General features: G+C 44.2%; 1 protein-coding gene across 1 annotated transcript; it reads left to right on the forward strand.

Moving 5' to 3' along the window:
• Window positions 1–13082: 13082 nt before the first annotated feature.
• On the forward strand, window positions 13083–88982 carry RDH5 (retinol dehydrogenase 5). Its single transcript, XM_082248456.1, has 5 exons — window positions 13083–13370; window positions 64127–64456; window positions 66981–67239; window positions 80646–80809; window positions 88699–88982. Exons 2-5 carry the CDS (start codon window positions 64144–64146, stop codon window positions 88920–88922), a joined length of 960 nt encoding a protein of 319 aa, XP_082104582.1. The 5' UTR covers window positions 13083–13370; window positions 64127–64143; the 3' UTR covers window positions 88923–88982.
• The last annotated feature ends 36631 nt before the right edge of the window (window positions 88983–125613 follow it).

Here is a 125613-nt window from a genome sequence, read left to right on the forward strand (position 1 = left end):
CATGTCATGTGAATGTTATGCAAACTACACAGCTGAAAACCATATTTGTGTATCCTAGCGTGAGGGAAGCAATGTTAGCTTAAAGACAGGTAAACACTGTATGCATCATTAATGGCAGTGCAAAGCTCAGCTACTTTGGACAAACATGGGAGTGAGTATTCATAGTGTGCGTAGAAACATTTGCCTTTTATTCTGACCTTACTGTTGGGGGCCACTTGGCAGAATTCAAACATGCATGCCAAACACTACTTAACTCTTTTTGTGTAATTAGCCTGAAAGGACAAGAAGGGCCAAAGTTCTTTTGGCCCTGCATCTCCTGGGGATCACTTAGTTCTTCACTCCTGTTACTCGTATTCAGCCAGACCAGGCTCTGCAGAGATCCTGCCTTAATGTCAGGACCCACCCACCTGCCTGGACTGGCAGTTGGCTCAGCCATCAGCAAGCCACTGAGAGCCTGAGCCAGCTGCTCTCACCCCCTCCACAGCCCACTGCTCCAGCGAGAGATGCAGGGGCAAAGTACAAAGTCGGTGACATACAGTCACTGTGCTCTGCTCACCTAAAAATTGAGAACTGAACAATCAGCTTTCTTTGATCGCTCAGTTCTCAGTATTTGAGGCAGCAGGAGACAGATGCAGCATTAGATCATTGCTGTGTCCACTTAGGTGAGTATACAGTATCTCACAAAAGTGAGTACACCCCCCACATTTTTGTAAATATTTGTATACCTTTTCATGTGACAACACTGTAGAAATTACACTTTGCTTCAATGTAAAGTAGTGAGTGTACAGCTTGTATAACAGTGTAAATTTGCTGTCCCCTCAAAATAACTCCACGCACAGCCATTATTGTCTAAACCACTGGCAACAAAAGTTAGTACACACCTAAGTGAAAATGTCCAAATTGGGTCTATTTAGCCATTTTTCCACCCTGGTGTCATGTGACTCATTAGCTGCTATCAAAGAAACAATTTCCCTAACACCCCAGCAGTGCCACAGGCTGATCGCCTCTATACCACTTCGAATTGATGCAGTGATTCATGCAAAAAGAGTCCAGACCAAGTATTGAGTGCATACTATACTGTACATAGACATACTTTTCAGTAAGCCAACACTTTCTGTATTAAAAATCCTTTTTTTTTGTTTTTGTTTTTATTGGTCTTATGTAATCGAATTTTCTGAGATACTGAATTTTGTGTCTTCACTAGCTGTAAGCCATATTCATCAAAATTAAAAGAAAGAAATGCTTGCAATATATCACTCTGTGTGTAATGAATCTTTATAATATATGAGTTTCACTTTTTGAATTGAATAACTTATCTAAATTAACTTTTTTTAAGTCTGGTCGGAGCCTCTACTTTAGTGATCCAGGGGCATCATCCAGGTATGGTATATACATAGTTACAATGGGCCAAGCTAGACCAATGTAGCTCATTGTAAAATATCCAAACCTGGAATTCTTCTATAATCACTTGTAATGAAAATGCCAGTTGCCTGGTTACCATGGTGACCCTCTTTCTTTATTACTTTAATTGACTGATTTAGGGCATGTATACATAAAAGGAGCCCTGACTGCTTGTTCAGGGTCAGTGAATCAAAAACTGCATAACAGCCAGACATTTTCAGAGTTTAGCAATGGAAACCCCCACACTTTCTCCTAACAGGTTTACTTTAAATCGTAAACTTTAAACAATGTTATGCAAGACGTTGCACAACATTGAAGGAATAAAATCTGTTTTCTGTAAATTCGTTAACTAGACACATCTGAAAACCAGAAAACACTAAGCAATCATTAACTGCCCATCATAGGGTTTGACTTTAGAAACTATATGTATATAAGGTATGCCAGATGTTCAGAGCTCATGTGCTGATGACATCACGTGCACTCTGAATGTCTCCTAAACAGTGCAAGTTTAAGAGATATTCACAGTACCTAGAGGTAAACTTTTATTACAGGCTTACCTGTAGGTAAGAGATGAAAAAGTGTGTTTCCTACCACTTTAAACAAAGGCAGGCAAAAAGCCATTGCAGAAACCTATGCCTAAAGCGTAAAAAAAAAGGAAAAAGCAAAAAACAAAACAAAACGTAATGTATTGCTCCTTACTATGATTTATTACCTTTATTTTCACCTAGTGATAATGGCAGTAACACACTCCCTGTCATAGGGTGACAACTCTTAGGGCTCTTTTAGACAGGCGTAAAAGCGGAGTTCTACCCTCATCACATTTTTTTTTTTTTTTTTAAACCGCTGCTTGCCTAGTGATGAAATAAGCACATTTCAGACACTTACCCACCAAGCGGATCCAGTGTTGTCCAGCTGAGATCCTCTGGCAGTCCTTGGTCCTGAACCACTATGTTTTGCTGTGACATAATGGATATCCTGACGGCTGTTCCAGCTTCAGCTGGCACTTCATCAGTTAAGACTACCCCCTCCTCCTTTCCTTAACCACTTTAAGACCGGAAGATTTTCCCCCTTAATGACCAGGCCCTATTTTGCGATTCGGCACTGCGTTACTTTAACGAACAATTGCACGGTCGTGCGATGCTGTACCTAAATAAAATTGACGTCCTTTTTTTCCCACAAATAGAGCTTTCTTTCGGTGGTATTTGATCACCTGTGCAATTTTTATTCTTTGCGCTATAAATAAAAAAAGAGCGACAATTTTGAAAAAAAAAAACAATATTTTTCACATTCTGTTATATGACATTCTCAAAAAAAAAAAAATGTGAAAATCAAAATTTTTTAACATTTTAGGCCAATTTGTTTTCTGCTACATATTTTTTGGTAAAAAATCGCAATAAGCATATTTTGATTGGTTTGCACAAAAGTTACTGCGTCTACTAACTACATGAAAGATTTATGTCATTTTTATTGTTTTTTTTTTTTTTTTTACTAGTAATGGCGGCGATCTACGGTTTTTAGCGGGACTGCGACATTGCGGCGGACAGATTGGACTCCTAACTGACATTTTTGACACTTTTGGGGGTACCAGTGACATTACTACAGTAATCAGTGCTAAAAGTATGCACTGTTACTGTAATAATGCCATTGGCAGGGAAGGGGTTAACAGTATAGGTGATCAAGTGGTTAAATGTGACCCTAGGGGAATGATTCTAACTGTATGGGAGTTGGGCTTCTGAGATGACCATAGAGACATGTGATCCTATATAGCAGGATCACATGAGCTCTGTGTTCATCCCAGGGAGAAGGAAGGTCGGCTGTGTTTACAACAGCTGACCGTCTTTCTCTCTCAGCGGGGAACGATCGAGAGTGTCAGACAGCAATCGGAGCTGCCTGACACACGCATCGGCTTCCCCGCTGACAAGCGGAGGCGGGAGCGTGCCGCCGTCGGCACCCGCTCGCCCCCTAACTCCTCCCAGGCAAATCACGCATGCATGCGTGGTTTTGCCTGGGAGAGCCACTCTGTCGCGTATATATACAGTATGCGGTCGGCAAGTGGGTAATGAAAGGCTATTCCTCCTAGGAAATGTGCATGAATATTCCAGGAGACAAAGGGAGCACAGTGTTCGTCATTAGCCTAGGTAAACGATGTGCAAGAGGGACGGAGCCAAACATCTAAAAAATGTTTTTTAAAAAAGCTTGCTTATCGTGTAGAGGACTGGAGGAGCGATGGAGAGGAGGATTAAAGATTTTGAGGCCGAAGATCCACTTTAATGCTTACCAACCTCTGAAAAGTGATCTGCTACTGTTGCTTTCTGACACCTGTTTTTTGTTTTTTACTTTTTTTTTAAATTGCCAAACAGCAATTTTACATTGTTGGACTGTGCCACAATTGCAAGCAAGCATTTGGCTCGCAGTTGCAGTACAACACCATTGATCTCAGAGGGCGAGTTTGGCAGGAGGTTCAGCCCCAGTTATAATTGCCGTGGCTGCAGCATGTGTACAGCACTATCAGGCTGTGAGGCATAGATGTCTTATGTTTATAATACAATTGTTGGAGTACAATGTTCATTTGTATTTTGTGCAACAACTACATTAGCCAAGTAGATGGCTGTGTTTACAAGTGTGAAGTCCATGGTAAACTCTACGGGGGTTGATTTACTAAAACTGGAGCGTGCAAAATCTGGTGCAGCTCTGCATAGAAACCAATCCGCTTTCAGGTTTTATTGCCAAAGGCTAACTGAACAAGCTGAAGTTAGAAGCTGATTGGCTACCATGCACAGCTGCACCGCGTGTTCCAGTTTTAGTAAATCTCCCCCTATGTCTTTTTACTATATAATAAATTAGTTGTTTCCTTCAGGGCTGGCCCAAGACATTGTGCTGCCTGGGTCCAAAAATGAAATGCTGCCCCTCCAAAAAAAAAAATCACGCCCACTAAAAGGCCCACACAAATTTATTTTATATCATGATAATTAAAACTAAAATTAAATGTATCAGGAAGTCAGATTTATGTGCAAAAGCACCTTGTCTACATGCACAATTATATGACATATCATTATGTTCAATTCCAAACTCCAGTATTTTTTTGTTTGTCTGAATGTCTGACATCATTGCGCACACCACAATCACATAAGGAACGTTCCCTGGAGGAGACCCTCCGCCTCCTCATACTCATCAGTTTGCACTACGTATGAGATGGGAAAATGTCGCCCGTGACGCACCGCAAACTGGTAACACATAAAACTGCTGGAAAAAAAAAATCTTGGGCATCAATTTGCTGCCCCTCTCAAAGTGCTGCCTGGGTCCAATGGACCTAGTTGGACCCATGGTAGGGCTGGCCCTGGTTTCCTTCCCCATCTCAACCCGTCTCTTCTTTACTCTGCTACTGATCACCTCTATGACAAAATCTCACCCCTGTCCTGCCCTAACCTAGCCACTTCTGTCTACAACGCTTCACTATCATCCTGCCTGGTCATACTGGCTCCTCTCACTACACATAGAATCAGGCCCCGACCCCTACAACCTTGGCAAAGAGATGACACCAGAAGTCTGAAAAAACATAGCCGTGCTCTTGAACGCCTGTGGCATAAGACCAAGTCTCAGAAAGATTTCAACCAATATAAATATGCCCTCCAAAATTACAACTCCTGCCTCCTCTCTGCCAAGCAGACCTACTTTATCACTCTCAATAACAACTTATCATCCCGTCCCTATCAACTCTTCTCTACCTTCAACTTTCTACTTCGTCCTTCACTGCCTCCAAACTCTAACTCACTCACTGCCCAGGAAATCGCTAATCACTTCAAACATAAGATTGATACAATTTGTGAGGAGATCCCCTCTGCAAAGATACCGTCTCTACCTAACACTCCATACCCACAGGTACAATCATTACCTTCCTCATTCAACCCCACCACTATAGGGTTGTCCTGCTAACCACCTGTCCCCTGGATCCTTTTCCCTCACAAATGCTACGGTCACCCTCTGACTCTATTCTACACTGTCTAACTAACATCTTTAATCTCTCCCTCTCTTCTGGCATCTTCCCCAACTGTCTAAAATATGCTCTAGTCACACCCATACTTAAAAAGCCCTCACTGGACTCCACAAATCCTAACAACCTACGTCCCATCTCCCTGCTCCCCTTTTGATCCAAACTCCTTGAACGTCTGGTCTACAACCGACTGAACGACCACCTCGCAGAGAATAACCTTTTGATCCCCTTCAGTCTGGTTTTTGCCCTCAACACTCCACAGAACCTGCCCTGCTAAAACTAACAAGCAATCTACTAATCGCCAAAACCAGTGGGCATTTTTCTGCACTCCTACTCCTGGACCTCTCTGCTGCCTTTGATACGGTTGACCACCCCCTCCTCAACAAACTCTTTTGTTGCCTTTGGTTTCTGTGACTGTACTCTTCACTTGTTCTCTTCCTAGTTATACAACCGCACCTTTAGCGTTACTTACAATTTTACTTGCTCCTCTTCCTTTCTCTGTTAGGGTCTGCCAAGGTTCTGTTCTTGGACCTCTCCTATTCTCAATCCACACCTCCCATGGCTTCCAATACCATCTCCACGCCAATGACACCCAAATTTATTTCTCTACCCCTCAGCTCACTACCTTAGTCTCCTCACATATCACTAATTTACTAACAGACATGTCAGTCTGGATGTCACCACATTTCCTCAAACTCAATCTATCAAAAACCAAACTCATTATATTTCGTCCCCCACGTGCCCCTTTCCCTGATATCTCTGTCAAGACCGATGGAACAACTATCAACCGGTCCCCGCATGCCAAGGTTCTAGGTGTAATCTTGGACTCTAATCTATCCTTTAGGTTCCACATCCAATCACTGTTCAAATCTTGCCGCCGCAACATCTCCAAACTACGTCCCCTTCTAGCCGATGACACCACCAAGCTTTAAGTTCACTCCCTGGTCATTTCACACCTCAACTACTGCAACTCCCTCCTTATTGGCTTACCTTTACATAGGATATCCCCCCTTCTGCTGCTGCCAGGCTCATTCACCTTATCTGCCGCTCCGTGTCTGCTACTCCTCTCTCCAATCCCTCCATTGGCTATCGCTCACCCAATGAATTAATTTAAAAATACTAACAACAACAGCTTACAAAGCCATCCACAACTCAGCCCCCAGCTACATCACAAACCTAATCTCAAAATACCAACATAATCGCTTTATTCCTTCCTCCCAGGACATCCTGCTCTCTAGCTCCCTTGTCACCACCTCCCATGCTCGCTTACAGGACTTTTCCAGAGCGCTCCTATCCTATGGAACTCCCTACCCCAGTTTGTCCGATTATCTTCTACTCTGTGCTTTTAAACAATCCCTAAAAACCATCCTCTTCAGAGAAGCCTACTATGCCCCCACATAACAAATGTACTTTGATTTTCTCCATCATCTCATCCCCTACAGTTATTACCTTTTGCATCACTTGACCCTCCCTCCTAGAAGCTCTAACAAGCAGGGCCTCCTGATTCCTCCTGTATTGAATTGTATTGTAACTGTACTGTCTGCCCTCATGTTGTAAAGCCCTGCACAAACTTTTGGAGCTATGTAAATCTTGTATAATAATAATGTGATTGAACAATGAAATGCACCAGCTGTAGAACAGGACAAGAAAAGCCTTTCCAAAGCAGGGTAACAGCAGAGCTAAGAAATCTCTGGACTCCATTTACTCAGATCTTTGGTGTCCAATAGAAAAATATACTCCTGGATAGAAGAGGTATTTTCTCACTTGTATAGATGATTTTCCCATAAGTATACTGTACTACACTTTATTTGTTACACAACAAAAGTGAAATATCAGAGAAACTTGAACAGTGTTTGGCTCAAGTAAGCAACAAATTTGGCAAAATGCCAAGTGTATTGCACACAGACAATGGAACTGCATATGCAGATGATAACACATAGGCAATTCTCAGAAAGCATGGCATAATATTTCAAACTACTGTACCATACAACCCAGAACAAAACAGGGTTGCAGAATGAAAGAACTGTAAAGGTGGAGGTGGAATAACCATGGCGTTTGAACTAATGGTGAAAGTCGAATGTTCCTTTGAGTCGCTGTATGGAGAGTCCTGCGGAGATCGGTTGTGAAAACATCCTCTTGCCAGGTGTTTAGTCACCTCTGCCTATTAGATCCATTAGGCATATGCCAATTGGGTCCACTTGCTCCGGTAAGCCTCTTCAATTCCAGTTGGTGGTGATACCCCTCACAGTGGTGACCTGTTTGTGACTTTTGGAACAATCAACCATCCTTTTTGGATCATTAACCTGGTGATTTGTCTTATCACACCATCTTGGACTTCTTCACATTTGCTTTATTGCTGATATGGGATATTTACCACTTGTGCCGAGGATATTTAATGTAATAGACATTATGATTTTATCACATTACAGTTCAAGAGTGTCAATTTGTTTATTTTTATTTCTATATGTAATTTACCTACATACATGTTATGAGTACTCATTCCAGCCATTTGTATATGAGTGTTATGAGTATTCAACATTTATATTCATTTACAAACCCGATTCCAAAAAAGTTGGGACACTGTACAAATTGTGAATAAAAACAGAATGCAATTATGTGAAAGTTTCAAATTTCAATATTTTATTCAGAATACAATATAGGTGACATATCAAATGTTTAAACTGAGAAAATGTATCATTTTAAAGCGGAGTTCCGGGCACAAAAACGATATTTTTTTTTTGTGCCCGTCCGCTAGTTCAGCCTAACCTGAAAAGGAATTGGATAGTTAGATTTTTTTTTTTTAAAAACTCACCTTGTAATTGACGATCGTAAATACTCACCTATGACAGCTTCCTCCCTCGGAGCCGCGGCTCACCCCGTCACTTCCTGTCTCGCTATGATTCCTGGGAGCTGAACGTCATAGCTCCCAGGAATCAATGCGCCGCACCGGCCCCGCTCGTCATTTCCGGGCGACGCCGCATTCCCCTGCTAAACAGCTTCTGGGCATGCCCAGAAGCTGTTTAGGAATGCGGCGCCGCACCGGAAGTGACGAGAGGGGCCGGTGCAGCGCATTCTGGGACACGAAGACGCGGAAGAAGACGGAGAAGAGGACCGCGCCGGCTTCAGCTGCCCACAACCGAGATGGAAACGCTGTGGAAGAAAACTTCTAAGTAAGTATTTCTTCTTGCAGGTAAGTGCGAACCGGGACAGATCAGAGGCTAGCCATTGTGGAATGTGCTAGCCCTGACTGTCCCGGGGGTATGTTCAAAAAAAAAACGATTCTCTGCCCGGAACTCCGCTTTAAGGGAAAAATAAGTTGATTTTCAATTTCATGGCATCAACACAGCTCAAAAAAGTTGGGACAAGGCCATGTTTAACACTTTGTGGCATCCTCTCATCTTTTTATAACAGTCTGCAAATATCTGGGGACTGAGGAGACAAGTTGCTCAAGTTTAGGAATAGGAATGTTGTCCCATTCTTGTCTAATACAGGCTTCCAGTTACTCAACTGTCTTAGGTCTTCTTTGTCGCATCTTCCTCTTTATGATGCGCCAAATGATTTCTATGGGTGAAAGATTTGGACTGCAGGCTGGCCATTTCAGTACCCGGATCCTCCTTCTACGCAGCCATGCTGTTGCAATTAATGCAGTATGTGGTCTGGCATTGTCATGTTGGAAAATGCAAGGTCTTTTCCGAAAGAGGAGATGTCTGGATGGGAGCATATGTTGTTCTAGAACTTGGATATACCTTTCAGCGTTGATGGTGCCTTTCCAGATGTGTAAGCTGTGACGGATACGGGTATCAGACCCCTGGCCTTCTCATCCACCTCGTGACCAAAGACCAAGCAATCTCACACCCTGCCGTCACTTGCGTAACAATGCCACTCTCAGCTGCACCCAGCACACAGATTGTCCAGCTTGCGGGACCACAATCTAGATGCCAGCAGACTGAGAGCGATTGTCACCGGGTTAATTAAATGATTAACCCTTTCACTGCCACCACCGCTACGTTTGAGCTTAGCGGATGCTCCTGATTTCACAAATATCAATTATGACTTTAGAATAACCGTCTGTAACACACACTGTCACCTGACACGAATGTTTCAGATAGGTTAGCCTAAACAGTACAAATATCAATTATGACTTTAAAATAACTGTCTATAACACACAATAGCGCACTTCAGGAGGCAGATTCGTTTGGGTCAAGTTGCGTTCAAGAGCTTAGAGACAAAGTTTAACACTTTTCAAAATAAGGTTTAATTATAGAAAGGTGAAAAATTGGTGCGAATAAAAATATTTACAGAAAAATGGGTTACAACGAAATGGAGACACAATATACAGCAATTTAGAAATAGGAGAATAAAAGAATGAAAATACTTGCATTAAAACAGTCCTAGTATTACCTTAAGTTTCAGAGTTGAACAGGTATGTTTGGTTCTCCTTGGGGCGGTGTTATGCCATCGATCTTAGGATGAGAACTGAGCTCTCTATCAGTTCCTGTCCTTTTCTCTGAGTTCAAAAGGGGTGGTGACGGGCAGCCCTGACCAATTATAATCAGAGTGGCAAAAAGGGCTGTCCTGTGGTTTATGACTCTTTCAAATGTACTTTGTGGACAGAGTCATACCACTCTTAATATCTCGATGTATGTAAGGGTTAGATTCTGGAACCTGATATTTTATAACTAAGCATGTCATTTGCTTTCAAACAATATCAAACATGAATATATTTTATCACAGAAGGGGTATCTTATCGATCGTTTCACTTTCCTGTACTACAGGATGACCATGTGCGGTCTCGTCACGATCAGCGTGCCATGCGGCATTCAAATATCTACTTTTTGTTAATATGTTATGTTTGGGTAAAAAGATATGATTTGAGCACAGATTGTGAGATGTAATGTAACAGTTTGGCTTTGGGAATGTACAAAGCGATTTCACTGGACATCTAATCTGACCCCCTGCTGTCCGCGGAGACACAACTCCTGCTTGGTCACTCTGCTTGTGTATAGTAAAGGTGTGAAAAATGTCAGCTTAGCAGGAACCTGGCATATAGTGACCCAGGGGGTCATTAAACTGCCAAAAGGCTGGAGAATGAGGCTGGTACGAATGACCCATTTGGTTTTAACACTGTCAACTAAGCTTGTAACACAAGATGGATGCTTGTGACAGCGTTGGAACAAAATGGCGGCCTGACAAACTAGAGTGCCAACGCAAGATATCATTACATAAGCTTCCCATACCACACGCACTCATGCAACCCCATACCATCAGAGATGCAGGCTTCTGAACTGAGCGCTGATAACAACTTGGGTTGTCCTTGTCCTCTTTAGTCCGGATGACATGGCGTCCCAGTTTTCCAAAAAGAACTTCAAATTTTGATTTGCCTGACCAAAAAACAATTTTCCACTTTGCCACAGTCCATTTTTAATGAGCCTTGGCCCAGAGAAAATGCCTGTGCTTCTGGATCATGTTTAGATATGGCTTCTTTTTTGGCCTATAGAGTTTTAGGCGCCAATGATTTCACCATGATGCTTGCAGCACAATTACTTGGCCTCCTATGCTGCTTCTCCCTTCACCACTTTAAAATCTGTTGTACAGCATACTGCGAAAAAGCTGGTACTACATAAAATTCAGGTACTAACACTGCTTGCATTAAAAAATATATATATATATTAATGTGTGTCTTTTATATTTGCCTGAGATATAATAAGGCCTCATTCACATGTGCATTTAGGGCGCGGACTACAAATTCCTGCAGGAGACTTGGCAGAGTTCATGTGAACAGATATAGGCGGGATGCCATAAAAAGCAATGCGAGGCTGACAGTGCCCACAGACATAGCATGTAATCGGACATGCAGCAATTACTTGCGGGTGGTGAGCCCCGGATGCCAACTGTTGGGGGTAAATATAGTAAGGGAAAAAAGTATTTGATCCCCTGCTGATTTTGTACATTTGCCCAAAGACAAAGAAATGATCAGTCTATAATTTTAATGGTATGTTTATTTTAACAGTGAGAGACAGAATACCAACAAAAATATCCAGAAAAACGCATTACAAAAAAGTTAGAAATTGATTTGCATTTTAATGTGGAATAAGTATTTTACCGCTTCACATAACATGACTGGCCACCAGGTTTGCACACATTTTGCACACATTTCGGGAGGAATTTTGTCCCACTCCTCTTTGCAGACCCTCTTCAAGTCATTAAGGTTTGAAGGCTGACGTTTGGTAACTGGAACTTTCAGCTCCCTCTACATATTTTGTATGGGATTAATGTCTGGAGACTGGCTAGGCCACTCCAGGACCTTAATGTGCTTCTTCTTGAGCCACTCCTTTGTTGCCTTAGCCATGTGTTTTGAGTCATTGTCATGCTGAAATACCCATCCACGACCCATTTTCAATGCTCTGGCTGAGGGAAGGAGGTTCTCACCCAAGTATTGATGGTACATGCCCCTGTCCATCATCCCTTTGATGTGGTAAAGTTGTCCTGTCACCTTAGCAGAAAAACACCCACAAAGCATAATGTTTGCATCTCCATGTTTGATGGTGGGGATGGTGTTCTTGGGGTCATAGGCAGCATTCCTCCTCCTCCAAACACGGCGAGTTGAGTTGATGCCAAAGAGCTAAATTTTGGTCTCATCTGACCACAACACTTTCATTCAGTTCTCCTCTGAATAATTCAGATGTTCATTAGCAAACTTCAGACAGGCCTGTACATGTGCTTTCTTGAGCAGGGGGACCTTGTGGGTACTGCAGGATTTCATTCCTTCACGGCGTAGTGTGTTACCAATTGTTTTCTTGGTGACTATGGTCCCAGCTGTCTTGAGATCATTGACAAGGTTCTCCCGTGTAGTTCTGGGCTAGTTCCTCCCCGATAATTGAAACTTCACGAGGTGAGATCTTGCATGGAGCCCCAGACCGAGGGAGATTGACAGTTATTTTGTGTTTCTTCCATTTGCGAATAATCGCACCAACTGTGGTCACCCTCTCTCCAAGCTGCTTGGCAATGGTCTTGTAGCCCATTCCAGCCTTGTGTAGGTCTACAATCTTGTCCCTGACATCCTTAGACAGCTTTTTGGCCATGGTGGAGAGATTGGAATCTGATTGATTGATTGCTTCTGTGCACAGGTGTCTTTTACACAGGTAACAAGCTGAGATTAGGAGAACTCCCTTTGAGAGAGTGCTCCTAATCTCAGCTCATCATCTGTATAGAAGACACCTGGGAGCCAGAAATCTTCCTGATTGATAGGGGATGAAATACTTATTTCACCCATTAAAATACAAATCAATTTATAACATTTTTGAAATGCATTCTTCTGGATATTTTCGTTGTTTTTCTGTCTCTCGCTGTTAAATAAACCTACCATTAAAATTATAGACTGATCATTTCTATGTCAGTGGTCAAATGTACAAAATCAGCATGGGATCAAATACAAATTGTACCAGTAACGTTGCCTAGAGTCTCCATCCCTACATCATTAGTAACATTGCATCTCTACCCCTATATTATTAATAGCCATTGCTTTTGCTTGTCATTCTAGCTATATTTTATATGCCTCTATATGTTACCAAAGTCAAATGAAAATATGCCTATTTTTAGTTTTTCTCCCCAGCTTATTTATCCCTTTCTTTTCTCAGCAACAGGTTTAATATCATGTCAAACCAGATGCTGCTGTTATCTGTTCTACACCATTCCCTTCTACCTTGTTGACAGCAATTGCTATGCTAAGTGTTAACAGCACAATCTCCTCCTCAACCCCCCTCTAGTAAGTCTAGGAAAATCTCTCCTTTAAAGCTGGTGGACTTTGCCTACAAGCAGCCTGTGTTTGTACCACCAGCACAGCTTTAGAAGCACAACCCGGATAAAGGGAAATAGTTTCCTGGTATTCTATCATCTGACAGCTGCTTAGACGGAACCCAAGAGCCTGCTCCACCCAAACACAGGGTATCCCAAAGGAGAATCCCAGGGGACTGCAAAGGTAAGGACTGAAATGTTGTCTATACTGTGCAGGATTCATGTGACTGGCAGGCAGTGCAGGCACAGCTGATACATACTGTTAATATTTAACTCACTTTCTCAATGTGTGCACTACACTGGAAAGAAACTGAACTGTCCCATATAATTCAGGATAACACAACAGGAAAAGCTTTAGGCTAGACTCCTTTCATTTTTGCTTGATTAGTCTTTTATTGGAATAAATAGAAACCTATCAAAATGAACCTCAATGCAAGTCCTAAAAAGCATTTATGCACGTCAAAAGGCAAACAAAAACGCATCATGATGCACGTCAGTGTGTGTTTGATGTGTATTATTACAGGCTTTGACATTGAATACAAACTGCACTGCAAGGCATGTTAAAAAAGTGCAACAGGACATGTTGCTGATGCACAATGAGATGTGATTTCATGTGCTTTCATTGATTTCAATCGTAAAGACATCACGGGAAAATGCATAACTGTGATTGTAGCCTTATAGATCCTATCAAATGTAGGCATTGTGAGTGTATCTACTGAAGTCACTTTTCTTTATTAAACCTATGGAAGGTATACTGTATAAAGCACCATATTTATTGTGATCTTGGGCTATCTCAGGGAAACAATATCATATGCCAGGAAATTTCAATTCAGCCAATTACCTATTACCCGAAAAAGAAGAAATGGTACTGTGGGAAGGTACCCATAGACTAGGGATGGATGAGCGCAACACTTCTGGTTATTGGGTGAGAATTACCTTGTATAAGTTACCTAGAGAGGGGGAATAAATAATGCTTCTGTGCAATAGAAGTATGTGTGTTATTGCACAGAGCATCAGTTGACCCATGTCCTTTACATCCATTGCAGAGAGCACCAGTTGGCTCATGTCCTTTACACCCATTGCACAGAGCACCAATTGGCTCATGTCCTTTACACTCATTACACAGAGCACCAGTTGGCTCATGTCCTTTACACCCATTGCACAGAGCACCAATTGGCTCATGTCCTTTACACTCATTAAACAGAGCACCAGTTGACACATGTCCTTTACATCCATTGCACAGAGCACCAGTTGGATCATGTCCTTTACACCCATTATACAGAGCACCAGTTGGCTCATGTCCTTTACACCCATTGCACAGAACACCATTCGGCTCATGTCCTTTACACCCATTGCACAGAACACCATTCGGCTCATGTCCTTTACACCCATTGCACAGAGCACCAGTTTGCTCAGGTCCTTTACATCCATTGCACAGAGCACTAACTGGTTCATGTCCTTCACACGCATTGCACAGAGCATCAGTTGGCTCATGTGCTTTACACCCATTGCACAGGGCACCAGTTGGCTCATGTCCTTTACACCCATTGCACAAAGGCACCATTTGGCTCATGTGCTTTACACCTATTACACAGCGCACCAGTTGGCTCATGTCCTTTACACCCATTGCACAGAGCACCGGTTGACTCATGTCTGTTACACCCATTGCACACAGCACCATTTGGCTTATGTCCTTTACACCCACTGTACAGTGCATCAGTTGACTCATGTTCTTAACACCCATTGCACAGAGCACCAGTTGACTCATGTCCTTTAAGCCCCGTACACACTGGCCGAATGTCGGAGACATTGGCTAGTTCTACAAAAAACATCCAAAATTTGGCCTGTGTGTATGTCAGTAGGTCCCACAGAAGTCGGTCGTTCGGCCAGCTTCTGTCTGACGAGAAGAATAGAGGAATGGTTGCACTTTCCAAAGGATGCAATCAGAATTTATTGATAAAGTTAAAAAAAGGCACAGGATGTAACAGGCATCATGCAGGGAACAAAAGGATGACGCCTTTCACCAGACTAAGCTTGCTTTATCAAACCATCATCGATTCTGTCGGACGAGCATGCTGAAAAAAACCAGCAGCTGACTGGAGTGTTCTTGTGGGGGGCCCTCCCCCATCAGAATACAACAACTTAGTGGGGGAGATCGCTGTACTTTCGCCGGATCATTAGTACAGTGGCCTGGACCAGAGCTGTCAGTTCTTTTTTCATTCAACCCGTTGAACGAAAAAACTATTAGTGTGTACCAGGCTTTACACTGATTGCACACAACACCAATTGGTTCATGTCCTCAACACCCAACATGCAAATATATTTTTGAGGTCCCAAGATTATTAGATGACCTACCTTCATCTGTCTAGGGAATCCTGTAATGTGGAGATACAAAGTCTGTCATTGCTGACCTTTCCTTTTGAAATTGTAAGTAGCCTAGCTGTCATGCTGATCCAATGGGTTCAATACTTTCTGAGGCACTGATCTAGAACAAGTGTGCCGATCTGTTGTTCTAGCTTCACCGATAGGGTCCTTTCTCACGGGCTTTCCGCCCGACGGACTCCATTTTGCTCAGCAGAGATCGATCCGCTGATCCCCGCTAAGCAGGTGGATTACAGAGATGGAGCTGTCAGATCCCGTTTTCATCCAATCCATTCCTCCAGATGGATGGAAAATAGGGTTTCCATCCGTCTGGATTTCACGGACCACAGCGGATCGGAGAGCAGCGCGTGTCAGCGGAGATGTCACCGCTGATATCCGCTGCCCCATAGAGGTGCATGGAGCATCCGATCAGGTCCGCCTGAAAAAACTGACAGGACGACCACCTGATTGGAAAGCCCGTGTGAAAGGGGCCATACTTTGCTTGCATGCATATTTGATAGCTCGCCATACATGGATCAAATTTTAGCCTATTCCTACTGAAGTGGCTGAAATTAATTTTGTGGGAAACACCTGGTTGCCTTCCTCGGCTGAACAGCATTCAATCAGACGCAGTCACTGTTCAGGTATTCTGCCAGTTGTCAGAATACAATAGCTGGCACTGCAGATTCATCCATCCATGCTGTTTTAGTGTGGATGGGGGGATCGATAGATTTCACTTGTTTAGTTAGCGGGGCAGCAAGAGAGAAAGTGTATGACCAGCTTAAGAGACAGACAAGCAACTCATATTTTCAGAAAGGAGTAAAAAATATGAGCCTACACAAATTTCTTCCAGTACAAAGTAACTTCAATGGTCAAGAACAGTTGCTAACTAGTAGGGTAAAGGGTGTTGCTGAGTCTGTCATAGTAGGAAATAAACTCTGGGTACTCAATCAAAAATGGTGATAAAACAATAAATGTAAAACCATACCCAGCGCCACGGATATCTAGAATGAAAGATATTATTTGGACAACAGCTGCTGCTATCTTACATTAAAAAAATACCAAAATAAAAGTTGTTGCAATCAATGAATAGTCATTAACTGTCCCAGCACTAGCAGCGCTAAAAGGTCTCTACATCCCTGGGTACTATGTTGTACTATGTACTAATGTACTATGTCGTACATTGTCCTAGCACTTAGCAGCCTTCAACTTTATACAGTTTTTCTTCAGCTTTCTGAAAAGGGATTGGGGATATAAATAGAACTGATGCTAATTACAAAACAAGTGCAAGGTGAATGTAAAAATTGAAAGTGACTTTTGTAGCGGATTCATTTTTATCCACATATTTGCTTGCAAAATCTTTTCACTATCGGTATGTAGGCAAAGAAATTACAGGAAACAGGAAATATTTCAATCTGCATTGACAAATGTTGTCGTGTACTATATATTAAGAAAAAAATAACACCGAACCTTAATAAACCCAGACCTCAGTGACAAATCCATGGTGATGAAAATAAAAAGAATATTTACTGTATTCAAAGATATGTGTATGTAAAATGCTTCTAGTATACCAGTAACCAGCACTGCAGAGGAAGGGGAAGAGGTCATAAATGAGATTTCCTGATTGGGGAGAAGCCACAAAACCACTACGTTTTCTGTTGCCTGGGAAAAGAGCATAGAGAAAGAAACAAAAAAATAGCAATTATATGTAGTAATAATAATAATGTGTAGGAATCCTGCCATAAGGTGCGGCGTTTCTAGTCTAAAATTTAGTTCTTGGAGCCAGCCGGGCCTTTGCTTGTTAGGGTAACTGGGATCATTCGATTTTTCCTAAGCCCAAGAACATAAACAAACAGGGAACCCACATGGAGATCAGAAAAAACAGAGGTGCTACTCGCCCCAATGAACACGCAAAAATAATTAACTGAATTCCCTCAGGGGCAAGAAGTAAGCCAAATACAAAAGGTGTCAAAAATGAATGCAAATTTTGTTCTTACAAAAATAAAAACCAACATATTGTTTAAAATATGAGCTCTGGCATCATCATATCCCAAATACAACAAAAGCATAAAGATTACAAAAGTGGAAGCCCAGCTTATCTGCTTCCCCCCCTCCGGTGCCACATTTGGCACCTTTCAGGGTGGAGGGGGGAACAGGTACCTGTTTTTATAGGTACCCATTCCCACTTCTGTGAGACTCCACCAAAGCAAAGTCCCTCAAAAGTTCGGCCCCCTCCTCCTTTCTCCGCCGCTTGGCTAGTTAGAAAGCGTAGAGCGCTTCGTACATGCACAGTAGGGAACTGGCTGTAAAGCCGAAAGGCTTCACTGTTAGTTTCTCTTACCATGAATGGCATCGGCAGCACCCAAGAGCCGATCCGAAAATCAGCTGGGGGTGCCTACATCACGGGATCCCTGGACAGGTAAGTGTCCTAATATTAAAGGCCAGCAGCTACAGTATTTGTAGCTGCTGACTTTTCACTTTGTGTGTGTGTGTGTGTGTGTGTGTGTGTGTGGGGGGGGGGGGGTGGGGGGAAGAACTCCGCTTTAATTATAGAGAATTTCCAAATGGTGATCCAGCCAGAAAGAACCCCAACACATTACGATTGAAAGAAGCACGATTTTCATCAGGGGGATAATGTTATCTAAATTTAAAGACATATGATATTAATCTTACAACAATTAGAAAATACCAAACCTCAATAAATGTTTTCCATTTGCCATGGGGTTCAGTTGTCTTCTAGCACAGGGAAAATAGACCTAGACCAGAGAAATTTAAAAGAGAATTCCAGGAGTTCTCCCCAGTCACTTTGACCACAAGGTCGGCAATGCGGGTCCCCTGGGGCTTGCAGGAAGCCGCATGGATATATGCCTCGAAAGAGAGGGAGAGGCACGCTCCTGCAGTAATGAACCCCAAAGGCAATAACATGAGGAGGTAGGCAAGTACGCTGAATGCTAACGTGATTCATGAAGCTATACACTGGGTGCTAGCATGCAAATTGTTCAATGGTATTACCATATTAACCATAGAAAGTTAGGCTGAATTTCCTTAAAAAGGAGCTCCAGGTTCCTTCAGAAAAAATTCAGAAAGAGCTACAAATACCGTAGATGCTGATTTTTAATATGAGGGCACTTACCTGTCCAGGGATCTCGCAATGTTGGCACCCCAAGCCAATTCTTCAATTGGCTTTGGATGCCGGCACCAGCATCTAGAGTAAGGGAAACAGAAAGTGAAGAACAATTCTCCTGCGCTCGAGTAAAATATGACGGAGGGAAAAGGGATACTTCAGACTTGAGTGGATAAAACTTGTGGTCTTGCTGCCCCCTCAGGATCAAGGGTATCCGAAACCAACTGGGAAACAACAACAAAAAGAAAAGGGGCGCACCGACCTAGTGCATTACCACTAAAAACATTTATTAAAATATTAAAAAGTATACATTATACTCACAAAGCAGGTGTGAATATACACACATTAACATGATATACATATAATCCCCAAGGTAGCCAAGGTACTGCACGATGCTGAATGGCATGCAGTGTACCGCATGAGACTGCTGTGGCTAGGCTGACGCATTTCGGGGGTGAGCCCCCTTCCTCAGAGCCAAATGTGGCAGTGGAGGGGGCAAGGGTGCAAACAAGCAGAGCTTCCCCTTCTGGGTGGAGCTCCGCTTTAAAGTGCAAATAGGGACCATCTTGCAGTGACAAAGCACCTGTAAAATATGTATTCATATACAGTATAAGAGGACTCAGGTCCAATACACAAAAGTATATTTAAACATTTGTCAGCAAGTCCAACTCCCATAGGGTGTTGATAAATATCTATGGGTAATCAAATACCTTGAAGATATAGACAGTGTAGCTATTCCAAAGAAAATCTCCAATGTCCAAAAAGCAGGGAATATTTACTGATTTATTGTTTAAGGCTCAAGATGTATTGATGACTTATATGCCCTTGAAAGGTTATATGCACACCAGCTGAAATTAAAAACATGAAGAACTATATGAGCCATCCATAGGAGATGTTTCGGACAGATCATCATAGAGTTAGACACCAAAAGTGTTAATAGGGTACGGATAGTTGATTAAACTATATAACTGATTTGTATATAACTTTTAATTAAAAAAAAAAAAAAGATGAAATAGGTATAAAAATAAAGATTTGCTTTAGTATCACTTTAAACATCGCTGTCCATTGGGCTTTCCAAAACTGAAGACCTGTCAGGAGTGGGGACAGGTAAGTATAACACTTTGTGCCGAGAGGGAAGTTAAAAGATAACTGTACTGAAGTATTATAGTACACCAATAATTTCTTCTAAGCTGTAAATAATTGTATTTGTTATTTTTATCCACTGGTACAAAAGACAGACTGCTTGCTTCCTGGGTATTAGTCTTTGGGTGCATACTGCCCTAAATATTAGTACCGCTCTGTGCACCATCCAATCACAGCAGATTTCAGCAACTGGCAGCGGGGCAGGGTACTGTACCTTTGCCTTCTGCCCACAGCAAAATACCAGGATCTCATGTAGCTGGACTAAACTCCCCGTGTGTACAAGGCCTTATAGTTAGGGTGACCACATTTTCAAACTGTCATTCAGGGATACTCCCCTAGCATGCACCAGTCTGTGATGTCACAAGGGGGCGGTGCCACCATGTGACGTCGCTGGGTGGCCGTGCTCGAGAGCAGAGCAGGCTTTATAAGCAACTTTAGTGCCTTAGATATAAACAGCATTTGTTTCATGTATGTTAGCCTAACATTGCAGCTGCAGATGGCCACTAGGATTCAAAGAGTGTAATTATTCCTTCATTATTAGGCTAACATACATGAAACAAACGCTCTTTATATCTATGGCACCAAAGTTGTATAAAAAACCCCGTACTTTACACTACAAATGACCTGAGGGATCTGGAGTAAAAACTGTACATATACTGACCCACCTGTCCACTACACTGACCACTACACTGACCTACTTGATTCCTACACTGACCTACCTGACCATTACACTAACCTACCTGATTCCTACACTGGCCACTACACTGACCTACCTGTCCACTACACTGACCTACCTGACCACAACACTGACCAACCTGATCCCTACACTGACCACTACACTGACCTACCTGACCCACTACAATGACTTACCTGACCACTTCACTAACCTACCTGATTCCAATACTGACCATTACACTGACCTACCTGATTCCTACACTTACCACTACACTGACCTACCTGTCCACTACACTGCCTACTACACTGACCTACCTGTCCACTGCACTGACCTACCTGATTCCTACACTTACCACTACACCGACCTACCTGATTCCGACACTGACCTACCTGACAACTACACTAACCTACCTGATTCCTATACTGGCCACTACACTGACCTGATTCCTACACTAACCACTACACTGACCTGATTCCTACACTGACATACCTGATTCCTACACTGTCCACTACACTGACCTACCTGCCAACTACACTGACCAACCTGTCCACTACACTGACCAACCTGATCCCTACACTGACCCTTACATTGACCTACCTGACACCTACACTGACCAACCTGTCCACTACACTGACCAACCTGATCCCTACACTGACCCTTACATTGACCTACCTGACACCTACACTGACCAACCTGTCCACTACACTGACCAACCTGATCCCTACACTAAATACTACACTAACCTACCTAATCTCTACACTGACCTACTTGATCCCACTGGGAGGAGGAGGAGGAGAAGTCAGGCAGCCATAGATCTGAGCCAGCAGCACACATAAGCACAAATGATCACACTCACAGGGACACCAGTCCCGGCTGCCGTCACTCCCAGTCCCTCTACATGTGGCTGGGCAGCAGGCCCTGGAGAAGAAGGTGGGTGGAGATGGAGACATTGTAGTCCTCCTGGAGAATATGGAAGATCACACCGATGACCAGTTCCTGCTGCATGCCGCCCGCTGGCAGCACTAGGCATGGGCCCCAGCGACCAGCCTCACGCTGATTATCTGTGACGTCACTGGTTGCTAGATGCCAGGCGGGGCAGCCCTAGCAACCAGTTCAGACAATGTAGTTAGCAGGGTGGTTGTGTCCCCTCTTTCATTTTGGGACATTGTATTGTACCGGAATGAAGGTGCCCGGGACCCAGGATAGAGATGACAATTTAGGGAGACAGTCCCAGGCAATCCGGGACACGTGGGCACCCTACTTATAGTCTGTGTAACTAGGGCTAGTGGTGGGACCTTTAAGTACATACTGTGCCAAGATGAGCCCCTCCTTTCCATCCCCAAAAGCTGAAAAGGTAAAAGTCACCCCTGTCTCCAGCATTTCTTTTACTACCTAATTACATATCCTGTGCCTTAGTATTGATATGGCTAGCTACTGTGGCTTACTGTCCCTGAACAATCCCATTAATGATCATCATATTTTTGTGTATGTCAGACAGTTACTATCGGGGTCATTTTCCTTATGTCTCTCTAGCATCTTTCCACTCAGTGGCGCTCTCTCATACATATTTGCTCTGCACTATATTTTCTACAAGTCTCTCCTCACGCTGCCAAGGGCACAGAATACCGTCAATTAGAAAACAAAAATTCCTGGCTGACATCTTTTTATAACATTTCAAGTTATCATTTCTATACATAAACAAAGCTATACAGTATGCACCATACAAGGAAAAATGTACATGTATGCAAGATACTTAGTTAAAAATGTGGAGCTTAATTTGCTTACCCTGCCATAGCTCCCAACTAACCCAGATTGGAAGGGACTGTCTATATTTTGAAAAAAAAAGTCCCTCTGTCCCTCTTTCATCCCTATGTGTCCTCTCATTTTAGTTTAATATATATACAGTTTAAGCATACTGCTAGTACAGACAAATAACTGAGGTGCCAGAAATAAAGCATCCCTCTTAGTGAAGTCCAGGGTAGCTCTGGTAAGCAAGGTAAACAGCTGTAGGGGTCCAGGGCCCGAGGACACATGGGAGCCACCCACTACAACTGGTAGCATTTGGGAAGTAGCTGGGTCTTTCGGGGAAGTAAACTGGCCTGGGTTCCCACATGCCAGTTCTGACAGTGGAGGGCCTCTCAACTGGCTGTAGATCACTTACCTCAGCACTCTATTCTCCCCTCATCCTGTGTACTTGCTCTGTGTGTTTATTTAAGAGATTAGAAGAAGTCTGATGACTCACTGCTGGGAGGGTGATCACTATGTGCTGAGCTGCAGAAATAAAAGTAAAAGAGTTGCTATGGTAAACATTGAAGATCAAAGTGACTGTGTAATTAGTTAGGGGTAGTAAAAGTAAAAGTAGGTGGTCGAGCTGAAGTTTTATCATGCACCCCAAAGCCTACCATACAGCCATAGCGGGCTGTGGCAAATTTCAGGTGGCATGTCAAGATAACAGGGGGCACCGCTTCTCAAACTTACTCATTCAAGTCATCAGGGCTGCACTGCAACCATGAGTCAAACACATACAAACAACTGTGAACTTAGCCTTAGTTTTAAATAGAATATGGATTCATAGACAAGGATAATAACATTGAATATAGGAAGTGTTCTCGAAAATAAATAAAAAGACACAATTGAGAAAAGTCAAAGTTCAGAGGTATACCACTCTTCCAAGCGAACCAAACAATAAGTGTTATTATTAAGTGGGAGCTTGTTTTATTGCTTGTTATATATAATATATTTGAATATCCTGACCAGTTCTGATATGAAAAGCAAAACATATACAGTATGGCAAAATTCTACATTAATTGTGTAGACACATATGAGCTATTCAGAGTTATGTGTGCTGTTGTCAGATCCATTTATAATTGGTTGCTATATTACAGTATTTTTGTTTTTGGTATTTTTGGTATTTGTACTGCGTTATTGAACTAGCTCATTTGTTCTTGTTTGATGTAATAGTTGTATTTAAAGCATTTAACTTCATTCTTTTTTTGTTGCTATAGCTCCTTGTCATTGCATTGTATACACAGTTGTTAATTTAATACTTTATGCATCTGCCACCTGGAGATGTCATATTGCATTTCGTAGTAAATATATTGTAAATGAGGAAAAATAGGTGCGCGAACCTAGTGGCAGGATGAAAAAAGGTGAAAGCAGCACTGTAAGGTAAATTGATTGTGAAGGGGTGGTAATATATGAAGCATAAATTACAAAAGTGCGCTAAACAACATAAAAAGAACACAAATGTTCATGTGAAATGTCTGCTTGGTCAGCAGTAAGTGCACAACCTGTGTATCCAAAAGACTATGAAAAATAAGAAAATATATATAAAGTCTTTCAGTCCAAAAAAGGTGAAGGTTAGGGAGTGATGGGAGGTGGGTGGGGCCTCATCCCAGACTGTGATCCAAAGTGAATAAAAGTAATCTCAGATGCACTGTGAACACCCAGTGATAGGAGTGGACTCTTACCACAATGTGGAGAGATGTGAGTATATACTGTATTTATCCGGAGGTCCAAACTTCTCAAATAGATGATACGATTCTCAGAAGAATAGATCAGCTAGCTGCTTCCAGATTGAGAGGATCTATAGGCTTCCAAGCAGGGGGATAGTGCCAAAAGATCGTGCCCAAAAAAGAAGAGGGGACTATAGTGCATTACCTTCAGTTTATTAGCAAAAGCAGGTGAAATGACACTTACAATTTCCAGATGAAAAAACAGCGTGTACAGGATAGTCCCGGACGTCTGCAGTACGGTCCAAGACTGGTGACAACACGGCTAGCTCCCCCCGACGCGTTTCCACTGATGAGTCGGCTTCTGGGACTGGAGCTGTAGCCGTGCTGTCTACATCTCTCGTAAATAGTTTGGCTGGTGGAGACTTCCGGTGCGGCCGCGGCGGGGACTCGGAAGTGTAATGACGTACTTCCGGTCACGGGGTCAACCAATCAGAATGGATCAACCCGAGGACCCGGAAATGTTATGACGTCCTTCCGGTGTCCTCCCTGGCCAATAGCAGCGGATGTAAACAAGACACCTTGTCAGTGACACCGGGATATGGAAAGAGCAAACTTTTACAATCTTGCGATGCTCAGAGTGTCTTTTCCAAAGCGAAGGCAAGCGATGTAGCCATATCTTACCTTCTTAATTAGGCTCTTAAAGAAATACTTTATTTTATTAAAAGGCAAAAACTGTATATATTTAGATAAAAGCACGAACTAAAAAAATTAAAAGAGTATAGTTTTTAAATTATTAAATCATCCTTGGGGAATTACCTCAAAGGAATGGTTAATGAAATGGCCACAAAGTTATATATAGGCACCATGTGAAACAATGGTTCAAATATTAAAATTTTAGAAATTAAAAAAATTTAAAAATTATAAAAAAATATATAAAAGGCCATAAAATTTGGGCAATTTGTTGGCATGGGTCGCAATGAAAATCTCCACCCTCCAACCATTGTATATATCACTAGCATTGGAATTCCAGTGATAAAAATCACAAACATAAATTTATAGACATATACAAAAACGCCACTAGTTATGGTTTAATTATCTTAAAGGAGAAAGGAACGGGGAAGGAAAGAAAGGTAACCAGAAGAAAGACAGTGGATAAGAATGTTATCATGCCCAATATGTATAAGGGGACTAGTCATTATTGATGTGGGCATTAATGTCCCATTCCGCATTCATACCCCAGGGCTGGTAACATTTTAATTCATGTATCCAAAACGTTTCACGCCTAGAGATGGTTCTCTTCATGTCACTTCCCCTCCAATGGGGGGAGTAACCCTCAATCACGACAGCTTTCAATTGTGAATAGCTTTGTTGATGGCATTTGTCGTGATGAGCTGAGAGACTATGTCCAGGGAAACCAGTTGATATGTTGGTGAGGTGCTCCCCGATTCTAATACTTGGAGTCCTGATGGTTCTCCCAACGTATTGCAAACCACATCCACATGTTAGGAGATATACAACTCCTTTGCTGTGGCAGGTGACGAAGTTTTGGATATCATATTCCTTCTTGGTTACAGTCGAGTAAAAGGTTTTCGTTCTTTGGGTTTTTAACTCTTTGCATACATGGCATTTCTTACAAGGGAAAAAACCTTTTAGATTAGAAAACATTTTAGGGATAGCAGGCTTTTCGACTGGAGTAGGGGCAATCAGGTCTTTTAGGTTCCTGGCCCTCTTGTAAATGATGGGAGGTCTTTCGGGAAGATTGGGTCCCAATATTTTGTCTCCCCTGAGAATATGCCAATACTTCCGGAAAGTACGATTAACCCATCTATATCCAGTAGAAAAGGAGGTGATAAAGGCATATTCAAATTTGGAAAAGGCCCCTTTTTGTTTGGGTTTGGGAACCACCAGTTCTCCTTGTGGTAGATCTTTAACTTGAAGGATATTTTGTTCCAAAGTTTCTTTCTTAAATCCCTTTTCCAAGAATCTATCCTTCAGTATGTTACTCTGTACCTCAAAGTCATGGGGGTCCGTGCAATTACGGCGGATCCTCCTAAACTGACTGGTGGGAACCGAGGTTAGCCAATTGGGATGATGGCAGCTATCAAGGGGGATAAACCCGTTTTTATCGGTGGGTTTAAAGAATGTCTTAGTGCCGAACTTACATCCTATCCTATAGATGATGAGATCTAGGAAGTTGATGGAAACCTCACTGAACTGGTAGGTGAGGCGAATACCCCAGTCATTACAGTTCAGTCGGTCCATAAAAAGTTTAAGGGAAGAGATGTCACCTTTCCACAGCAGTAAGACATCATCTATATATCTTCTCCAAAGGAAGATATTAGATTCTCTGTTCTCATAGATGTTGCGATCCTCCCATAGTGCCATAAATAAATTGGCTAGGCTGGGAGCAAATTTGGCTCCCATCGCCACGCCAGTCTGTTGCAGATAGAAGTTCCCACCATAGTAGAAATAGTTGTGTTCCATTCCGAATTGTAATAATTCCAGAATGAACACTTTTTGTCTGACTGGGAGATCATAGTTGTTGTCAAGGAAGGTGCTGACAGCTTCGTATCCCATCTGGTGAGGTATGATGGTGTACAGGGATGAAACGTCCGCTGTCACCATCAATATGTCACCGTCTACCTCCAAGCTGGTAAGTTCCTGGATACACTGGGATGTATTTGTGAGGAACGCTGGGGTTTGCTGCACTGAGGGTTGGAGGAAATGGTCGACGTATTTCCCTATACGTGAGGTGACTGAATCTATACCACTTATTATTGGTCGTCCAGGGGGTTTTAATAAACTTTTGTGGACCTTGGGTAAATAATAGATAAGTGGAATTCTTGGGGCTAAGGGAACTAGATGTTCTTTCTCCTTTTCATTGAGAATGCCCTCTTCATAACCTCTCAAGACTAAACGTTCAAGTTTTTTCTTGTATGAATAGGTTGGGTCGTTCGGAAGGATCCGATATGTGTCGCTATCAGACAACAAACGGTCCATCTCCTCTATGTAGTCATCTTTCTTAAGCAGCACAACCCCACCTCCCTTGTCAGCTGGGCGTATAATTAGATCTTTACGCTCACATAATGACTTGACTCCTGTCATCAGATCTTTCTGGGGGTGGTGAGAAAATTTAGCTTCATCAAGGTCTTTTAAAACCAAATCTTTGAACACCGTGATGTTGCTACTTTTCACACCTTGGGGATTAAACAGTGAGGCATTTTTTAAAGTGGTGTGAGTATATGGAGAAACTTGGTAACTGGTGTAGTTTCTTTCCTTGGCATTTGACAAAAAGTGCCTTTTTACATTTAACTTTCTAACAAATTTGTGCACATCTATAAATGTGTCAAATTTGTTAATGCCTTTCTTTGGTGCATATTTTAAGCCTTTATCCAGGGTGCGTTGTTCTGAGTCTGTTAGTGTGACTCCACTCAGGTTAAAGATGCCCTGCCCTTTCATCTTTTCCTTTTTCCTGGAGTCACCTCCCCTGCACCCCCTTGTTTTTTTCTTTTGCCTTTGTTGTGGCCCTTCCCTAAAAAACCCCTCGGTTTTTGGCTGATGGGGGTATTGTTATGATGATTATATTGGTGTTCATATTCATCATCTTCACTCTCATCTGTGTCCTCTTGTAAAGATTCATATCTATTATTGGACACTAAATGTCTTGGATCTTGATAAGAAGGTCCAAGATAGTTACCTTCATAATCTAGAGAAAGTTTTCTAGATTTAGGGGAGGGTGAAGTCCGTTGTCTAGAAGCAGATCTAGAACCTTCCTCCTCCCATCTTAGATTTTTGGTCTGAGGACGGGTGTTCCCTTTACCACTTTTCCCTTTCGCTTTGGTAGATTGGGAAAGGGGTTTCTCCTTTAAAGGTTTAAATTTGGAATGTTGAACTCCAGACGTAGAAGGTACCGGATCTCCCGCAGGGGGGACTTTCCGGCTGATGGAATGTAAATTTTCCTGTGTTTCTCCAGATTTTGGAGTATCACCTTCAACATTAGATAAAGCACTAGTGGCTAAACTAGGTGTCTCCCCAGTGTTCAATTGCCACTTAAACACCTGGGTAGACTTATAGTCATCCACATCTCGAAAGTACTTTTTTCTTTTCTTTCTTTTCTGTTCCTCCTCCTCCATGGCGAGGATCTCTTTTAATTCTTGTGTATACATCTTATAAGCCTCTTCTTCTTTGAATGGTGTCAGTTTCTCCTTGATTTCTAAAATCTCCTTATTGAGTCTAAGAGTTTTCCTTCTCTTTCTATCAACAAGGAAACTTAGCAGGCTAATGCCTGCACCATTGAAGAACTGACTCCACTCTACAAGTTCCATATCCCCCTGGTCGGGGTTAATGTTCCACCTGAGGCTCCGGGGAACCATTTTTTCTTCTATATATCTCTCAAGGAAGATTATATCCCATGCGGCATGTAACTCTGCCACCATTACAAGAGATGGTTCTCTTCATGTCACTTCCCCTCCAATGGGGGGAGTAACCCTCAATCACGACAGCTTTCAATTGTGAATAGCTTTGTTGATGGCATTTGTCGTGATGAGCTGAGAGACTATGTCCAGGGAAACCAGTTGATATGTTGGTGAGGTGCTCCCCGATTCTAATACTTGGAGTCCTGATGGTTCTCCCAACGTATTGCAAACCACATCCACATGTTAGGAGATATACAACTCCTTTGCTGTGGCAGGTGACGAAGTTTTTGATATCATATTCCTTCTTGGTTACAGTCCAGTAAAAGGTTTTCGTTCTTTGGGTTTTTAACTCTTTGCATACACGGCATTTCTTACAAGGGAAAAAACCTTTTAGATTAGAAAACATTTTAGGGATAGCAGGCTTTTCGACTGGAGTAGGGGCAATCAGGTCTTTTAGGTTCCTGGCCCTCTTGTAAATGATGGGAGGTCTTTCGGGAAGATTGGGTCCCAATATTTTGTCTCCCCTGAGAATATGCCAATACTTACGGAAAGTACGATTAACCCATCTATATCCAGTAGAAAAGGAGGTGATAAAGGCATATTCAAATTTGGAAAAGGCCCCTTTTTGTTTGGGTTTGGGAACCACCAGTTCTCCTTGTGGTAGATCTTTAACTTGAAGGATATTTTGTTCCAAAGTTTCTTTCTTAAATCCCTTTTCCAAGAATCTATCCTTCAGTATGTTACTCTGTACCTCAAAGTCATGGGGGTCCGTGCAATTACGGCGGATCCTCCTAAACTGACTGGTGGGAACCGAGGTTAGCCAATTGGGATGATGGCAGCTATCAAGGGGGATAAACCCGTTTTTATCGGTGGGTTTAAAGAATGTCTTAGTGCCGAACTTACATCCTATCCTATAGATGATGAGATCTAGGAAGTTGATGGAAACCTCACTGAACTGGTAGGTGAGGCGAATTTACAACATTTACATTTACAACAACCCTACACGCTCACAGGTAGCTGCGTTCCTTTCCGGGAATGGATGTTTTTGAATACCACAGTTCCCGCAAACTAGCAGTGGACAATGTGTTCATTAGGACCAAACCAGAATCCACTGATCTCAGGGGAATATTCATGCGACTTAAAAATGTAATGGTGGCAGAGTTACATGCCACATGGGATATAATCTTCCTTGAGAGATATATAGAAGAAAAAATGGTTCCCCGGAGCCTCAGGTGGAACATTAAGCCCGACCAGGGGGATATGGAACTTCTAGAGTGGAGTCAGTTCTTCAATGGTGCAGGCATTAGCCTGCTAAGTTTCCTTGTTGATAGAAAGAGAAGGAAAACTCTTAGACTCAATAAGGAGATTTTAGAAATCAAGGAGAAACTGACACCATTCAAAGAAGAAGAGGCTTATAAGATGTATACACAAGAATTAAAAGAGATCCTCGCCATGGAGGAGGAGGAACAGAAAAGAAAGAAAAGAAAAAAGTACTTTCGAGATGTGGATGACTATAAGTCTACCCAGGTGTTTAAGTGGCAATTGAACACTGGGGAGACACCTAGTTTAGCCACTAGTGCTTTATCTAATGTTGAAGGTGATACTCCAAAATCTGGAGAAACACAGGAAAATTTACATTCCATCAGCCGGAAACTCCCCCCTGCGGGAGATCCGGTACCTTCTACGTCTGGAGTTCAACATTCCAAATTTAAACCTTTAAAGGAGAAACCCCTTTCCCAATCTACTAAAGCGAAAGGGAAAAGTGGTAAAGGGAACACCCGTCCTCAGACCAAAAATCTAAGATGGGAGGAGGAAGGTTCTAGATCTGCTTCTAGACAACGGACTTCACCCTCCCCTAAATCTAGAAAACTTTCTCTAGATTATGAAGGTAACTATCTTGGACCTTCTTATCAAGATCCAAGACATTTAGTGTCCAATAATAGATATGAATCTTTACAAGAGGACACAGATGAGAGTGAAGATGATGAATATGAACACCAATATAATCATCATAACAATACCCCCATCAGCCAAAAACCGAGGGGTTTTTTAGGGAAGGGCCACAACAAAGGCAAAAGAAAAAAACAAGGGGGTGCAGGGGAGGTGACTCCAGGAAAAAGGAAAAGATGAAAGGGCAGGGCATCTTTAACCTGAGTGGAGTCACACTAACAGACTCAGAACAACGCACCCTGGATAAAGGCTTAAAATATGCACCAAAGAAAGGCATTAACAAATTTGACACATTTATAGATGTGCACAAATTTGTTAGAAAGTTAAATGTAAAAAGGCACTTTTTGTCAAATGCCAAGGAAAGAAACTACACCAGTTACCAAGTTTCTCCATATACTCACACCACTTTAAAAAATGCCTCACTGTTTAATCCCCAAGGTGTGAAAAGTAGCAACATCACGGTGTTCAAAGATTTGGTTTTAAAAGACCTTGATGAAGCTAAATTTTCTCACCACCCCCAGAAAGATCTGATGACAGGAGTCAAGTCATTATGTGAGCGTAAAGATCTAATTATACGCCCAGCTGACAAGGGAGGTGGGGTTGTGCTGCTTAAGAAAGATGACTACATAGAGGAGATGGACCGTTTGTTGTCTGATAGCGACACATATCGGATCCTTCCGAACGACCCAACCTATTCATACAAGAAAAAACTTGAACGTTTAGTCTTGAGAGGTTATGAAGAGGGCATTCTCAATGAAAAGGAGAAAGAACATCTAGTTCCCTTAGCCCCAAGAATTCCACTTATCTATTATTTACCCAAGGTCCACAAAAGTTTATTAAAACCCCCTGGACGACCAATAATAAGTGGTATAGATTCAGTCACCTCACGTATAGGGAAATACGTCGACCATTTCCTCCAACCCTTAGTGCAGCAAACCCCAGCGTTCCTCAAAGATACATCCCAGTGTATCCAGGAACTTACCAGCTTGGAGGTAGACGGTGACATATTGATGGTGACAGCGGACGTTTCATCCCTGTACACCATCATACCTCACCAGATGGGATACGAAGCTGTCAGCACCTTCCTTGACAACAACTATGATCTCCCAGTCAGACAAAAAGTGTTCATTCTGGAATTATTACAATTCGGAATGGAACACAACTATTTCTACTATGGTGGGAACTTCTATCTGCAACAGACTGGCGTGGCGATGGGAGCCAAATTTGCTCCCAGCCTAGCCAATTTATTTATGGCACTATGGGAGGATCGCAACATCTATGAGAACAGAGAATCTAATATCTTCCTTTGGAGAAGATATATAGATGATGTCTTACTGCTGTGGAAAGGTGACATCTCTTCCCTTAAACTTTTTATGGACCGACTGAACTGTAATGACTGGGGTATTCGCCTCACCTACCAGTTCAGTGAGGTTTCCATCAACTTCCTAGATCTCATCATCTATAGGATAGGATGTAAGTTCGGCACTAAGACATTCTTTAAACCCACCGATAAAAACGGGTTTATCCCCCTTGATAGCTGCCATCATCCCAATTGGCTAACCTCGGTTCCCACCAGTCAGTTTAGGAGGATCCGCCGTAATTGCACGGACCCCCATGACTTTGAGGTACAGAGTAACATACTGAAGGATAGATTCTTGGAAAAGGGATTTAAGAAAGAAACTTTGGAACAAAATATCCTTCAAGTTAAAGATCTACCACAAGGAGAACTGGTGGTTCCCAAACCCAAACAAAAAGGGGCCTTTTCCAAATTTGAATATGCCTTTATCACCTCCTTTTCTACTGGATATAGATGGGTTAATCGTACTTTCCGTAAGTATTGGCATATTCTCAGGGGAGACAAAATATTGGGACCCAATCTTCCCGAAAGACCTCCCATCATTTACAAGAGGGCCAGGAACCTAAAAGACCTGATTGCCCCTACTCCAGTCGAAAAGCCTGCTATCCCTAAAATGTTTTCTAATCTAAAAGGTTTTTTCCCTTGTAAGAAATGCCGTGTATGCAAAGAGTTAAAAACCCAAAGAACGAAAACCTTTTACTCGACTGTAACCAAGAAGGAATATGATATCCAAAACTTCGTCACCTGCCACAGCAAAGGAGTTGTATATCTCCTAACATGTGGATGTGGTTTGCAATACGTTGGGAGAACCATCAGGACTCCAAGTATTAGAATCGGGGAGCACCTCACCAACATATCAACTGGTTTCCCTGGACATAGTCTCTCAGCTCATCACGACAAATGCCATCAACAAAGCTATTCACAATTGAAAGCTGTCGTGATTGAGGGTTACTCCCCCCATTGGAGGGGAAGTGACATGAAGAGAACCATCTCTAGGCGTGAAACGTTTTGGATACATGAATTAAAATGTTACCAGCCCTGGGGTATGAATGTGGAATGGGACATTAATGCCCACATCAATAATGACTAGTCCCCTTATACATATTGGGCATGATAACATTCTTATCCACTGTCTTTCTTCTGGTTACCTTTCTTTCCTTCCCCGTTCCTTTCTCCTTTAAGATAATTAAACCATAACTAGTGGCGTTTTTGTATATGTCTATAAATTGATGTTTGTGATTTTTATCACTGGAATTCCAATGCTAGTGATATATACAATGGTTGGAGGGTGGAGATTTTCATTGCGACCCATGCCAACAAATTGCCCAAATTTTATGGCCTTTTATATATTTTTTTATAATTTTTAAATTTTTTTAATTTCAAAAATTTTAATATTTGAACCATTGTTTCACATGGTGCCTATATATAACTTTGTGGCCATGTCATTAACCATTCCTTTGAGGTAATTCCCCAAGGATGATTTAATAATTTTAAAACTATACTCTTTTAATTTTTTTAGTTCGTGCTTTTATCTAAATATATACAGTTTTTGCCTTTTAATAAAATAAAGTATTTCTTTAAGAGCCTAATTAAGAAGGTAAGATATGGCTACATCGCTTGCCTTCGCTTTGGAAAAGACACTCTGAGCATCGCAAGATTGTAAAAGTTTGCTCTTTCCATATCCCGGTGTCACTGACAAGGTGTCTTGTTTACATCCGCTGCTATTGGCCAGGGAGGACACCGGAAGGACGTCATAACATTTCCGGGTCCTCGGGTTGATCCATTCTGATTGGTTGACCCCGTGACTGGAAGTACGTCATTACACTTCCGAGTCCCCGCCGCGGCCGCACCGGAAGTCTCCACCAGCCAAACTATTTACGAGAGATGTAGACAGCACGGCTACAGCTCCAGTCCCAGAAGCCGACTCATCAGTGGAAACGCGTCGGGGGGAACTAGCCGTGTTGTCACCAGTCTCGGACCGTACTGCAGACGTCCGGGACTATCCTGTACACGCTGTTTTTTCATCTGGAAATTGTAAGTGTCATTTCACCTGCTTTTGCTAATAAACTGAAGGTAATGCACTATAGTCCCCTCTTCTTTTTTGGGCACGATCTTTTGGCACTATCCCCCTGCTTGGAAGCCTATAGATCCTCTCAATCTGGAAGCAGCTAGCTGATCTATTCTCCTGAGAATCGTATCATCTATTTGAGAAGTTTGGACCTCCGGATAAATACAGTATATACTCACATCTCTCCACATTGTGGTAAGAGTCCACTCCTATCACTGGGTGTTCACAGTGCATCTGAGATTACTTTTATTCACTTTGGATCACAGTCTGGGATGAGGCCCCACCCACCTCCCATCACTCCCTAACCTTCACCTTTTTTGGACTGAAAGACTTTATATATATTTTCTTATTTTTCATAGTCTTTTGGATACACAGGTTGTGCACTTACTGCTGACCAAGCAGACATTTCACATGAACATTTGTGTTCTTTTTATGTTGTTTAGCGCACTTTTGTAATTTATGCTTCATATATTACCACCCCTTCACGTAGTAAATATATTGGTTTTATGAGCTTTATTTGTAGAGTTGTGTTCCCTGCTGGTCTGTCTTCTATTATTTTTATTCATGGCACTAGCTCTTCTTTAATATTCCACATCTCATTTTTGGCTTATTGATGCTTTGATGCTTGTTAGCTGTATATTCTGCAGTGGTCATTGCTGTCTCTATTTTGTACATGACTTGAATTTATATCTCTAATTTTGTGCTGCGGGAGAATGAAGGTTTTCAAACAACGGTTACATTTGGGCGTGGAGAGGAAGATATGGTAAAAATGCTCAAAGTTAGACCATGTATGAGCTGATCTTGATTTTCGGGTCTCACATTTTTTTAGTATTTGTGACAGACTCAACCAGTACAGGGGCTTTTGGAAGGGACTGCAGGGTAGCCTCTTGCCTACTGACTCTAGCCACTTAAGCCCCGGAGGATTTGGCTGCTAAACGACCAGGGGGTATTTTGCGATTCGGCACTGTGTGACTTTAACGGACAATTGCGCGGTCGTGCGACGCTGTACCTAAACGAATTTGGCGTCCTTTTTTTCCCACAAACAGAGCTTTCTTTTGGTGGTATTTGATCACCTGTGCGATTTTTTGATCATGCGCTATAAACAAAAAAAGAGCGTAAATTTTGCAAAAATAGCAATATTTTTCACATTTTTTTATATGAAATTCCCCCCAAAAAAAATGTAAAAATCAAAATTTTTTAACATTTTCGGCCAATTTGTTTTATGCTACCTATGTTTGGTAAAAAAAATCACAAAAAGCGGATTTTGATTGGTTTGCGCAAAAGTTATCGCGTTTACTAACAAAGGGAAAGATTTTTGTCATTTTTGTTGTTTTTTTTTTTAACGCGTAATGGCGGCAATCTGCGATTTTTTTTGCGGTACTGCGACATTGCGGCGGACAGATCGGACCCTTGACTGACATTTTTGACACTTTTGGGGTTACCAGTGACATTTCTACAGTAATCAGTGCTATACATATGCACTGTTACTGTAAAAATACACTGGCAGTGAAGGGGTTAACTTTTTTTTGAAAGGGAGGGGCTATGTGTGTCCCTAGGGGCGTGCTTTCTACTGTGATTGGCTGTGGCTTCAGCTGTATGAACGGTGATCAACGGTTCTACATAGTAGAACCGTATGATCATCAATCATACACAGGGGAGAATGACAGGCAGCTTGTTTACACAAGCCGCCTGACTTTCTCCCTCTCCCCCGCCGATCGCAGAGTGACCGGCGGACATCGGGTCCGCCGGTCAAACGCGCGGAGGGGTCCATGACCACGCGGGAGCGGGAGCGCCCCTCCGGGGGAGCGCGCTCGCTCCCTAGACCCTCACAAGCAAGCGACGTAGACCTACATCAGTTTGCCTGTGAGGGGCTGACCGCCGACATAGATAGTCGTGCGGCGATCGGCAAGTGGCTAGGCCCTGGCATTTGAGGGAGCTACAAGCATTTAAGAAGATGTTCTGTTATATAATGCAAGAGGACATTATTACATTTAACAGTCAAGGAAGCCATGGTGGTCTCTGCCGACTTGAAACTCAGTAAGCAGATGTATGTGAAAATAAAGCTGGTTAATGAGATTTGGACAGCCCTGGGTCTTCTTAAATACTGTTGCCGGACAGTCTGGGATTCCTGATTAAGCAAAGCAATGTCTAGCTGTAAATTCACATTCAACTATTGTTTCTATCTGTTGGCTAATCTGACTAACTGTTGGAGGTATCTATGATGGGATTAGCCTTGTTTCAGCTCTACCTCATTATCTAAACCATTGTGTGATGTTTTGGATAAATATCCAGTTTTATTGTTCATGTGGTGTCTGACCTACTTTTTAGGTGTATAAAGAGCCTGTATTTCTGTTCAATAAAAAAGTCATTCCTTTGGTTCTATCCCAACATCTTGTCTGTGTTTGGGTAAAAGGCTGGTATTAGCTCTCGGTCTGCTGTGATTGTTTGGAGGCCAGGAGGTACTGTTTGGCAGAAGGAAGCACCTAATCGGGGTTCTGTCACAGTATTTATTAGAAGTATTTATATAGCAATGACAATTATGCAGCATACTGTACATACACATAGGTCCCTGCCCTCAAAGGGGCTTACAATCTAAGGCCCCTTACTCACATACGCATACATCCCACATAGACAGGAGCCAAGTAACCTACCAGCATGTCTTTGTAGTGTGGGGGGAACCAGGGGTCTTAGAGGAAATCCATGCAAGCACCGCTAGAGCATACAAACTCTAAGCAGACAGTATCCTATCATATATGAATGTATAGAAGGAATGAGAACTTTATCAGAGTGAGTATGTGATTCTCTTGAATTGCCCCAGAATGAGATTGATAAGTAATAAATATACATATTTGTCTGATTTAAAAATGCTAAAGCTTTTGCAGATCTGGCTGGCTACTAGCAGTTAAGAATAGGGTCCAATCCGATTATGAAGTAATTAATGCCTACCCATTAGGTATCTTCTGGTTTTCTGTGAGGATGGCTTCTAAGGTTTCATCTAAGTTTGTAATTATTAAAAATAGTCCTATTTAACATTATTTAAATTTACATATTTTAATTGAACAAAATATTTAAACCAATCAAGGCCAGAAAAGTATGTAAACTTTTTGGATAATGACATCTTGAAATGAGGGTGAAAAATGTTTTTTTCTTTGGTAGCGTAGAGAAAGGCTAGAAACCATGTCAGCTTGTTATTTCTACATCACTGCTTCTCTTTTTAAAAAAAAGTTGCCATGTGAGCAAGCAATGCACTCGGACACAGCTGCATCCATTCCTTCTGACCATCATAATCTGCCAGAATGGACATACACAGTGCACTCTGAATGGAATATATACGACTGACTTGCCGCACGACTGGGAAATTCATAAAGTGTCAACGGCACTCTTTAGAATTCTGTCGTGCGTCCTCATGACAAATGTCGGTGCTTGCCCCAATTCATGTACTTCATGGAAACAATGTTTCCAAGGCTTCTTTGAGAAAAATATATTTTTTGGTTTGCAGAAATTACTGTGACCTGTAGATGGCAATGTACCTCTGTTTAATATTGTAATTGTCTATTACATCAAGTATTAAAAAAAAAAGATCAATTTAAAAAAGCTTAAAAAATTACAAATAATAATAATGTATTGCATGTAAACATGATTTAGGATGAATTATAGAGCTATAGTCTCGTCAACTGACACATACTAACACTGCTAAAGGTTTTTACTAATCTCTGGAAAAGGGTTAACAACTAGTGAATTCCAAGCTACTTTCAGAAGATTTACCAGTAGAATGTCAGGGCAATTTTCTGCGATTTAATATTCAAAAGAGATTAGGTTAAGTCATGTGACAGGGATCTAACACACAAGAGTAACTCATTAACAAACCAACTCAAATAGAACAAACTGTGATATTTTAGAGTGGCTGAGTCAGAGCCTTGTCAGAGTCCTGACCTTAGTCCCATTTAAATGATGTGGCTTCTACTGAACGGGCCATTCAACTAAGACATCCCAAAAATAAACATGAGCAGAAACCTTTTTTTTAATATAGGACAGGATTAAAAATACCTCCTTACTGCTGCACAGGTCTGAGAGCAGAGTCAAGGAATATTTAGGTCAGCTTAAAGCAGTTCAACTATGGAAGTTTACAAACTTTTTCCATTGACTACTTCATTGATAGTTTAAGCCGTTTGCTTAAGTAATGACAATGCTGTTATTAAAATGATTGTAGCTATTATCTCAGCTTATATGAATATCAGTTAAAGTGTTACTAAACCCACAACAGTAAAATTAGTCTACAAAGACAAGGAAAACTCACTGCTCCAGGTGAATCAAGAAGCCTGATGATGTACAGGTGCACGCCTCGGCTCGCCTCCGCAGACAATCAATATAGAAGAAATGGCGGCACTCCAGGTATCATCAAAATTCTGGTTTATTAACCGAACATCCCAATGTGGCAAATAACAGGTGACGCGATTCACACACTAGCAAGTGTGCTTAATCATTAAAAATTAAAATTAGTCTGTATATGCAGTAAAGCATGCTTGTTATACTCATTGTGGAACCTAAGAGGTTATTCCTCCACATTGTGCTAAAAGCCGTTTGATCCTGTCTTCTCTGATCACCCCCTTCTTCCACTGTCCCCAATCCATCTCCTGATAATACAGAGTATTTGGAGTCACTCTGCACATGCTCAGTTTGGTGTGTATTGCTAGAGATTTTTTTTCTTGGCAGGGTGCATGTGATCGGCACAGGACCAATCACCAGACAGAGGGTCAGGGGTCCTGCAGCCTCACAGGACAGTCAGAGTAGAATGGAAACTTCTCCTACAAGCTTTAACCACTTGCCGCCAAATCACATACCTGGTACGTCATTTGACTTCAAGTGGTTGTAGATGCAGGCATCACCCCGGTACATTTCTTAGAGCGGACGGCTAACTAGCCGCTCAGTTGTTATTACAAGGAGCTGGAGGGGACGCCCCCACCTTTCCTGCCACCTTCTGCGGCTCGCTCGGGCTCTACTGCCCCACCAGAAGACCCAAGGTACTAGCCAGGACATGTCCACCGGCTAGTCGGAGACCCACAGAAAGCCAAGATCGGCTTTGATCGGGTCATTGCTGTAGAGACCTGGAAGCGATAACAGAACTTGCCATGACCGGCATCATAACAGCGCCATTTTTTGAAAATCAAAAGTATTTAAAAACGATGAAATTGGCATTTTGAATGCTTTCAAATGCAAAGGAGGGGTTGACACCAGATCCCTCCAGAGTATGTGTCAGATGTCTATTGCTGTCACAAGGATGTTTATTTTTTATTTTTTATCCCTTTTTTGCTGTCACAAGGAATGTAAAAAAATAAATCATTAAAAAAAAAAGCGTAAAAAGTGTCCCGCCCCCCACGCTAGTGCGCCAGTCCCGCACACACACATTACGCAATTGTCCCATGTGAGGTAACTTCAGATCATGGGCAGTAATTCTAGCACTAGAACTCCTCTGTACTTCTAAAGTGGTAACCCGTAAAGGCTTTTAAAGCGGCACCTACCAATAGTAAAATTGACATAATTTTTCAACGTTGTGCGGGTACACGCAATTTTAAATCATGACATGTTTTGTATCTGTTTTCTTGGGGTGACATTATCTTTTATATTTTGCCAAAAAATTGGGTTATGTATTGTGTTTTTGTGCATTAAAATTTTAAAAAGTGTATTTATTTTCCCAAAAATGGCATTTAGGAAACCGCTGCGCACATACCGTGTGAAATAAAAAAATTGCAAAACCCACCAATTTATTCTCTAGGGCCACTGCTTTAAAAAAATATATATATCATGTTTTTTCAGATTTTCTAGAAGAAAAAAAAGATTTTCACATGTAACAAAAATTCAAGAAAATGCCTTCAAGTGGTTAACCAGATACTGATAGAAGTCACAAGACTTGCATTTCCATGTTCTGTGTACTGTGGGAGAGACCGGGTATAGTGAATGCAGGCTCCTGAGTTTAGTAACACTTTAACATCTTAAGAGATATTTTATATACATAAATACAATAAAAAATCTTTAGAGTTCACACATTTATCACAGCTATTTTGTCAATTAAACAGTTTGGAAAGGAGATAACTTCCTGTTTGCCTATTCACATATCATTGCGCTAATGTGCAAAAAGGCTCTGTTGCTATTTATTTTAAAAAGGTACCCCACAGCACTTCCACAACTTACCTGCATTGAAGAGCACTGCAAGGCAAGGTAATGCACTACAGTATATTATGGTCTGCCGTGTCAGTATAAAGGTACAGGTACTACCTCTCATTAAAAAAAAGCCAAATAACTGCCAAAACTTTTTTTGTTGGTTTTGGTAAAAAGTGAAAACTTCTGAATTTTTTTAAGTGCTGTTAGTGACTCTGTTGGGAGATTTCACATCACTTATCACATTTGGAAAAGAAAAAAGGGAAGCGGTTGTTACTGAAAAAGCAGGAAATAGATAGGCTCAAACTTCCACATTTCACTGATAAAAATGTTTTGTTGCAATATGTGACCTCAATGGAGGGATCTTTCATCACTTCCTACTACAACAGGAAATAAGGGAAAATGTCTTGATTGGGGTCACAGACTTCATTAAAAGCTTGACACAGGATTTCTCTCTTCCCATAAAACCAAAAATAAAAAAAATAAATGACTTGAGTTTCATATTTGAACACTTCTTGCAATGAAGTGTGACCCTTGGAAAACAAATGATGTCTATATGACTAGAATCTTAGAGGGTTGGGAATTATAGGTGGGACATTTTTTTGGGGCCAGTTCACACTGGTCCAACATACGCACTGACTTCGAGAGCACAAGTTGCATGATATGTCAAAATGAATGGTTCCCTATGAAAGCCATCCTAACTGGTCCTACTTGTGTCGGTCCGACTTTATAAAAGGTTCCTTCACTACTTTGGTCAAACTTGGGCACAAATTCAGCCCACTGATTTCAATTGAAGTCACATCCAAGTCGGATCATCATCTTAACTAAATGAGAAAAAATAATATTGCTGCGCCAAGTGAAAAAATCAATCAATATAAATATAAAATTAGTGACAAAATCTTATCAAAATCAATACAAAAACTGTGATATCAAGTGATAATATCAATACATAAACCGTGATAATAATAATAATAGTCCCAATTCACAGTGAAAAAAGTGACATGGTAATAAATGAAACAATCTTCATCCGTGAACGTGATCAGAGGTGCTGCATGCTTCACTCCAAGTGCTCCTAGTGACTGGTGTAAGATTAGCAGCTCACCTTGAAATCAGACTCCTGAGAGTCACAGCCGCCTGATGCGCCTTCCTATCACCGCCTTTAGATACTCTCTCCAAGTATATAAGCAATCCGGTGTGGAAAGAAAAAGAGATCTAGTGCTCTCTGTTTTATCAAGGCTATTTATTCTCCCATAACAGATGAAAAGACACTTACATTCTCAAGCACTTCAAGTAGTGCGGACTTTCAGAGCATCAAAACACTGCCTGTAGCCTCCGGGAATCAACGTGATAACGAGCAGGCTCCTCCCCCGTTTTAACTAATCCGACTTGTGGCATGTGACCTGTGCTCTGAGGATCTCGAAGGGGAATCCCATGCCAAATAAAAAAAAAAAAAAAGAGTGCCCCCCCCTCCAAGAACATACCAGACCCTTCAGTCTGGTATGAATTTTAAGGGGAAACCGTACACCAAAAAAAAAAAACCCACACCCCCCCTCCTGGACCACACCAGGTCACATGCCCTCAACATGGGGGGTGGATGCTTTAGGGCACGGGGGTCTCTGTGCCCCCCCCCACCCCAAAGCACCTTGTCCCCGGGTTGATGGGGACAAGGGCATCTTCCAAACAACCCTGGATGGTGGTTGTCGGGGTCTGCGGGCAGGGGGCTTTTCAGAATCTGGAAGCTGCCTTTATTAGGGGGCTCCCAGATCTTGCCCCCCCATGTGACTGAGTATGGGGTATATTGTACCACCATCTATTTACCAAAAAAACTGTGTAAATTTACATATAAAAATAATATTTTAATATTGTTTAAAAATAATAATTTGCCAATGTTATAAACATAACATACCACAAATATTTTTACGTGAATTGTCACACACTTGTTAAAGTTACAATAAATAGGACATAAATTCATTCATTGATTCATATGATAATGTGCAATAAAGCTAGCTATATAAGCAAAATATATTTATATATGTGTCGTCCATATCTAGTAGTGACATGTCTATTTTTTATTTTCGAGTAGCCATCCACCATCTGCTTACTCATGCTCCCCAATAGGTGTACTCTCACCTTAATGCATGTGACCTCACATTTAGGTTCAATCAGAGTGCGCTTTCTAGTCCCTCCAGGACTAAGGGGTGAGTTAGCTTTATCTCCTCGTTTCTCCTCCATATTGCTGCTGCCTCATACAGTATCATGAAAGTCTCATCAAGGAGCATGCACAAAAGAAAGTTCGCCAATACTACTTATACCATAAAATTAAGTTATATTTATTAAAATCCAGAAAAAATCTACTCACATTTTCCAGGTGCATTAAATGAACCACTTATACCACCTAAAACTCTTATTTGATATATCCGTGACATGGCACAAGCCCCATATGCAGGTATTTCCACACAGGGTACAGGTGCCATGCCGTCCTATTGCCCCTCCCCTACGCGTTACACCACAGGGACACGTGGCTTCCTTAGGGGGATCTAGAGCTGGCTGGATGTGTTTGTAAGCAAACACATGTAATTACCATGACTAGCTGTCATGGTGATTGCACTATATTAGTGAAGACCAGTGGCATACTACTAGTTTTAAATGGAACATAGATTAACTTTGTCTCTGCACAATATTCTCTGCCCAAGAACAATAAATACATTTGGACAAAACATTTTAAATAAAATCAGCACAAGGGACATTACTTACACTCAATGCAAAATGTCCCTTGTGCTGCTGGCTGCAGATGTAGTTGAAATCTTCAGTCTTCTGATCCCCCCTACCCCCTCAGCAGTAATCTTCTGGTGCAATGAGGGTTATTGGAGCCAAGGGACCTGTCATAGGCACTCATGAAGAATGCTGACTATGCCCACTCTTTCTGCCCCTCCCCTCTTCATAGAAGCTGTAATATAGCTTATGTGAATTTAAAAAAATATATGAATGGAGGAGACGAAACCTATATTTATCTGCTTATCCTCCATTCATAGAGCGATTTTCAGTCATGGAAGCTATAGTACAGTTTATATGAATGAAGGAGCAGGATAGAAAGGGCCAGCATAGTCAGTACTCTTGTTGAGTGAATATGACAGGCCTCTCAGCTTGTATCGTAACCCCTCAATGCACTGGAAGATTACCAGCTGCAGGGATGAAGGGATCAGAGAACTGATCATTTCAACTAAATCCACAGCCAGCTGCACAAGGGACTTGCTTGTAAGTGCAGACCCTTGTTCTGATTTTTTTCTTTTAAATGTTTTGACTATTTTAGGTTTTAAGTCCCATGGGACAGTGAAGATAGAAGCCTTGCTATAGAAATGGAAAATATAGGCATGACGGTTTAACTGTATAGTTTAACACCACAAAAAAGAAGTTTAACAAGCTGCAAAAGCACAATGACAGTTATAACACCAGTGTTGGAAGGCAACATGTTCTATCTTGTTCTAATATCAGATGTATGGATGTTTGAAACCTGATTACACCTGGCCTGGAATGCCAGCAGAGCAAGTTCAACCAGCAAGATGTTCGTGACAAGGAGTCATAAATGGGAATTCATATCCTCAGAGGATGTTCTCGCATAGGCCTCCTGCTACGAGGTATGGGGGTAGAGGAGCCTCAGCTAACACCTCCTGAGATTCTTGGACTGATGGCGCCCACAGTGGGGACTGCAACATGCTTCCTGGAAAGATGAGATACTTTCTGTTGATTAGGAAGGATGGCCTCTTATGGATTGTCATTTGACAAGCAGACAGTGGGTGTTTATGTGAGTTTTGTCTGAGTGGACTTTAAAAGCAGTCGCCAGCTAGAATTATTTCTCTCTGCTATTCTTTCCCATTGAGCCCAACTGAAAGATATCGAATACCAAGGACGACCATATGTAAAGTATTATATGTGCTTGTTTTTTTTTACATGCTCTGTAGTATTCTTTTAGTGTTTTATGTTAAAATCTCTATTTTGTTTATAATAAATTAGATCCTTGCTTATTTAAGCAGTGTGTTTATTTAGTATTATATCCTCACCATTAAACTTATCAGAGCTTTGATAGACTAGTCCAGTGATGGTGAACCTTGGCACCCCAGATGTTTTGGAACTACATTTCCCATGATGGTCACGTACACTGAAGTGTAGTTGAGCATTATGGGAAATGTAGTTCCAAAACATCTGGGGTGCCAAGGTTCGCCATCACTGGACTAGACAATCATAGGAATAGACAAGATAATATGTATTTATAATAAATATTTATTTCAACCAGCATCCATCAACTTAAAGAAAGGGGAGAGGGTGGACATATATATATTTCTCACAGTTATTATTTGAAAGCGCCATTTACAGTTATTTGTTTTTACTGGAGGCATTCAAGCTATGCTATCTAAACACATCATGCAAACCTGCACCTGTATCAAAGGTCGAGGTCCCTGTCTACGAACTCTCACTAGACTCAATGTGCTCCACGAGTGTCTTTAACTGAGGCATCCTCTAATAGAGACGAGAGAATAATAAACATTTTTCTCTGTCCGATAATTTGCAGCTTTCGCACCAAAAACTCATTCTGTCAGTAAATCTCAGCTCAGGGACCACCTAATTTGCCAGGGAAGTCTTTTTGTAAACATCTGCCAGCCAGTTACCGGTCACAAAATGTTTGTTGTTGGTTTGCTAAAAAAAAGTGGCAATTTACAAAGTGAATTTTAAAGTAATTAGCCTTAAGAGTGCCCCCCCCCCCCTTCTAATACCTATGCTGAATAGCCTCTGTAAGAAAGATGTATATACTTACTTAATTCAGCATGTTCTGGTCCGTTAATGTGATCCAGCTCCCCTGTGTCAGCAAGCTGCAGAGGAGAGGAGGGAGCGCCAACAAGAAATGGGCCATAAGAGCCTATAGCTGATGCCACTGCTTCAGGCTTTACGAGTGTCTCCTCTCCCCTGCAGCTGTCACTGGATGCCACAGGGGATCATGTGACCGAACACAATTGGACTAGAAATAGGTATGTATATACAAGAGTTGGACAAAATTTTGGAAATGATGGTAAAAGAACATAATCGATACCTAAGATGGTGTTGGACCACCTTTGGCATCCAAGAAGGCCTAAATTCTCCTGGGAATTGACAAATATAAATCTTGGATGGTGACGTGTTTCCCCAAAATGGCGTCTTATGGGATTGGAGGATGACTTTTTTGGGGAAACGTGTCGGGTGGAGACTGCATGTGACGCCATCGCGGCTAGCTGGATGGGTGACACCGCGGCTAGTTTGTTTGTTCATGCTCACTTTTCTTTGCCTCAGTGTAAGTGTAAAGTTATATTTTTTAATAAATCCATTTGGCTGATTCACACTATGAGACTTCTCCCTGCTTTGCACATGTAACTTGGATGTATGAATGATATCTGACTCACGGTATGGAGACATGCTTTCTGAGGGATCTACATCTTGGATATTGAGTACAGGCTCTTTGTGATCTCTGTAAATGAGATCTTGTTTGGGTAAGAGGCAATCTGTTTTCACTTAGGAGCAGCTTTTGGAGTGTTTATTCATTGTGGAGCACCTGGTATGTTACTTTATTGTCACTTGTTTATGGACTAATTTTATGGACTTTACATTTATTGTAACATTGCGCTTTTGCACAGTAACTCAATGTTTGCACTTCGTTAAGTTTTTTTCACATTCAACAAATTTTGTCATAATTCAATTAAGGTTGCATTAATAGAAGTTCAATTTAAAAGTACAGTGCTCTCTGTCACTTTATGGCTTCGGCTGTTGAAATCAGCAACTTTTCTTTTGATATATCAACTCACAGTTGATTTTCATTATAAAAAACTTACCTTAGAACGAATGTGGTGGGTAGGAAAGTGCGCTGATTCAATATAGGGTGTGCTGCTACCTTAGAGTATATGTTGTAGAATAGGTAAAGAAATCAGGTGCGCTGCCCTAGTGCATATGTGCAACATACAAAATGATGTAAACAAATAAACCAAAAATGCAATAATAATGCAAAAAAATGAAAACGTATGCAAATCGTGTAAAACAAAAAATGTCCAGAAGGTGACTAGTGATACACCAATGTGCAATAAACGTCCATATTATAAGTCCATAAATAAAGTGCAAAAAATGGTGACAAAAACTTCCAGCTTGGGGAAAGGTGAACTGTGATTGGAAGGTGCAAAGTCCCACCACCAGCTTGGCCTCTTACCAGAAGTTAAACGTTAAGGGCATATATGAATATGACCGCTCCAAAGGTCATGCAGCCAGGTAGAAAAGTTCCCAGAAATACAGAAGGCACTCTGACACACTCGTGCTCCCTAGACTCTTACCGGACAAAAGCCAAACAAGAAGCCTGGTTCTATGGTGATGAGTGGTCCTGCCGGGGGTTACTGGACTCTAGGATGGCTGATGTAGTTGCTTGTGTCCAAGAGGAACAGACCCAGTCAGAAAGCCTGACGAAAGAAGATCCTGCCAAAGGTGGCTAGACTCTGATTGGCTGCTGTAACTCCTTAGTCTGGTCGATCTCAATAATAGGGGACACAACAGAGGGGACCGCAGTGGTGCATTACCAACAGTAGATTTTTATTAAAACAAATGGTTGCACTTACAGTTGTGAAGACAATAATAGCGAGTTCCCTCACGGAGGAGCTGTATGGCGGGGTCCGTGAGGGAACTACCTCCTATCTAAGTGGATGCCCTATCGGGAGAAACGCGTCAGAGAGGAGGCGCCGCGTCATCACATCTAGACCAGGCAGCGGTCCGCACTGCAGGCGGACCCCGCCATACAGCTCCTCCGTGAGGGAACTCGCTATTATTGTCTTCACAACTGTAAGTGCAACCATTTGTTTTAATAAAAATCTACTGTTGGTAATGCACCATTGCGGTCCCCTCTGTTGTGTCCCCTATTATTGAGGTCGACCAGACTAAGGAGTTACAGCAGCCAATCAGAGTCTAGCCACCTTTGGCAGGATCTTCTTTCGTCAGGCTTTCTGACTGGGTCTGTTCCTCTTGGACACAAGCAACTACATCAGCCATCCTAGAGTCCAGTAACCCCCGGCAGGACCACTCATCACCATAGAACCAGGCTTCTTGTTTGGCTTTTGTCCGGTAAGAGTCTAGGGAGCACGAGTGTGTCAGAGTGCCTTCTGTATTTCTGGGAACTTTTCTACCTGGCTGCATGACCTTTGGAGCGGTCATATTCATATATGCCCTTAACGTTTAACTTCTGGTAAGAGGCCAAGCTGGTGGTGGGACTTTGCACCTTCCAATCACAGTTCACCTTTCCCCAAGCTGGAAGTTTTTGTCACCATTTTTTGCACTTTATTTATGGACTTATAATATGGACGTTTATTGCACATTGGTGTATCACTAATCACCTTCTGGACATTTTTTGTTTTACACGATTTGCATACGTTTTCATTTTTTTGCATTATTATTGCATTTTTGGTTTATTTGTTTACATCATTTTGTATGTTGCACATATGCACTAGGGCAGCGCACCTGATTTCTTTACCTATTCTACCTTAGAACGAAGCCCTCCAGCGGCACAGTGTCACCTCTGACAGGGATTTCATCTTCACCCAGGCTTCCTTCCAGGTTCGCCTGCTTGGGCCATCTGATTTCTCGAGCCCTGAGGATGTCACTCCCACGCATGGGCGCAGGAATCACAGACCGTGGCAAGGTGTTCTGAAGGGATGGCATGGGTCCCTTCAGAGCGCATGCACCAGTGACATCACTAGATGCATGCAGTGTGAATATCTCCTAAACGGTGCAAGTTTAGGAGATATGCACTGTACCTATAGGTAAGCCTTAATATAGGCTTACCTGTAGGTACAAGTCAAAAAGAAGAGTTTTCTACCACTTTAACCACTTTACCGCTGCTCACTAGAGCTCTACTGCGGCAAAGTGGCTCTTGTAGGTCTGACGACGTAGACCTACATTGCCAGACACTCCCCCTTCTCCGCGGCGCGCGCGCGCCGCCGGAGGCTTGCTCCCGCTGTATTCAGTCACAGCGGGAGTCGGGCCAGGGGAGGAGCGGCGGTGATCAACGCCACTCTTCCCCGATCGTCGGGGAATCGAGTGAGGAGATCCGCCCGCTTGTGTAAACAAAGCGGGCGGATCTCCTAAGTGACAGGCAGGGTCAGAGTGCAGGGTTCAGCATAGCTGTGTGTCACCTCCCCCCACACACGTCAGTAAGCACCAGGCATACATTAACCCCTCCCTCTCCAATAAAATTATCCCCTTCCCTGCCAGTGTCATTTTTACAGTAACAGTGCATATTTATAGCACTGATTACTGTAGTAATGTCACTGGTAACCCCAAAAGTGTCAAAAATGTCAGTCAAGGGTCCGATCTGTCCGCCGCAATGTCGCAGTCCTGCAAAAAAAATCGCAGATCGCCGCTATTACTCGTTAAAAAAAAAACACCAAAAAACGACAGAAATCTTTCCCTTAGTTAGTAAACGCAACAACTTTTGCGCAAACCAATCAAAATACGCTTATTGCGATTTTTTTTACCAAAAATATGTAGCAGAAAACAAATTGGCCTAAAATGATAAAAAAATTTGATTTTTACATATTTTTTGAGGGAATTTCATATAAAAAAAATGGGAAAAATATTGTTATTTTTTCAAAATTGTCGCTATTTTTTTGTTTATAGCGCAAAAAGTAGTAAAAATCGCACAGGTGATCAAATACCACCAAAAGAAAGCTCTGTTTGTGGGAAAAAAAGGACATAAATTTAGTTTGGGTACGGCGTTGCATGACCGCCCAATTATCAGTTAAAGTCGCACAGTGCCGAATCACAAAAAGTGGCCCAGACGTAAGACAGCAAAATCCTCCGATGGTAAAGTGGTAAATACTGAATCATATGCACAGAAAATAAAAAAAAATCTGGATTTTTACCTGCACATAAATGGACAAATTAAATCAACACAGCTTTATCTCATTCACTGACCTAAATATAATTCATTTTAAAAATGAATTATAAAATAGGCAAATCTCTTCATTTCCTGGTACCCCGACATCTATGAGACTGAGATGGGCCCCACAGACCTCTGTGAGGCTCTACTGTTCACTTGCGGCTAGTATGGGAGGAATTGTGGCATTGGATGTCAACAAACATAAGAGTCTGTGGGCGTCAGATCTATACATCTGTTGAGGGGGAGGTTGGGATCTGTTGGGTCAGAGGAGGGGGTCTTTGTCTGAAAGTGCACTTATTCTTTAAAGGTCTTGAATGAGGATGGAAAAGCTTTTTGCTTACATAATTGCTTTTACCACAGCTGTAAATTTCTTACAATGATTTATGTTTCACTTGCCTGACACTAAAATAGCAAAGTAACTGGTGGAGCAAAATTGATATAATATCACATGATATTCCTCACTGGAAGCATCATTTTATGTTTTGAAACATAGGCTATAAATGTACCTGGACATTGTAATGGCCAATAAAAAGTCTAAACTATGTAATTAGGCATTGCCTGTAAAGACTGGTCTAGGCTGCATATCTATGCAGGGCCATTGTTCTTTAGGAAAAAGGTTTGTAGTCAGGCTTGTATGAGTGCCTTGTAGTCCATGCAAATCCTGCAGGGACCAGCAGCTCAGGGTACTTAGTGCAACTTGTTTGCATTAAAATTTATCATGCAGCAATACCAGCTGGAAAACAGTTCATGATAAACTGAATGTACACCAAGTTCACTTGACCAAGTTCACCAGATTGTTTTGAAAATATGTTACATTCTTGTAGCACCCTTCTAGCGTAGGATGCTAAGAAAATGTAGTTTTTGGCTTTATCTGTATTCAAGTGAGCAGTGATTGTTCTGGTCTGTTCAGGGTTTCAGAGGCTGGGAGCTTGATTGCTTCTCCCTGCCCCTGGAAGAATCTTCCAGAGCATTGTAAAGGTAGATTCAAATGACCCACCTGAATATGTATCATGCCCTAGCCAATCTCTGGAGAGGAGTGTACAGAATGTGTCTGGGGAGGTGAAAAATAGTATAAAGCTCTGAAAACATGGTTCCAGGGCAGGATCAATACTGCAATAATTATTTTGTATAAGTATACCAGCCTGTATTACTGTTGTCATGGCTGATGGGCCAAATGGAAGTGTTCATAACCAGAGCTCTTATTTTAAAACCTTTGTTTGATTTTTACATTGATATTTTCTTGATATACGTACATTTCTGTGCTGCTAAAAAAAACCATGGGGATTTTTCAGTTTTTCTTAGAGAGATGGATCTTTCCTCAGCGGGTAGGCTACCAAAGCCCCATGGGGCAGCCTGTGGACTGTATAGCTTTTCTCTGAGGTCTCAGCTGTGGCAGAGCTGAGGACCTGAAGAGATCTTACCGAGGAGCTAGCTGTGGGACCTCACCTCAAGGAATCTGGTCTGAAGAAGGATTTGTCTTCCTCACTGGACTGTGTCCAGAGGAAGCTAGAGGGTGTTGAGCTGTCCTGGGGACTTGTGATTTCTGACCTTGAATTGTGATCTCTGATGACTGTGTGCTTTTGGGATGTAAGTGCCAGGGGTAGCTATGGACTTAGACAGCTCTCAAGCTCTCATAGGCTCTCGGAAAACTGTCCGTTCCCCTGTCCTCAGCAGAAATTTGGATTGGGAGCCCAGTGAAGAGTGTCCTCTTGTTACTGTGCAAGGTTTTGGAGTATCCAATGCCCTAATCTATCTCCTGTTTAAAGTTCTTCCAGCAATGCTTTTCAAAAAGACTTTCCCTAGACTGAGTTATTGGATCTGGAGTGTATGGAATAGTGCCTGTGGGAACGTGTAGCCTCTCTACCACTGGGGAACAATGAGCTATTATAACTGGCCCCTGCCAGGGTAGCGCTGCATTCTAAAGTGTTATTGTTTCAAAATGGCAGAAGTACCCCTTTTTTTGCATTTAGGACAGTCAAGAGAAGTCTGTTTTTAGTACCTGTACTTACTGCTAGTATATAAAAATGATGAATTCATATGTTTGCCTTTGCTTTATTTCATAGTAGAGACACAAAAATTTGAACCAATGACATCCATATGAACATACAGTATAGAGGACCCTTTGCTGGTCATACACATGCAATTTTTCAGGTGATTTCACACAATTTTAGTTCATTCCTCTGTCACTGTCACTTTCCTTTCATCATGCTTCTTGTCAGCGCATTAACTGATTGACTCCTTGTACTGCTTCTTCCTCTCACACTCAAGCCTGGCTGTACAGGGACTGCAAGAGGTTTATACCAGTTCAAATTCAAGTACTTACCCTGCTTGCATCTAAATAAATCTCATAGTGTATTACTAAGTAAAGAGCTGTGATAATTTTTGTCTTTTCTGTCAGCTTTAGGGAATGCCATATGTTTCATTTTAAATATTTTCTTAATGTTTAGTCTAAAATATTTAAGTTTAATATTTTGTTTATTTTTATCAGGTAAATATAACATATTTAATATTTTCATTTTATATTTACCACCTTTAAAGGCATCAAAAACTGTTGGGCTACTGGGTGGAACCCTATGAAAGTAATGGTAGCACTACACCACTGATTTCAGAGTCTGAAAATACAATTTTAATTCATAGGGAGGATAATACAAAATAAAACTAAAACGTTATGGGGTATTACTGACCTCCTTTCGTCAGGACTACAATGAAACACGTAAAATTAAATAGAGAATAGGAAATACAAAATAAGCATAGAAATGCAACCTCTCTATAGCAGGGTTCTCCAAACTTTCTGAACAAAGTCCTTCAAACCTTAGGTGGGCCGGACTGTGGCCAGTGTGAGAAGAAAATGTCCTGGCATCAGTGGGAGTAAACAATGCCTCATCATTGGTATCAGTGGGAGGAATAGTGCCCCATCATTGGTATCAGCGGTCGGAATAGTGCCCCATCATTGGTACCAGTGGAATAGTGCCCCATTATTGGTATCAGTGCAAGGAATAGTGCCCCATCATTGGTGTTAATGGGAGGAATAGTGCCCCATCATTGGTGTCAGTGGGAGGAATAGTGCCCCATCATTGATGTCAGCAGGAGAAATAGTGCCCCATTATTGCTATTAGTGGGAGGAATAGTGCCCCATCTTTGGTTTCATTGGCATAATTAGTGCCCCATCAATGGTTTCATTGGGAGGAACAGTACCCTATTATTGGTATTAGCGGAAGGAATAGTGCCCATCATTGGTTTCATTGGAAGGAATAGTGCCCCATCATTGGTTTCATTGGGAGGAATAGTGCCCCACCATTGGTATTGGTGGGAGGAATAGTGCCCATCATTACTATCAGTGTGGGGGGGGGGGAATAGTGCCCCATCATTGGTTTCATTAGGAGGAATAGTGTCCCATCATTGGTGTCATTGGAAATAATAGTGCCCAATCATTGGTATCAGTGGGAGGAATAGTACCCCATCGTTGGCGTCAGTGAGAGGACTAGTATCATATTGTCAGTGGCAAGAACTAATCCTTCACTGTTGCTGTCAGTGGGGGAAATACTGCCCCAAGGGCCAGATAAAAGCAGGCAAAGGTCTGCATCCAGCCCAAGGGTCGCAGTCTGGAGACCACTGCTCTATAGGCTCTTGATTAAAGATCAAAAAAGTATTTTGATTTTAAAAAATGAACCCATGATTCTAGTGGGATGGAGGGATAAAGATATTGGTCCCATGTTTTGAAAACAGATCACTATAAACTCATAAAACATTTTTTTTTAAATAAGCTACTATATACCGATAGATGGCTATAAATCTAGACAGATACATAATAAATGGTAAAATAGTACCTAATAACACAATTTTGAAGGCCCGCATTCCGTACAGGTTTCACTACTTTCAAAACGCACTGGGTGTGCGATCTGCTGCAGGTGCCAATATGTTTTTAACCACACCCCAAACACATATTGCAAATGCAGTGCGTTTACCTACACCAGATCACATAGTACCGTAGTACCATGCAATTTGGTGCTGTGTGTTTTCGAAAAGCAGTGCTTTCACTACTTTTCGTGCAATCCAGTGCGACTTCAGCCCATTCAAATGAGTTGCACAGGAACGGGGACCGCGTTCCTGTGTGATTCAGGTATAAACCAGCCCTAAATCAAATGAAGATAATATAATATTATCATATCTTCTTTTACGTAATATTAAATATCATTTTATTTTAATAGAAACTAGAAAGATCTGTGCTTAGGATAGAAAATACAGAACTAGGGAGATGTATATATATATGGAGAGGTTGGCTGCAGCCCACTTCAATATATAGCCCTGGAAGGGGTTATATTGTAGATATTGAAAGGAAAAAGGAAGTGATCGGCGCTGCCAGTATGTAGAAGAAATATTAAGTGTGTATGTATTTATAGAGAAAGTATTTGTTGATAAAATGCTATAAAAATACCCTCTAAAATGTACATAGAAAGTAAAAAATCAGCACATCTGTAATAAATATCCCCTAAATTAATATCGGCAATAAATAAGTATAATCTACAATATCTTATACAGTGGCACTACTGTGGATAAAAAATTATAAATAGAGCAATAATCAAATGCAGTAAACATATAACATGGTGCAATATATGCAGTGAATTCCACTAAAGAAAGTGTGTGATTTGTGCCAATCCAGAGTCCCTATAAATAAATATTAAAGCAATATAAAGTGCAATAGACCGTATATTGTAATATAGTGCAATAGGTGCCGTAAAGTGCAAGGTGAATAAATAACGGATAAAGAATTGACTCTAAAAATTAATCGCATAAGGTGAATAAAAGTGCTGGGTGCTGATAGTTTGGTAGCTCACTCTAATCAGATCAAATTAAACCCAATAAAGTGCAAGGGTAGAGCCCTCATAAATATTGATGAAAATACCCAATGGGAAATGGTTGAATTGATTATGATAAAAATTGACTAAAAAATCAATAATAAATATCTTAAACCCAGGTTGTATATCATATGAAAAAAGATTCCATTAAACAGGTGAAAAAAATCAATGAATATATAGTTCATAAAAATTGTACAAAAAATGTATATAAATAAATGTGCAAAAAATGTGCAAAAAGAGTCCCCAGAAAGGTTGTAATTAGGAAAGTCCACAAATAGTTTATGGTGTTATTATCCGAGGTGACGTGGGGTGGTTGTGTAAAAAGTGAGGAATCGGGTGCTCCCCTTTCCAGTAGATCCCACGCTTACCAGAGGCAGGTACCCCTACAGGGGTGAAGCGCAGCTCGATACTAGGGATCGCTCCCGCGTAGCAGGGGTCCGGTCCCTGATCCTCTTTAAACAGCTCCAACTATCCAGGTCACACTCCGTATAAGCAATAGTAAGCTTACATCAGCGTCATAATTTCTCAGGAACCATCCCAGGACATGTATGGAAAGAATGCCGCTTATAGTGAAGTATTGCTTTCAAAGCCTTTATTTAGTAACATAAAAACAGGTACTCACATGGAAAAAACAGTCCAAAAGCATCCGTCTGGCTTAGGAGCCACAAGTCCCTCTCTAGCGGTGTATTTCCTGAACGCCGTGTGTTCCACTGACCAGATATGCGTCTCAAGCTGACGGACCAAGGAAAGCGGAAGTGATGTGGTACGCACTCGACGCGTTTCATCACACTGACATCATCGGGAGTAGCGACGCATATCCGGTCGATGGAACGCACAGCTGTTTAAAGAGGATCAGGGACCGGACCCCTGCTACACAGGAGCGATCCCTAGTATTGAGCTGCGCTTCACCCCTGTAGGGGTACCTGCCTCTGGTAAGCGTGGGATCTACTGGAGAGGGGAGCACCCGATTCCTCACTTTTTACACAACCACCCCACGTCACCTCGGATAATAACACCATAAACTATTTGTGGACTTTCCTAATTACAACCTTTCTGGGGACTCTTTTTGCACATTTTTTGCACATTTATTTATATACATATTTTGTACAATTTTTATGAAATATATATTCATTGATTTTTTTCACCTGTTTAATGGAATCTTTTTTCATATGATATACCACCTGGGTTTAAGATATTTATTATTGATTTTTTAGTCAATTTTTATCATAATCAATTCAACCATTTCCCATTGGGTATTTTCATCAATATTTATGAGGGCTCTACCCTTGCACTTTATTGGGTTTAATTTGATCTGATTAGAGTGAGCTACCAAACTATCAGCACCCAGCACTTTTATTCACCTTATGCGATTAATTTTTAGAGTCAATTCTTTATCCGTTATTTATTCACCTTGCACTTTACGGCACCTATTGCACTATATTACAATATACGGTCTATTGCACTTTATATTGCTTTAATATTTATTTATAGGGACTCTGGATTGGCACAAATCACACACTTTCTTTAGTGGAATTCACTGCATATATTGCACCATGTTATATGTTTACTGCATTTGATTATTGCTCTATTTATAATTTTTTATCCACAGTAGTGCCACTGTATAAGATATTGTAGATTATACTTATTTATTGCCGATATTAATTTAGGGGATATTTATTACAGATGTGCTGATTTTTTACTTTCTTTGTACATTTTAGAGGGTATTTTTATAGAATTTTATCAACAAATACTTTCTCTATAAATACATACACACTTAATATTTCTTCTACATACTGGCAGCGCCGACCACTTCCTTTTTCCTTTCAATATTATTTTATTTTAGACTCTAATAGTACAGTGTTATTCAAAATGTCTTATTTTAAGAAAGTTTGTTCAATGTTCTGATGGTTAGCGGGGTCAAATCAATGTTTGATTCCTACCACAGTGACAAGAAAATTTGAAGGATCAGGATGGAAACATTTTTCAAATGAACACATTGCTAACAGTGAATTTGGTTTTGTTAAGGAAGTTAAATGTATTCCAAAATCAAATGATAAAAGCAAATAAAAATTTTGCAGTACTATCCAACGACATTTGTCCAGCCATTAATTGTAGTATGAATCTTCATTGTACAACGTTTGTTCGAAAATCTACTTGTGTATGGCCAGCTTAAGAATGGTTTAGTGCTATGATTACTTTCTTCGCCAATGGATATCTTTCTATTAGTCATCCACTAGACCTTAGTATACATAAGCTGCAAGGAAAGGTGTAGGTAGACTTTTTTTCCAGAAAGCTCAGAATTCTTAGTATCATGGACTGACCCTGTATTTAATGTTTATTCGTAAAATGCATTTTCTTTTTTGCAAGAAATTTATATAAAACATCAGTTTATGTATTTATTTATTAATTATTAATAATTCTTAATGACAAATATTTTCCTCTTATCTTTTCCCTAATACATACAGTATCTATTTTCTATACATACAGTATGTATCTATTTTCTGTACATATGTAATGAATCAACTGGCACCCTGACTCCGTTGACGGGTGCTCCTAGTGCTTCCTGAGGGCTCCAAGCACTCCACCAGACACCATAACCACCTCAGACCCCACGAACCGCTGCAGCTTGGTTGGGTCTCGCTGTCTCCTACCCACCCTGGACCTACGACAAGGCTCCAGGTTCCAGTGGGTGAACCTCTCTTTTCCCAGAGAGTGCAGGAGGAACAAGGACAAGCTCTTGCAAGAGCTTAGTGATTATCCAAGAGAGTATGAAGAGCATAGCAATCCCTTGTAGCAAATTCCCCCAATAAGAGATATGACTCTCGATTGAGGATGAAATAGAACTCAAAGATTAATGGTACAGCTGCTCTTTTATACAGTTTTCCCCCACAAGGTTACCACCCAGGTGGACCTTGTGGGGAACAGGCCCTGAAATTCACAATCCAATGAAAACCGAGTTTTACACTCAGTCACTCCCATACAGTGTACACAATCCCTCCCCTCTGCCTGATTACAGTATCATATGCAGATGAAAGTGTATACAGGAACAGAATTAACCTAAACTTATTATCTAGCCATCTGGACAGAACAATGTGCGGTCATTAACATTTAACAATGGGACAGGCACAATCCACATTCCAGCTCAATAGATAGACAATAGGAAGAGACCTCTGTATCAGTCTGTGCATCTCCTACACTCTAGTACATGGAATACACATTATCTCAATACACAAACAATAGGGAAAGCCCGTCTGACATTGAGGGACATGGAATAACACATTATTTAGGAGTCACAGACTTCATGGCAATGGTCTACAACAGTCCAAGTCTCCCAGTGTAAAGTGGGATTAAATCTTCATATTTCTATATGAAAATATTGCTGACAAATATTACTCCCACTTGAAGCAATCCAAACCATTAAACATCTGTTTTTCACTTCCAGGGATAGTGAGTACCATCACATATCTTCCCCCCAAAGGTAGACTAACCAGGTACCAGACCTCCAACTGAGTTAGTCGGGTAACAAGTCCCAAAGAGTCAATCCATCATGGCAGCTTCCTTGACAAAGTTCCACATAGTTTGTAAGTTTGTCATAGCAGATCAGTCCATGGGCGTCCGCAGAACTTTTTTTTTGGGGGGGGGGGGCATAATTTTAAGGTCACCCATGCTCTGCCCCTTTTCAACAATGTCATGAAGGGGAGGGGCTTAGTCATTATACTTATTTTGAGAATATTCCCTTAAAGCATGTTATACAGCACAGTGCTTTGCTGTGTAATTTGGTCCCTTCTATCACCTAAAATACCTGGCTGATCCTGCCTGGCTATGTCCTCCTCTCTGTAAACTGACCACGGTATACCATGGCTGCTGAGCCCTGACACCGTGGTCAGTTTACTTGCCTCTGTCATCCGCAGCTCCTCTCTCCCCCCTCCCTCCCTGCCTGTCTGCTCCTGTGTCAGTGCCCACCCCCCTCTGCTCCTGCTGCTGTAGTTTCATTTAAAGTTTCATGTTCTGTCTACAGTCTGTTTAATAATCCTGTGTGCCCCTGTATCTGTTTTTTATAAAAAATAAGCCATTCTTTACAAGTATAGAGTGCCACTCGCCGATCACGTGACCCGCCACCTCTCTCCTCCTCTCCTCCTCTCCTCTTCCCCTCCTCCCCTGCTCCTCCCCTCCCCTCCCAACTGACATCAGTGAGGAATCCTTGGCCCCACCCGCTGCAGGCAGCTGTCAGCCGGAGAGAGGAGAGAGCCGACAGGTCACGTAAGCGGGGCTCGGCCCTCTGAAAACTGGTAAAGAACAGCTTATTTTTTAAAACACAGACACGCAGGCACACATGATTATTAAACAGAACAGACAGGATGGTATAAAGTGGCTTAACAACCACTTAAATGGGAAGTTGAGATTCCAAGAGGGGGCATTTGCCCCCCCTTGCCCCTACCTGCGGATGCCCATGGATCAGTCTGGGGAAGTCTGGTTTGGGCAGAGGAACCTAGGGGGCTGAGAGAGGAACTTTACAACCTCTCTAAGGTAGGTTGTGCTCCACGGGCCCTCCCAATGTCTGCACCCACCCAGTACCCCAAACAAATTGTCCAGAAAACAGCGTTACTCCAGCCAACCTCTGCCTCTCTTGTAGGACATACCTGCCGATGGGCATAACTGTGGACTGGCCTTTCTCCTTGGAGTCCTTTCAGCTTCTGGAGAGAAGACAGGGTGGTGGGGCTCACTTCATCAGGCTGTTGGGGATCTGGGCCGACTGTCCAGCATCCCTGGGGTATACAAGTAAAGACTGCAGTCCCATCCACTACCACAGGAACTCCATCTTTTGTATTTTGAGGGCTGAGGCCAACCGCACTCTGCTCTGTTGTCAGCTCTTCTGCTGGGTTGGTGTCATCATTTTGCTGCACCAACTACTTCTGGGAAGGGGAGTCAGCGGCTCCATCTTCCTTACCCCCATCTGGCGGTTGGGACAACCTTTCTCCAGTACTGTCTCCCAGATGCACAGGTCCTGGCTGGGGAGGGAAGACAGTTTCCTCCGCTCTGACTGACTGTTGGGGAGGGAGGACAGCAACCTGCTCTCCCTTCTCCGCCTAGGCCTCTGAAACTGCCACAGGTGTGGGGCAGAGGTGGTTGACTCTCTGTCCGGCTGCTAGTGCTTCAGCTGGATGTAGAAGCTTCACTTCATCAGCTTGTTGCTGGGGCAAGGGGCCAATTTCCCCAGCTTTCTTGAACTCTGTAGCTTTTGCGGGTGCTGGGCAGAGAGGTTGGTAGTACTCTGCCCTGTTGCCAGCTCTTCTGTTGGGTTGGGGTTGGCAAATACTGCATCCAAAGTTATTGCTCTCCTCAAAGGCCCCCCACAGTAAGCCCGGGCCATTATAGTCCACACCTTCCGGCATATTGTCGTCAGCCATCTAGTGGTTGCTACCAAAATGTGATGCGCCAGAAATATAATAAAAAAGTGATGACTTTAAATACAATAAATCATATCCAGTTCATAAGGCACATAGCAATGTGTGTGCTTCCAATAAAGTGATATGAAGGGGAACTACCGAGGAAGTCAAAGGAGCATTACGCTCGACGTAACGCGTATAGGGGGACGGATCGTGCGTGGCCCACGCAGAGTCTCTCTCTGGTAACAGATCGCTGACATCGCTTATACAGCAGGCACGGCTGAGTGCCCAACAAATGTGAGTTGATCTGCCTTTCTCTAATAAAGCACACCCTTATTAGTAAGCAGAGAGCACTAGATTTCTTCATCTGTTTTTTATATGTCCCAGGATCCCTCGAGGTGCAATACAGTGTGGCTCTTTCCTGGAAGTCTGATCCATGACACATGTGATTGCTGGCCCGTTTGGGTCCTTTAGGAAGGTGAGAGGCTAATTCACCTGGTGGAGGGATTAATTGGTGTTTACAACTTGTTTTCATCACTGGATTTTCTTCAATTGGATACGGGGACACTCTTCATATCACTTTATTGGAAGCACACACATTGCTATGTGCCTTATGAACTGGATATGATTTATTGTATTTAAAGTCATCACTTTTTTATTATATTTCTGGCGCATCACATTTTGGTAGGATTTATAGTTTATTGTGATTTGTGAAACACGATTGGTGTATGCTGCCGGATACCACTTATATACTTTCACACACCTGATTTATGCACAGTGAATTGAGGTTGAGTTATTTTATCACATATATTGGGTTTGCGCTGATAGTTTTTTTGTATTTCATCTAGTGGTTGCGCCGGGTGGCGTACCACTTTAGTGCTCGGTAAGCTTCATCCAGCCACAACTCCTTCCAAATTAGGTCCCACAGCTCCGTCACCCACTCATCCAGGGGTTGCTCTCCTAGGAAAGGTAGCCGCAAGGCAACGTATACCTGGAAAAGCTGTTCTTCATTGAGAAGGCTCTATCTCAGCCTCCACTGCACATCCTCTAAGGCCTCATACCACAGTTCCTTTTAAGTGGCATCTCTTCCAGTCCAGTATGCCTTCCTCTGATACAGGCCCATCCTGTTGGACCAAGTGTTGCTGCAACCTCCAGAGAAACTCCTCCTCAAATGGGGATGCTGCACGGGTGTTAGCTCGCTCCATAATGTTACCGGTGTCTCCAAGAGCTGCTTCTCCTCGCACTAGGACGCCATCCCAATGCTTGCCACCAATGTAACGGATCAACCGGCACCCCGACTGGGTACCTCTGTTGATGTATGCTCCTAGTGCTTCCCGAGGGCTCCAAGCACTCCACCAGACACCATAACCACCTCAGACCGCATGAACCGCCGCAGCTTTGTTTGGGGTCTCGCCATCTCCTTCCCACCCTGGACCTATGACAAGGCTCCAGGTTCCAGTGGGTGAACCTCTCTTTCCCCAGAGAGTGCAGCAGGAGCAGGAACAGGAACAAGCTCTTACTAGAGCTTAGTGATTATTCAAGGGAGTATGAAGAGCATAGCAATCATTTGTAGCAGATTCCCCCAACAAGAGACAGGACTCTCGATTGAGGGTGAAATAGAACTCAAAGTTTAATGGTACAGCTGCTCTTTTATACAGTTTTCCCCCAAAAGGTTACTGCCCAGGTGGACCTTGTGGGGAACAGGCCCTGAAATTCACAATCCAATGAAAACCGAGTTTTACACTCAGTCACTCCCATACAGTGTACACCATCTCTCCCCTGTGCCTGATTACAGTATCATATGCAGATGAAAGTGTATACAGGAACAGAACTAACCTAAATTAATTATCTAGCCATCTGGACAGAACAATGTGAGGTCATTAACATTTAACAATGGGACAGGTCCAAACAACATTCCAGCTCAATAGATAGACTATAGGAAGAGACCCCAGTATCAGTCTGTCCATCTCCTACACTCCAGTACATGAAATACACATTATCTCAATACACAAACAATAGGGAAAGCCTGTCTGACATTGAGAGACATGGAATACACACATTATTTAGGAGTCACAGACTTCATGGCAATGGTCTACAACAGTCTAAGTCTCTAAGTGTAAAGTGGGATTAAATCTTCATATTTCTATGTGAAGATATTGCTGACAAATATTACTGTCCCACTTGAAGCAATCCAAACCATTAAGCATCTGTTTTTCACTTCCAGTGACGGTGAGTACTGTCACAACATATAAATATACTCACGCAGACACAACTCACAAGGAGAATTGAACACACAGGGTATATCCTTAAATGGATTCATTTTCCTAAACCGTGCTTTTTTTCTCAGAGAATAGGTGCAGGAACTCCCCCTTCTAAGTCACTTCCTGTCTCCGCCCCCTACCCACCACCAAGCACTGACCTTTGGTTCCACCCCTACCAACCTCTGAGCACTGACCCTTGGTTCTGCCCTCTACCCACCTCTGAGCACCAACCCTTGGTTCCGCCCTCTACCCATCTATGAGCACCGACCCTTGGTTCCGCCCTCTACCCACCTCTGAGCACCAACCCTTGGTTCTGCCATCTACCCACCTATGAGTACCGACCCTTGCTTTCACCCCCTACCCTGCTCCCGGCACGGCCCCTTTTAAAGAAATATAGAGCCAAGTATCATTTTGTACTGCTATGAAAATTGTATGGAATTCGGTAATGATAACAAGAGAAGCAAGAAAATAGATTCCACGCAGCCAGCAGCAATAGACCCCCCCCCCCACCCAGCAACAATAGCCCCCCAGCAGCAACAACAGGTCTCCCAACAGCCAACTTTAATAGACTCTCCAGCAGCCAGCAACAGTAGACCCCTCCCTAAACAGTAGATCCCTTCCAGTAACCCCCAGTAACAAAAGATCCTCCACCAGCAACAATAGATTGCCACACAAAAATAGATCCACTCTAGCAACAATGGGTACCCCAGGAGCCAGCATCAGTAGACCCTACATCACACCCCAGCACCCCTTGCTATTGCATACAAACAGTGCTGGAGGTGCCGGAACTGCGTTCCCCCGCATTCCCGCTGAAAAAAAGCCCTGATCCTAAATAATCAGTTTATATCTTTTATCCTTTTTTTCCCCAAAACATCAGTTTATAAACCAAAAAAATGAAAATCAATGAATCAATAAATAAGTAAATACATAAAATTTAAATTACATTACATTGAAAATGAGGGAGTATCAATAGAAACAGGAAGTACTATAACTATAATAACTATATACAGTAGTTTTCTTTTTTTTTTTGAGAATGTTGCATAATTATTTACACTTTGTGGTGTGCCTGTTTTTCTTTCACTTTTTTGCTCCTGCGTTATCTATATTTGTTCAGGTTCCAGGAAGGTTATTGCTAAAGATAACAACATGTGACTTTTAAACTGTCTTTACAGACTAGACACATATTGTATGACATAACAAGCAGCAAATGCCATTCATTTTTATAGTTATTTCATTTCATGGTAATCATGTGCTTATTTTTTTTAAACGATCCGTACATGTCGAATGTACTGTCCACAAAGAACCATTGTATTTAGCTTATATGACAGCTTTTAAGCTGAAAATTGCATTTGGTTTATTCCGATGAGATTTCATAGATGACATTTGAATTGTTATGTATGTAGTGCAATAACACATAGCAACCAATTAGATCTCACTTCTTTGATACCACATTAGTAAAAGATGAATTCTGATTTGTTGATATGAGTTACTGAGATATTCATAATACTCTTGGCCCTATTGAAACAAACTCTTTGATAAAAATCAAGTCTGTAGCCGATGAAGCTTTTCTTTCACTCATGTACCCTTCTTCCCGAAATTGTAGTCTATAAAGCTGAAGTCCAATTAGATATAAAAGATACACATGAAAGCAGCTCTGCATTTCTTAATACATTATTAACCAGTTTACGACCGCCCGCCGCAGATGTACTGCGGCAGGCAGCCTCTCCCAGGCAAATCGATGTACATGTACGTCGCTCGCTCTCGGAAGGCTAGGGGGCGAGCATGCGTTACCGGCAGCGCGCTTCCGTCCCCGCTTGTCAGCTGGGAAGCCGATGCAGCGGGCAGGAGGCTCTGATTGCCGCTTGACACCCGCGATCGCTCCCCGCTGAGAGAGAAGGACGGGCAGCTGTTGTAAACACAGCTGACCGTGCTTCTCCCTGATATCATCATAGAGCCCATGTGATCCTTCTATATAGGATCCCATGTCTCTATGGTCATTTCACAAGCCACACCCCCCCCACACTTAGAATCACTCCCCTAGGCTCACATTTAACCCCTTGATCACCCATAATGTTAACCCCTTCCCTGCCAATGGCATTATTACAGTAACAGTGCATATTTTTAGCACTGATTACTGTAATAATGTCACTGGTCCCCCCAAAAGTGTCAAAAATGTCAGTCAGGGGTCTGATCTGTCCGCCGCAATGTCGCAGTCCCACAAAAAATCGCAGATTGCCGCAATTACTAGTAAAAAAACAAACGAACAATAAAAATTACATAAATCGTTCCCGTAGTTAGTAGACGCAAAACTTTTGGCGCAAACCAATCAAAATACTCTTATTGCGATTTTTTAACAGAAATATGTAGCAGAAAACAAATCGGTCTAAAATGTTAAAAAATTTTGATTTTTACACTTTTTTTTTTTGAGAATGTCATATAGCAGAATGTGAAAAATATTGTTTTTTTTTTTTTTTTTTTCAAAATTGCCGCTCTTTTTTTGTTTATAGCGCAAAAAATAAAAATCGCACAGGTGATCAAATACCACCAAAAGAAACCTCTATTTGTGGGAAAAAAAGGACGTCAATTTTGTTTGGGTACAGCGTTGCACAACCGCGCAATTGTCCGTTAAAATCACGCAGTGCGAATCGCAAAATAGGGCCTGGTCTTTGAACAGCCAAATCTTCCGGGGCTTAAGGGGTTATTGAAAATAATAGAAATTCTTCTTTACAAAAGAAATATACTTTTTGTTTATGATGTTAAAGATCTCTCTACTATTTTATTTTTTTTTACATGCAGGCGTTTATAAGGGTTCCATGTGGTTCTTCGTGCTTCTTATCGCCATCGCATGGGTGGTCGGATGGTTCCTGCGAGATCGACAGACCATTTCAAGACTGTCTGACAAACATGTCTTTATCACCGGTTGTGACACAGGCTTCGGAAATATGCTGGCCAAGCGACTGAACAGAAACGGTTTCCATGTCCTTGCAGGATGCCTGACGCAGTCAGGAGCAGATGACCTGCAAAAAGCTTGTCCTATGGGACTGAAAACCACTTTGCTGGATGTCACCAACTGTGAAAGCATCAAAAAGGCTGTGCAGTGGGTGAAATCAGAAGTGGGAAGTAAAGGTAAAAAAAAAATCAGACGTCAGGGGGCGGTGTAATAATTAATGTGCCCTGAAAATTATTCTTCACATATGGAAACAGAAGGAAATACATTTGATATGGTATTTCTGAAAGCAAATTACTGTATATACATTTATATGGGAATTATGTTGTAAAATGTATATAATGAAAGTTTATTAACTAATGTTTTATATTATTTTTATTGTTCTTTTAACTTTTTTTTAGAAATGCTCATTTAAAAAATAACATATTGACTTAATATATGTTTTTGTTAAATATGTTAAAATGATCCTGTCAGGGTGACTTATAAAAGGAAGTCAGTCCTGTAATAAAAGTCCTTGTATACTTATTTTTCAGGCAGCCCTTTTCTTGAAACCCTGACTTTTTACTGCTCCTCGGGTGCTACCAGTCCACCAATTCCACCAATCCAGGTTGTGTTCCCCCTGCCACTCATAGTGGTTCCTTCTGCCAGCTCATACATCACTGCCAGATGTACAAGCTAGTTGGAGGAACCACTGCGTGCAGCAGGGAAGAAGAATCTCGATGCACCTGGAAGAGTTGAATACCTACAGTGGCTTTGAAACAGTGAGTTAAGAGGTGGATTTTAAGATAAGGGCCTTCAGAATGGTTAGTATACAGTGGCGTACCAACAAGGGTGCGGGGGGGGGGGGGGGCGGCCCGCCCCGGGTGCCACGCACTGTGGGGGTGTAAGGCCAGCCCGCGTCTCAGTGTGAAGGCAGCTGTAGTGGCAGCTCCTTCAGTCCGCGCTGCAGGCGGGGGCGGCGGACGGTGGGAAGAAGGTGAGCAGCCTTGTGTGTGTGACTGGGTAGGAGATGGGATGGGACAGCTGCATATAGAGGAATTCATCTTTCCGTATTCCTCCTGCAGCCGCTGAATGGCTAATTCTCTTCTCCGTCCTGAAGGCATTCAGCGGCAGCAGGAGGAATAGGGAAAGATCAATTCATCTATATGCAGCTGTCCCATCCCCTCTCCTATACAACTTATTTTGCTGGCCCCCTAGTGCTCTCCAACCCGGCCCTCCCCCAAGTGCTCTTAACACCCCCCCGCCCCCAGTGCTCTTAACACCATCCCCGGCTCTTAACACAATGCTGAGCTGTGTGTGCACAAAGCAACCAGCCGGCGCGAGGATGAAAGGACTGTAGTTCCGTAGCGGTGACATCAGCCGGACAAAACATGTAGTCATGGCAACCATATAGCTTGTGTCCCACGCTGGTTCCTGGTATTTCCCCGCAAGTGGCGCCTGTCCGGCTGATGTCACCGCTACGGAACTACAGCAGAGTCCTTTCATCATCGCGCCGGCTGGTTTCCGGCTTTGTGCACACACTGCTCAGCAGTCCTGGGAGACTGACCTCCTCCCACTCGTGTTGCTTGCTGCCAGGTGCCCTCGTCCACTCCAGCCCAGGGGGATGAAAGCATTTTATGTACTTTGTTTTTCGGTTATCAATACCAATAAACTGTTAACCCTTTCTATACTGGATGTTCACCTGACTTCCTTATCCATTGCATCCCGGTGTGGTTCATGCGCTGCCTTCCTCATGTACTTAAGTTTGAGCGGAGACTGTGAGCCAGGCCTTCTTGTCATACATCAGTGCCTGACCTCACCAATGCACGTCTGGAAGAATGGTCAAACATTCCCATAGACACACTGCTAAGCCTTGTGGGCAGCCTTCCCAGAAGAGTTGAAGCTGTTATAGCTGCAAAGGGTGGGCCAACTCAATATTGAACCCCACGGACTAAGACTGGGATGCCATTAAAGTTCATCTACGTGTAAAGGCAGGTGTCCCATTACTTTTAACAATATAGTGTATGTCAAGGGTGTTTCTAAGTACAAACATTTGAGTTACTCAACATTTTTATACAGTAGGCAATTCCAAATTTGGGGGCCTACAAAACCAAAGCATTTTGGACAGAGTAAGGGAGGGTTATAACCCTTGTCAGTGTTTTTTTTATTTTGCCATTTGTGTCCCATAGGGGAGATTTTCATTAACTTCCTGTCCCATAACCAAAACAGAAAATGAGAGGAAATACCTCCCTCAAAAGTTAAGGAATCCCGGGGTGTTACCATGGTCCCCAGAACTAGTGTCCCCTTTGGAAGGTTTCTCCTCTGTTACTGTTCTGGTGTCAACCCAAAATTTAGTATTTTCTTTTACTTTCGATGATAATGGTAAATAGGACAAATTGAAAGGGTGAATCTCCCTAAGGGGCGCACAGAGAGTAATAAAAACTGACAGGTGTTCCAATCCCTTTCCACTGTATCCAAAACTAAAAAAACAATGTGCCTTTAATTATAAATAAAATATTACCTGAAGCTACCACAGGGAAGCTGAGTGGAAGACCTGTATTGCAGCACTTTATCATCTGTCCATGTTGGGGTGAACTTAGTGTTGAATGTCTGAGGTGGAAGCAGCTTTTATTTATACATGAGAGCCAGCATTGGAAAGTGGATGCTGCAGAACCAAATTCACTTCTATATTTCAAAAAGCTAACAACATTTTTTTTTCTATAGGTCTGTATGGGCTTGTCAACAATGCTGGCATTGCAAACCCAATAGGCCCTACGGAATGGATGACAGTAGAGGATTATCGAAGGGTTATGGAGGTGAACGCGTTTGGCACCATTGGAGTGACATTAGGTTTCCTACCCCTGGTAAAACAGGCACAGGGCAGAATTGTTAACATGGCCAGCGTACTTGGGAGGATATCGGCCAATGGAGGAGGTTACTGCGTCTCTAAATATGCTGTAGAGGCTTTTTCAGATAGCCTTAGGTAAGCATACAATAAGTTTCCTAATACACTTTAACATAAGACCCCTAATTAAATGCTCAGTTCCCTCAAAATGAAGATATAGGTGGAGCCTAGTGGGTTGATCCTAAATACTCCAGCAGCCACACCTGCCTGACTCAGTTCCTGACTGTAATCCTGTTCTTTGGGTAGCTCTAGGTTTTCTTGCCTATCTGTTGCATTCTCCGTTATTAAAATTTCTCTCAGGGAGATGTGGACTATTTATAATGGTCAGAGAAGGTGTACAGGCCCAAGAACTGAAACACAGATATCTTACCAGCAGATTAAGAAAAGACGAGGGATATAAAACTATGAGGTGGTTCAATTGTTTTACTTTTTTTTTAATTGCTTAAATGATTCCACCATCTTCTAAATAAAACAGAACACCCCCCCCCCCCTTATGTTATGGAAATGAGGAGAGTGGGAGACTATGCAATTTTATTGCTTCAACTACAGTCAAAGGAAAGAAAATCATTAGATTCCCCTATCAACACAGCTGGTGTTGATGGGGGTTTCCCTCCTGCTGTGCTATTGTATTGCCAGAGGTTTTTTACAATACAGTGATCACTGCTGCCTGCTATAGCCAGCTGCAGTGATTATACAGAAAAAAAACTGATAGGCTGGTTGTCCTATCAACTGTCTTCAGTATAACCAGCCTGCCTATAGATGGATCGAAAATCAGCTGATTTCTGCAAAACTGGCCAAATTTTGATCTGTCTGTGGCCGGCCTTAGGAGCACACTAGAGTTCTACCAAGATCAACAGATATTTTCAGTACTTTCACTGTTTTTAAAGGTAAAATTATATAAATTATAAATTATATATTATAGGAGGAGAACAGCTTGAGGTGTCAATGGTGGAGAAGGATCTGGGTGTTCTGGTAGATCAAAAGCTTAAAGCGGAGTTCCACCCTGAAAAACATTTTTTAGCTAAAAATACCCCCGGGACAGTCAGGGCTAGTGCATTTCAGCAACGATAGCCTCTGAACTGTCCCCTGTTTCACTTACCTTTTAGAAGAAATACTTACCTTGAAAATGTCTTGTCCACCGTCCTCTTCGGTGACGTCGGAGTCCCAGAAGGCCCTGCACCGGCCCTGCTCGTCACTTCCGGTGCAGGCGCATCATCCCTGCACAGCTTCTGGGCATGCCCAGAAGTTGTTTAGCAGGGAATGACACACCTGCACCGGAAGTGACGAGCAGGGCTGGTGCAGGCGCATTGACTCCTGGGAGCGATGACGCTCATCTCCAAGGGGGCAATGCAAGCAGGAAGAGACAGCGAGGGCTGCGGCCACAGAGGGAGGAAGAGGAAGGAAGGAAGGTAAGTATATTTTCTTTAAAACAAAAGGTAAGTAAATAAAAAAAAAAAATTTAAACTATCCAATTCTTTTTCAGGTAAAAAAAAGCAATCGGATGGTGCAAAGTTGTTTTCGAGGCCGGAACTCCGCTTTAATAATGACATGCATAGCCAAGCTGCGGTTTCCAACGCGAGCAAAAGATATTGTTTTGCCCCTGTACAAATCATTAGTAGGGCCTCATCTGGAATATGCAGTTCAGTTTTGGGTACCAGTTCACAAAAAGGATATAAAAGAACTGGAGAAAGTGCAGAGAATGGCAACCAAACTGATAAGAGGCATGGAGGAGCTCAGCTATGAGGAAAGATTATCTGAACTGAATTTCTGCTCTCTTGAGAAGAGGAGATTAAGGGGGGATATGATCAACATGTATAAATACATAAGTGGTCCATATAGTGAACTTAGTGTTGAGTTATTCACTTTAAGGTCATCACAGAGGACAAGGGGGCACTTTATACGTCTGGAGGAAAACAGATTTAATCTCCAATTACAGAAAGGCTTCTTCACAATAAGAGCCATGAAAACATGGAATAGACTCCAAGAGGTGGTTCTGTCCAGTTCAGTAGATTGCTTTAAAAAAAAGTCTGGATTATTTTCTAAATGTACATAATACAACTGGATACTAACATTTATAGGTAAAGTTGATCCAGGGAATATTAGATTGCCTCTTGGGGATCAGGAAGAAATTTTCTTCCCCTTCTGGAGCAAATTAAATCATGCTTTGCTGGGGTTTTTTGCCTTCCTCTGGATCAACTGTGGGTATAGGATTGTGTATATGGGAGTGTATGATATTGTTTTCCCCTTTTATTGGTTAAACTAGATGGACTTTTAGAACAGGATTGCATTGATCAGGGAAGATCTCAAAGGCATCGCATCCCAAATCAATAGAACACAGGACAATGGGAACTGCTCTCATATGAGAGCCAGGATTTTATAGGTGCCAGTAACTCCAGTCAAAACATGTTAATATTCAAAAATTGTAATTATATTGTTCATTTAAAAGACAAATAAAGACCACATATTAAAAACATATTCAAATTCATGTTCAATATCTATCGAGTGAGTTCATCAGAATACATTGTTGTAATGTAGCAATCCCGACATGTTTTACCATTTATTTGGTTTCCTTAGGGGATAAATTTTACTACACCTAGACGGATAAGTCAAAAAAGGAGAACATAAGAAAAAAAAAAAAAAAAATATATATATATATATATATATATATATATATATATATATACACACTCACACAAGATATATTCAATTGAGTATGTAGACAAAAATCTGTTGATACAATAGCATAAGTAATTCTCCAACGTATAAGGTATGAGAAAATATATTAATTCAAAAACAATCACATAATACAATTAACAATTCTAAATAAGAGTGAATACATAGAGATTGTGCAGGGGCATCTTACCAGAATTCACAGGAATTAATTAAAGAGGTTGAAAACTCAGTTCAATTTTTTTTTTTTTTACAAGCTGAAAGAGAAACACATAATGAGCTAGTATGCATCGCATACTAGCTCATTATGAAATACTTACCTTAGAACGAGCCCCCGCCGTGCCGTCCATTCACCTCTATGACGGGCGACATGTCCAGTCGCCCGTCTTCCAGGATCGCGGCATCCGGCCATCTGATTGGCCGGAGCCGTCACTCCTTCGCACGCGCGCCGGAGCCGACAGTCACGGCACTGGTCTCTGAAGAAACGGCACCAGCGGCCGTTCCTTCAGAGCGCATGCGCCAGTGACGTCACTGGCTGCATGTAAGGTAAATATCTCCTAAACGGTACATGTTTAGGAGATATTTACAGTACCTATAGGTAAGCCTTATCATAGGCTTACCTATAGGTAAAAGTGTCAGAGGAGGGTTTACTTCCTCTTTAAGCACAAATATGTGTCCAGCTTGTATATTAAGAAGCAGGGAGGGAAATGGAAGTGTCCCAACCTGAAGGCCAAGGGTGATAAAGCAGGTAACCGCAGGAGGGGCAATCAAATAGACAGAAAAAAACTGAAAAATTAAGCTAAAGCCTAAACTTAAATGTAGTCTTGCGCTGCAACTACTATATGCCCTCATTGCATTTGAATAAACAATTCAAAACAAAAGTGGGACAATTGTAAACATCTGCACCTGATCAAATAGTTTAAATATACTGCAGCGTGAGAGATCCTGGCTGGGTAGATATCCATTAATCAGGGGGGTCCACTCCCAAAGGTAACTCCAGTAGTGGTTATACCGGGGCACACAACAACAATGTGCTAGAACAAAGAGTAAGAGAGATATGAGAGAATATGTCTTGATTGATCCAAGAGTCCCATGATAGTGTATGTCTTACCCTTTCCACTCTAGCTTTTCACTGGCTTAAGATCAGCATCACGCGGCTCCCTGCCGATACTGATCCCTGCTAGAGCCCGCCCCTTTTTTTACCTCTCCTGTCGCGCCAAATGTAATGACGTTGCAGCGTGGCGCGGACGCCAGGAGGACCCCACTCCCACACATCAGATAATCAGCTCGGAGAGTGGACGCAAGTGCAATCCATCTTTGAGCCTAGCATCATCCATACGCTGTTCCAGATATCAAGAGGAACATCACAGCCAAGCGTCCAAAGGACAGAGCCATCCAGTGGGCAAACACCAAACAGTTAATTTTACCATTATATACAGTGTCACAATGTGGCGAGTACCACCATTTATTGCATAATAGCATTATAAGGATTAAATTATCTCAGTTTTGTGACCCCATATAATGTCTAAAATATGTCATTACCTGAGAGTAAAAAAAGAAAAAGAAAAAAAAAGTGTGTGTGTGTGGGGGGGGGGGGGGGATAATTAGTAATCAAAGATAGAATATACAAATGGCAGCGATGGACAAGGGAAAGAGGGTGTGTAGGGGACGGATCCTAAAGTTGCGCCCAAGGTCGAGATTCACACAGGTCAATCAGACCTGAGTAATACCCACCTAGGCCCAAAAAGAAAGCCTAATAAAGAAAACTGTAGGCCGAAGACACTTAAAATTCCTCAAAGGGAAAGAGAAAAGAGAAAAACAAAAAAAAGTAAATATAATAGCATTCGAAATATTGAGTGACTACAGGTGCCCTTCAACAAACCCTATTAACATATAATACAATATCTAAGAGTATTTTTATTTAAAAATTTCTATGTAGTGCTGAAACAGTGGAGCTAGAAGGGGGAATGTATTACTAAATATAAAGCCCAGATAAGGTTTGAAACTTATGGATTTGTTTAATCCTGGAGGTTTAGTTACTTCTAAAAAAAAAAAAGTCTTTGTAGTTTCCGTTGAAGTAGGAGGCGGTCAACTTCCACTCCCCTTTTGTGAATAGGTGCATGTTCCAAAGTGAAAAAATGGATGTAGGATAGATCAAAATTGTGATATAATCCCACTTGACCGACTGATTGGTGTTTCAAGTCGTTTTTTGGAAATAAGTCACACATGGTCTCGAATACGTTGAAAAAAAGCCGTTTGGTCTTTCCAACATAGAAGGCACCACAATCGCATTGTGTGAGCTATACAACGCCTACAGTCTGGCTATTTGTGAAAAAGTGAGGAGTATATACACATCCATTGGGCAACGCGATGGTGGTAGAGTTTGAAAGCAAAGAGCAATAGCTATACCTACCACAGGGTGCAGTTTACTCTTTTAGGGCAAGTGTGCTTCCTTCTTGTAGATATAGTGAGTTTACACCAATTAGTCCTTTAGAGATTTTGATTTCTTAAAGGTAAGTTCAGGACATTGACCAAAGTACTTTGATAGTGTTATCAGCCTGCAGTAAATACCAATATTTGGTAATGAGTCTCTGTTGGAGACGATTCTGCAAAACCTTTTCCTCTCTTTCAAAATCCAAAGAATTAGTACAGTTTTGTTTTATCCTAAGATATTGACTGTAGGAGATATTGGAAATTATTGACTGGGGATGCAAACTATTCACATGGAGAATTGTATTGTCCACTAAAGGCTTGCGAAACAGAGATGATCCAATGCTACCATCACTATTGATGAAGATCAAAACATCCAAAAAAGAGATTGACCTTTGATCATAATTCATAGTGAATTTAAGATTATAATCATTTATGATAATCTTTGATAAGAAAAGTTGTAAGTCCCTCCCCAAATAAATAAAATATCAATAAACCGATGCCAAGTAATTATTTTGCCAAGGTCTTGCTGTAGATCGTCCCTAGAAAAAAGGTTACGCCCCCCCCCCCCCCAGGTAGAAGTTGGCATAAAAGGGGGAAAACGGAGTCCCCATTGCCACTTCCTGAACCTGAAGGTAGCGGGAGCCGCGAAACATGAAGATATTTCATGTTAGGATGAAGCCCAAGATCTCCAGAACAAATAGATTATATTTGTGGGAGGATCGTCCCCGTTCTGCTAGAAATAGTTCAGTTACCTGAATTCCTTGATTGTGTGGAATTTAATTGTACCGGGCCTCAACATCAACCGCAACTAGGCATGCTCCTTCAGGTACATGCATGCCCTCTAAGCTGTAAAGTAAATCAATAGTATCTCGAACATATGACGTGAGGGAGATCACATCAACTAGTTGACTCGCCTTCTCAGTGAGGCAGCCCCTCCCTGATACTATGGGTCAACCTGGATCAGTTTTATGATTTTTATGAATCTTAGGTAAAGCATATATGATTGGAGTTTTAGGATGTTTGACATTCAAAAAAGACCAGGTATTTTTAGCAATGATACTCAAATGATATGCACGATTAATTATGGCTTTAAACTCTATATGGGTGGAATTGACCCGACTTGCTGGTATAAGTTTGTACCACGTGCGATTATTGAGACTATCCATTACCATTGATTCATATTGCATCAGATCCATAACCACAATACTGCCTTCTTTGTCAGAGGGTTTGATGATAATTTGTTTGTTACATTCAAGGGACATGACAGCATTGCATTGGAAATAGTTTAAATTGTGTCAACATACATTTCCAATCTGTATTGGTAATTTCATTGCAGACCTGATTTTGGGATTCTCCTGTAGAATAGGAAAAGATCGAGATGTAGGTTTGTAGTTGGAGGGTGGAGGGAAGGCAGCAGAAGATTTCTGCTATGTCCCCTCCATACCACCCAAATTGCTTTCTTCCCACAATTCCATGAGGTCATTAACAGATCTCATGTCTTGAATAGTTACATTTTTCCATTCTGGAATTGTTAGGGAATTTATTTGAGGAATAGATTTGTTTTTTATTATACATCACTTTGTATATTAAACATCGAGCGAATAAGTGAACATCCTTGATGAGGTCAAATTGATCCACACCTTGGTTTGGACAAAAGGTCAGGCCCAAGCTGAGGACATAGATCTTATCAGGTGACAATTCAAATGAGGATAAATTGATTACTTCAAATTGATTTGAGTTGTGGGGGATTTTGGGATTTGAAAGTCTGGGTTGGAACTCTTTTTCCCTTCTAGAGAAGGATTAGCTAAACAAATTGGTGCAGGACGTGGTTCACCTGATGCAATAGGTAAATCAGTGGTTGAATTGAATAAAACATTGCTTACCTTAGTGGTAGTGTTCTGAGTATTGGAAATCACAGATGTTAAAATTTAACCAAAACCACCAGTGAGATTAGAAGTGGAAGTGGAGAAAGGTGACACATTGGTAGGTGATTGTGAAGGGTTACCCCTAGTATTACGTCTATTTTGAGAGTGCCGTGACTGTTTAAATGATTGATTAGGTACAGATGTAGGAAGGTGCACTTTATCCTCATCACCTTTGCATTTTTTTAAGGCATTAATGATTGAGGAATCTCGTGGGGAGCCTGCTTGAGTGGAAGAAATAGAAGAATAGTTAGAAGAATTATCAGAATCATTATATTAAACATTATAATTAGAAACTGTGTTATTTTTCTTAGTTCCTTGTTTATTAAAGGGTTTGGAATTTATTTTATAGGCAGGGTTTCCACCTCATCCCTTTAAACCAGGACACATATTAATTACACAGGTTCTGTGGCTGATTAGGGTGGTAATTAAACTCACATAGTGCCTTATGTGCATTATATTAGCCTCAGAACCTGTGTAATTAATATGTGTCCTGTTGAGTAGGAGGAAGAGGGGAATGAGAGAGTTCCACAAAACATTGTTTTGTGGGACTCTCTCATTCCCCTCTTCCTCCTACTCAATTGTATTTACAGGGATGTGGCAATAGTAGGATATAGAGTATCTCGCATTCTCTTTTATATTTAATATGTGTCCTGGTTTAAAGGGATGAGGTGGCAACCCTATTTATAGGCGTTATCTGAATCGTATGCAGCTCTATCCCTTGTAAATTTATTTTCTTTAGTTTTTAGAATCTCATTGACATATGTCTCTAATTGAGATTTCAACGCTGCTTCTTTTTGAGAAAAATTTGGATTTGAAGTTAGCCCCTTATTGTCCGAATACCATTTCTGTATTTCAATATCCATTGAACTTATTTCTTGTGTGTATTGTTCACAGATGAGATCCATCATCTTAAATGAACAGAATTGCAAGTTCAACTCCCATTTTGATTTCAGATCTGCCGCAATCTTATTTAGATTTGGAAAGATCTGAATACATAGGCCCCAGGAAACAGTTTTATCTTTAATTTATTTTTCAAAATATCTTTTATGCCAAAAGATACGTGATTTTTTTTCTCTAGTAATCTTTTAAGATGAGTAAAGAATCTGTCAATATCTACTTCACCTGGGGTTGCACTATTTTGGGTTTGTAGAATCAGCTCTATATATCCATCCTACGATGCTCCACAGTATTCAGCCATGTGTACAAAGAAATGCAATAATATTTCCCTCTCAAAAGGAGAGAAAGGGAAAAGAAAAAAAATTGAGAAGAAAAAAAAAAAAAAAAAAAAATATATATATATATATATATATATATATATATATATATATTTATATATATATATACAGTATATATGTACCGGTATACAATATTTCACAAATGTTTTGAGATTTTCTCTGATCGAGGTGCAGTTTTTTGAAAGTAGAAGAACAGGAATGGATTGATCAGGGAAGATCTCAATTGAATTTTAACATGTTTTGACTGGAGTTACTCGCACCTAAAAAACCCGGCTCTCATATGAGAGTGGTTTCCATTATCCTGTGTTCTTAGATGGACTTGTGTTTTTTCAACTTGACTAACTATGTAAAATAATAGGTATATGTTCAGGTAGGTTTCCCTGTAGGTACGGGTAGGTATCCCGTTCAGAACACAATAGCACAGTAGGAACGGGTAGGTATCCCTGTAGGTACGGGTAGGTATCCTGTTCAGAACTAAATAGCACAGTAGGAACAGGTAGGTATCCCGTTCAGAACACAATAGCACAGCAGGGGAGACATTGCTGTCTGTCAGTTTTTCATCATTCAGCCCGCTGAATTGAACAAAAAAAAACTGTGCAAACACATACGCATCTTTGAAAGTTTGCAAGCTTAAAGTTTGTATGTAGGGGACTGAATCAACAATATAATATAATAATAATATAATACTAAGGCCAAAGCCCCTTTAAGTGTGACCAATACTATACATATGTGCAAAATAATAAAGATAGGCGCTGACCATTTAAATATATTAAATCCCCAAAAAACATGTGTGAATAAACATCATGATTATGTACACATGTTAAGTTCAATGTATGGTTTTGGTTTAGGGAGGACAATATTTTATTTATTTGTTTGAGGTTTTGTCCTAATTCATGCATATTTTTTGAGCATTTATATATTTAAAGGATCAGTGCCTATCTTTAACCACTTCTGGACTGGAAGGATTTACCCCCTTAATGACCAGGCCATTGTTTGCGATTCGGCACTGCGTTACTGTCGCACGACGCTGTACCTAAATAAAATTGATATTCTTTTTTCCCCACAAATTAATTTAATTTATTTATTTATTGCGCAATAAACAAAAAATTTTTTTAAATAAAATGTTTTCATCCTTTTAGGCCAATTTGTATTCTGCTACATATTTTTGGTAAAAATAAAATCCCAGTAAGCGTATTTTGATTGGTTTGCGCAAAAGTTATTGCGTCTACAAACTAGGGGAAAGATGTGATCAAAAGGTTAAGTGTAAGCCTAGGGGAGTGTTTTCTAACTGTATGGGGGAGGGACTTATGAAATGAATACAGAGACCTATGATCCTACAGTGCCTTGCGAAAGTATTCGGCCCCCTTGAACTTTGCGACCTTTTGCCACATTTCAGGCTTCAAACATAAAGATATAAAACTGTATTTTTTTGTGAAGAATCAACAACAAGTGGGACACAATCATGAAGTGGAACGAAATTTATTGGATATTTCAAACTTTTTTAACAAATAAAAAACTGAAAAATTGGGCGTGCAAAATTATTCAGCCCCTTTAATTTCAGTGCAGCAAACTCTCTCCAGAAGTTCAGTGAGGATCTCTGAATGATCCAATTTTGATCCTAAATGACTAATGATGATAAATAGAAATCCACCTGTGTGTAATCAAGACTCCGTATAAATGCACCTGCACTGTGATAGTCTCAGAGGTCCGTTAAAGCGCAGAGAGCATCATGAAGAACAAGGAACACACCAGGCAGGTCAGAGATACTGTTGTGGAGAAGTTCAAAGCCGGATTGGGATACAAAAAGATTTCCCAAGCTTTAAACATCCCAAGGAGCACTGTGCAAGCGATAATATTGAAATGGAAGGAGTATCAGACCACTGCAAATCTACGAAGACCTGGCCGTCCCTCTAAACTTTCAGCTCATACAAGGAGAAGACTGATCAGAGATGCAGCCAAGAGGCCCATGATCACTCTGGATGAACTGCAGAGATCTACAGCTGAGGTGGGAGACTCTGTCCATAGGACAACAATCAGTCGTATACTGCACAAATCTGTCCTTTATGGAAGAGTGGCAAGAAGAAAGCCATTTCTTAAAGATATCCATAAAAAGTGTTGTTTAAAGTTTGCCGCAAGCCACCTGGGAGACACACCAAACATGTGGAAGAAGGTGCTCTGGTCAGATGAAACCAAAATTGAAATTTTGGCAACAATGCAAAACGTTATGTTTTGCGTAAAAGCAACACAGCTCATCACCCTGAACACACTATCCCCACTGTCAAACATGGTGGTGGCAGCATCATGGTTTGGGCCTGCTTTTCTTCAGCAGGGACAGGGAAGATGTTTAAAATTGATGGGAAGCTGGATGGAGCCAAATACAGGACCTTTCTGGAAGAAAACCTGATGGAGTCTGCAAAAGACCTGAGACTGGGATGGAGATTTGTCTTCCAACAAGACAATGATCCAAAACATAAAGCAAAATCTACAATGGAATGGTTCACAAATAAACATATCCAGGTGTTAGAATGGCCAAGTCAAAGTCCAGACCTGAATCCAATCGAGAATCTGTGGAAAGAACTGAAAACTGCTGTTCACAAACACTCTCCATCCAACCTCACTGAGCTCAAGCTATTTTGCAAGGAGGAATGGGCAAAAATTTCAGTCTCTCGATGTGCAAAACTGATAGAGACATACCCCAAGAGACTTACAGCTATAATCGCAGCAAAAGGTGGTGCTACAAAGTATTAACTTAAGGGGGCTGAATAATTTTGCACGCCCAATTTTTCAGTTTTTTATTTGTTAAAAAAGTTTGAAATATCCAATAAATTTCGTTCCACTTCATGATTGTGTCCCACTTGTTGTTGATTCTTCACAAAAAATTACAGTTTTATATCTTTATGTTTGAAGCCTGAAATGTGTCAAAAGGTCGAAAAGTTCAAGGGGGCCGAATACTTTCGCAAGGCACTGTATATAGGCGCTCTGTGTTCATTTCAGAGAGAACAACCCCGCTGCTTAGTGGCCCCCCAGGAGCTTTCACGCGAACTGACGTACCTATACGTCGGTTCTCGCAGCCGAGCCAGCCTGCCGCAGTATATCTACGGTAGGCGGTCGGCAAGTGGTTAATATTTTGCACAATTAGTAGAAATTGTTATCCATAAAGATAAGCTAACATATCAACATAGGAGATGTCCACAAAAATTGTATTAGGAGGCCTGATCCAGCATTTTCACATTTGATTCTACTAAGTTACTATAACAATGTTGGTTTTTCAGCTGCTTGTGAAGTGTGTTAACAGGAGATCACACAAAGGTATACAACTGTTTAAGCCTACATTAATGTATTGATCAATAATGCTGCATCTGTACATGTCACATTGCATGTGTTATACATGTTCCCTTACATGGACGAATAACCATGGATAGGCACAGATAGCAGCAAGATTCTTGTGGCCGGACTGACAGGTGGTTGCAAATAGCTGCGGCCGCTCTGCCTGTACCAAGCAATGACAAGCTGCCAGTCTGCCAGTCTGCCAGTCTTCATATACGTCAGCACTTTAAGCAGTTACCTGCAGTTAGGGACACATATCTATCCATGGACACATCTGTGTGCACCTAGGGTTAGATATCTGTCTCTAACTGAAGATAACCGCTCAATGCGTGCAGGGCCGATCCTGGGCTGGTGCACGGGGTGCACCGCACCCAGGCGCCGCGAGCTGAGGCGGGGGAGAGGCGCCGAAGCTCCAGTGACAGAGTCCTCCCCTCCTCCAGTGGCAGTGGTGGGCGGGCGGTGTGTACGGCCGGTGTGAAGGAGAAGGCAGCTCCTTCAGTCCACGCTGCTCGCGGGGCAGGGGCGGAGCCGCAGCGGGAAGAAGGTGAGTGCCAACTCGAGTGTGTGTGCTGTAGGATAACACAGCACACACTGTACACAGCACACACTGTAACCCCCCCTCAGTGCCCTTACCCCCCCCCCTTTCAGTGCTCCTACCCCCCATTGCTCTTAACCCCCCCTCAATGCTCTTAACCCCCCCTCAGTGCTCTTAACCCCCCCCCCATGTGGGGGCGCCAGAAAAATTCCTGCACCCAGGCGCCTGTGACCCTAGGATCGGCCCTGAATGCGTGGATATATGCGGACATTGCTTTGTACAGGTTGAGCAGATGCACCTGTCAACCCAGCCCCCAAAATCTACTGTCTGCACCTGTCCGTAAATGCTGTATCACTTAGAAAATTACTGTTATCATATACCAACATTGCATGCTCTGTAAAAAGGGAAAGGCATATGTCACTGATCAGTGTTGCCAATAGTCAGTATTTTTACTGCCAGACAATAAAAAAAACAGGCACTTTTCTCCTGCCATTAATTGCCAGTGACAGGACCAGGTTGGCAGTAAAAAATATGACCATGACGCCAAGACCATCCGAGTGCCTGTTACAGTGTGTTTAAGCGGCACCAGCAGGGAGCAGGTCTGGTGCTTGAGTGTGCGGGTCTGTGGGACAGGAGCAAGGCAAGCCAGAGCGGTACTGCCAGTGACGTTTGGACTGGCGTGGACTGAAGGGACAACCTGGCATGGAGAGACACTGTCACTGTGACTCAGGAGGGGATGTGTCATGTCGGTGAGGTGTCATCATCATCTGTTCTGCTGTACACTGCTCTCAGTGTCACTGTGAGAGTCAATTTCATGTGTATGTGCCTGACCATTCCAGTTTCTTGTCCTCCAGTGTCCTGTCCCTGAGCTACTTACTTACTATAATTGAAAATAAAATAAGATATATGTTTTTCTGCCTTAATATCCACCCTAAATCATATTGTATCTGATTGTATATTTTACTTGTTTGTAGCCTAAATGCTGAAATTTGCACTTAAACCTATAATTTTGTAACTTTTGGAAATGCCAGTAAAAACTTGGCTGTGCCAGTAAATTTATGGCATTGCGTCAGTAAATTTTAATCTGGTAGGTTGGCAACACTGTCACTGATATGTTAATTTCAGCCATGTAGAACTGTTAGAGGGGAAGGAGTTAGGTTGGGGGAGGATTTTTTGTTCCAAATCCACTTTTGTTTTACAAGCAAAAAAATAATTATTTTATTAAAAAATACATTGAGGCACAAATGTAAAAGAAAATAACAGCTGTCTTTGATATATTCTATGTAAGTATTCCCTTTTACTTTAATGTTTGCCTGGTTAGATTCAAGATTATCATATTTTTGTTTTTTAATTCTACAGAAGGGACGTGCAACACTTCGGTGTTAAAGTCTGCATCATAGAGCCTGGCTTCTTTAAAACAGCAGTTACCAACTTGGATTCCATTGAAAAGTCTCTGCAGCATCTTTGGGACCAAATGGCCCCTGAGACAAGGAAGAGCTACGGGGATGCCTATTACAGAAAGTGTATGTTTCTGACCTTGCAGAGTCTTATTTCCTAAAAATACATAGTATGCTGAAGTCATATATGATGAGGGACCAAAAAGCCAACTTTGCTTATTAAAAGTGTGCCCTGATGCCCAAGTGTAGTATTGATTATGTTATCTAGCTTTTTTTTTCAATAAACAAACAGTGCAGAGCTTACATTAACAAACAGTCAATTAGTGAGCAATTAATCCACATTGATAAATGAAAAAAATAAATAAATTTGTGTCCCCAACTAAGGAGAAGAAAACAACTATAAAGTCCAAAGCAAAAAGCATTTAAAACTGTTAATCAAGATGATAGTCCCATATGCCATGTTGAGAAATGGAAATTACAGGATAGCCAGAGTATCACCAACCAAGCTCATGCTGTGCTTATCTGAACATATGTAACCCCCCCTTATAAGAGTGGCCCACATGCAATTTGTTTACAACATCAAAGCCAGCCTCCCAGATCATGGAACAGTCTTGCTACAGCTTCAGGTAACAAACACCATGGGATATGATTGCCAACTGCCTCTATGTCTCGTTATGACTCAGACTCTAAATACGATTGCATTCCGTTATGGATAGCATAAAATGAAAGAATACTCCATATAGTGCATTACCGTTAATAAAATAAATTGAATGCAAAAGGGTTATACTCAAATGGGTAGATTACAACCAAGAATGGAAATGTCAGATGCAATACTCAGGGCCGATCCTGGGCGGGTGCGTGGGGTGCACCGCACCCAGACGCTTTAAACTGTTAAAAGGGGGGGGGCGCCGGCCGATGCTGCCAGTGACTCTCCACTCCACTGTCTCTGGATACTGCAGAGCCAGGCTACTAGTAAATCCTTCCCAATCCCAACACAGCGCTTAATGACCAGCCCAGCAGTGGTGCAGCCTCTGCTTTCTTCCTCCTGCTGTATTGTATCACTGGTTGCTAGAACCGCTTAGTGTCTAGCAACCAGTGAGGTCATATGCCCCGGGGCCGGCCAGCCGCCCCAGCATTCACAGCGGAGGAGGAACCTATCGTCCGCGTCCGCCGCCGCGAGTAAACAGTGTTGGGGCTGGCCTGGCGCTCCACCCCCACCCCCTCCAGCTGCGCGCTGTGCGTTAGAGCCTGCCCTGCCCAGCCCAGTGCCCCAAGAGGAAGAAAGAACAAAGAAGAAGTGCCCTGGCTGAAGAGGAACAGTATATTGGGTAAGGCTCTCCCTCATTCACCCAGGATCTGGTCACCAGTTCCTCCTCTCCATCACTGGGGGCAGTAGTATGTACTTGTGCTCATGAAACAAAATCAGCCAATACAAGATATGAGTATGATAGTGTAGTGTTTAATTTAAAAAAAAAAAAAACTTCTTCACAAGCACAAACCACCAGAATGTTCCTTCACTCAGATAAAAACAAGTATTGCTAGACACATACAAATAAAAGTATAGATATGTAAAGTTAGCGCTCGGCGCAGGACAGTAGCAGCTAGCACCAGCGGTCAATAAGCCAAATACCCCTCAATGAATAATAAAATATAAAGTGCAGTGCTAAAAAAATACCTAAAATGCATGCAATAAAAAAAATAATAATAATAATTTATTAGTAAATCAATAATCATACGGGAAAACCAACTCATACACAAATTAAACCAACAGTCTGTCTAAAAAAGTAATAGTGAATCCACCAGTTCATAAAAGTAAAATGCAGTGCTTCTTCTTAAATTCCATCTGGGTCTATAAAGTGAGCGAGCATGTATTCATCTATATGCAGCTGCCCCATCCCCCTCCAATACAACTTCTTTTGCTGGCCCCCAAGTGCTCTCCAGCCCCCCCCCCGTGCCCTTAACCCCCCCTTCAGTGCTCCTACCCCCCTCAGTACTCTTAACCCCACCCTCAGTGATCTTAACCCCCCTCAGTGCCCTTAACCCCCCTTCAGTGCTCCTACCCCCCTCAGGGCTCTTAACCCCCCCAGTGCTCTTAACCCCCCCTCAGTGCTCTTAACTCCCCCTCAGTGCTCTTAGCCCCCCCTCGGTGCTCTTAGCCCCCCCAGTGCTCTTAACCCCCCTCAGTGCTCTTAGTCCCCCCCCTCAGTGCTCTTAACCCCCCGTCAGTGCTTTTAGCCCCCCCAGTGCTCTTTAGCCCCCCGATGCTCTTCAGCTCCCCACAGTGCTTTTCATCTCCCCCTATGCTCTCTGGCTCCCCCAGTGCTCTCCACCCCCCTGTGCTTCATTGATCCCCCTCAGTGATTTCCAGTTCCCCCCAGTTTTCTCCAGTCCCCCCCTCCCCCTGTGCTCTCCATCCCCCTGGTTTTCCCTGCCCCCCCAGTGCTCCCTGCCCTTCAGCTCCTCCAGTGCTCTCTGCTTCCCCTGTGTTCTCCGGCCCCCCCTAGTGCTCTTCTATCTTCTATCAAGTCCGCAGTCTCTGACCTTCTCTTGTATCATGTCCTCAGCCTCTAACCATCTCTTGTATCATATCCTCAGTCTCTAACTATCTCTTGTATCATGTCCTCAGTCTTTGACCATCTCCTGTATCATGTCCTCAATCTTTAACCATCTCCTGTATCAGGTCCTTAGTCTCTGACTATCTCTTGTATCATGTCTGCAGTCTCTGACCATCCCTGTACCATGTCCTCAGTCTCTGACCATCTCTTGCATCATGTCTGCAGTCTCTGACTATCTCCTGTACCATGTCCGCAGTCTCTGACCATCTCCTGTATCATGTCCTCAGTCTCTGACCATCTCCTGTATCAGGTCCTCAGTCTCTGACCATCTCCTGTATCAGGTCTGTAGTCTCTGACCATCTCTTGTATCATGTCTGCAGTCTCTGACTATCTCCTGTACCATGTCCTCAGTCTCTGACCATCTCTTGTATCATGTCCTCAGTGACCATCTCCTGTATCATGTCCTCAGTCTCTGACCATCTCCTGTATCAGGTCCGTAGTCTCTGACCATCTCTTGCATCATGTCTGCAGTCTCTGACTATCTCCTGTACCATGTCCGCAGTCTCTGACCATCTCCTTTAGCAAGTCTCCAATCTCTTACTCAAACTTAAACACATTTCTAATAACATTAGCTATCTGTTTATGCCAAAGGTAGGACTGTGCAGGGGAGGCAGAGAGTGCAAAAGGGGGAACTGTGATTAGAGAGACGGAGGGCAGACTGCAAGGGGCACTGTGATGGGGGTTGTGAAATGTGTGCCATAAATATTCTTGAAAACATTACAAATTTTTGTGGGTGTTTTTACATTTTAAAGTTGGGGGGGGCGGGGGGGTGCCAGATATAGGATCCGCCCTGGGTGCCAAATGCTCTAGGTACGCCACTGCATAGTGGGCCTCTCCTGCTGTGACACGGAGCTTGAGTGTAAAAAAGCCGGGCGGCCACTGTAACAAAGTCCCGCCCCCTTGACCGGCTCCTGTGATAGGCGGCACACTGATCCAATGCCGGGAAATTAAATCAGTATGACGTGTATTATAGGAGCCGGTCTAGGAGGCGGGACTTTGTTATAGTGGCTGCCCGGGAAAGTCAAAAGCTCTGTGGCACAGAGGGAGAACACAGCTCTGTAATCTAGGCACCGGTAAGCTACATTTGGTGGGCACTGGTAAATTGCATTTAGAGGGCACTGGTAGGCTGCATTTGGTGGGCACTGGTAAGCTGCATTTGGTGGGCACTGTTAAGGCTTCATTTGGTGGGCACTCATAAGCTGCATTTGGTGGGCTCTGGTAAGCTGAATTTGGTAGGCACTGGTAATCTGCAGTTGGTGGGCTCTGGCAGGCTGCATTTGGTGGGGACTGGTAAGATGCATTTGGTGGGCACTGGTAGGCTGCATTTGGTGGGCACTGGTAAGCTGCATTTGGTGGGCATTGGTAAGCTGCATTTGGTGGGCACTGGTAGGTTGCATTTGGTGGGCACTGGTAGGCTGCATTTGGTGGGCACTGGTAAGCTGCATTTGGTGGGCACTGGCCTTTGGTGGGCACTGGTAGGTTTGCACTTGGTGGGCACTGGTAGGCTGCACTTGGTGGGCACTGATAGGCTGCATTTGGTGGGCACTGGTAGGCTGCATTTGGTGGGCACTGGTAGGCTGCACTTGGTGGGCACTGGTAGGCTGCATTTGGTGGGCACTGGTAGGCTGCATTTGGTGGGCTCTGGTATGCTGCATTTGGTGGGCACTGGTAAGCTGCATTGGTGGGCTCTGCTAAGCTGCATTTGGTGGGCACTACTAGGATGCATTTGGTGGGCACTGGTAGGCTGCATTTGGTGGGCACTAGTAATCTGCATTTGGTGGGCACTGGTAGGCTGCATTTGGTGGTCACTGGTAGGCTGCATTTGGTGGGCACTGGTAGGCTGCATTTGGTGGGCACTGGTAACCTGCATTTGGTGGGCACTGGTAAGCTACATTTAGTGGGCTCTGGTAAGCTGCATTTGGTGGGCACTGGTGGGCTGCATTTGGTTGGCACTGGTAAGCTGCATTTGGTGGGTTCTGGTAGGCTGCATTTGGTGGGCTCTGGTAGGCTGCATTTGGTGGGCACTGATAAGGCTGCTTTTGGTGGGCACTGGTAGGCTGCATTTGGTGGGCACTGGTAATCTGCATTTGGTGGGCACTGTTAAGCTGCATTTGGTGGGCACTGGTAGGCTGCATTTGGTGGGCACTTGTAGGCTGCATTTGGTGGGCTCTGGTAGACTGCATTTGATGGGCACTGATGAGGCTGCATTTGGTGGGCACTGATGAGGCTGCATCAATGCATTGATATCTTGTATCATATCCGCAGTCTCTGACCATCTCTTGTATCAAGTCTGCAGTCTCTTACCATCTCCTGTCTGGGGGCTCTGTCTAACAGACTCTCTAACAGATGCCCTCTCTGTGTCCATTAGAGAGACCCCCCTCCAGTTCCTATTAAAGTACTCTGCTTCTCTTACTGTAATTTGTTTTTTGTTAAGAGATCGTGGGAGGGTCCCGGGGTAAGGAAGACTTCTTAGGGGAGCATCTCTGTGTTTGAGCCATTGCCATAGAAACATTTGTAAAGGGGAGGAGTTAGTAAGATGACCACGCCTATGTGGGGGCGCCAGAAAAATGTCTGCACCCAGGTGCCTGTGACCCTAGGATCAGCCCTGGCAATACTTCCTCTAGAGATAAAAATAGCTGATGATCAATCGCGCATGTGTGGTAGCATGTATGCGTGGCTCCGCTCTACGCATTTCATCACTAATGATGTCATCAGGGGCACAGGGGCATTGATTGTTTGTTAATTTAGGCGCTGCACTGTTTGTATATTGATTTTTTTATAATGTCTGGTATGGCACAGTGGCTATCTGCATATTTTACATTTAGTACCTTTAGCGCAGATTTACTTTGTTTATTCTTTTAGCATGTTATTTTGTCTTTCACACCACAAGAGGATGTGTCTTTAGCACCAGAGGATATTTATTGCTTTATCTTTACTAATTTGATCTGTAGCGCTGTACTTATTGATTTGATATAACTATAATTTATTTATGTGGGAAGCAAAAAAAGTGTGAGCAAGCTACTAGGACACAAAAAGAGATAGGGTAGCAGTGCAGGAGTGTGTCCACCTCATTTACACGGTGAGGAGTGGGGAAGCCATTATAGTGCTTCAGTAAGTCAGTGTTCTTCACATGTGTGCTAAATTTACAACATGTGCAACAAGTGCTGGTGAGACTTGAAGACATGTTTGGAAGCACAGTAGTAATATGTATTTCTTACTATTCATAATACATCTAGATGTTTATAGGCAGTATTAACCTGTGACAAGCTACATCAAACCCTTGCATGGGTATGCTGCGTGCATAGTAAACTAACATACTGCTTTAAAGTGATAGTAAAGTTTCCTTTTTTTTTCATTAGAATAATAATCATGTCATACTTACCTGCTCTCTGCAGTGGTTTTTCACAGAGCAGCCCCAATCCTTCTCTTCTGGTGTTCCCAGCCGGCACTTTTGGTTCCTCTACTTCGCCGAGTGCCCTCATAGAAAGCCACTTTTAACGGGGGGCACTCATGTAGACTTGATCCCGAGCTGGGTTGTTTGCGTCTATTTAGATACACAGCACGGCTCGGCCACATCCCCCCCCCCCGCTCTCTACTCATTACTGTTTTTTTAGAGCCGTCAGTCGGCTGTCTTGTAAAAGCAATCCTAGCAGCTAACTAGCCGCTGGACTGTTTTACAAGCAATTGGAGGGGACGTACCTCTCCCCTGCCGCCTTCTGCGGCTTGCTCGGAATCTTCCATTCCACTGGATCAGCTTTGATCGGCTCTCTGCTATGGTAACCCGGAAGCAATAACCTGACATCACTTCCTGGGACCTGATGATCGACTTGTGCTGTGACTAATCACAGCACAGCCGGCGTGGCGGCCGCATGCCTGCCCCTTACCTAGAAGTGCTGGATCACATATTAGATACTTGATCCTGTGCAGGAGAGCCACTCTGCCACTGTACTCCTACAAGAGGTGGTTGGCCAGTGGGTAAAGAGTAACTCCACTTTTATTGACAAAAAAAAAGTACCCCCTCTGGGTGATCAATGTAAAATGCAGGGATTTGAACAAACTCTGTAGAAGAATCCTACCTTTGGTCGCTATAAAGAAATAGACTGATCGCATACTCATTCTAAATGGGAGCAGCTGGTTCAGTATATTTAGCTGGTGCACTTTCTGTGTTCTAATGAGGAGAGCTGCAGGGTCTGCATCCCTTAAGAAGTATTTGTTCTTGGGGATTATCTAATAAAAACTTAAATTTGTATAGCAGAGGGTGCCTAAAATCTAACTTGTATCTTAGTGTAGACTTGTAGGAAAATCAGTAAGCTAATTACACAAGCAAGAAATTACACTTTTGGAGGTGCTCTGTACATCATCAGTGTACAGAACACTTCAAGGTTGTCATATTGCATTGAATTTCACAGAAAATTACAGAACTGCAGAGTGGAAAGGTAAGCCTAATTTTTAACATTAAATTACAATATACCTTGAGTAGCAATTCTATATGCTATATTATTTTTTATATTTGCATTTTTTTTTTTCATGAAAGTGGAGTTAACCTTGAGGCTGGGTTCACACTTAAATCGTATGCGGCTCACAGCAGGGGTCCAAGCGTCCCTATTCTCCATTTCATGGATGAATCAGGCCTGAATTTTTGCCTGTATTCGGACCTGAAAATTGAGCCAAAGACGCACAGGACCCCTGTGCAATCCGCTCCGCAGCCATCACAGAGATGTGTGAACTGGCTCCATGGAGAGCCGGGCACACTCTCCAGTCATGCGAATTTGATGCGGGGAAACCCACATCCAATTCGCACTAGTGTGAACCCAGTCTTAAAGTGTAGCAGGTCCCATTTTCTTTTTTTTACCCCTATCTCCCTCCCTACCAGACAAGCAAGCCAGTATCCCCATGGTATGGGGCAGCATGTCATGTTTACAGCAAACTTGAATTATCTTGAAAATTGGAGGTCCTTAAAAAAAGGGGTACCTCTCCTAAAGCACAAACCTGAAGCTGATAATCCTGGCTCCTTCTGTACCCCCAAAAGAAGGTGATGGCAATGTTCCAACTTCCTGCCGTTACTCAAGGGCAAGTAGGTGGCTCCCCCTCCCAGGTGAACAGATTCACTGAATGTCAATCAATGTTTTTTTTTCACTTGGTGATACATGTACTATACTGTATAAGAGGGGCAACTGTTACAGAGAATCTTTAATTTAAAAAAAGCTCATGTGTTTTTGTTTGCTTTTTTCTTTCTATGAATTTGCTTTATATGTTTTTTCAGTGGGTATTCAGAAGTGAAGTGTGGGAGCACATGCTTATGGGTTAAAAACACAGGGTTTTACATTAAGCACTTGCTAAAAGGAGTTGAGGGTTGGATGAATAAACAGGCTTCTCTTCTGCTTTTTATTTTTTTCTTAGATATGAAAGTCCAAAGGCTGATTATGAATTTCATATGTGATCCTGACATCTCCAAAGTGCCTAAATGCATCGAACATGCCTTACAAGCAAGATACCCTCGAACAAGATACAGCCCAGGCTGGGATGCAAAATTGGTGTGGCTACCAGCTTCTTACATGCCAAGTTTCATTGTGGACGCGGTTCTCGCCTTAGTTCTTCCTAAACCAGAACAGCGAGTGTACTAGAACACATTACTGAGTCTGAGAAGCTTGCAAACCTTGGCCTTATCTAAGAAGTTTAAACATATTGCAGTCATTGCTGAATATCATCTACATAATGGACAAAACCAACTTAGTACTGAAATCATGTGACATCTACTGTGCTACTGGAAGTATTTACACCAATTCAAGATAAGATAAAGTGTGTCTTTATTCTCAGCTATTTGTGGTTGGACGACTTATCCTTCTGGAAACTTCTAAGTTCCGGCAAACCTAAATTACGTGATTTCAGACAGTAAATACCATCGCTCTCGATCACATTATCTGTACTAACTTTCCAGTAATGCTGGCCATACATGGAGCGAAATTTCTTTCCTGCAACCATGGGTTGCAGGAAAGAAATTAGTTTGATTTCCCCCATCAACACAGACAGTGTTGACAGAGGAATCCCCCCTGCCCAGCCATTGTATATATACTAGCCGCTAGCGATAATCACATGCAAAATCCATCAGGCTGGTTGTATCCAAGTTAAGTGATCGATCAATTGGTACATTCAGCCTGCTCATACATGGTTCGAATGTTGGCCAGTTCAGCAAGAACCGAACTGTCTATGGCCGAGCTTACTGGATGAACTTCTGTAAACTTATGACTTTTTTCTGTGTTAATTGCAATAGTTCTAGATGAATAGAAACAAACAAAATTGACCCAATCAAATAACATGACATAATAAACCATTTCTACAGTATCTCCCCTGCTTAAAACATTCAGATAAATGTTCTGTATACTGAATACCTTCTATGCTTAAGTGGTACCCAAATAACAATTTTGTAATAAAACTGAACTCACAAGACTATTTTATTGTGATTATTTTAAATTAAACGTAATCCTGCATACTGATTCTCACTTTTTCCTTTTTCTAGCCTCATGGTATTTTAATATTAAACTCTCACTGTATACTACTTACATATTTCTTACAGGCTTATAGAGTATATACCTGTAGCTATTCACTGTCAACCCTATCCCAGTATTATAGTAAGAACATTTGATAAAGCTTTATACAGCCATGTAAATCGTATTTGTACAAATGAACCATAAATCATGCAAAGTAGAAGTAATCAAATTATCTCTTTAGTAATCATAAATACACACAGAAAGTTTAGGTCAAGTAAGGACCAATTACATTACTGTGGCTGTTGGTAGAAACCCTAAAACCTAGGTTCACACTTATGCAGGTTGCAGTTGATGCATTTTCTAGGCGCGTTTTACGTTTTTTGGCCTGCATTTTTAGCATGTTTTTGATGCCTTTTTTTTACGCATTTTGCATTTTTGGGAGGTATTTGTTGTCATGTAGAAGAAACCAGCAAACACGCAGCATAAATGCATCAAAAACGCAAGCACTGTGCTTTTGATGTGTTTCTGTTGCTTTCCATTGGAGTCTATGGAACCACAAAACACAACCTGCTGTGGGCAAATAGGTCCTTGACCCTTTCCAAAAATTGCACTGGTTGAAAGCACACAGATGTGGTTGTGACCCACAGGAAATCATGTTAAATGGACTGTAGTGCATTCCTGCAAAACTGAAAAAGGTGTGAAACAGGCCTAAGGAAGAGCAAAGCTCTAGAGGTAGTCTAGGTTTGAGTTACATAGAGAAACACACTGCCCCACATTTCAAGTATGCTCTATTTATGGTCCATTCATGCTTCGGCATTCTGTGGACTTTGGCAGAAGATAGGAGTTGGGGACTAGGGGAGAAGAGAGGAGCTGTTGACTGGGGCAGAAGAGAGGAGCTGAGGACTGGGGCAAAAGAGAGGAGCTGTGGACTGGGGCAGAAGTAAGGAGCTGTGGACTGGGGCAGAAGAGAGAAGGTATGGACTGGGGCAGAAGAGAGAAGCTGTAGAATGGGGCAGAATAGAGAAGCTGTGGAATGGGGAAGAAGAGAGAAGCTGTGGACTGGGGGAGAAGAGAGGAGCTGTGGACTGGGGGAGAAGAGAGGAGCTGTGGACTGGGGCAGAGATGAGGAGCCGTGGACTGGGAGAAAAGAGAGTAACTGTGGACTGGGGCAGAAGAAAGGAGCTGTGGGCTGAGGGAGAGGAGAGGAACTGTGGATTGGGGCAAAAGAGAGGAGCTATGGACTGGGGCAGAAGAGGAAATGTGGACTAGGGCAGGAGAGAGAAGCTGTGGACTTGGGGAGAGGAGATGAGCTGTGGACTGAAAGAGAAGAGAGGAACTGTGGACTGGGGCAGAAAAGAGGCGCTGTAGGCTGGGGGAGAAGAAAGAAAATGTGGACTAGGAAAGAAGAGAGGGACTGTGGACTGGGGCAGAAGAGAGGAACTGTGGACTGGGGCAGTAGAGAGGAGCTGAGGACTGGGGCAGAAGAGAGGAGCTGTGGACTGGGGGAAAAGGGAGGAGCTGTGGACTTGGAGAGAAGAAAAGGAACTGTGGACTGGGGCAGAAGAGAGGAACTGTGGGTTGGGGGAGAAGAGAGGAACTGCGGACGGAGGCAGAAGAGAGGAGCTGTGGACTGGGGGAGAAGAGAGGAGCTGTAGACAGGGGGAGAAGAGAGGAGCTGTGGACTGGGGGAGAAGAGAGGAGCTGTGGACCGGGGGAGAAGATAGAAGCTATGGATATGGGAGAAGAGTGGAGCTGTGAACTTGGAGAGAAGAGAGGAACTGCGGACTGGGGCAGAAGAGAGGGACTGTGGACTAGAGGAGAAGAAAGTAGCTGTGGACTGGGAGAGATGAGAGGAACTGTGGACTGGGGGCAGAAAAGAGGAGCTGTGGACTGGAGCTGAAGAGAAGAGCTGCTGACTGAGGCAGAAGAGAGGAGCTGTTGACTGGGGGAGAAGAGAGGAGATGTTGACTAGGGGAGAAGAAAGGAGCTTTGGACTGGGGCAGAAGAGAGGAGCTGTGGACTGAGGAAGAAGAGAGGAGCTGTTGACTGGGGGAGAAGAGAGGAGATGTTGACTAGGGGAGAAGAAAGGAGCTTTGGACTGGGGCAGAAGAGAGGAGCTGTGGACTGAGGAAGAAGAGAGGAGCTGTGGACTGAGGAAGAAGAGAGGAGCCATGGACTGGGGGGAAAGAGAGGAGCTGTGGACTGAGAGAGAAGAGAGGAACTGTGCACTGGGGTAGCAGAAAAGAGAAGCTGTGGACTGGAGCAGAAGAGAAGAGCTGCCGAATGAGGCAGAAGAGGGGAGCTGTGGACTGGGGGAGAAGAGAGGAGCTGTGGACTGGGGCAGAAGATAGGACCTGTGTACTGGGGAAGAAGATAGGACCTGTGGACTGGGGCAGAAGAGAGAAGCTGTGGACTGGGGCAGAAGCGAGGAGCTTTGGACTGGAGGAAAAGAGAGGAGCTGTGGACATGGGCAGAAGAGAGGAGCTGTGGACTGATGGAGAAGAGAGGAGCTGGGGACCGGGAGAGAAGAGGGGAACTGTGGACTGGGACAGAGGAGAGGCACTGTGAACTCGGAGAGAAGAGAGGATATGTGGACTGGGGGATAAGAGAGGAGCTGTGGACTGGGAGAGAAGAGAGGAACTGTGGCAGAAATAGGAGCTGTGGACTAGGGTCGAAGAGAGGAGCTGAGAACTCAGAGAGAAGAGAGGAGCTATGGACTGGGAGAGAAAAGAGTAACTGTGGACTGGAGGAGAAGAGAGTAGCTGTGGACTGGGATGGCAGAAGAAAGTAGCTGTGGACAGGGGAGGGGAGGGGGCAGAAGAGCTGTGAACTAGGGCAGAGGAGAGGAGCTGTGGACTGGGGCAGAGGAGACCAGCTGTGGCCTGGGGCAGAGGAGACGAGCTGTGGACTGGGGCAGAGGAGAGGAGCTGTGGACTAGAGAAAAAGAGAGGAGCTGTGGACTGAGGCAAAAGAGAGGAGCTGTGGACTGGGGAAGACAAGAGGAGCCAGCGACTGGGGGAGAAGAGAGGAGCTGTGGACTAGGGGAGAAGAGAGGAGCTGGGACTGGGGCAGAAGATAGGAGCTGTGGACTAGGGGAGATGAGAGGAGCTGTGAACTCGGAGAGAAGAGAGGAGCTGTGGACTGGGGGACAAGAGAGAAGCTGTGGACTGAAAGAGAAGAGAGGAACTGTGGACTGAAAGAGAAGAGAGGAACTGTGGACTGGGGCAGAAGAGAGGAGCTGTGGACTAGGGGAGAAGAGAAGAGCTGTGGACTGAGGGAGAAGAGAGGATCTGTGGAGTGATGGAGAAGAGAGGAGCTGTGGACTGGGGCAGAGGAGAGGAGCTGTGGACTGGGGCAGAGGAGACGAGCTGTGGCCTGGGGCAGAGGAGACGAGCTGTGGACTGGGGCAGAGGAGAGGAGCTGTGGACTAGAGAAAAAGAGAGGAGCTGTGGACTGAGGCAAAAGAGAGGAGCTGTTGACTGGGGGAGAAGAGAGGAGCTGTTGACTAGAGGAGAAGAAAGGAGCTTTGGACTGGGGCAGAAGAGAGGAGATGTGGACTGAGGAAGAAGAGAGGAGCTGTGGACTGAGGAAGAAGAGAGGAGCCATGGACTGGGGGAGAAGAGAGGAGCTGTGGACTGAGGAAGAAGAGAGGAGCCATGGACTGGGGGAGAAGAGAGGAGCTGTGGACTGAGATAGAAGAGAGGAACTGTGCACTGGGGTAGCAGAAAAGAGGAGCTGTGGACTGGAGCAGAAGAGAAGAGCTGCCGAATGAGGCAGAAGAGGGGAGCTGTGGACTGGGGGAGAAGAGAGGAGCTGTGGACTGGGGGAGAAGAGAGGAGCTGTGGACTGGGGCAGAAGATAGGACCTGTGGACTGGGGAAGAAGATAGGACCTGTGGACTGGGGCAGAAGAGAGAAGCTGTGGACTGGGGCAGAAGTGAGGAGCTTTGGACTGGGGGAGAAGAGAGGAGCTGTGGACATGGGCAGAAGAGAGGAGCTGTGGACTGGGGGAGAAGAGAGGAGCTGGGAACCGGGAGAGAAGACAGAGGAGAGGCACTGTGAACTCGGAGAGAAGAGAGGATATGTGGACTGGGGGATAAGAGAGGAGCTGTGGACTGGGGGGACAAGAGAGGAGCTGTGGACTGGGAGAGAAGAGAGGAACTGTGGCAGAAATAGGAGCTGTGGACTAGGGTCGAAGAGAGGAGCTGTGAACTCAGAGAGAAGAGAGGAGCTATGGACTGGGAGAGAAAAGAGTAACTGTGGACTGGAGGAGAAGAGAGTAGCTGTGGACTGGGATGGCAGAAGAAAGTAGCTGTGGACAGGGGAGGGGAGGGGGCAGAAGAGCTGTGAACTAGGGCAGAGGAGAGGAGCTGTGGACTGGGGCAGAGGAGACGAGCTGTGGCCTGGGGCAGAGGAGACAAGCTGTGGACTGGGGCAGAGGAGAGGAGCTGTGGACTAGAGAAAAAGAGAGGAGCTGTGGACTGAGGCAAAAGAGAGGAGCTGTGGACTGGGGAAGACAAGAGGAGCCAGCGACTGGGGGAGAAGAGAGGAGCTGTGGACTAGGGGAGAAGAGAGGAGCTGGGACTGGGGCAGAAGATAGGAGCTGTGGACTAGGGGAGATGAGAGGAGCTGTGAACTCAGAGAGAAGAGAGGAGCTGTGGACTGGGGGACAAGAGAGAAGCTGTGGACTGAAAGAGAAGAGAGGAACTGTGGACTGGGGCAGAAGAGAGGAGCTGTGGACTAGGGGAGAAGAGAAGAGCTGTGGACTGAGGGAGAAGAAAGGATCTGTGGAGTGATGGAGAAGAGAGGAGCTGTGGACTGGGGCAGAGGAGAGGAGCTGTGGACTGGGGCAGAGGAGACGAGCTGTGGCCTGGGGCAGAGGAGACGAGCTGTGGACTGGGGCAGAGGAGAGGAGCTGTGGACTAGAGAAAAAGAGAGGGACTGTGGACTGAGGCAAAAGAGAGGAGCTGTTGACTGGGGGAGAAGAGAGGAGCTGTTGACTAGAGGAGAAGAAAGGAGCTTTGGACTGGGGCAGAAGAGAGGAGCTGTGGACTGAGGAAGAAGAGAGGAGCTGTGGACTGAGGAAGAAGAGAGGAGCCATGGACTGGGGGAGAAGAGAGGAGCTGTGGACTGAGGAAGAAGAGAGGAGCCATGGACTGGGGGAGAAGAGAGGAGCTGTGGACTGAGATAGAAGAGAGGAGCTGTGCACTGGGGTAGCAGAAAAGAGGAGCTGTGGACTGGAGCAGAAGAGAAGAGCTGCCGAATGAGGCAGAAGAGGGGAGCTGTGGACTGGGGGAGAAGAGAGGAGCTGTGGACTGGGGCAGAAGATAGGACCTGTGGACTGGGGAAGAAGATAGGACTTGTGGACTGGGGCAGAAGAGAGAAGCTGTGGACTGGGGCAGAAGCGAGGAGCTTTGGACTGGGGGAGAAGAGAGGAGCTGTGGACATGGGCAGAAGAGAGGAGCTGTGGACTGGGGGAGAAGAGAGGAGCTGGGAACCGGGAGAGAAGACAGAGGAGAGGCACTGTGAACTCGGAGAGAAGAGAGGATATGTGGACTGGGGGATAAGAGAGGAGCTGTGGACTGGGGGGACAAGAGAGGAGCTGTGGACTGGGAGAGAAGAGAGGAACTGTGGCAGAAATAGGAGCTGTGGACTAGGGTCGAAGAGAGGAGCTGTGAACTCAGAGAGAAGAGAGGAGCTATGGACTGGGAGAGAAAAGAGTAACTGTGGACTGGAGGAGAAGAGAGTAGCTGTGGACTGGGATGGCAGAAGAAAGTAGCTGTGGACAGAGGAGGGGGCAGAAGAGAAGAGCTGTGAACTAGGGCATAGGAGAGGAGCTGTGGACTGGGGCAGAGGAGACGAGCTGTGGCCCGGGGCAGAGGAGACAAGCTGTGGACTGGGGCAGAGGAGAGGAGCTGTGGACTAGAGAAAAAGAGAGGAGCTGTGGACTGAGGCAAAAGAGAGGAGCTGTGGACTGGGGAAGACAAGAGGAGCCAGCGACTGGGGGAGAAGAGAGGAGCTGTGGACTAAGGCAGAAGAGAGGAGCTTTAGACTGGGGCAGAAGAGAGGAGCCTTGGACTGGGGAAGAAGAGAGGAGCTGTGGACTGGGGCAGAAGAGAGGAGCTGTGGACTAGGGGAGAAGAGAGGAGCTGGGACTGGGGCAGAAGATAGGAGCTGTGGACTAGGGGAGATGAGAGGAGCTGTGAACTCGGAGAGAAGAGAGATGCTGTGGACTGGGGGACAAGAGAGAAGCTGTGGACTGAAAGAGAAGAGAGGAACTGTGGACTGGGGCAGAAGAGAGGAGCTGTGGACTAGGGGAGAAGAGAAGAGCTGTGGACTGAGGGAGAAGAGAGGATCTGTGGAGTGATGGAGAAGAGAGGAGCTGTGGACTGGGGAAGAAGAGAGGAGCTCTGGATTGGGGAAAAGAGAGGAGCTGTGGACTGGGGGAGAAGAGAGGAGCTGTGGACTGAGGAAAAAGATAGGAGTTTTGGACTAGGGAAGAAGAGAGGAGCTATAGACTGGGAGAGAAAAGAGTAACTGTGGACTGGAGGAGAAGAGAGGAGCTGTGGACTGGGATGGCAGAAGAAAGAAGCTGTGGACGGGGGAGGGGAGGGGGCAGAAGAGAAGAGCTGTGAACTGGGGCAGACAAGAGGAACTGTGGACTGGAGAAGAGAGGAGCTGTGGACTGGGAGAGAGGAGAGGAACTGAAAATTGGGGGGCAGAAGAGTGGAGCTTTGGACTGGAGCAGAAGAGAGGTGCTGTGGGCTGGTGCAGACGAGAGGAGCTGTGGCCTGGGGCATAAGAGGATGATACTGGCCTTAAGGCATACCTTGGACACCTGCGGCGTCTGCCAGAGGAACCGCTGATCTCGCCATAAACTTCTGTATCCTCCTGTGGAGCCGAACCTACTAAAGGAGCTGCATGTAGGACTGTGCAAACAGAACTGTCTTTAATGTGGATATAAGAAGATTGCCAAGACCTGAAACTGAGCTACAGCACGGTGGCCAAGAACATATAGCGGTTTAACAGGACAGGTTCCATTCTTAACAGGCCTCGCCCTGCTCAACCAAAGAAGTTGAGTGCATGTGCTTAGCGTCATATCCAGAGGTTGTCTTTGGGAAATAGAAGTATGAGTGCTGCCAGCATTGCTGCAGAGGCTTAGGGGTGGGGGGTCAGCCTGTCAGTGCTCAGATCATATGCCCCACACTGTATCAAATTGGTCTCTGCATGGCTGTTGTCCCAGAAGGAAGCCTCTTCTAAAGATGATGCACAAGAAAGCCCGCAAACAGTTTGCTGAAGACAAGCAGACTAAGGACATGGATTACTGGAACCATATCTTGTGGTCTGATGAGACCAAGATAAACTTATTGGTTCAGATGGTGTCAAGCGTGTGTGGCGGCAACTAGGTGAGGAGTAAAAAAACAAGTATGTCTTGCCTACTGTCAAGCATGGTGGTGGGAGTGTCATGGTCTGGGGCTGCATGGGTGCTGCTGGCACTGGGGAGCTACAGTTCATTGAGGGAACCATGAATGCCAACATGTTCTGTGACATATTGAAGCAGAGCATGAGCCCCTCCCTTTGGAGACTGGGCCGCTGGACAGTATTCCAACATGATAACGACCCCAAACACACCTCCAAGATGACCACTGCCTTGCTAAAGAAGCTGAGGGTAAATGTGATGGACTGGCCAAGCATGTCTCCAGACCTAAACTCTATTGAGCATCTGTGGAGCATCCTCAAATGGAAGGTGGAGGAGCGCAAGGTCTCTAACATCCACCATCTCCGTTATGTTGTCATGGAGGAGTGGAAGAGGACTCCAGTGGCAACCTGTGAAGCTCTGGTGAACTCCATGCCCAAGAGGGTTAAAGCAGTGCTGGAAAATAATGGTGGCCACACAAAATATTGACACTTTGGGCCCAATTTAGACATTTGCACTTAGGGGTTGTGACGGTATTCACCATCACTGGAATTTAAAGACAGATAAGTAATGGTTTGGATTGCTTCATATTTGCCAGCAATATCTCCATAAAGAAATATTAAGATTTATTCCCATTTGCCATGAAATCTGTAATTCCTAAATGCTGTGTATATTACATATCTTTCAATGTCAGCAAGGTTTTCCTTTTGTTTGTGTATTGGGAATGTGGATTGCCCCGTCTCATTGTAAGTGCTAATGACCTCCCATTGTTCTGTGCCTGGCTATTGTGTACATTGATTGCCCCCTAGGGGCTTCTGTCACATTGCACATGGCAGTCCTTCTGGTCAAGCTATCTGACCAATCCCTGCTGACTCATGTTCAAGTCCTCATTTGCATGGCTAAGGAGGACCTGAAGGAGACCACAGGTACTTTACAATTGACCAATAGGAAAGCGGTTGTTGGGGGCGGGATGTTCCAAATTCTGTATATAAGTCTTGTTCAATAAAGTTGTTTTGAGTTCCTTCACCTCAATCTAGAGTTCTGTCTCTTATTGGGGGAATCTGCTGCAAGGGATTGCTATGTCCTCCATACTCCCTTGGATAATCACTGAGCTCTTGTAAGAGCTTGTGTAAGAGCTTGTTCGTGCTGCACTCTCTGGGGAAAGAGAGGTTCACCCACAGGAACCTGGAGCCTTGTCGTAGGTCCAGGGTGGGTAGGAGATGTCAAGACCCTAACCAAGCTGCGGCGGTTCGTGGAGTCTGAAGTGCTTACGGTGTCTGGTGGAGTGCTTGGAGCCCTCGGGAAGCACTAGGAGCATCTGTCAACGGAGCTACCCGCTCAGGGGCGCCCTGTTCCGTTACAGGGGTGTACTCACTTTTGTTGCCAGAGGGTTAGACATTAATGGCTGTGTGTTATTTTGAGGGGACAGCAAATTTACACTGTTATACAAACTGTACACTCACGACTTTATATTGTGGCAAACTGTAATTTCTTCAGTGTTGTCACTTGAAAAAATATAATAAAATATTTACAAAAAATGTGAGGGGTGTACTCACTTTTGTGAGATACTGTATCTTTAAAAGCAGCTGGAGAATCACGTCTTGTGGTTCCTGAAGTTTGTCCAGAGGAAGGACCACCCTGGTCAGAATTAGAATCAAACCTAGGTAATTCAGTTCTCTGGACAGGGCTTTGGGGACCTTAGGTAGTTCAGACATCACCTGAACCTTTGCAGGAATTAAATCCGCACAAGGAGACTCAGGACCTAAATAAACTTTGTCCCCCTTTTTGGGTACCCCCAAAAGAAAAATTTTGCAGACCTCCTTACAAAAGAGATCTATGGGGCCAGAAACCAGCGAATATGTCCCCCCCCCCCCCAATAATGGGTGAGGACAGACCTTCATGCTGAAGGGATCTTGTCTGCTGGTCCGGAGAAGCTTGCTCTAGGCTTACCAGACCAAGGTTGCTTGGAACTTCCAGGGAAGGATTTGAAAGATCTATTTCCTTACTCTCCATCCCAGCACAAAATAATTTTCTATGCGCTGAAGAAGAGGGCCCCCGTCTGCGACTAGGCTCCTTCCCTTTCCTTGACTGTGGCCGGAAGGTACTCTTCCCCCCGTGATACCCTTAATGATGTAATCCAGGGTAGCCCCAAACAGGTGATTGCCTTGAAGAGCTTTTTTGGAGGCTTGGTCTGCGGACCAATACTTAAGCCACAGCACATGCCTAATCACCACCACTGAAACAGAAAGCTTGGACAGCACAGATCTGTATCCAAAGCTGCATCACAAATAAACTGCAGCCCATGGACCAACTAGTCCGCTAAATCAACATAAGCAGCGGGGACCTGCTCACCCCCTAAGCCCTGGCGCAAAAGCCTGGCCCATTCAGTTAGGATCTGAGACACCGGTGCTGAGGCAAAGACTGGCTGCAATGCCGAAACCAGCCATAGTAAATATGCTGTGTGCCACAGCCTACACTTTCCTGGCAGCCAGGTCCTTAAAGGACAGGGATTCCTCTACTGGAATCATGGTTGCTTTATTCAACCTTAAAACAGGAGGGTCCACCACTGGTGAACTAGTCCACTTTTTTAAAAGTGACTCCTCAAAATGGTAATGTACAGCAAAACGTTTTTGGACCACAAATGGTAATTTTGGTTGATCCCATTCCTTACAGGAAAACCGGTCAAAATAAGGCACATAAGGAAACCCCTTTGGAGCGTGAGGGGACTACATCAGCTACATCAGCCGCAGCCTCCATTTTTAAAGTCTCACGCACTGCAGTGATAAATGCATCTACCGCGCTTTTTCATTCCCTGCTGTGACCATGGAGGAATCATCCTCACTATCGGTTGGATCTAGGGGTGTGATATTAAGCCCCCGTGGGCGGGCCACATCCATGGTGGCATCAGGCTCAGAATCAGATGAGACAGACTGAGCAGGGGGAAGGCGGGGAATGCTTCCTCCTGGGCCTTTACCCACACCCCAGGAAGGAAGAGGAGGAGCTTCGGCATCCCCACGTGGCTTCGTCATCTCCAGCATCTCCCGAACTAAGGGAAAATGGCCCCCGTTACATCATCGGGCTACACAAACATGGTCGCCAACCAAAGACCAGCCAGACTAAGGGAAAATGGCCACCATCAGCTACAAATGCTGAAGCATGCTGCCAGTATCTTCCCTGCACCCTCTGCAATGCTGCACCCCCTGCAAGGGGACCCCCGCTCCCTGAAGGTAGGACACACGTTAGGGGAGATTCTGCTGCGCACTCTGCACCGGCCCCTACCCTGTACTATACCCACACTGCAAATAGTAGGGCATGCACCTAGGGGTCTCCGCTGCATCCTCTGCCCTGGGACCAACACCAGACTCCAGGTCGAGACAGGAGAGAAAGGGAGTGGGGGGAAGCCCAGCTCACTGAGGGATTTAAGGATTGGGGGAGCGAACCTGCAGGCAGGTCAGACAATCCCGAGGTTACCCGCGTCCACCCCAAAAACCACCAAAAGGGGAGAGTGGGGACTGTACTTACCCTTCCATGGTGTGGGTAATGCTCCAGACAGAGTCCTCGCCACCGAAGTAGGGGAGCTGTCGGCCAAGGGACTTCTGCGACTCAGACCCAAGCCCGGTCGTATGCAACCCTGCGAGACGTTTAACTTGTGGGCCAGCCTCTGTCAGTGAGGCTATGTCGCTGCCAACCTAGCGCGTAGCTGCGGTCTGCACGTGCTCACTGGCTGGGCTATGGGGACCACTGGATCTAGATTATCCAGACCGTCACCGAGCCCGGTAGTTGATTGTAGATCTCCCGAAAGAAAAAACTAAAAAGATGTAGGGAAGGAGAAAAAAAATGGATTTTTGACTTACCGTCAAATCCTTTTCTCTGAAGTTCATTGACAGATGTAGCTCCATATTATTCTTAAGGAATGGGTTATGCTGCCCCCTACAGGAGTAGGACACTAGGCAGGAAAACCCTTTACCACGCCTATGGGGCAATCCCTGGGGGTATACACCCACTCACTCTGCTATAGTCATTCAGATTTGTTGCAAGCAGTGTCAAAAAAAAATAACCCCAACCCAACTCATATATAGAGGGGCGGGTGCTGCGTCTGTCAATGAACTTCAGAGAAAGGGATTTTAAGGTAAATCAAAAGTCCAGTTTTCTCTATCGTTCATTGACAGACGCAGCTCCATATTCTTCTTAACCATTGGTATGTCCCAAAGCAGTATTAACATGAGGGGTGGGAAAACAACGCAGAAAATAATGTAATTCCCAAAGGCTAAACTTTAGAAACCACATACACCCTCAAAGAGAATAAATTATTTTTTAAACAGCCCTGCAAAACCTTGTGGCCAAAAGAAGCATCCAAAGATGCCAACACATCTACCTTGTAGAATTTTGTGAATGTGTGCACAGATGACCAAGTTGCAGCCTTGCTAACTTGTTTTACCGACGCCTGATGGTGAAAAGCTCAAGAGGCACTCAGCGCCCTAGTAGAATGTGCCTTCACAGGAAAAGGTGGAACCTGACCCTTAATTGATAAGCCTGTACTACTAAATGGATGAAATTTGATGTATATAGTAAAAAACATATATGTCACAAATAGCAGTAGCGCAAGGATGGTTGGAACCCCTCACCACCACACAGTTGTTCACAAACTGTAACTGTACTACTGTCTGCCTGATCCATCTGGATATGATCACAGCAGACGCAGCCAATCCTTTCCGAGGTCTGTCCGTGAGGACAAAAGCGAGTCTGATTTTCCGATGTAACCACCAGGTAAGCCCTGATTACCCTAACCACATCCAAGGAATGCAAAGAAAAGTCTTCATTTAAATGGAAATCCGAGACCACCTTAGGAAGAAACGACTGATTTGGTCGAAATACCACCTTGTCTCTGTGGACCACCAGACAAGGTGAGCGGCAGGATAGCACTGCCAATTCCGACAATCTGAGCGCAGAGGTAATAGCCACTAAAAAGGCTACCTTCTATGACAGTGTAAGCAGAGGAATCTCCTTAATGCTTTCAAAAGGTGGTTTCTGAAGAACTGACAGTGCCAGGTTAAGATCCTACGGAGATAACTGGGACCGTATCGGGAGAGCCATGTGGCGAACACCCTGATTAAAAGCGCAAATAAAAAAATACGTGGCTAAAGGGCATTGAAAAAGCACTGCTAGAGCCGACACCTGGCTTTTGATAGTACCCAAGGCCAACCACTGCTCAACCCCTCTTTGGAGAAAAGTCAATATCTGAGCCACTGAAAATAAGCTTGGATGCACCTATCCTTCAATACCTGGTTTTCAACAGCCACGCTGTTAAGGCCAGCGACTGTAAAGCAGGATGAAAGATCGGCCCTTAAAACAGCAGATCCTCCCTGAGAGGAAGTCTCCAAGGAGCATCAGCGACAATCTCTCCAGATCTGCGTGCCAAGACTGGCAAGGCCAGTCTGTAGCCACCAGAATTACTGGAGTCCCTACCACCTCTTTTCTGCGCAGAAGCCTCGGCAGTAGTTTTAGTAGTGGAAATGCATAGATCAGCTGATGCTGTCCCCAAGGGGCCACTAGTATGTCTGTGGCATCGGCCAGAGGATCCTGGGAACGGGCTACAAACCTCTGTACCTTCCTGTTGAACCAAGAAGCCAACAGATCCACATAGGGAGTCCCCCATCGGACACACAGCAGGTGAAACCCCTCTGGGTGAAGGGACAATACTACCTGATCTAACACCTAACAACTCAGGTAATCCACCTGCCAATTCTCCACTCCAGGGATATGCACGGTAGATAGGGCTGGAACAAAGTTTTCTGCCCATATTAGGATCTCGGCCACCTCTCGAGCCGCCAGGACACTCTTGGTTCCCCCTTGATTATTGACGTAAGTCACGGCAGAGGCATTGGCTGATTGAATCCCAACTGGACACCCTGCTACAGCCCCTGCACCGTACCCGACTATGGTAGGAACCCCTTTTGGGAGGATGGCCTGTGGGGGGAACCTTGGATGGTCGATGGTCCCTAGGGAACCTACATACAGGGGTGGGGCATGGGGGGTGACCCAAGGGTCCGACCGTCCCAGGGAGGGGCTCACATCCACCCCAAGACTGCAAGAGATATAGGGGGACACTACTCATCATACCAACGATATTCGGGTGGGCGCCACTCCAGACAGACCACCTCTCCACCCAGGGTGGGGGTGCTGATGGCCAAGGGATACGCTGCGACTCAAGCCCAACCAGGTCGTGTGCATCCCGGCAAAGTGTTTCAGTCGCGGGGCAGCCCCCCTCCAATGGGGCTATGTTGTGGCGAGGCCTAGCGCGGGGCTGCGACCTGCACACGCTCGCTGGCCAGACTGATAAGACCATAAGGCTCTAGAATACACAGTCTGACACCCAGTCCAGCTGCTGATTGAAGTTCTCTCAGGAACATATAAAGAGAAAAATATAAATCGGTAAAAATGTAAACACTGACAGTAAAAAACACAGCGTTGCAGAACTGCCGATGCGGTGTATCTAATGCTTCCGGTCTCGGCCGTAGACCGGAAGTGACGTTCACCGGCTCCTCCCGACGCGTTGCGTCACAACCTCGTTACTTTATCAAGTCATGCTTGTTGGGACGCAACACGTCAGAAGGAGCCGGTGAACGTCACTTCTGGTCTACGGCCGAGACCGGAAGCATTGGATACACCGCATCGGCGGTTCTGCAACGCTGTGTTTTTTACTGTGAGTGTTTGCATTTTTAATAAAGTACTACTTTTATACTACTACAGTATGAGAGCCCCCCCCCCCCCCCCCTTCATTGTCCCTTGAATGAGCGAGATCCATACAGGAGGACCACCATCAGAACACTGACAGCAACCCCCTTAAACAGAAGTGAGAGGTCCCTGCTCTCTGGCCCCTGGGAATTAGGAGAAGCAGAAAAGGATCTGATCTCTATCGTATCTTATCAGCCAGTGATTTACATCACAAAATGCTCATTTGAGTGTTTTTGGAGGTGAGCGGCAATTACACTCAGATAAGGATTTAGCTCACCTGGGTGAATACGCTGTCTCTACAGACAACATTTTAAGAGTCACCACCTATAGAAAAGAAGAAGTCACTATTATCGCCTGGTTCACCTCACTCTAATTGTCAGCACAATTAGAGTGAGGTGAATGTTAAAAAAATATTTTTTTGACAAAAGGTTCCCTTTTTACATAAAAAACATGCTAGGACCGAAATCCCAACAGGGAGCTAGGTCCTTACTCCTGACTAGGCAGAAAAAAAAACGGAATGCCTATAGCAGAGTGAGTGGGTGTATACTCCCAGGGACTGTCCCCTAGGCGTGGTAAAGATTTTTCTGCCTGGGGGGCATGGCCGAACCGTGGATGTGAGAGGACGTGCACACTGCAGACTCCGCCGCTGATCCGCTCAACTATCCTATGTAACACCGTATCCTGCTTTCTTTTTACCGGCCATCGTTGCCCTGTGTCCTCTGGAGTGCTGTAGCCGCCCGGTGAGTCATTTATATCCCTCAGAGAGATGTCGAAGCGGGGGAAGGAGGGGAGGCCTGCTCAGGCCGGGCCTGCCCAAGATGGCGGCGCCCCGCAGCGCTCTGCTCAGAAGGCTACTTATCTGGAGGCAGCGCAGAAGCTCTTTGCGAAGCCCGCTTCACGGGATCCCCAACTACATTCTGGGGCGCCTCAGTCCGGTTTCCCTGGGTCACAATCTGATGCGGATGACACCGTACCGCTGGGAGAGCTGTCACACCAGTTCGCTGATTGGGAGGCTGCTACTGCGGACCAGGCGCCGCGGCAATCATCTCCAGCTCCAGACTCAGAGCCCACGCTGCGAGATATCATGGCCGCTGAGACCACCTGTACCACCTCGATCACTGCCCTGACAGCGGAGTTAAAGGGAGTTAGAGCCGAGATATCCTTCATGCGCCACGACATGCAGAAACTGCAGGAGCGGACGGCTGCAGTGGAGGGCAGGGTGGGCTCTTTGGAGGACGACATGGCGCCTTTGCAGAGGGAAGTGAAACATACAGCCATGCTTTCAGCTCAACAGGCTGCACGTTTGGATGACCTGGAAAATAGAATGCGGAGGAGTAACATCAGAGCCATAGGTATCCCTGAGCGGGCAGAGGGTAAAAATCCTGTGGCATTTATAGAAAACTGGTTGACATCTACTTTTGGGCAAGAATCCTTTACGGCCATGTTTTCGGTGGAACGGGCTCACAGGGTGCCTATGCAGGTGCTCCCCTGCCTCCAGGTGCTCCCCCGCGCACCTTCATCTTTAAGCTCCTCAATTATAAAGATAGAGACAATATTCTTACTAAAGCTAGGAGCATGCAGGGGAAGCTTAAAATTGATAACTCCATGATCTCCCTATTCCCGGATTACTTTGCGGATGTGCAAAAGCAACGGGCGAAATTTGTGGAAGTGAAACGGAGATTGCGGGACTTGAATGTTCACTATGCTATGCTCTACCCTTCCAAGCTCCGGGTTGTGGCCCGGGATGAGGTGCTGTTTTTTGATAAACCCTCTACTGCTGTTCAGTGGTTGGATGCTAATGGAGGGGCCCTGAGGGCGGCCGCCTCTCCTAGGCCGGGGGGACCCGTGAAGACTGATCCTACTTTCTGGAACTGTTGGACTCCGTCTGGCTGGCTCTGGGCCCACCCTGATTTCCTAGAGTTTAAACCCTTGGATGTTACACACTTTTTTCCTGTTTTGGCGGGAGCTGCTAAGTTGCACTTATAGTTGGTACCCCTCACATGGTTGCTGGTTTTGAGGAGACTGCTGCGGCATCTGTGGTCCCTCTTCGGTTTTCCCCTATTAGTCCTGATTGGACATACCCCATTGACTTTCCTTTTCCCCCACATGTGGCAGACGTGTATTCCCTCCCTGTTTCTTCACCCCCCTGGTTCTGGACTATGGTTCTACTTCCATTTTTTCTGCATGTCATGGATTATTCCACTGCACTTAAGATGACCTGTTTTATCAATGTTCTAGATGTCTTTCTTATCTGTGGGTGCTGCACCTGCCCTGTACGTGGCCGGAATGTGAACCTATTTTTGTGCTATAAGTGGCTGGGGTGTACCTGCGGGGTAATGTGGGATTGCTCTGTATGGGTTCCCTGTGCTGCTTTCTTGGCAACGGTGCCTGCTCCGCCATTCCTTTGTACATTGACCCAATGGCTGACACTGTTTGTATAATGTCTTGGAATGTGCGGGGCCTGGGTAACCCGGTCAAGAGGACCGCAACATCAAAAGACTGCAGGCAGATATTGTCTGTCTGCAGGAGACTCATATGCCTCCATCCTCTGCCCCAAGTTTTGCTCCTAGTCTGTTTAGCCATCAGTTTCACTCTGTATATTCCACCTATTCAAGAGGGGTCTGTATATTAATTAGGAAAGGAGTGCGATTTACATGTTCACATTCTATAATCGATCACGAGGGCCAATTTGTTGTTTTGTCCTGCCAGGTAGCAGGTCTAGCTTGTATACTGGTGGCAGTGTATATACCCCCCCTTATTCTGCGGGGGTGCTTAAACTCATTGTTCCACATATTGCACAACTCCCTGATGTGCCCCTGCTGATGTTGGGGGACTATAATGCGGTTCTTGATACATCCTGGGATCGGCTTTCCCCTCACTCCAGTGGACCTGCGGCAGCCGGGGGGGCTACGCCTTTTGCTCGGCTGGTGGGTGAACTTGGACTGACGGATGTGTAGAGGATGAGTCACCCTGCGGTACGAAAGTTTTCGTGCTTCTCGGCATCTCACTCTGGATTATCTTGAATTGATCTGGGGCTGGGCAACGGTTCGCTGCTACCTTTGGTGGTCGCGGCGGATTATGAGCCGAGGTTGGTGTCTGATCACTCTCCGCTCTGGATCCGCCTCTCCCTTCCGTTTACTAAGGGTAAATCGCTGTGGAAGCTCAACGCGTTTTGGCTGTCGCTCTTTCCTAGTCCTGATCCAATACCACCCAAGCTGACATCCTTCTTTGATACTAACCTAGATACCGCAGAATTGGGGGTGGTATGGGACACGGCTAAGGCGTTTATGAGGGGTCAGTTCATTCGCACTGTTAACAGCGTTAAGACTGCTACCAAGGCATGGGAGAATACTGTGCTGGAGGAGGTAGCTAGGGCGGAGGGAGCGTATGTCAATGACCCGTCAGGAGATACTCAGAGGTCATGGCTGACCGCCCGGTCTATAGCCAAGACAGTTTCAGTTAAAAAAGCTGAAAACAAGCGCTTCTTCTTGCAGCAGAGGTATTTTAAGGAGGGTGAGAACACGGGACATATGTTGGCCATGCTGGTTCGCTCGCAGCAACCTGTGGCCCTCATCCCCACTATTAGGGATCCTCAGGGGGTGCTCTGGCATGCCACGTCCGACATAGGAAGAGCGCTGGGGGAGTTTTATACAGATCTTTAGTCCTCCAAAATTTCGACTGCTTCCCGAGAGATCGAGGACTTTTTGGCTACCTGTGATCTGCCTTCTCTTTCTGCCTCGACGTGGCCGTGCTTGGGGCTCCTCTTACGGAGGATGATATCTATGCCGCCTTAAAATCTGCTAGACCTGGTAAATCTCCGGGGGCGGATGGTATCGCCTCGGAGGTTTACGGTCGCTATGCTGAGCAACTAGTGCCTATTTTACTACGTGTTTATAATGAAGCATTTTTGACTGCCCGCCTCCCAGCTTCTATGTCTGAAGCGATTGTTGTCTTGCTGCTGAAGCAGACAAGGATCCACTGTTGGCAGATTCGTACAGGCCCATTTCTCTGCTCACGGCAGATGTAAAAATTTTAGCTAAGACACTGGCCATCAGGCTGTCATCTGTTGTTCATAAGATTATCCATCGGGATCAGTCCAGCTTTATACCGACTAGATCTACGGCACTTAATCTCCACAGGCTGTTCCTGAATCTCCAGATCCCGGTGGATAATCCTGGAAATAGAGCGTTTTTTTCGCTTGATGCTGCCAGGGCATTTGACAGTGTCGAGTGGGTGTACCTGTGGGAGGTCCTGAGACGATTTGGTGTGGGCGAGAATTTTCTGACCTGGGTGCGGGTATTATATGCTGCCACCACGGCCAGACTGCGTGTGAAAGGGGAACTTTCTGAGCCCCTTTATCTGCACAGGGGGACTAGACAGGGTTGCCCGCTTTCTCTATTGCTGTTTGCCATGGCACTGGAGCCTTTGGTGGTGCGGATTCGGGCCTCACCTGCGATCGTGGGGTTCAGAAGGGGCTCACATGAAGATGTAGTGTCGCTATATGCGGACTACACGCTGCTTTATTTAGGGGACACGCGGAAATCCTTGCAGGCCACGATGTCCCTCATAAATTACTTTGGGTCCCTATCGGGATTCTACATAAATTGGGATAAATCGGTCTTGATGCCTCTGGATCCCATGCCTCACCCTCCCCCTGAATGTGCTTCAGCGGTGTGAGTGGTTGACTCATTTAAATATTTGGGGATCCGTGTGTCCCCTGACCATGCCCAATATCTCGAGCTGAACTTGGTACCTCTGCTGCAACGATTTCGCTCTAAATGTACAGTTGGTGGAAGCTTCCCTTATCGGTGGCTGGGAGAGTCAATTTGATCAAGATGGCCTCCTCAGCTCCTGTATGTCCTGCATAATTCTCCGATGTGGAGGTGGTTTTATAGAATAGACTCCCAGTTTCGGGAGTTAATCTGGTGTAAGAAGGTGGCTAGGATTAAGCTTTCTCTTCAGCTGAGCAAAGACTGTGGGGGGTTGGCGGTTCCTAACTTTAGAGTGTATTTTTTGGCCTCTCAGGTTCAGCACATGGGGGGTTGGGGGCTCCCGGACCTCTCTGATCCCATTGGGTCCCTTCTGACTACCCTCACCCGGTACTTGTCCGTTCTGAAGCAGGGTTTTCCTATATGGTGGCGAAATTGCTGACGATCTCCCTGATTCGAATGGTCTGGCGCTGTGTTAAGGGGATGTTGCAGATTAGGGGTTATCTTTCTCAGACCCCGATCTGGCATAACCGCAATTTCCATGACCTATTTCGGTTGGAGGGAGCTGAGGTCTGGGAGGCCCATGGCTTATACTTTATGGCACAGTTGTTCCGAGCCCATGTGCTGAAATCCTTTCAGGACATACAGAGGGAGTTTGATGTACCTAGGCACTGTTTCTTTAGGTATCTACAGTTGAGGCATGCAGTGACAGCCCAGGGAAGATTATCTACCTTAAGGCCGGATACTCACTGCTTGCTTGGGGAGGTATTCCAGGCTTCGGATAAAAAGGGTATGATATCTCAGGTGTATGCAATCCTCCTGAGTTCCTTACAGGACCCTGCTTCCATTCCGGCACGGACAGGGTGGGAGGGGGACCTTGGACCCATAGATGGGGAGACATGGGACTTATGCCTCTCATCGATCCCTCTGGTGTCAGTGACGGCCTCACATAAGATTTCTCACCTGTTTCTGTTTCATAGGGCGTATAGAACGCCAGTACAACTGTTTGGGTGGGGCCGCAGGTCTTCCCCCTTGTGTCCAAAATGTGACAGGGACCAACTTACACTTATACACATGCTGTGGAGATGCCCCAAACTGTTTAGATACTGGGTGGAGGTGATTGACACGATCTCTATAGAGTGTACAATTTTCAGTTGCTGCGGGATCCTGTGGTTTGTTTGCTTGGTGCACTGGAGGTGGACACCCTGACCCCGAATGCCCATGTGGCTGTCTTACGATTACTATATATTGCTCGTAAACTCATTGCTAGATTTTGGATCTCCTCCAGAGTACCGAGCAGGGGCCAGTGGATTGCACAGGTCAATGCCTCTCTGATCAGGGAAAAACTTACGTACCAGCATCGAAAGGCTTACAAGAAATTTGCTTCAATATGGCAGCCCTGGCTGCATGATCCGGCCTTGGCTTCACCACAACTGGTCATGGACAGGTTGCTCATGGGATAGGATGCTGTTATCTTGACGGCCTGATATGCAGTGGTATATCCCCCCCCCCCTTTTTTTTTTTCTTGTATTTCCCCTTTTTTTCCTGCTCTTTGTTTTCTACCTCTACCCCCTTTCCTTTTTCTTCTCCCTATGTTTTCTGCCAACGCTTTTCCTTTCTTGAATTCTGTACTTCAGGTGGGTCATTGATCGCATATGGTGGTATGTGTCATACAGTTATGTGTGCATGATTCTGATATTTTTGTGAATGGATAACTGCTTGTTTTTTCTTATAAGTTTCTTATGCACATGTTTGATCTTTTACTGAGATACATTATCCGCCTGAGTACTGTACGTTGTTGACATTGATAATTTTTGATAAGAGTTTTAGTATTGTACTTATTTTATCACTGGTCTTGCTACCGGTTGTGTTTACTGTTGGTGTTATTTATAGAGTTTACTGTTTATACTCAATAAATAATATATTTTCTTGAAAAAAAAAAAAAAAAAGATTTTTCTGCCTAGTGTCCTACTCCTGTAGGGACAGTATAACCCAATGGTTTAGAAGAATATGGAGCTGCGTCTGTCAATGAATGATAGCGAAATTTCTAGAACCAGAGATCCCAGCCAGGAGCCTAGGCTCCCTCTCCTGACTAGACAGATTAAAGCTGATTATCTAATGCAGAGAGGGGGTTATATACCAAGCCGAGGATGGCCCATGGGTGTAGCCAGGTGTTTTTTGTTCTGCCTAGTCCTACTCCTAGAGGAGGCAATATAACCCAGTAGTTATGATTTATGAAGCTCTGTGTAAGTAAGAAGTATTGTTTATTAATAGAAAAGGTAAAACGGTGCAAACAAAATATTATCATACAAAGGTTATTATAAATGAACAAACACAATAATGCAACAGAGAAATAAAAATTTAGGGTGAAAATACTTAACAATATCCTGATTCTGTGCGTTCAGTCCAGTCCATGAGCATAAGATTAATGGCTCACATAGATCTTGGATGATGTTCCTTGTTTTGATGGTAGGAGGAGGAGGCTCCAGACTGCTGATGAAGCCTCTCTTCTCTTGTCATTGAGAAGGGTGAGTACAGAAATTATTTGGCTAATAAAGAGCTCTGGGGTGGCGGCTGATGGAATGTCACAGAATTATGACCATGCAGCTGCCCTCCCACAGATTCAGGTTTTTTATAGGTATTAATATCTTTAAATACCTACAGGTTACAGTCTGGCAACTTGTATATTATTGTCCAGCATAGAATTACCTTTATATTAATATATATATATATATATATATATATATATATATATATATATATATATATATATATATATATATAAACTTACATTTTGAATTAATACAAATGTGATGGGTATCGGATGGCTTTTTCACCTAGGAGAGGTGATCCTCTTCTGATACCTCCTAGGATAGTGGTGTTTGGGCTTAAAATGCTGCTAATTAACTGATACAACTAAATATGTCCCTTTTCTGGTTGTACTGTTATCACAGGAATTAGAAAATACACTGAAATTTGGATTAATTTCTAATAACGGCCAACCAGAAATGCATATTTGTCATCAGCGGATCGATCCCCACTGAGCAAAATGGAGTCCATCGGGCGCACCGCCTGTGTGAAAGGGGCCTAAAATGCTTAAAAGGTTTATGCTGATCATTAGACTGAGATGTGTACTGTGTTAGATTCTGCTAATCCTATCAAAGTACTGATAAGGGTGTTCTGGAATGCAACGAAACGTTTCTTAACTATATAAGATGAAGTCCTAAAGTAGCCATGTTCTAAAAGGCGGTTACTGCTGCTAAAAAAAAAAAAGAAATGCCATGGCTAACAATGAATTTCGAACAACATGATAAAGGGATGGGATACATCTCTTTGCATAACCCTCTTGTCCATTTTTTATTCCCTGTTTCCACCCAGTTTATCCCCTTAAGGCCCCTTTCACACTAGCGGACTGTTCATATCTGAACGGATGCCCTATCTCTATGGGGCATCGGATGTCAGCGGAGACATGTCCGCTGACATCCGATCCGGTCCATTAAATCTGGACGGATGCAAACCCTATTTTCCATCCGTCCAGCGGATGGGATCGGATGAGAACGGACAGGCGGTCCGTTCTCATCCAATTCCCCCATAGAGAACAGCGGGGACCTGACAGCTGTGTCTCCGCACACAGCGCGGAGACAGAGCTGCCATCCGCCTTCTCAGCGGGGGATCAGCGGATCGATCCCCCGCTGAGAAAATCAGAGTCCGCCGACGAACTCTACAGTTTGAAAGGGGCCTAAGGCCTAATGATGTTGCTCCGGAATTTGTGCCAAGCAAAAATTTTGGAAACCTTGTGCCACGTTGGTTTGAAAATGTATTTTTAAACTAAAAGGAATAAAAAGTATTGGAAAAGACATTCGAACAACATAGATGCCCTGTCCAGTTGAGGAGAGCCCAGTTAGCATTATCATCACACATATAATTGCTATGAGCTACAATTTGACTCCTGGAAGAGCAAATTTTATGGCAGATGAAGATTGTAAAACCAACCATCAACAAAATAACTGTGTACCCTTGGATTTACTGCCCACACATGTTCAGTATTGCAGCATGCTTGCTGGGAGTTGAACCATTATGGTCATCCTGTGTAATCATCTGATCAAAAACTCAATTCTAAGCCTGAGACAGGAATTTTGTGACCTCTGGTGTAAGACTTCTTTAATGATTAATCAAGGATGCGACTTGCTGGGCCCAACTAAGGCCCCTTTCACACATACGGTCCGTTTGTCCCTTTTTCGTCCATCCATTGACGGATGAAAAACGGACATCAATGCATCTCTATGTAAAAACGGATGGCAACGAATGATCATCCGTTTTCATCCGCTCCCGTCAATGTCCGTTTTTTGGAACGGATGAATGCCCTATTTTTCATCCGTCAAAAAAATGGATCGGACAATCATCAGTTTTTTGCATAGGTAGTGGATGTAAAAAACAGATGAAAAATGGATGAAAAACGGAAGAAAAACAGATGAAAAACAGATGAAAAACAGATGAAAAATGGATACATCTTTGACATGACTGAACTGATGAACTGAACGGACCGTATGTGTGAAAGGGGCCTAATGCCCCGTACACACGTGCAGATCGTCGGCCAAACGGCCATCTTTTGTCCCGGGCTGTCGTGTCTGTTGAAAAGTGCAAAAGACTGCACAAGAATTTTGTCCGCCGACTACAGCCGACTGCAGAAGTGATGTCATGTGATGGTTAACTTTCCCTGTGTTTTTTCTTTTCTGAGCATGCCCAGTCTTGCAAATCTGCTGTCTGTCGGCCAAATTCTGTATTGACTGGCGAACAATCGGCCGCTCTGGTGTCGGCATACAAAAATTTTAATGCTTGCACGACAGATTCTTTTCGGCCGAAAGTGCGCTGTCGGCTGTCGGAAGCATCATACTAACAAGCCGAAAATCGGCCGATCGGTCGTCGGCCGAATCTTTTCGGCCGACAATCTGCACGTGTGTACGAGGCATAAGGGTGTGTTCCAAGATTGAACAAGAAGCCCTTGTGTAAAAGATTTATAAAGAATGTGTGCTAAACCCAGGAAAGACCTTCTCTCCCCTCTATCTCCACTATTTGTAAACAAACTTAATGCATACCTATTTGTAAAATCAAGTCAACCCTTCAAAACAAATTAAGGCACCCCAAACAGTACATTCTACATTTGCCATCCCCAAGGCATATGATAATTTAAGAATCCAGATACAATCTGCAGGACAGAATTCATGTTTTTAGGATGATCAAAACTTAAAGACCTCTGTGTAAAGTCAGCTGAATTTCAGACATTGCAGAAACCTGAAGGACTGGATGTGTGGTGAATAGGGATGAGCTCAGGCTTGTTCTCAGTCCGAAACCACCTGCGAAATCCCGCCAGGAAACTGCCACTGTATTGGCCCAATATTAAGTGGTCAAGGCATTTCCCAGCCCACATCTGCATATATATATATATATATATATATATATATATACACATATACATATACATAGGGCAGATTTACATGTGTGTGTGCGGCGAGGAATGCCTCAGCTGCTTAATATTGACCCAGTTCGGTGACAGTTTCCTGGCGGAAATACTTAGGTGGGTTCAGACAGCGATCTGAAAATGCCTGGGCTCATCTACAGCGGTGAGTCTTTTCAGTGGATATTCAGAAGTTTTAAGTGTTTTGTGTGAGTGTATGTGAAAGTTTATTATAAAGTAATGAATGCTACAGGTCACTGAAGCTGATTGTTAGGTAGATAGGATTGCTCTTTGTTCTATAGAGTAGCAAGTTTATTTTTGTTTGTTTGCAGTCATGTGAGTAATTGTGAGAACTCAAGAAAATAATGTTCTGTATGAGCAGTATAGTAAGGGCTCTTTCACACGGAGCGGACCGTATTGCGTATACCTGCCACAGGTTGTTGGCGGATTACAATCACGAAGGGCTTGTGGAGCCTGGGACCTACTGTCCCCCCTTGATCAAAGATATCAACATATATGCACCCCTTTTCCTGCCTGGAGCCATTTTTATACCCAAGATAGGTCATCTGCTGTCGCCTCCCAGGATGTCTAGGTCTGGAATATGTTGCCTCCCCTGACCGCATAGAATAAGGTCTGCCCTCGCCCTCTTTAGGCTATCCTTGTATAATAATAGAAATACCGGTCTGTTATGGTCTCTCAGGCCCTGAGAAAGCCTTGAGCGAAACGCGACGGCTTGCTGGGGACCTACATTGACTGAAATCCATCTTGAGACCTACCCTCCATCCTACACAGGCTCTTTGGTTATATTCCCCTCATGGGATGTATTTCTATATTGCTAATGACTCATCTGTTTGATTTTACCATTGTATGTTAATCTGCTTGCACTTAGTATGCATGGTAGTCCATGCTTTTTATCCTTTATATACTAATAAAATGTTTTTTGGTTTTATAAATTGGTTTTGAGTCTGATCCTTCTACTCCCACTGGCCTGTAAAGCCCCATCTTTCTCTATCAATTTTTGTTAGTTTCCATTTTACAGTTTCCTAGGCCCCTTGGATGAACTGATGAGGGCCCCCCCCCCCCGAGTATTTGATTCAGACTATCTCAGAGCCACAGCGGAAAGGGGGGAAGCACAAATAAAGTGCCTGCACTTTAGATGTCTTGTGACACTTACAAGCTCCCCCTTCTCCAAAAGAGTTTGTTACCCAAAAAAAAAAAAGATCCTGTATCCTTATAGCAGGTTAAAGAGCACAGTGCTTGTGCTGTCTAACCAGCCTCTCTGAAAACTGTAGAAAAAAACACCTGGCTGATCCTGACACTTCCTGTGTCCCCCCCCTCTGTGCTGGCCACAATAATCAAGGTTAATGATCCCTGACCACCGTGGTCAGCCTGCGTGCCTCCTTCGCTCTCTTCTCCCCTGCTTGTACATATTTCAAGATGGTGCAGTCCAAGCAAAGGTTGCACAGACACAGCCCAGCAAAAAAAAAAAGTTAAAAAATGGCAGCAACTATTGCTCCCCTTCTTCAGTTTGTGACTGAATGTGTCACAGCCTGCACTCAGGTTTAAAACCTAAGGAATGCTTTTAAAAGGGGAAAAAAAAATGTAGACTTCCTTTTACATAAACATTCTCCATTGAGACACATCAGAAAATGCTTGCCTTAACACAGGAAAGTAGAGCGATATTAGGCTTGCAACATTTCCGTGAAAGGAAGTGACACTTCTAGATTTGTTTTTCACACATCTCACATCTGTCACCCTTCTATATTTATGTCCTCCTTCACAGGGGTAGCTACATGCATGTGATTAGTAGGCAAGTCCCAAAACCTTACTGGGCAGAGAACACGAAGGGTCACAAAGTAGAACCGACTTAAAGAGTAAATCCACTTTTGTTGGGGAGAGGGGGGGGGGTTTAGGTGATCTATGTACATTACAAGGATTTTAAACTGTTGCAGATTCCTACCTTTAGTTATTCTGAAGAATAACCCTGTGCGTTTGTGTCCATGTGGTAACTGAATCTTATGGGAGTGGTTTCATAATTATCAGCTGCTGCACTTGCAGGGCTCCAATGAGAAAAATTCAGGGCCTGTATCCGTTTAGGCACAATTTCCTATTGGGAGTAACTCACCAAAAATGAAATTTTTGCTGCAGGGGATGTTAAAAAAAAATTGGATTTTTGTACTTACCATAAAATCCATTTCTCATCAATGGACACAGCACTCCATAAATCATAACTAGTGGGTTAAATTGCCTCCAGGAGTAGGACTAGGCAGAACAAAAACACCGGGCTGGAATATAACTCCTTCTCTGCTCTAGGTAATCAGTTTAGTAGGAAGCAGTATTAGAAGTATCATAACTCCATAGAGGGGTGGTTGCTGTGTCCGTCAATGAACTCAGAGAAATGGATTTTATGATAAGTACAAAAATCCCATTTTCGCTTTCGTTCGACGGACACAGCGCTCGATAAATCACAACTAATGGGACGTACAAAAGGAAAATGAGGGGTGGGGAAATAACCCAAAGCTAAACCTAAGAGCCTTTAACCAGGACAAAGGAGCCCCGTCTGAAAATAAAAGTTTAAAGAAAAACACTTACGTGGGAACAGCCCCTCTTAAACTGCAGCCTGCAAAACTTTGCGTCCAAAAGAAGCATTCACAGTTGCCAAAGTATCTTCCTTATATAATTTTGTGAAGGTAGGCACAAACGACCAAGTGGCCACCTTGCAAACTTGCGATATTGAAGCCTGACAGAAGGCCCAAGAAGCACTCATCACCCTAGTAGAATGCACCATGACAGGGAAAGGTGGAACCTGACCTCTGATGGAATAAGCCTGAGTCACCGTCTGTCTGATCCATCTGGAGATGGTAGCCAAAAAGGCCAGCCCTTTTCTTAATCCGTCCGTAACTACAAAAAAGCGAGTCTGACCTCTGAAAAGACTCAGTAGCTGCCAGATACAACCAAATCGCACGAACCACATCCCAAGGTATGCAAAGCAAATTCCTTGGGATGAGACAGCTTGGGATACAAGGAAGAAAACACAATGTCTTCATTCAAATGGAAGACAACTTTGGGCAGGAATGATGGACAGGGATGGAGAACCACTAAATAGGGACTACGACAGGATAATGCCAACAACTCCGGTACACTGCAGTTCAAGGTAATAGCCACCAAGAATGCCATCCTCTGGGATAATGTAGGCAAGGGAATCTCCCAAATATTCTCAGATGGTGGTTTCTAGAGACCTGAAAGCACTAAATTTGAACCCCCTGGCAGCAAATACTAAAGAGTGCATGGCTGGGGGGGGGGGGGGGTGTCGCTGTAAGATTGCCAAGGCAGACACCTGGCCCTTGATGGTACTCCGGGCCAACTTCTGATCAATGCCCTGTTGAAGAAAGGTTAAGAGCCAAGCCAAAAAAAAGGATTGCTGATGAGCACCAATAGACTCACACCAAGAAATGTATGCTTTCCATATGCAATGGTTTATTTTGCTGGAAGACGACTTTCTCGCCTTCACCATAGTAGGGATCACTGATCCAGACAAACCTCTATCCCTCAGTACCTGGCATTTAAATAACTAAGCCACTAAAACCAGCAACTGTAAAGCAGGATGATAGATTAGCCCTTGGGACAACTGGTCTTCTCCGAGAGGAAGCCCCCCAAGGGACGTTTACAGCCACCAGGCTGATGGAAGATCCTCGCTTTTGATTACTCGCAGGAACTGCAGAAGAAGCCTGAGCCGAAGATGATGCTGGCCTTACTGTGGCCCTTGGACGCCTGCGGCATCAGCCAGAGGAACCTGTGAACACGCCGCAAACCTCGGTATCCCCCTGTGGAGCCGAACCTGCTAAAGGAGCTGCATGTAGGAATGTGCAAACAACTGGCTTAAAGGTCTTGACACCACCAGACTCAGAACCTGTATGCAAATCGGGAGACAAATAATTGGTGAAGGGTGCACCGATTGAAAATAAAGCTGCTACCAAAGATCCAAATACCTATTTGGAATGAGTGTATGTGTAATGTTAGTCTGGTGCGCTAAAAGAAAATAAATAGCATGTGTATCAACACAAAAGTGCAATGGTGGTGTGATACAAAGCAAAAGTGACAAATCATACACAGTGATGTTGAAACAAAATATAAGTCCAAAGTGTGTATAACAAATCTTCAAATCAATAGTGGATAAAAGTGATTCCAGGTAAAACAGTGAATGTCCAAAAAATCCATAAGGCGTGTGTGTAAATCCCACCACCTCTCAAACTATCTCCTTACCAGACAGATAAGCTAAAGGTGCAATTAAGGCTCCCCACGAGTGACCTCCTATGCTGTGGAAGTGATCCTGTGCCCTTATTCACTCTGTGAAAAAAAATAAGCAAATCATGCCTCTTACCAGATGATAAATACAGAATAAATACATTACAGAAAATGGCTGCTGCCCATGAGGCCAAACAGCCTGCCCACACCTGAAATGGCGGCCCCGCAGTTTTACACCGATTGCGGCCCCCCAGAAGCATGTCTGTACCCCCAAAATGTTGCACAAGCACCACAGGGACCCCCCACCCAGCGGTAGAACCGATATAGCACCCTGTGGATAAGACCAATACCCAGTAGTGAAGACTATGAGTGGGAGGCGACTGTCAGAGGACATAAGAGAAACAAAGTTTGGCCAGCACAGGAGCTGTGTCACCAATAAACTACAACCCATGGACCAACTAGTCCGCTAAACCAACAAACAGTGGAGACCTGCTCACCCCCCCCCCCCCCAGGTCCTGGCACAAAAGCTTGGCCCATTCAGTTAGGGTCTGAGACACCAGGGCTGGAGCAAAGACGGGCTGCAATGCCGAAACAGCCATGGTAAACATGCCACAGCCTCCGCTTTCCTGTCAGCTGGGTCCTTAAGGACAGCGATTCCTCTGAGATCATGGTTGCTTTATTCAACCTGGAAACAGGAGGTTCCACTTCTTTAAAAAAGAGACTCCTCAAAGGGTAAACAAAGCAAAACATTTGGGGACCGCAAACCGTAATTTTGGTTGTTGCCATTCCTTACAGAAAAACCTGTCAAAATAATGCACACACGACCTTTGGAGTGCAAGGTGTCATGTACCAAAACAACACAGCCACGTCTGTGGCTACATCCTTTATTTTTTTTTTTTATAGTATCACGCACTGCAGTGATATAAGCGAGTCTACCAGCGCTCTCTCGTTCGCTGCTGCGACCATGGAGGAATTATCCTCACTAATTGGATGGATCTGGGGGTGTGATATTAAGCGCCCCTGGACAGGCCACATCCATGGCAGTATCAGGCTCAGAGACTGAGCAGGGGACCCTTCCTTCTGGGCCTTTGTCCACAACGAGTTCCACGTGAGACACCAAGGACTGCCATCAATAACCTGGGGTTCTGAAGGACCTGCCACCTCCATGGCAGGGGGGGGCGGGGTCAGTGGAGGAGATGTAACCCTGAGGTTCCATAAAGCAAAGGAAGACCTTGCAGTACAAAGAAAGCAATCTTTTTGGCTCCACTAAAAAAGGATTCCCCCCCCCCTCCCAGAGGAGCGCTGATAGTTCAAAAACAGCATCACAGACGCCACACCTGTTCATAGGTCCCAGGCACAGGAAGAGGAAACGAAGGGGAGGCGCTCTGGCATCTCGAGGCCTCGGTACTCCAGCATCCCTGTATCATCCTCTACACAAACATGGCCACCTACCGGAGACCATCAACTACACTGAAGCACGTTGCCAGGATCTTTCCTGCACCCTCTCAAGGTGACCTCCCCCAAAGGTAGGACACATTGAGGGGAGACTTTGCATTAGGACCACCCCTGCACTATAACCACACTGCAAACAGCAGGACATGCACCTAGGCGGTCACCTACACTGGGATCCCTCCAGACTACCAGGGCAGGACACTATCCCTGGACCCTTACAGAGCGGGGAACCCCAGGGGTCTGCTGCATTCTCTATTAGACTCCAGATGGGGGAAAGGGGAGTGGGGTATTTAAGGATGGTAGGAGGGAACCTGCACAGTGCAACCGTCCCTGGAGGTTACCTGCGTCCTCACCAAAGAAAAAGGGGGAGAGGGGGGACTGTACTTACCCTTCCACGGTGCAGTTAATGCTCCAGGCAGAACTCTTTGCCCCCGACAAGGGGAGCTGTCCCCAAGGGACTGCTGTGACTCAGACCCAAGCCCCGGCACTGAATCTAGATTACCCAACATTGGTGTTTAGATCTCCTGAGAGGAATACAAAAAAAAAAAAAAAGAATGCAAGGAGAAAGTTGCTAGGATCAGAGATCCCGGCCGGGAGCCTAGGTCCTGACTAAACCAATTACCTAGAGCGTGTGGGGGGGTTGGGGTTATATACCAGCTGAGGACAGCCCATGGGCATAGCCAGGTGTTTTGTTCAGCCTAGTCCTACTCCTGGAGGAGGCAAAATAACCCACTAGTTGTGATTTATGGAGCGCTGCAACTGTCGAACGAAAGAGAAATCTGACTTAACGCATTCTTACGGGGGAAATGAAGTGAGAATCACAAGCCAGAGATGTTCCAGGGCACGTTCTGTACACATTGTGAACAGAATGCTTCCAGGTAGCCATATTGAATTGCACAGAATGACAGATCTGCATATTAGAAAGGCACTTAAAAAATTGTAGCCTAGAAGTCATTGTATTTTTAAGTGCCATTTTTCCCCACAAAAGTAGAGTAACCCTCCAAGGACTTGTCGACACAAGTTTTTTTTTTTTTTCCGTTCAACCCAGCGGGATCGCTGTATGAACACAGGCCATACATGTAAAAAGATAGCAAAGGTATTTTTTTTTTTTTTTAAAAAAATTGATTTATAAGAACTTACCGTAAAATTATTTTCTGAGTCCTGACAGTCACCGCCCACTCTATACAGTCTTCACTTATGGGTATTGCCCTTATCCACAGGAGTAAGCTAGGCAGAAGATAGTTAGAAACATTCACGAAACTTTTGCATAGACACCTACAGGGGGCTGTCCTCTGGTCCAATACCCCCGGCTAGCGTCATTCCCAATTCAGTTTGGTAGCAAGCAGTAGATAGCCCATGAACCCCAAAAGAGGGGCAGGGGGCAGCAACTGTCAGAGGACTCAGAAAAGAATTTTACGTAAAGTTCTTACAAAAATTCTATTTTCTAACGTCCTCTGACAGTCGCCACCCATTCATACAGTCTTCACTTTATGGGATGTCCCAAAGCAGTGTAGACATGAGGGGTGGGAACGCAACCGTCCCAAAAAGGTAACTAAGCACCCAAGGTCAGATAAAAGAACCAGAAAGGTAACCCACTGGGTAACAGGAAAGCTCAACAGGAGCAAACAAACCCAGGAAGGCAAAAGAACCAAGGGGGAAAACCTCAACAGGCGGGGACAAGCTAAAAACGCCATGTCTTCCCAAAGTACTGCCACACTTCCGAACTTTGCGGCCAAAGAAGGCATCTGCCGATGCCTAAACCTCAAGTTTATAAATTTTGTAAAGGTGTGCATGGACGACCAAGTCGCCGCTTTGCACACCCAGGACACCGACGCCTGATGGCAAAAGGCCCAAGACGCACCCACGGCATGGGAGAGTGCGCCATGACAGGGAAGGGCGGAACCATTTCCTAAGCGAATAAGCCTGTACAACCGTCCGTCTGAACCATTCAGAAATGGTTGCCGCAGACGCAGCCATACCCTTCCGAGGTCCCTCAGGAAGGACAAAGAATCCGACTTTTAGAAGTATTCGGCAGACGACTGATCGCCCTGACAACATCCAAGGAATGCAAGGCAACGCCTTAGGCTTTGCACACAGCGAAGGTAAACAATGTCCTCATGGAGATAAAGTTCAGACAACACCTTCAAAAAAGGGATTGATGAGGTCCCAAGACCACCTTAACCCTATGAACCACCAGGTAGGGGAGTGGCAAGAAAGGGCCACCAACTCCGACACTCTGCGAGCAGATGTGACCACCACCAGAAAAGGCAACTTTCCGCGACAGCGCAGGCAGAGGAATCTCCCTGATGTTCTCAAAGGGAGGACGTTGCAAAACGGACAGAACTAAATTCAAGTCCCAAGGGGGTAAGGGCACTCTGAGGGGGGCCAGATGATGTACCCCTGGAAGAAAAGATGCGCACCAAGGAATTTGGCGCCAAGGGGTGCTGGAAAAGAATGGCCAGCGCAGATAGCTGGCCCCCCAATTGTCCGCGCAAGACGTTGGTCCACACCGGATTGCAGGAAGGCCGCCACCCGCCACCAAAAAGGAGCGAGGAAACCCAGCGATCGCACCAGGCGAAGTAAGCCTTCCAGGTACGTTAATGAACCTTACCAGACGAGGCCTTCCAAGCAAGGTAGGAATGACCGCCGACGAGAGACCCCAATCTCAAGACCTGGCTTTTAACAGCCACGCCGGCAAAGCCAGCGACTGCAAAGCAGGATGGAAGATCGGCCCCTGAGACAACAGATCGTCTCGTAAGGGGAGCCGCCAGGGAGGCTCAACGACCATTTGCATGATGTCCACGTACCAAGCCCGGCGCGGCCAGTCCGGGGCCACCAGGACCACCAACCTCGGTTCCGAGCACAAACTGCAAAGGAACCGTGACAACTTGATCGGGGGGCAGAAATCAGCCGATACTGATTCCAAGGCACCACCAGCGCGTCCGAGGCAGCTGCCAGAGGATCGCGTGTTCTTGCCACAAACCTTCCCACCTAGTCGTTTAGAGGCGCCCCTAAGACAATCCCAACAGAGCCAACAGTTTGATCGCTCGCAGTTCCAAGACATATCGTAGGGAGGATACCTCCTCCGACCAAGTGCCCTGGGCAGACAAATTGCCCAGACCACCACCCCAGCCCGACAGGCTGGCGTCTGTGGTGATCACCGTCCATAACGGCCGGAAGGATTTCCCTTCAGGTCAGAGCTGAAGACTGGAGCCACCACAGAAGATCCGCTCTGACCTGGTGACTCCAAGATATCCTCCTTTCCAAGGACTGAGGATGCCTGTCCCACCTGGCCAAGATCTCCGTTTGCACAGTTCCATGCATGGTCTCTGCAAACGGTATCGCCTCGAAGGTTGACACCAATCCCCAGGGACCGCATGCAGGTCCTGAGTGGCGAGGATTCATTGTCCCTGAGGGACCTGACCTCGTTCTGCAGAGTCCGGAGGTTGTCCTCCGGCAGGAAAACCCTCGCATGGGTGGAGTCCAGGACCATTCCCAGATAAGGGAGACGAACAGAAGGGGACAATGTCGACTTCTGAAAGTTGGTCCACCCGAACTCCTGGAGCGTCGGAACCGTGGTTGACAGATCACGCAACAGAGTTGGACTGGAACTCAACCTTAACAGGAGATTGACCAGCTATCCAAGGATTGCGATCCCCTGCGTCCACAACAGGGCCAGAACAGGAGTCGAAGCGAGACCGAAGGCAACGCCACCGATAGTGCTCCTCCACGATTGCGAATCAGAGGTACCTCTGATGACCCTCAAATATAGGGATGTGTAGATACGCATCCATGAGGTAGATTGAAGCCAGGAAATCTCCCGAACACAGGGAGGCCACCACTGATCGGAGGGATTCCATACGGAATTTTTTAACCCGCACAAAGCGGTTTAGAAACTAAGTCCAGAATCGGACGCACCTTGCCCCACTTCCGGGGGAACAGTTAACAGATTTGAGTAAAATCCCCGAAATCTGTCCCGACGTGGCACCGGGACGATCACCCCCTGGGCGAGGAGATCCTGAATCGCCCGTGGAAGATCGTAAAAACGATCTGGGGTCAAATGAAGATTTGAGGGAAAGAATCTGTCTGCTGGGCGCAATCGGAATGCGATCTTGTACCCCGACCGAATGAGTTCCTGAATCCATCAGAATCCAGGTCAGCCAGGGTTCAGGAAAACAGCGCAGGCGTCCCCCCACCCCTGAACGGGTGAGAGCGCCCCTGCAGGTCGAGGCGGACTGGGCCGCCTTGCCAGTGTGGACAGCTTTTGACATGCCTGCCCAAGGCTTTTTCTGGCCACCAGAGGCCTGGAAGGATTTGTCCTCGTCTTGTGCCTTAAAGGCACCAAAGGATCCCTGGTTAGGTTTAAAGGAAGGGCCCCACTTACCGCAGAAAAACTTACCCTTGGACACATGGGGCAGCTGAGCGCTTTTACCCCCAGTGACCCCCTTAACCAACTCATCCAGGGAGTCCCCAAAAAGGCAATTCCCTGCATAAGGAATGTCAGACAGTCTTCCTGGAAGTCTGGTCGTCAGACCAGCACTACGGCCACACAAGGCGACGGATTATCACTGCGACAGCAGATAAGCGTGAGATTCAAGGGGCCTCATCCAAAGGCCGCATCACACAGGCATAAAACAGCCTGAATAATTTGGTCCACCATCTCCAAAGGAGCAGGAGGGGCAGAATTAGACACAAGGGGCGTCTTAGCACTTTAGTCGTACCTGAACCCACCATCAGAGCTGGGGGGAATTTGCTGTCCTGGGGCTCCATAAACACACTTAAAAATTACATGGCGCTGGCCCTTTAAATCAGCGACAGATGTCGCCGCAATGCACAGCAATAAGGACTAGCCTGCGGGTGCTAAATACTACAACTGCCAGCCAGGTATCCCCAAAAAAACAGCACAAAAGCCCCCCAGAAGTGCAGCTGTACAATACCATGCTCGATCCAACTGCCTGGAGAAAGGAAATGTCACGCCGCTAGAGGTCAAAATAGGGCTAAGCAAAGGAAAAAATGCCTGCACTCCCCAAATGTTACACAAACAGTATCGAGGGGCTCAGGGACCCCCACAGCGCGGCATGACCGCCAATAGCGACCCAGCGGGGACCGTGAGGGACACGCGGGGACCACTCAGACAGACATGAGGGGGATAACAGACTCCAAACAGACTGCCATCCCCATGACAAAGGCCCCACACACCCCTGGACATACAGTGCCATAGACCGAGGGGGTAGCATGGTACTCACCGATCCAGCGAAAAGCGTGGGTGCCTCTTTGCAACGGAAAGCCTCCCCCCCGGGTGGGGGTGCCGTCAGCAAACAGGATTCTAGCAACACGTGGCGTACTGCAGTTGAGACATCCTAGCGAAGTGGCCACTTCGTGGGCTTTGTCAGGTCGTTTGCGAGGCCAGGGCATACGCATAGCCTGCAAAACGCTCGATGGCGGGCTGGGATTCCGTAAGGCTTTAGTACAACCAATCCGATTCCCAGCTCTGCAAACGATGTAGTCTTCCGAAGTCTGACTAAGCGCAGGAACAAATAAAAAGCCATCAGTGTAAAGAAAAAACACTGGCAGAAATAAAAATCAAGAAAACAGAAAAGGCTGAGACTGTAGCCCCAGCTAAGGGAAGCCTGCCTACTCCCGACTAGGCAAAAGACAAACTGAATTGGGAATGAGGCTAGCCAGGGGTATTGGACCAGAGGGACTGCCCCCTATAGGTGTGTCTATGCAAAGTTTTGTGAATGTTTCTAACAACTTCTGCCTAGCTTACTCCTGTGGATAAGAGGTCAATACCCATAAGTGAAGACTGTATGAGT

This window comes from Pelophylax lessonae, assembly GCF_965119305.1.
Source record: "Pelophylax lessonae genome assembly, chromosome: 2".
Classification (NCBI taxonomy): domain Eukaryota; kingdom Metazoa; phylum Chordata; class Amphibia; order Anura; family Ranidae; genus Pelophylax; species Pelophylax lessonae.

Excerpts from the sequence above, each read along its gene's own strand:
- RDH5 (XM_082248456.1), top strand. The coding sequence starts at position 64,144 with ATGTGGTTCTTCGTGCTTCTTATCGCCATCGCATGGGTGGTCGGATGG. Across the intron at positions 64,457-66,980 it reads ATCAGAAGTGGGAAGTAAAG|GTCTGTATGGGCTTGTCAAC; the intron begins GTAAAAAAAAAA and ends TTTTTTCTATAG. Across the intron at positions 67,240-80,645 it reads GCTTTTTCAGATAGCCTTAG|AAGGGACGTGCAACACTTCG; the intron begins GTAAGCATACAA and ends TTAATTCTACAG.